The 144,179-nt window shown below is 39.7% G+C and overlaps 2 protein-coding genes and 2 long non-coding RNA genes across 6 annotated transcripts in view; 3 read left to right on the forward strand and 1 right to left on the reverse strand.

Moving 5' to 3' along the window:
- Window positions 1–20,507: 20,507 nt before the first annotated feature.
- LOC113975698 lies at window positions 20,508–68,188 on the reverse strand. The gene is made up of 3 exons (XR_003536892.1): window positions 68,069–68,188; window positions 22,534–22,574; window positions 20,508–20,639 (listed from the first exon to the last, which is right to left on the reverse strand). It is a non-coding gene; the product is annotated as an uncharacterized LOC113975698 (long non-coding RNA).
- Window positions 68,189–69,492: 1,304 nt separating this feature from the next.
- PLAU (plasminogen activator, urokinase) lies at window positions 69,493–78,531 on the forward strand. Its single transcript, XM_027699993.1, has 11 exons — window positions 69,493–69,556; window positions 71,080–71,177; window positions 72,279–72,333; window positions 72,504–72,608; window positions 73,131–73,296; window positions 73,626–73,711; window positions 73,819–74,008; window positions 74,607–74,761; window positions 75,680–75,820; window positions 76,411–76,559; window positions 77,423–78,531. Exons 2-11 carry the CDS (start codon window positions 71,127–71,129, stop codon window positions 77,615–77,617), a joined length of 1,293 nt encoding a protein of 430 aa, XP_027555794.1. The 5' UTR covers window positions 69,493–69,556; window positions 71,080–71,126; the 3' UTR covers window positions 77,618–78,531.
- Window positions 78,532–105,238: 26,707 nt separating this feature from the next.
- Window positions 105,239–112,225, forward strand: LOC113975704. The gene is made up of 3 exons (XR_003536894.1): window positions 105,239–105,511; window positions 110,078–110,111; window positions 111,867–112,225. It is a non-coding gene; the product is annotated as an uncharacterized LOC113975704 (long non-coding RNA).
- Window positions 112,226–123,235: 11,010 nt separating this feature from the next.
- VCL (vinculin) overlaps window positions 123,236–144,179 on the forward strand; it is a 60,246-nt gene continuing 39,302 nt past the window's right edge. The window contains exon 1 of one of the 3 annotated variants that reach the window (XM_027700000.1): window positions 123,236–123,719. In XM_027700000.1, coding sequence (XP_027555801.1) covers window positions 123,552–123,719 — 168 coding nt within the window. In that variant the 5' untranslated portion in view covers window positions 123,236–123,551. The remainder of the gene's footprint in view (window positions 123,720–144,179) is intronic. The other 2 variants (XM_027699998.1, XM_027699999.1) reach the window with 2 other exon arrangements.

Below are 144,179 nucleotides of genomic sequence, written 5' to 3' on the forward strand. Positions count from 1 at the left end.
TACACAACCTGCAGTGCACTTCCACCATCTGAAATGACATTAGATGTCCTTTGTGCAGGAAAGGGGATCTGTTAAATTTGTGCTGTGGTTGCGCTAGGCAATGTCATCAGGATACATACAACCCAGTCCCCAATTTTGAAATGTACAGAGCAACTGGAACAGGACTTCATTCCACAATGCAAAAACTGAGTGGATGTTTAAAACCGAATTTTAGCATGCTGTGCTGAATGAGCAGCCAGAGGGAGAGAATCTGACTTTTATGCAGAGGAAAGTGGTATGAGCCATGACAAAGAAATACAGCAACAGGAGAGGTTTACCCAAAGCTGTGTATTAAACTGAGAGATTCTGCAGTTGAAAACTGTTTTAACTGGACTCAAGGAGTTGTTCTATGCCCTGTACAAAGCACCTCATAGTATTTAAGAAGTTCTGGTTGCAGTGGTCTTACAAAAATACATGAGGAACATAGAGAGAAACAGAAGAGGAAGTTTCTCATCTTCAAGTGTTACAAGGAAAAGTGACGGCTGGAAATCAGAAAGGGAACAGAGGAGCAAGTGTGTAAAGAAAAGCTAACCATGTGTTATGCATAGCAAGTGCTACAGAAACAGATTGCTAACCGAGAAACTTGAGTTAAGCGAGAAGTGGGATATAAATTGAGTGACAGACTTGATTAAACCAAGTACTGAGTGGGAGACTAAATTATGGGAGTAGAGTTTTCAAAAAGAATGTAGACAAAATGAAGCAGGAGGAGGGGTGGCAATATGGATAAGAGTATTGTGTCAACAGAAAGAAATATTGATGTTCTGGCTGACATAGCAGCCTACTTGCACTGAGAGTAAAACTGCAAACAGAGGTGAATCTGAATGCTGCCTGGTCAGAATAATGTTGTAGGGACCAGGCAATATCTGAACAGTAAGAAATGGTTTTGACAGCCTATGCACTAGTAATGAGAGGTTCAGCAAATGAACAGTAAGTGAGATTCTAACCTCAGTTGTGCAGGATTGAAGTCTGGAAACAATGCCTTGCTTTTAGTATTAGCCAGCTGCATAATTCACATTAGCAGAGTAGCAGTTTTGGTCTCTATCTTTTGAAGTAGCACAGTTTGGCTTATCCAGTACTCTGAACTCTCAGGGATCTATGAGGTATTAATCTGATTTTAATAACTGGAGCTGAGTAAGAGGCACTAAAGAAAGTAAGTAAAATGCAAGGGATTTAATGCAAAGCCTATGGGCATAAATGGACATTTCCTCTGATGTTAATGGACTTCGGATCAGGCCCCATCTGTCCATGGAGCCTAAGGTCAGCTTTGGTATGTTGAAGAATGCCTGTGGGAAGGCAGTAACTCAAAAGTGTCAGTCTTTAGGGAAGCAGAGCGAAGGACTACAAAATTGGTTCACAGAAACTAACTGGAATTCGACCCACTGTGGAAAATGGGAAGGGTGCTGGAGAAGATGCACGATATCATTTTTCCAACAAGGTTGAATAAGCCCAAGGGCAGCATATATCAGTGTGCTGAGTGGAGTAGTGCTGTCTAGTGCCAGATATGAAGAGAGTGTGTTAGCAAAAATAAAGGACTTAAGAAGGGTAAGAATTGGTGGAGTTAGAAATCAGCCTGGGAGGGTGAAGACAAGAAGCAAAAAAGAAGTAAGCAGTAAAGAAAATGACTAGGCATATTTTTAAAATAGATAATGTTTGGGTTTCTGCTATTAAGTTGGGGTCCCACAAAGAATCAGTAAATTTTCATCTCTATGCCTCTGCTCTCCAGCCTGTCTCTAGAATGAGTAACTCCTGGTAGGTCTTATCTCTCACAAGGGCTTTACAGGGCATAAAGTTCAACCTGCCCTGCTATTATGTGCGGCTTCCTGGCACTACTTCAGTACAGTAGCAAATTAAAATGCAAAAGAAAACATCCAAACATCTAAAATTGTGTGAAATATTGCATCACCTTAAAATGGGGAACTTTTTGGCAGGTGAAGAAAAGTTTTGAAATTCTTAACTATTATTTTGCTTCTGAGTCTACAAAGAAAAATGCAAAGAGTTACCTCAATCAAGCACCATTTTTTCATGACTGTCCGTAGACTCATTGTCATGTACACAGAAGAAAAACCCCTTATTCTCATAGGTGACTATTCATGTTGGCTCTGCAGGATCTCTCAGAATTTTTTTTACTTAAGCCACTGTTGAGTATCTACCAAGAAAATCAGTTTCCTTTAATGTGCCTGGTTGTTCTCTTCTTTCTCCCAAACTGACATTCATTTGCTAACTCTGAGGATTTGTAAGTGAGGCTGATAAAAATAAAAAGTAGTGTGCATAGAAAGAAGGTTCGTAATGGAGGAACTTTTTAGTGAATGAATATAAAATTTATATTTGAAATAAACGATAGAGTTCTGGAGAGAAGCAAATATTAAATTACCCTATTAGTAGGGACTATTCAGCCATCCATCTAGTTTAGTGTCTTGTCTTCAGTAGTGACCTATTCCAAATGATAAATGTGAGGGAGGGGGAAGAGGACGGGATGAAAGGAACAGAAGAAAAAGGGAAAGGAATCAAAACGGGCCAATAAAGAGATCCGTATAACTGCGATCCACATGCATATTGTGCTACTTGATTAGAGAGTGGCTTTCTTCCTGACCCCAAGCTGATGATCAAAATATGCCCTGAAGCACAAGGATTGGTGGCCCCTGTAATTTTGATCCTAGCTTGTGTCAGTGCACATGCTATTCTGTTTCATGTCAATGCCTAATCCTTTTTGATACTTACTAAGCTATTTAAGTCAATAATATCCCATGGCACTGAGTGTCGCATGTTAATTATATGGCTCATAAAACATATAACCTGATCTCATTGCAAATTTGTTCTATTTTAATGTCTCTGAGTGCTTTCTGCTGTTATGAGACAGGGTCAGTAGGTAGTATGTCCAAGTGGCCAGCCCTGTTCTATACATCTCTGCTCTTCAGTGCTGTGGGTCTCTGCCCCCAGGGGAGTTCAGCCAAAGCAGGGGGCAGCTATGGTCTGGCAAGGTCTCAGTGCCTGGGTGCCTCTGGGCGGGCTCTGTGTACCTGCTGGCCTGCCTGGTTCCCCAGCTCCCCTAGTGATTCATGGGGACACATGCCTTTCCCTGGGATTTTTCCAAGTCACCTAGACATGAGGTGTTTTCCTCTCAGCTTGAAGTGCTTGCGACTTTGGATTTCAGAAGAACAGGTTAGGTCCCGAGCTAGGAAAGGGAAGCATTTGGTACACATTCAGCTCATTTAACTGCCATAAGCTCACTCCACACAGTCTTTTCTCTAGACCCTTATCTTAATGAGGGATCAATACCAGGTTTATTGACTGATTTCACAGGCTGTTCTGGATTCCTGCACAACTGCACATGATATAGGCAAAGTCTGGGGGAAGATAACACATGGATAGTCTTGAAGAGCTGAGTCCTTCACCCACAGAGCCATTCAGAAGGGGCTGCAGCAGCATGGTTTTATGTTTCTCATCTCATGAAAATCCATGTCCCTCCAATACTAGCCTGAGCTCTAGGTTAGAAACTGAGTGAGCTCCAGAAGAGTAGCCTTTCCAGATACCTCTTGGAAGGTTTCTTTGCTAGGAAGATATCTCCAAACAATTTCTGAATGCTGAGCTGCAATGCCTACTAGCTGCTCTCTTAACTGATCAGTTTTACAATATATTTATGCTTTTATCACATCTAAACTATCCTTTGAAATGTATCCATAAGATCCTACAGAAAACACCAGTGAGGATTATGGAAGTCAGACAAATACTGTGAGCAATAAGAAGAATTTCCTCTAGTTCTGTGTCTATAGCCATATTAATAATACTGCATTAAAAATTACATGTTTTCACTTCTATCTTCTTGAAACTGGTCAATGTCAATTGTTAATCAGGTGAGGTGAAGAGCAGGATTTCCCACCACTTATATGGCAACAAGGTCATGTTCCATGAGTTCCTTTTATAATTATCCAGTAACAATAACTGGTATGTTAAAATCACCCTCAGGTGAGCTTAGCCTCAAAATGTTTCATTTCTATTGCCTCCCTTGGTGGGTGGACAACAAAGAAGCAGATCTCCTACCTACCAGAGCAAGTGAACAGATCTATGTGCCCAGTGCCCAGCGTAGCTCAGTAGTGGCTCCAGACAGCTCTGCTGTCACTGAAGGGTTACTGTGCGGGTATACGATAGTGGGGAAACATCTTGAACATTCATTTGAATATGGCCATCGCAGTGGAATGTTCAGGGGCTATTTTAAGATTCACACTGTTTGTTTAAACTAGATGGCATGACTCAATGACTGTTACGTAAAGGATGAACACAGATTTCTCCCTATATCCCAGATATCTCCACCAACTTAAAATATTGTGTGGAATTACACATATGCCATGCTGAATGGTATTGATTACTGAATGAATAATGAAAACTAATGCCACTCCTGGAATGGAGTCTTCCTCTTTTTAAATAAGGTCTCTGTCAAAGGAAAGGCTAATACTGCAAAAAAAGATGATGGATGGACGGTCCTCATGAGCTGAATGCTGTTTTTCGGAGTGTTGAGAAGAACATGAACAAGTAACTCCCTCGTTGCTGTGGGTCACTCATAACCAAAAGGAAGGAGAAATGAGCAGTTTGGTTTCTGTGGATCAGTCGTTGTGATCTACTGCTACTGCTGAAAGAAAAGACTTCCATTTAGTGCCAGCTACAATAAATATTGTTTCTTTGCTTTTTAAAATGGAGAACAGATCCCTGGGAAAATCTCCAGTTTAACTCTCACCACCAAAATCATCACAATATTTAGCCATTACTAGCTCTGTTTGAATTCAACTCAAATTAAGATAAATTTATGTATCTCACACTATTCATCTTCCATTCTTTCCTCTTGTCATCTCAGTTGAATTTAAGGCACAGTCCTTGGGGAGATATTAAACTTTTTCCTTTGAGTTCTCTGTTAGGCTTTGGTTTAAATGGCTGTGGATTATTGTCCCAGAATAAGAGTGCTAGACACCAAACCTGCACTGAAGTCTATGCAGACACCTGAGATTACAAGGAGACCAAGTCATTTCCTTGGGGAATCTGCTGTCATATAGTATCTTGAAGGATCAGTCTCAAACTGCAGTTTCTTCAGAACAAGGCATCTGTCTGGTCTTGTTTGGTAAAATACTGTGCATGTCTGGTAGCATGTGATCAGTTTTAACTGATCGGTTCTAACTGCATCGTCTCTCAAATCATAGCACCCTACCAATTAAACATCAAACTAAGATGAATTATTTGAAGTTATCACAAAAAGAAAATGTTTTTTAAAAAACCCCAACTTAAATATAACTTAACAGCATTACATATAGCTTGATTATTTTTTTCAAACTTGCAGTTTGAAAGTTTTTGGTTTTGACAAGGAGCACTGTGCTCCTTGCCCACATGAGGGTGCTTTATTGTAATATGCAAAATGACAGAATCATCCAGCACTGGGATTCTCAATCCTTTTTCTCCTCAGAGATTACTCTGAATCTCAGAGACCTCACAAGCAACATTTAATCATGAAAGCCTCCTGGTCCTTTATAAATCATGAAGCAGTGTACTTCCACAGCACAAACGTCACTGCCATAATTGGCATGAATGGCCCCTCCTGGCAGTCTCAGGAAGTCAACGTTTACAGAGCCTGCGCTTTCCTGTCATCACCAGGCAGAAGTCCTTTCAAATTTAGGACTAAGGCAGGAAGGGTGTATTTTCACTAACAATGTCCAAAATACACGTACAAAGGAGTAGATGCAGAAACAGTCTCCAGAGCATTTCACCATCACTTTCACCAGCACTAAACTCTCAAATAACACCTGTTAGCAGAAAATACTGGTTTTCATTTTTTCATCCCTGAATCCTCTTGTCCAGTGTTTCGCCTCCTCAGTTTAAACAGTAACTCTTTAAAGATGACCTTGACATTTTTAAAGGAGCCTGTAAAACCTCTCCACTGTAAAACAGCCAGATTAACATTTATGCATTGTTAAAAAAAAATAAACATTTTAACCAAAATTGCCTGAATGTTTACGCAAGGGGAGAGATGGCTCACAGGACTCTTCAAAGAACATTGGCAGCAATTTCCTACCCCGAGTAAAATAAATTAATTAACACACACATCCTGTTTCACATCAAAAGAAAATCTGGCTCCAAGGAACAATCCAAAGGAGAGGGACTGTGAGTGTTTACAAACACAGCCTGAGCCAACAAGAGCAGCAAGAAGGTATTTGAGAACCACAGCAAAAACTCCACCTAGTAGCTGGACTCTCCAGCTTCTCCAGGTTTCAGTTCTGCCTGTGTGTGATGCACAGAGAAAACATAGTGAGAAAGATAGGCCTGATTTCCCAGCCACAGCAATAGTAAAATGATTTACACCCCCCGTTACAGCCACAAAACCTGTGGGAATAAGTGTAAATCATATTTTACAATGAGAGAAATGAGGCAGAGAGTGGGATAGTGACTCTCATGACCTCATGAGAGTGCAGCTGCTATGGAAAGGCAGAATTCAGGTCACTCCTCCAACATGAACAGATACAAACGCTTTCCTGTTGATCTTGATTTTGGGTGAAGATAATGCAGTGCCAGTCTGAATTAAATGTGCAGCTCTCACCAGATATCTCCCCAGAACTATACCTCAGCACAGTGCCATTCACAATTAAAAACTCACTAAACATTTTTTAAGTTCCTGCGACTCTTTTCTGTGGAGTGGCTGTGAATATTACTGCTTTATATGCATCCATCTGAGTGTACTTTGTTCCTTGTATCTTGTTAATAAAAATAAAATACAAAAGAAAAAAAGATGGTTCTTGACAGGTTAAAAGAATTACACACAACATCTGTCAGTTTGGGTTGGGATCCCCATTAAGAACCCAGCACTGTGAGTCTGCAGTGACACAGACTTCCTGCCTTTGAAGGGCAGGAGGCAAACACACCTGACTGTGCGGAAACACAAATATTTGCACATTCAGAAGCCTCAAGTATCTAAAGGAATTTCTATACTGCAGATGAGGGTATTATTTCCATGTTTAATGACCTTGTGTTACATTTGAAAGTACCAGTGAAAAAAATACATCACAGCAGCAGAATAAGATGCTAGCTCGCAGCTGTTTGTTTCTTGAATACTTGCAAATCACAGAAGTGCGTGCGAACACATGAAGCAGAACTGCGTTTCTGGTCACAAAGATGTGGATAAGGTGACTCATGCTGAGGTGTGCACGTGTACATGCAACTGCATGGTGCATAGGCCAGGTGTATGTATGTACTACAGTCCCATAAATGGGAACAAAAGCAGAGAGATACCATAAACTGTGCAAGCAAAGATGAAAGGCATTTTTACATGTATATTCCAAGCCACAAAAAAAAATTATGTGTGAAGGCCAAGGATCGGGGACAACTGGGAGGAACTGACTTAAAGTAAGCTCCCTACAGCAAAGCAGGATAATCTAGTGGGTGTGTCAGAGAAAGTGACCTGTCATTTTTACATGAGAAAATAAATGCTGTCAATAGAATTAAGAGCCAAACTCCATTTAGCTTTTGTTTTTGAGTGAGTCTGGAAGAGGACATGCACTCGATGATCCCATGCAGCTGTAACATTTGTCTGTCATTCTTTCAGGAAGAGCAAGCTCCATGTGGAAATCACACCTGCTGCCTATAACTAAAATCCACAGAGTCAACATCTGTCTCAGCTTTGGCATCTGTCTCCATTCCTAGACAGGCACAAAGGTAGGTGAAAGGACAATCTGGACTGACCCTGACTCCACTGGATGGACCCCAAGCCCAGAGCTGGGATGATATTTGCCCAGGAGCTGGGGTAGTTCATTTCAGAAATGAATGGTGCCAGCTGAGAACTTGAAAATCCTATTCCTAGCCTTTTGGCAAGTGGGAACAGAGGAGTTAAAAGCTTAGTTGTATTGCATGTCACTAGAAATACCATTTTTAGAGAGAAACAGAAGTTTTACAGGCACACACAAAATATCTGAAAATCCCATATCATTCCATTTCTCTTGCTTTGAGAATAGCTTCATTTCATGCCCATATTTTTCTGTCAACAACTTAGATGCTCTCTAAACTGAAATATTTCCAATTTATTTAAATGTATACCTTTATCCTTTTGTCTAGAGGGTCTAATCCTCTTGTTCCCTTGGGATGTTATGTATTTTTTGGTAACTGAAACAGTTTATCATTTTCTAAAGCATGTTTACCAAGACTGATATCACAAAGGTGAGTGCCTAGATCACCAGTTCTTTTCTGTATAAGAAACATTGTGATGGACGCAGTTCTGAGGTATGATTACCATACAGCTGATTTAGAGATGCGGCCTCATTATGGACACCATGCACACTTTGTGCATTAAATTTATTTGTACTTTTCTCTGTCCACCTGCTAACAGGCCGAACCTCACAGAAATTATCTGAATGTCAGACACTAGAATCTAGCCTCCTGTATTTGCAGCACCTTCCTCAAGGTAAAACTTTGTTAATTATAAAGAGTATAGCCAGAACTATAGCAAATGTTCTATTAAGTGAAAAGGATACATATCATCAGTGTTTTCTGATTGCTTAAAGTCTACCTTTGCCCCACCTTAGCATAATGCTTTTCTCAAACACACAACACGTGGTTGCTCTGACCTTAGGCTGGAACAAACACAAGGCCCAGCAACATTCACAATTCAAGTTTCCAGCATAACTTCTGCAAATGCCAGCACAGGCTGACAGTCAACAGCACAACGGCATGTGCTGGGCTTGTGTCCCACCCTGCCTCTGTGTGTTGCTCCTGGGACTATTTTGCTTCTGAAACTGTTTTAGGAACAGGAGCAGAGGACAAGTGACATTCAGGACTTGTCTGTGGCTTTCAGCACCACCTTGGAAGCACGCATGCCCTTTGGCAATGATGCTTGTGGGGACCCATCCTCATGTTAGGTCCATCCAGTGCAACTGAAAGGGAAGAGAAGCACTGCTGGGTACTTACTCCATATGTATTGTTTTCTGGAAATTTTGTAATAGTAGATATTTAAGAAGCAGCAGGAGAAAATATGTAAGCTGCCTACAGTGGAAACAGATGTGGGATATCTGAGTGAAAGGTGAGGAAGACAAATAGTTTCAGTGACTATTGGAGCACTACAGCTACTACTGATTCATAAGAAAAAAGAGATCCCTGTGGGAGAAATAGCAATCCATTGCAATGCAATTTAGCAATTTATAGAACAAGCATCAGTATGGCAAGATCTCAAGACTTACAGATAGTGGCAGTGAAAAGAGATCACAGTACATAAAACCATGAAAGACAGTCCAAACCAAATGGCTTCAAATTTTTTCCCTAACAGTCAAAAAAAGCTAATAGAAAAGAGGAGAGCCTCGGCTGAGCTGCGTGCTGTGCTGGAAGAATTTTGATCACCACGCAGGAACTTGAGGTGCTCAGACGTTCTCAAGAAAGCATCGGCGAGAGACACCTCGCGGCAGCGGCCGCACTCGCCCTGCGGAGCTGCTGCCGATCCTGCCCGCGAGTGCGGCGGGACAGCCCCCGGGGTGGGCTGCGACACCGAACACACGGAGCTCGCCCAGGTAAAGACTCCAGCTGTCAACATCTCTAGGCTGCCCGAGGATTAAAACCACATCCACAACAACCATTTTAACTCTGTGGTTTAAGTAGCTTAACTTAAACTTCCAGTTTAAGGAGTTATGAATTACCCATATGGCAAAGCTACGTTCCTTTCCATCAGCTTCAGCTGTATGTCTGTCCGAGCTATTCTTGACATCACAACTTCTGCTTTTGTTGTCCTCTGCGCCTGTAAAACTCTCTTTGTGCTCATTTGTCAGTGTTCCCTTGTCAAAGTCTAACCTTGCTATAGGATCTTGAAGCAGGTGACTGCCTTCTTATCATAAACAATTTCCTCTGCTGAATGGTTATTGTGCCTTCTTGGAGGTAAACAGAGCTCTTTGGAGATGGGCTTCTTATTTGCACAGATCAGTAAGTGTTTACATAGTCATGTACAGCAATACAATGAGATAAGAAGAGAGTTGCAGTAAGTCATGTCTGGACATCATTAGAGGCAGAACTCCTAATCAAGGCAAAAATCTATTTAGAGAAAGAACCCAAAAGAAATTTCTCTCTCCACTTTTTGGATCGTTTACCCCAATGGAGAAATCAAAAAAACATAATTTAGATTCAGTTTACTGGGTTTAAAGAGATTTTTGGCACTTATGAAGTTATTTTTATCACTCGGTATTTTTTAACTATTTAAAGGAGAATTGACAAATATCCATGAATACATTTGAGGAAAATACCTGATTTATACAGAATAGCCAAGTATGTATTTTCACATTTAATTTCTAAGAATCTATTTAGAACAGCCTTTTAATATTATATATAAAAAGGAGTGGGGAAAACACAAGAACAAATGTGGAAGCATACCCTGTGATGCCATCATAAATTGCTTAAGTAATTTTTCCTGATAATTACTGCACATTTAACATCAGGCTAGGCCAGCTATGTGGTACTCCTTCCTTTCATCTCAGACAGCACCTGCTGCAAAACATTTCTAAGTGTGAGGATGCACTACAAAAAAACCTAACCTATCTCAATTATTAATTTCTTGTGTTGTTCAGAAAATAATGATGCTACCCCAAATCCTACCTTTCAGCACCCAGAAGTCTAATATGAATTAGGGTTTTCCAGGTTGAAGTTGCCACTTGCTTCTGTCACACTCAGGTGGGACCACCTCTGACCACTGGCTTTACCAGCTTGCAGCAGCATCTTTACTGAAACCCCAGCCTCCACAAAGGGTATCTCTGTAGGATCCCTCTAAAAAAGCCCTCTACTAGAAGGGGCTAATAAGGGAAAAATCAACATGCCTTCATCTATATTAAAAAAAAATAATATTCCAAAGGTAGTTTAAGTAAAAAGAAATAAAACTGTGGGAACTGGAGATGCAGGAAGGGGAAGGATTTACTTAATTACTCAAGTAATGGCCCTGTCGTTAATGAATAAAGGAGGTGTAAAGAGATCCTATGGGGATCCTCATACATCCTATGGGGAGGTAGTTCCAGCATGAGAGGAATTCTTGAAACAACCACCACACACTGTTTGCGCTTGAGAAATACAGCAGATCACAGTTACGGTAATTTCACAAGTACACACTGCCCCCAGAAGGCAGCATCCCACACTTTTCCACTCTTGTTGCTTTTTTCTGCTCCTTCTCACTTGCCTGACTAACATTTATTGCATATAAATGTCAAGTGATGCCCGAGGAAAGGAAAATTCCAGCTTCATGTATGAAATGATGGACTCTGAGCTGATCATTGCTATTCACAAGTAAGAAGGGCACCAAGGACAGTTAAATACATCGAATGCCACCCTTACAGAGAAAAGTAAGTAAACTGGGATTCTTCAGATTAGAAAGGAAACAAATTAAAGTGATGTGAAATTTGCATATAAAATAATAAGAGGATTCAGAAAAAGAAAGAAGAGAAACTGCTAAATGCCATAAACATATACTTTCCATTAAGAAGTTAGTCCTGGTATTGTTCCCTGGAATTCACCAAACCAGGTAGCTTTAGGCTTGCTAGGTGAGTATCAGGCTAGTGGGTCTTACAACAACAGGGTGACATGGTCCTCCAGAGTTCCTCAGATTGCTGCTGCCACCCTGGACTCCCCAAAAGTACATCAGGGCCAGCAGAAACACACTCCTCCCTAGGTGGTCGACCCTGACCTCCGTGCAACAGTGCCTACCTTCCTACCTCACAGCCTGAGCCCTGGCATGGGCTGGGCTGAACTCAGCTGGTACTTCCTGAAGGAGTTGGGCAACACCTCTTGATCCCAAGCAAGGTTCTGAATGCTCCCTCTGGCTGCCTGCTGGGCCTGCACAAATACATCACAGCCCTCAGCAGAGGTCTGCAGATCTTGAGAGAGCCAAGGGAACCCATCCTAGGATATCAAAGTGGCTGCCACCTTCAGAGCAATATTTTCCACAGTTTTCTCACTTAGTTTATATTTATTGAGATACTCTTTTCCTCTGAAGCCTGAAAGAGCTTTAAAGGCTTCTCCAAACTTCCCCTCTGCAGAACACACACATCTGCAGTAATGTAATTCCCTTTACAATTTCCTAACAGGCTTAAAATATTAAATTCTGGTCCCACAAGACAGTTTGCTGTAAACAGGCCTCGGTGTTTCATAAATCCACTGCTGAGCAACATCACAAGCAGCACTCTTGGAACTGCAGAGGGGAGTGATGCAGAGGGATGCCTGGCACAGGTGAGCCGGGAGAGATAAAGACTAGAGCAATCTGGGAAGCCCAACAGCAAGCACATTCCATACACCTGGAAGAGTGATGGAAACACTCGGGCGCGAAACCCTCCCGACAGCAGACAGCAGGACAACACGGCGGTGGGGCGGGGGGATCGCGGCCGTGACGAGGCAGGCGGTGACCGCCAGAGGGCGATCCCGGCCGGAGCCACCGCCCCGCTCGCTGGGCGTGGGGTATCCCGGGTTATCTCGGGGCATCCCGGTACCGCACGGGCACGGCCGGGCAGCCGCCACCGGGACCAAGCGGCTGGTGCCTAAGCTGGCCCGCGGGCTGCCCACTGCCTGCTGCTCGGCTGCGGCCAAAGACACCACAGCAGTTATCTTTGTGCGTATGGTGTTCAAAATGCGACAGGGCTGAGACTTTTTTTTTGAGCTGTATTTTGTGTCCTTATGAGTCGCTGAAATTTTACTCAAAGATTTTAAGGACAGGACCTGTTTGAACTCGTTCAAAAATTTACACTGACAGAAACATTTCAAATAGATTGATGGGTTTATGCAGGCCGTAGAAATTGCCTTGGTTTGGATGTTAGGCTATCCTAGCAGCAGCTCAAGATTCCTGTAAATGTAAAATCCAAGCTTTGCCTCAGTTCAGCCCCAAGCACAGACGGCACCACAGGTGATGAAATTCAGCACCTACCCACACTGTAAGGCTTGCTTTGGCTCTGAGGTGTGTGAGGGAATGGCTGGGTGTGGTGCTTACCCTCCTCGAACAAATCACCCTTCTTCAGTCAAATTCCTGCGATGCCCCAACAAGTAATCAACAAATCCAATTAAAATTGGGAATCTCCTGCAAGATGCTTAATTGCAAACTCAACAAGAAGGAGTTGATCACAGAGCAAAGGGATAATACAACACGAGACATGACACGTTTCTGTGCCAACATCCTGTATAAATTTAACACAAGCTATGAGAGCTCATAATTCTTGAAAAGTTATTTTCAAATACAGAATCTCTTTGTGGACTAAGGCACCTCACAGGAGCTGTGACCAGTGAGAAGAGGTGAATGCCATCAGACAATTGTCAGATTTTCAGTTGCTGGCTTCACAGTAGCCTCAGATGAGCCCTACACTTCTTTAATCTCTTTATTTGCAAGATGATGATAGCACTTATCTCTCCTATAAATCACATACAAGGCTATGACTGACAACTGGTATATAAAGAATGAAGGCTTGTTAACAGTCACTGAAGTTATGCCAACTAACAACCCCGCAAATTCATTCTGTCTGGCTGTGGGTGTATTCATTTAGCTAATGAATATCAGTGTGTGGGATTAACCAGATAAACCTGTAGCCAGTGAGAAATGAATACTATGCAGGGTGTGCATCCCTCTCAGTAATCCATGATTAATTCTTATTTCTACTAAGGTCTATGCTTTTCATAAACTCCAGAATAATAAGCCCCAATTTGCTCAGGGCAACTTAATTTTTCTAAATGCAGTACTCTGGAGGTTGTGGGTCTCCAGGTGGCTTACAAAGGACAAACAAAAGAATTGGGAGAAAAATCACTTTTGCTCTGTTGAACCTAAATGTGCATTCCCATTGCAGACAGGAGGAGGGGCTGTTGTTCGCAGTTTAGAGTTCCCAGGGCTGTTTGCCGTGGCCAAGGGAAATGTTTGCTACAGCTGTAATATGTTACGTGCTGTTGATTTTAATTGCTTTTCAAAATGTGAAGACAACTGTGGTATTTGGAAGAGACTGGCGAGCTGCACTAAAAAGCAGATGCAGTTCACACAGTACCAGGCAGGCTTCTCTGCAAAATTTTGTCAGTATCCTGGGGAATGGAGAAGGAAAGGAAGGATCTTAGGCATGCCCTACACAGCCAAAGAAGTGAGCCTGTTTCACTCGTTATCCTGGAGCTGCACCAACAGAGGCGTATGTCCTTCCTTACGAGACCCTACAGTGAAAGCAGGTAGCACAGGAGCTATGGGGCTACTGCATTAAGTCTTATTGTGAGTAAAAGCAACACTGAACATCAGATTTGGCACAAGTTATTTGATCCAACTGAGAACTATCTTGGGAATTAGTACTTGAGTTAGAAATGGGTAGCCAGCAAGGCACCTTGGTTGAGGGCTCAGAGGGGTTCCTCAGATATTTGGGAACATTCCAGTTCCAGGCTAACGTCCATCTGGAGGCTGTTCCCAAGAGGTTTCAGACCCTGGTCCCAGCTGGTGACGTATGAAGGAAATTCTTTGTTTCCTTCCACTAGGTAATTGGTATTCTGGGAATAGAAGTAGGTTGAAGGTGCAGGGGGGATGCTGGCTACAACTGGGTGCTCTTGAGTGATGGGAAATGGTGCAATTTGCTTCATTCAGCTCCTTGGAATCCAAGTGCGTAGGCTTCTTTCTGGGGCTTGCGTAGAGTCTCAGCCCCACGTGTGGAGTGCATTTTTCACTAGCAAGAGATGAGCTGAGGGACAATGACATGTCAGAGGGTTAAGAAGCTTTGCCTCAGCAAAGCTGTATTGTAGAGACCCCACAGACAGCTTTTCCTTTGGAGCTGTGAGCTGGAAAAATCAGAAAATGAGAAAAAAATCATCAGCAAGGCAACTAGTGTAACCTGGCAGATTCAAACAGAGCAATGGAGCAAAGCTACTGCTCTGTCACGCCAGATAACCGGATGCTTTATAATAAAACTGGATGTAAATATGATTTTCAGTCATGGATCCCAGTTTCTAATCCTCCATAAGAGCTGGGTGTGAATTCTCTGTATGCAAGGTGCTTGGCTCAAACTGTTGCACCAGAAGTTACCTGTCTATTTAGAAGTAAAAATGGGTGACAAATACAAACTGATTTTCAGAAATGCTGGAGTTCCTGGTAATTTCAAAGCAAGCTGTGGATGTTTAGTATCTCTGGGGAAAAATAAAATTAAAAAAAAACAGTTTGCTTTCATGTGCCAAATAATTCTTGGAAGACTGACCTCACACATGCTGGCTCATCTCTTGTTTGACCTTGCTGAGACCTGTTTTTCTCCTCTGGATTATATAAATAGTAATGATATATCTCCTTATAATTTGCCTGAATAATGCTATGTAAATACTAGATATGATTAATTGCTCTCCTCCTCACACATCAGGAATAGGCAAATTGGTAATTTAATCTTTTCTAAAGATTTTGGCTTTTGAACTGTTTTAATCTGACAAATAAGCTGTACTGAAAACCCTGAACACTTGCAGTTACACATCTTGTCGAAATTAAAGACAAAGCCATAGCCTTACTGACATGAACGATGTCTGAAAATAAACAGGTGCTTCAGATTTCTTTGCATAAACAACTGGGCACATGTCTGAACAGAGACAAGTCCGTGCCAGCCACCTTCACCACCCACTCCCAGATGCCAGACCAACATGGGGCTGTGCAAGTTCTACCTGCCTGCACCTCCCCTGCCCTGGGGTTCATATGTCTGTGCTCCAGGTCTGGGCTAATAGTGCTTGGCTGTAATCTGGATTCAGGTTGGGAAACTGGGGCCTGTCCTGCTTTTGCTGAGGAGCGGTGCTGAAGCCAAGATGCTCAGCCTCGATCCTCGCCCAAGCTGTGTTGAGGGTAGGGACGTCCCTGGTCTCGTCCCTCCCTGCCCCGCTGCCCTCCTGGTCTGATCTCCGACGTGCCCCCACAGGCTCACCTGGCAGCCGGCACTTGCCTGAGGCTCCTTCCCATCCCTGCGCCTGCCCCGCTCACCCACTGCAATCCAGCCGGTGTGGGCACAGCCCTGCCTGCCCTGGGAGGAGACCCCACTGCCAGCTCCTCTCCCCGTGGGAGCAACTGCCCTGCTGCTCCCTGGCACCTCCATTCCCTTCTTACAAAGGGATCAGAGGTACAAGAAAAAGGTTTCCTTATTGTATTTCTTTATATTGGTCAAACAAATATAATTTATTTGACTGCTTTAGGTAAGCAGAAGCCCCTTCATACTTCTGTGCCTATGGTGACCCAGCTTAAGCTGTATTGTGAATTCATAAAAAAATTTCTTTGGATGTGAAGTTTTCCCAGAAACTCTACTCTTACAAGACAGGTGCCTAGCTCAGCATCACAACTGAACTAGATCTACCTGGAAAATGCACACCAAACTTCCTGTAATATAAAATGGAGATTGCTGAGTGCTTTCAGCACACACACATCACCAGCCACATGCAGGTAGCTGGTGTGTTGAGGAGGTCTATGGAGGTGTAATGTGTACAACCCTTGACTCACTGAGAGAGTCCAACTCAGTCTGAGACAAACCTGCCTTGCCCGTGGCACTGGCAGGGCCCAGGGTAATGAGCACACCATGCTGCCATGTGGGCCATGTTGGCCTCGCTTTGCTGAGGCAGATGAAGCAATGGTAGTGAACACCAACCAACATTCACCTTGTGTCATCCAAAGCAAAAAATGCTATTTCAGGCTCCTGTGTACCTGTAATACACTTGAAATTATCTCAGTTGCATGACGATTGATTGCTGAGATTTTCTGTACAATTAAGTTTACTCTGATTTATTAATTTTCTATATTTATTTTTTAGAACACATTTCGGTGTTTCTGAGGCCACATATTTTGTTTCCAGTGTCTTCTCTAACTAGCAATAGTTGAATGATGCAACCAATTAAAAAGAGATTATGTTGCATGAGGTATTTCCATTATGTTTCAGCCTGTGCCTAATAGCACTGTTTTTCTTACTACAAAATATTTTGGTTTCCTTGAAGAAGTCCAGTGACAGAGATGAAAACAAAGATTAAATTATCCAAACACAGATGCTCAAAAGCAAACATACAAGAACCCCAGTATAAGGATCCTTAGAACAGTAATGCTTTAATTTGCTAGAGAACAAATATTAAGAATATCAGATTAACAGGACATGCTGAGCCTCACATTTTGAAGGAAGCCACTTCATAACATCCTGTTTCTTAAAATGACAGTTTTTCTCTGTGAAACAGTGACATGCTTTTTGCCTCATTTCATAATTTGTGAATATGCTCCAGACCAATAGCTGTGATCATCAGAGAACTTCAATTTTCAGCCCAAACATACTTACAACCAGTGGACACAATCTGTACAGTCTGCTCCAGGGGTTCTCCTAAGTGACATTTCTTTCATAAATAGCTTCTGTCATGTAAATGCCAATGGAGAGGTACATTTTGGTCATCTTTGTGCCCTAAATAATTCTTCAAATCTCTTTGAACAGTAGTATACTCTCCACTCCTTGGGTGACCAGCTCCCTAGAGACTCATGTTGCTTACTACTTCTTGTTTCCTTGAGTCCTCTGGTCTTGTCTCTGTATTTTTTAGCTTTTTGTCTGCATAACATACAGTGTTAGTAGATTCATCAGCCACGTGCAAAGGAAGGAAGGAAGGAAGGAAACCTCCTCCCAGACTTCAGCTGCATGCTAGGCCTTCATCCTCCTCTCATTGAGGTGAAGCTGCAGATGACAAGGCACATGAGCAGAGTTCAGCTGGGGAAGGGATCTTCAACCCAACAGACTGACACTTGTTTAGCCTGACAGACAGCTAAGTATTCTGACTATCAACAGAATTTGCAGGTACCTCCATTTAAAGAACATGCTTTAAGATGTTGTTTCAGGGAATTAATTTGAATATATATGAAAATATTTGATTGGCACTGAAAAGAAATAAATAATAACTCTACAAAACATCACAAGAATCATAAGAACAGACAAGCTTTAAATAAGTGGGCTGGACATTTTAAATAATCCAACAGTAATAAAGGTTCATACAGCCAATGTGTGAGTCAGTGGCAGAGCTGGTACTAAAACTTAGCTTTGCATCTCATGAATCAAGGGTCCCTCTAAGGCACAAAACTGTTTACTGTTTTCTACAGTAAAGCAGCTTATGTGTGTTTTCACGGTGACAGAAGAGACTGGAAACCATGCTGATCACCTAACTCTCAGTTACCAGCCAGGTCAAAAGGCAGGATGCCAAATTGGATAGATGAAATATCTATCTGTGATGACATTGCTAAAAGCACGTGAAATATATAAGTGTCTTAACAGATTTTGTAGTGGACTAGACCTCTTATTATCCAGGCAACTCAAGTAGGTGCACCATTTAAAACTACATACCAGTGAATTTCTCAGTTGATCAAAAGCAATAGTTTTATAAGTTCCTTGGCATTCCTTCATTCTTGTCTTAGCCTGAAGAATGGGAAAACCCCACACTGACACATGAGAGAGCAAGAAAACAGACACAACAAAAAGCACAGCATTGCTTAATGAATTGGGAAAGGAACCAGAATACCTGTCTTGTAGCTTTTTGTATACAAGGTCCTTCCCCCAACATCACTTAGGGAGTATGTACTTGCCCTGCTTTTCCAATTATCACACACCAAGTAACCAAGAAGTAGATTCAGTCAAGAAGCACAAAAGGTAATTTTTAATGTCCATTCTGTGCTTATCAATAGGAGCCATGTCCCACGTTTTGTCTAACTATAAGCTAAATTGTCACTTGTAGATATAAGCTAACTTTGTATAAATCAGATTTGAAGTGACTGAATCCATTTACATTTGAAGCTGCAGCAGCTTTATTAAATGGGTTCCTCATTCAGCTGCACTACCTGTACCTTTCTGCTTACCGACCTTCTCCAATACTGGTACTCTGCAATAAAGTGAAGCACCAGAAATTTAAAATAATTGAATGCAGTGAGTCTGCTCTTCACATACCCATGTCCGAAGGCAATTTCTGCCTTAGCAAAAAAAAAAAAAAGAACTGAAAAATACTTCACAATTCATTAGACATTAAAGAATTTCAATTACTCACTCGTTTCAGGAATATGATTGGTTGGTTGGATAGGTAGGCATTCCTTCTCAAAGCCTGATATGATAGGAAAAATTACTTGATCACACTAAAGTGGCTTCTGAATGCAACTTTTTTTTCAGCAGCCCATAACGTTCCGTTAGTTCTCTAGGAACGTGCTACCCTCACCACAAACACAAGGCCTGAAAATGAGTGTAAGGATAAATTAACTAAGTAAATAAAGTTTTAAGTAGATGATCCATTGAGCATAGGAGATTTTGGTTTCTCTGGAATCACTTACCCAAGCCATTGTCAGTAACAAAACTGTAATGCAATATCACATAGCATGTGAATCAGCACCTTGAAACACATTCACCTCTACACTGACAGTCGTGCACAAAGGCACTAACCTGCAGCCAGAGCTTCTCAGCCTCTGCAGAAGAAAAGGAATCATTCATTGTTTTTCTCCTTAGAGATATCCTTCCCTTATAACATTCAGACTCAAATTTCAATTTCAGACACACTAAAACACAAAGAGTGTTGATGTGTCTGAGTTCCTTTTCATTACAACTCCATTAAGAGTTTGCAGGAATATATTTAATTATCTGCCCCCCCAACGTTATTTCCAGCAGGTGGGAGTAGAACTAATCTCCTGGTTGGTTTCCATCCACAGAACATATTGAGAGCCCCAAACATAGTTGGGACACTACAAGGTATTCAGCATATTATGATATACTGCTAGTCCATATTCATCAAATCCCAAAAAAGTTTACTTCCCATTTGCAAGAAACTAGCTCCTTGAAGGTTAAGCACTATTCAAGGGAGGAAGGAGATGAGCCATCCTATAAAGGAAGTCTGTAATCAGCAATCAATACAATAAAGGAAAATATCATCATGTTGGAAAGCAGTGTGAAAGGAAACATGGAACCATTTCCTCCTAAAACCACACACTCACCATGCTATTTATTCCCAGCTGCTAAGAGTCACATTATCAGTCACATTATAAGGTGAGATCAACCCTACTGTTTCCCCTGGAACTCATGTGAAAACTTGATAGAAAATAAACTAAAGGCAAAGACATTGCGAAGTTGTCAGAGAGTTTCCAAAGAAGCATCTGCATTTTGGTGCTTTTTTCCTGAGCAGTACTCATGCCATAGACAACAGAAACCTATGCAAGCAAGGTAAGGTCACACTACCAATTATTTCTGTGAGTGGTGCCAGTGAATTGAGCAGGAAATGCACTGAGAACTGGCAGGAGGAAAGGTCATCTTCCTGTTTAATAAGAATGCTGACTGACACAAGCACTTCATTCAAGAGCCTCATGGCCGCAGAGATTAAAATGCCCCAGAGACGGAAGGACACTGAATAATTTAGGGTTTGGCAAATCCACCTCCTGAACGTTTTTGGTTGCCAAGAAAATTCACTCTGACTCACATGCAGCCATATGTATTGTTCCACGAAAGGATATGAATATGTGTAACATTGGCGGCCCATAAAAGCAGTTAAAAAAATCCAGCAGTTTTAATAGATTTCTATCTGGTCTGAAGAACAGTTCTGGTCTGCAGCCTTCCTTAGGCTTTGCTAAATGGCACTTGTCCAAAACGACCGGGCGGGTGGCCTGCCTGGGAAAAAGAGAGCAAAAGGACGGAAGCGGAGGTGACCTGGTAATGTGTCAGCAAGGAGTGGCAGGCCTGAAAAAGACTGTATGGAGCCAACATGGGATGGAGGCATATAATCAAAGGCTACTTTGCTACAACAGTTCTGCCCTGCAGAGCTTTTTTTTTTTAAATCCTGTGCAGCAGGAACCCTGAGGGAACACCACCTGACTTTCCCCGGACTGATGCTTGGTGATGGACAGTGCTGTTGACACAACTGTCAGGTTATTTCATCACAAAATTTGGTCACTTAATTGCTAAATTTAGTTCTGAATTATTTCAGAGAATGGCTGACTCTGAAGAGCTGCATGTTTGTCGAAAAGATTTACAAAGGGAACAAAACCAAGCCATAGTATTTCGGATGTTCAGACTCTCCTCTGTTAAAAACGCTTTTGGCTTTGCACATCTCTAAGATCTTCTATCTTGGACAGCAGCATGTTCTTCACATAGTCACTAGTCAAACTGCACAGCATGTCTGGGTGGTAACTGAGGTTTATAGTCCTCTAAATGGATATGTCAGTGAGAAACTGAAAAATGCTGACTCATCTAAAGCAACAAAACAAGATAATAGCAAACAATTCACATCTAGATGATAACATTTTTCTACTTTGCTTGATGTTACTCTTTTAGTTTAACTAGCAGAACTCTTCAACTCTGTTTCCAAAAATAAATCTCTTCATTCCATACATGTGGGATCTTCTCATTTTACATTGACCAGGTTTCTTGCCATTAAAAAACTGCTACATTTCAAAAACTTGCCTGCATGCCACAAGTTTCTATCTTCACTAGTTTCATGCTTTTAACAAAATTTTAAAATCCCATCCAATGAGGATATATCCCTTGCGTCTGATAACTTATCACTTCCCTAGGGTCTATGTTCCAGCTGTTGATGTCTGCCAGCATAAGGACTCAAGCATGCTAACAGTATTTGAAAGGGAGAAGAGATGAATGGACTAGACACACCATAAGCAACCAAGATACACCAATATAAAGTAGGGATAAAAGAGGTATCTACATCCCTTCAAAAGCTGGAACAGAGAAAAGATTTAAGAGCCCTTTATCTTACTGGCATGGGCAGGATTGCCCAGATCTGGAGCCCAGAAACACTGCTGTTCTTTGTAAGTAAAGGACCTCAGTCTAATTTTTTGCTGAGAAATCACTATTTGTTTTAATGTCCCCACAAACTATTTGGCAGCGGCACAAAGGTTTCTTCAGACAGCTGTGGGATATTACTGAGCACTTCATGCTCCTAGCAATGCAGTAATTCCTTAACCACTGTATAATTAAGGGCTTTGTTGAGGTTCAGTGACATATTTGCACACTTGAAGTGCTGCACCTTGTTTCATAGGTCAGATTGACATGCACCCAGAAAAAAGCCAATTTTCTAGCCAATATTTTAACTGCAAAGGTGGATTCTTTAACAGCCCTTCATGGCTGGTGGAGGTGTAGTCCACTCCCAACCTGCTCCACTTGTCCTCCCCTTGGAACAAAATCATTCTCTGCATTTGCTTTTAGTCAACGTTAAAGCCTCAGTGCTCAGAGAACTGACTTGGATTTCTCGAGGTTGGAGCAGCTAAACATTGAGCTTTTTGTTCTCAACATGCAGCGAAAGGAAAACAAAAATCCTGAGTGGGTGATTCTATCTTATTTGATCATAGTTTATAATTTCTTCCTTTGTTTCCTGTCATAGACTTCCCTGGGAAAGGAAAGAAGAAGCTTTCCCTGCCTGGTGTGTGATTTCCCTGCCCTTCTGCTGACTGATGATAATATTACACTCTATGCAAGAGGCAAAGGGGAAATGACCTGTCAGCACTCAAATAATAAGACTTGCAACTGGCACATTTCACTGCTGATGACTTACTTGTATTTGTCTCTTTAGAGCCTTTTTCACCCTGGAAAATCCTAAAAAAAGAAAAAGTAAAATACATTGAGGAATTAAAGGCTGATTCTAACAACATTTTTTTCAGGTACGTGTTTCATGAAAATCTGCCATAAAATCATGGGGATGATGCATACAAATGAGTGCAGAGGAAAGCATTGTTCTTTTTTTGTAAGTAAACTTACTGAGTACACCACACTGAAGATGGGAGGTTACATCTCTAAAATAGGCATTCAGAGAGCTGATAAAAATTTTAAACAACTTAAGTGCCAAACATGGGTCACCTTCAGTTGCCTACCTTTCTGTTGTAAGTGCCATTTCATGTTTGATGTCCCAGAAATGTAAAGATATAAGAACTAATTGAGATGTTATAAATCCTCTGCTTTTTTCCAGTTCAGCACTATCTGTTCCTTTCATATACAGATTTTTCATAAAACTTAAGGAATTTTGGCTACAGTTTTGATATATGTAGACAGAAAGATAAAATATTGTCTGAAAGGATTTTAGATGAGTTTTCAAAAAATCTCACATATAGAAAAGAAAAAAAAAAGAAAAAAGAAAACAACCATTTTGTAATTAAAGACCAGTATGCAAAGCAAAATTCAAAAGGTGCTATAATAGAGAAGTGGTGTTCTGGGCAAGTATGGGCACTCCAACCTGCTAGTACAGTAGAAACCATAGACTGACTTTTCTACGGTGACTAAAACCCCTTAAGGCTTAATGTAATTTAACCTGCTTTTCTTAAGGAAGTATGTTCAATGTAGGTTTTGGCAACATTTTGTTTTTCACACATGATGAAATAACCAGCAAAACATCCTGCCCTTTCTCACACAGATGAAATAAACTGTATTATTTTCCATGAGAGTTTTTCTACTCAGTAGAAGACTAAAAAAAAGGAAACACAGAGCAGTCTAATCTCTGTTGAAAACATGATGTTTGGTAGAATATTCATTTTTATGGGAACTGAAATGAGTGGGATTTTGCATATCCATTGTACCTGCAATGTGGGGTGTTTTTCATAACCACAAGTGCCTCCACAAACTAGGGTGACTTGAAGACTTCAGTCACACTAGTCCATGTCTTTCTGGCCTATAATGGAGGTTGGCTAAGAAAGACATAGGGCTGAAACTCATAGCATTCCCAGATGACACTTCTGATTCTGTCATGGATAATCTGCAAGACATCAGGCAACCTGCTGCAATATCTAACTCTGGATTTGGTTTATGTGTCACCTTTCCATTTATAGAAGAGGGACTTTTTAGAATAGAAAGTCTCCAGGGCAGGGAAGGTGATTTAGCAAGTAGTTGTAAATTCCCTGGCAGGTTGGAGTCCTGATATCAGCCCTGGCCTCCAGGCAAAACCTTAAAGGTAACGCAAGAGATAATAATAGACTTTGCTGCAGCTTCCTTGTGAAGCACCTGGGTGCTATCAGCGATCATTCTCTGACTCCCTTCTCTGTTTGATGGCTACTGCATTCCTTGCAAAGTGCTAAGAGTTAAATCTAATGGTGGTAGTTTTACATTCCCATATGAAAAAAAGTAAAAAATTTCTGTTGTCAAAGGCCTCACACATCTCCAGTGGAACAGTGTTACAGGTTTGTCTCAAATTAGTGTTTTAAGGTCGCTAAATCCTCTAGATGCATAAGTAATTTCTTCTGGGTCCTTGTACCAACAAAAAAGCACAGCTCAGTTCCAAACAAGTTGTTTGGAAGTGGTCAGGCAGAATGCAGCTGGAAGAACAATGATGCCTGGAACCATAGGTTGAAAACACCTTTGAAACATGGTTGTACCCAGAAAAAAAAAGACTTGGGGACTGTTATTCAAATAACAAGATCTGGAGAGATCTGAAAGAAAAGACCATATATATGACTACTTCTGAATAAGTTGTCCTAAAATATGTATTTCTATCATACAGAAGAATGTCATTTTATCTTCTATGTCTGTAATATTGCTTCTTCTAAATCCAGAAGGGCTAGGTAGAGTGATTCTGGTGTAAGATGGTGTATATAAAATCTACTGGTGTTCTAGCTTAAAATAAATGTGTAATAGTATTTTAAATTACCTGTATATAACATCAGTGTTCACATTCTCTGCCATCCACCTTCAAAACAGACATGGCATATCCTCCGAAGTGCAAGGAATCATAAACTGCTGAGTATATAATGATCTCAACATGAATGTGCTTGTAGCAGCAAAACCAGTTTCTACAGGGAGACGGAGATTCTGTGGGTGCTGCCATTGAATATTTTAATTTTCATGCGATTGCTAACTTGGGAGCCTCCCCACCCTCTGGTTGCTTGCTGAAAACAGATGTCACATGATGCTCAAGGCACTTAGTTGATTTTTTAACTTCTATTCCGTGACAAACAAAAGCTTAATACGGGAACTGGCTTTGGAGACTGCTATCTGGTGCTGAGACTGGCTTGTTCTGTGCAGCAAATACTCCAGCTGGTTAATTCTCTCCAGTTGCACTAAGCCACATCTTTTGCAGGACACACCATTCTCTTCCTGGAGAAGACTCAGTATCTTCCCTCTGAAAGCTTTAGCAAGCTACAGTTTTATTATCAGAAAACATCTGGGCCTGTGTGTATTACAACATTGTTGCTATAAGGTAGCTAGTCAAATCAATACACACTCAAAAGGAGATCAGCAAAAGTATTTTTTGGCTGGTTTTATGTATATTGAGTTCAGGTATGAATCTTTCCGGGTTCAAAGACGGAAAATCCCAGGCACTCTGCGATCCTTTGAATATCTGAGCTTTCAACTCCTTGTCTTATTAATTCTTTTATCTTATAATTTTTTCTTGCTTCCCTATGTCCTATAGGTACTGGGTTTTAGCTCCAGCCACAGCTCTACAACTGTGGAACACCTTGCGAGTAGTCAGTGGGAGAGCCCGTCTGCCTCTTTGCAGCAGGCTCTGCTATCTCTGTACCACACCTCCCATGAGTTCTGCTTCCCAGGGTGGCACCAACTCACTTGCCTTATATTTAGCTACTACCAGTCTCATGATGTTTCAGAATATCCTCAGGTAAATTTACTAACTCCTCTGTCAAACCCATGAGTCAAGCCAGACAGCTCCTACTGTCTCACATGTTTAACAGGGTTAGTCCTCAATAGTCTTTTTCGATCAGAAACCCCTGTGTATTAGATGAGACAATGGCATGTAACTTAACCCGTCAGCTCACTTGGCAAACAGCCAATAAGCCTCCAACAACCAAGGCAGAGAAATAAATGTTCCCACACAAAGCTGCAATACTCTACACTGCGAAGAGAAAGTGGATTATGAGGCCTCTCCTTTAGCAAGATCTCAGGACACAGGACAGACAGTCAAAAATTCAGAACTACTTTCTTATTGCTGGCGTATCTTCCACAGGCAGCCAGAGCTGGAAGAAGAGCTACAATCCCAACATGTTGTCAAGATGTATCAGGAAAGACTGTGGGATTTCTGTCGTTTCCATTATGTTGCCACTGTCTTCTCTCCCCTCAACTCTGTAATCTCAGTTCCCATCACAGAGATATGGGTAAAGATAGTGAGCAACTTATCATGAAAGTGCTGGCCTGGATGTTGCCAGGATCAAATATGCACTTGGCTGAGCAATGTGGGCATCTGAGAGAGATCTGCTAAAGGCAGCTGCAGCTGGGAAAGAGTTAACATTCAGTAGGAAACAAACCCATGAGAAGTAGGTGTAAAACTAAGATATGACATAGAAATATAGGAGGGTGAATTTCCTCTCTCCTGGATGTGAATCCCAGCTCATTTGTTGTTTTCCCTTCAGCCATACCTTGTCTGTTTGCATGATCCTTCCACACAGCCGTGAAGGAGGTGGGGGCTCATGAAAGGCAGGGTACATGAGGTACTGGAGAAGTGAAGTGTCTGTAGAGCAAGACAGAGGATAAGACCATTCATTTCCCTCTTTGATGGATAATCCCGCTTGCTACCCCTTTCACTCCATGTACTCCTTAGGGAGCTGGCTGGTGTGTCTATATCCAGAATCGCATGAACAGCTTTCTGCAAACCACTGTCCTGTTTTGTGTACGCGACACCAAACTCTGCTTTCATCCCAGCCCACTTTCTTTGAAAGAGCTCTCAGTCCCTCCAGCCCTCAGTGGAGACAATGATCTGCACTTTTCTCTGCTCATGCTCTCAGAATGTCTTCAGATTCCCAAATCTCTTCAGCCCCCACATAGAGCCTCTGAGGAGTCCTTCCTGGAAGCTCACACTGCTTGTATGTTAACTCCTCTCACCTGGGTGCAGGGCATGTCTGCATTAATATGTGCTCATTAGTTTATTATTTGCTTTCCAGTTTCACCCATAGTCTTCAAAATTGTTTCTGAAAGATCTGACATCTCCGTTCCCTGTCTACCTTAATGGGGACTTCGACCTGGGATGCTCAAACAGGCAAAAACCCCTTATAAGACCCAGGCATGCTTTCACAATTATTCTGCCTGCCTGGAGGGGGTGTTAGGAAACATCTCAACACCAAGTGCCCTGTAAGAGAAAACAACTCCCCAGCTTTCTTAAATGTGTTAATAGGTCTACTAAAGCTGTAAAAGGGAAAAAGCTCAACAGGAAAGGCAGATGTGACCAGTTCCTTCCTTAGGCAGTCTCAATGACTTCAGCTCTGCCACTCTGAGCCAGCAAGGGCAATAGGGAAGGGAATTCAGGGGAAGTAAAGTGGGGCAATGAGCTGCACAATACAAGCACAACTTAAATGTTGCAGAACAAGACACAGGCTCAGGCAAGTCAGAGCATCACTCAGGCCTATGAGCAGCAACTGGGTGTTGCCAAAGTCCAAAAGCAGCTGCAGGCAGGTCTGCAGTGGTCACAGAATGGCAACTCAAATTTCTTAATGGCAAAGAAGATGGTATTAAATTAATGAATCTGAAATATTGTGAGAAAAAAATCAAGTATCCAGGACACTTTCAGAAAAAGAGTATACAGTTGCTACAACATTGAAAAGATCTCTATAAAAGAGTGGTAATCATTGAAAACTTCACACAGCATCTTGGCTTAAAGGAGAATATGGATTTTAGCCAAAAAAGAAAAACCTACAATAACCATTTGCCAAATACTTGTGGACTGCACTTTAAGACTTACTTATATGAAGGCTCCACTGGACACCTTTGGACAAAGCTGATGTTTCTGGTAGTGCTAGCAACATAATAACAGATATTAAGATATTTCAGAAAAATATCTACATCAGCTCTATTGATGTTGGCATTCCCTTGCAAACTCCTAAAAGGCAGACAGAGACAATTACATTATTTTCCCCAAGAAATGTGTTTTGGTTTTTTCCCTGACTGTACTGGAGCTAGCTGACTACCAGACACTTGCACACAGAGAGTCCTGTGTCTCTGAATTGACCGTCTATTAAAGAATTTCTAAATCATAATTTATATCTTACACTATTACAGAGCTCTCCAAAGCCATATTATCAATTGCTCATTGTCTTACATTTATGGGACAACTGATGTGTATTCATGAGTTACTTGGTACAGCCAAGTGCCCTCTAGCTTGCTAGCATCCTTCATCAGACATCTGCAATCAGAATACCTGATTTCAATTTTGTTTCCTTGTTTAAGGGGCACAGAAAAATGAAAAGAGCGTCAGTGGTATCAAAAGTGTTTCTTAACCACCTGGTGATGACCACCAGCAGTCCCACTGATAACTCAGAACCACAGTTTCACTTTGTTTCAAAGGACCTGTACTTTACTGAATCAAAACATAGACCCAAAGACTGAGATTTTGACCTTGCTTTGACATACTCAGTGCACCTGTAAAGGAAATAAATCTCCTTCAGATTTGCAAACCCAGAAGTAAGCACTCTGCATAGCTATTTGCTTAACTAACCCAGCCAAAGGAAAAATTTGCCTGAAGGAACATGTCAGCAGTTTGCTGAACAAAGGCTGCTTATGTTCCAGATGAATTTCCAGCCTTTTTCTGATTAAATCCCTGACAAATACTTCACAGACTAATTTCAGTTTGTGAAACAGGTTCTGACTATGATGGTTCATCATTATTTCAATTGTTAGATTCCCAGCTCTGTGTAAGAGCTGAGAACATTCAGTACGTAATTGGACTTTCCTTTTCCACAAGTTTTGTGTTTATTTGACCACAAAACATTCGTTAAAGGTCACTTTCATAACCATGATGAAAAAATCCTTGAATCTCATATAACTCAGGCTTATATGACAATGTTGTGGCCAAAATCATAATGGTGATTTGCTATTTTTGTTGCCACATGACAGATGCCAATCCAGCTGCTCTGTTCTCCCTTCCCTCCCCCCGTGCCACCAGAAGGAGATGAGACATACAGAAGAGCTGAATATTGTAGGAAAAAAACCTGCTGTGAGCCAGATACTTTGGTCCCCCAAGTTTGCAGAGCACTGCGTGAGCGAGAGGTATCCAGATGCTGCCTTCGTATGAGCAGAACACAGTTGAAAAAGCAGCTCTGACCTCTCGTGCACTGGAATCATTCCTTTCTGTATATAAAAAGAAACAGCAAATGAGTCAGAAATGGGGAGAGAGAATATGGGAAAAGGGCAGTCATATTTCAGACCAGGAAAAGGATGGGGATGGAACACAGCTCTGTAGACCCAAGTAGCTATTCCAGCTGTCCCTGTCACTGCACCCCAGCAGCACAAGCTGAAATGGTTTCCTGCAGCACACAGCTAAAAGCCAGAAAGGCACCCTGAGAGCATCAGAGTGAACAGTAGAATTACACCCCAAAGTTCCTGTGAAAAGGAGCAAATCCTTAATCACTGCTTGTCAGTTACCCCAGCCTGCCTCACCCTTCCTTACTTAATGTTGCCTCAGGATTCTGGTAAGGAAATTAAAAAAAAAAAAATTCCTGTACTAACCACAAGTATTGTAGCACACCCAAATCCCAGGTTTAACCTTTTGCACTTGATTCTGTATATAAGAAAATGTATTTGAATTTGTAAATGTTAAAATCTGTTTTTACTCACTCCTGAACTTTGAAATGAAATATTTGTTTAAGTGTTTGTTTGGGGGTTTTGTCATACATTCACACTGGCAAATGCTGAGCTCAGAACATTGGTTTGCCATCATCCATATGGTCACAAAGTGCTGAGTTTTGCACAAAATAATTTTTTGCTTCAAAGTTTCTCAGATCTGAGTTGTTTGCACAGGTTTGCTATTCTAGGGTTGCTCACAAGTGCTGAACTATAGAAATGTTTGTTATTACATTAAAGACACCAAGTGCTAGAAGGTTATTTGGGTTTTTTTTGTTGGTTTTGGTTGGTTTGTTGTTGGGGTTTTTTTAGGTATCAATTGTACTGAAAAAAATCCAACAATTAACCAAACCCTCAAACCTGCATTAAAGCTAATGCCTTAATTAATCATCTGTTTCATTTCCCTACTTCCTTGTGGCAAACATAAAAATTGTAAAACCAAGTTATGCCATTTCCATCTAAACTGTTAGGCAGGATAAAAGAGTGGAATTACAACCATTATATGTTAAGTCTTTAATGAACAATTTTTTAAATTATCTGCAATTAACTACATAAAAATCTTAGAAGTGATAGTATTCATAAATATATATATATATAAATCTTAGAGGTGATAGTATTCTTTTTCTGATGAAAAAATATATCTCAGTTGTGTCTCAGCTGCAGGTACATTCCACTCCCATTTGCACCATGTAAACAAAGTAGCTCCGTTTAATTAAATCTTGTGGTATCCTGAAGACCATGCTTTGCCAGTCAATTAAAAGAGCTGAAAATTATAGATCAGATGCAAGTGAGTATCATATTACTTTATGGAAAGGCTCTCATCCTGAAAAAAGGGAAGATCCAGCACCCTTTATGCACTGTTAGGCATGTCAACAAGCACAGTCTTTGCCTTCCTCATTTTTAACATCCTCCAAATAAAATGAGACACTGAACAGGAATATACAGATGAGAAGCTTCATTTTAGATCTTTTGAATATAAAAGATACTAATAGAGGCAACAGTTTTTACAGAACTGTGTGCTCTGCCCCTGAGGCATTTCAATGCAAGTTGGGCATTTAAATCCCCAAGTACATATTAAAATATCACATTTAAATAAGAAAAAAGCAGCCTAAGAATGATTTACCTCAAGGGTAATTACATAAAGCAGTACAGTTAGAACTGACATAAAAGAAGCAGAGTGCTCCTATGGTAAAGTTCTTGGAATTCCTCTATAAAATTTCAAAATATTTTGAAAAAGAGGATTTGAAAGTATTGCTTCTTAATGGACAGATACATGCCTGTGGAGAAGCCCTGCCTTATACATGGACACGAGCTCTCAAAGGGATGTTTTAGAATTATGAATGCTGAGTTAGTCCCTTCTAATATATGCAAAGGCTACAGTCCTATCTCATAGCAAAGTTTGTCTTAGAATATAGAATTTTATTCTTTCCTTTAGAAGTATTTAATGACTTAGCATTACTCAAAACTACAAGACCTGAGGCTTTTCCAAATAAAGATGATGTAGTACTAACACTGTCAACAAGAAATTGCTGTCTCTATGCTGTTTTCAATTACTGTACAGTTGGAATTAATTATTATGACATCTGGTTGGTCCAATCTGTGAGATTCACTGAGTTCACTGTCTGGCAATTTGGTGGTCAAGCTCAGAGCAGCCAGCCTGTGAATGGGCACCACACCATAACATTCACCCTTTGACTGGTTTTGCAGCTAAGCTCTTTCTCTGCCATTGTCTCTTTTCAGTAATCCTCTTCCTACTGGCCAGTCTCATCTCTTTTCATGGGCTGTGCAGCTTCTGATACATTGCTGTTCAGTGCATACATTCTCACTATATGTTTCCACATTGCTCTTTTTCATTTAACATTTTCATGGAATGATGCTCGAAATATTGTGGTCTTTCTGCAGCGTTTGTGAAACACATTTCACCCAATTCCTAGTGGGAAGTGAGCCTGGATATGAGTAAACAGAATGTAACCAACCCTTCATATCAATCTCATAGTTTACATTGAACTTCTACCAACTCCAAACATATGTCTGCAGCTGACAAAGTGTTTGTCCATCATTTTAGAAATATTTACAAGAGGAAGTGATGGGTCAGGGAGAAAGTGACCTGCAGATAAAGATACCTCTGCCATTTAGATAGTTGACCTAGGACGCTCCCTCCCTCACTGTATGGAAACACTAAGAAAAGCTCAGTAGAAGAACAACTGGTTGAACTGCAACTGCACAAGCTGCCTGACAGCCCCCTCTGGCTGTGTTCATAACTGTGCTTAACTTGGAAAGCATAAGGATAACATTAGCTACTGTTGGTGATAGACCACTGGTCATTATGCTTGGGACTGTAAAGATTCTGTTACTGCTGGTGGGACTCTCTGCTTTTAAGTTCATATGGCACCACATTTAACTTCAGCCTGTGGGGCAACTTCTGAGGACAGGCTGTGTGTTCCTACCAGTACCCACCATCCAGGGCTATGTCCCTCCCTTTGGTGCAGTGAAGCTGACAGTCAGAGTGTACCCTCTCCTTGTGGCAGAGGGAAATCTGACCCCATTGTTACAATCCCGTGCACTACAACTAGGTCAGTGACTCATATTGTGACTCACTGTGGTGCCTGGTGACTATAAGCACTGCAGTGGATGCCTGTTCTTGAAAAACATTGCTGCAGAGGCCAGCACTTCACAAAACATAGTTACATGAAGTTGGTGGTACTGAACTTTAAATGCAATGTACAAAAAAATACCCAAAATCCATAGAAAAGCAGGTTCATTCCTCTCAGCTCATTCTTTGGCTCTACTGACCAATGCCCAAGAGAGAAAGACAAGACACAAGTTCAAATTTGCAATCTTCAGTTGGCAAGAGTTTGCATCCTTACTTTATCATGACATGGCACTACCCTACTGTAATATAGTGTATCATATATTGCATCAAGCAGGACCCTGATAATGACCACAGGAAGCAAAATTCTCATCTCAAATGCTTTAAAGAAAGATTTTGCTTAAATTACTGGCACTTTCAAAATACAATATTTTGTGGGTCCTGTGATTTCCTCTCTGAAGCCATGCTTCACGCCTTTTTCCAATGATCAGGAAGGTAAACAAATATAACTGAGATTCTCCACTGCTTCAATACACCAAGGAACCTTGAAGTAATAAGGCAACCATAGAAAGTCTTGCCACAAAGTTATGAAATTTGGCAATACTGACAAACTGGAGGGTGACTTGCTGCTCCCTTATAATTAGCTCATAGGAGCATCCAGCCAGGCAAGGAGACTGAGTTACTGCACAGACTCCTTTGGGTCCACTTTGTGACATGGTGTCTATGTAATAACTCAAATGTTTCCATGATTTTATTAAACATGATGACCAACCTTTGACACAGCATGAAGTCAAAATTTTGGGGTTTTTTGCTTTCTTTATTGCAACTTTCATAATTTCTGAAATGAAAATCTGTTTTTCCTCCTTGTAGTGTTCCCTGAATCTGTGGTGCTGGTGTGGAGGTGGGGGTGCAACATTGCTGGGCAGCTAATTTTAGGAATTCTTCAAATTCTGTATATTCAGCCTCTGGAGAAAGGAGTGGCTTGCATGACTTGATTGTGATTCCTTTACCTGGTTTGGGATCAGCACCTCTGACTTTCCTATGCAAGTAAGAATTGTGACATGTTCAGAAGTAAAGACCAAATAAAGGCATTCTGAGCAATGTGGTGAAGTTCTGATCTACCAGCTGCAGTCCTGACAGCTGCTTTCAAACTCTGCTAGTCAAATCCTTGGACTTTCAAGCTTGTGACAGACACATCACTTCCCCTGCAGACCACTTCCACTTATTAACAACAGGAAATGGTGTCTGAGAGAGACACGTGATTTGCCTGGAGCGCCAGCTTAGGTAGCCTGTAGGAAGGAACACTTCCTCTTCACATCAGAGCTCTTCAATATCGTGCTCTGCCATGCTGATTGTTCTCTGTTTTGAGCACTATATCTCCTTCCCACTGCAAATAACCAGCACTGAGACAGGTCCATCGTTGTAACTTTCACTTGAGAAACAAAAAACCAGAGCCCTCCAAACCATTAAAATGCAACATATATATCTGTATCTCCTTTGGAGCTACACTGAACTTGCCGGTATTTGTCAGTAACAAGTTCTTTATTAGTGTGTCCTCCACTACACTGTCACCAAGGGGCTATGGCAACATTAACGCATCTCTGCAGCGGGGCTGTTGCAATGTCTGCACAACGTGAATTCCTCTCAGGAACACAGTGATGTCAGAACTGACAATGACCAACAGCGCCTGGACAGCGGTTTGGATGACAAAACCTAGGTCAAGCAAATTTGGAATATTCTCTTGCTAAACGTAACAGACTCGTCTGTAGAAGGGAGGACACACGGTCCCCTAAAGGACACGTTCCCTAAGCCTTATCCCAAAGCTCTTTACTAACAGTGAAATAACACAACAATTATTTAGAAGCACCACCTACAATACCACTTGTGGCCTAATGTTACGTCTGACAGCTGCATTGCTATTACAATGGCTTGTTTTTACTGACTGGGTTTTCTTGGCCAAGGTGTGATTCAAGCCATAGGGAAAGGAAAAATTCTAAAAACTCTGAAATGCTGCCAGCTCTTCCTGTAAAAATATGTTCTCATGGGATGGGGAGGGGGTTCAGATGTGTAGTGATTTGACCTCTTCCTCCCCATTTCTATGAAAAGAAGTGACAGTATGTGACTAAGGAGATCAAGAAATAGAAAATGTCCACTGTGAGAAGATGGTGGGGCAATATTTGGAAGTAAGTCATTGATGATACAATGCCTGTTCTTAAAAGAATGGGTGGCTGGAAAGTGACAAGGGGTTTTTTGAACCACTTGAATAAAAAACTTGAACATGGACATAAACATAAGACAGAAAAAATTCATCCATTCTTCATTAAGCTGTTTTATTGTCTCACCTCCTGTTTTTGCTTAGCTATCATGAGTGTGAGAAGAAATATGGAAGATGGCAACAAAAATTTCCCCAAATACAAACCCTCTGCACTACATATGTTGCTGACTACATTGCAGCCACTCCACAATAAATTACCTTTACCTGAATGTCTGGCTGTCCTAATGTCAGTGAAGTGCTGGTACTTCTCCATCTGTTGCAGCATCAGCAGCCCAGCTTCATGGTATTTATGTTCAGGAGTTCTGCAACTTTATCCTCTAAATTTGCATGGCTGTGTAGGCAAACTGCTAAAAATAAACCAATTGTTTCCACTCTACCACAGGCAATATGTGATAAACAAGAATTCAAGGAGAAATTCCTAAAACTGCCAGGGTTACACAGTATCATGTATAAATACCACAGATTTTTTTTTTCAATTAGAACACTCTAAATGCATAAACTCTGGTTCAGAAATACATTTAAGCAGATTTTTCATTTCCAACACATATGACTTACAGGTAGGTCTGAAAAGACACGATTTCTTAAATCAAGACAATATGCATTTTAGTTACACAGTGCATTCCTACTATACTGATTTGATTACAAAATAATCTCAAATTTAACATTATGTTTCATTCTGGAAGGGGAAAGAGAATAATGATGAACTTTTCTCCATCTTTAGTGGTAGGGAAAACAAGAAGTATAAGATGCAGAAGCTGAGGATCAGTACAAACACTGCATTAATAAGGAAAAAGCTCTTAAAGAAGTTAGCTGGGGAGGTTTTAAGTTCCATTCACCAGAGATTTGAACACAAATATGTCTCAGGAATTTATAACTAATACTACCTCAGTGAGGAGATTACATAACTTCTCAAAGCTCCCTTTCATTTTCACATTTCTGGATCATTTTAGTCATATAGGGGAATATAAGCACAGAAGTATTATAACTTCCCTGAGCTGAGAGAGACTACAAAGAGGAAAGAGGGAACACAGATCACCGGGTTTCAGTTTCTCTCCTATAAGAGAAATCCCCACTGTGCACATAGCGCTACACAAATTGAGATGCATTTCCAAAACTCTCAGGGAAATTCCCAGCTTCCTCCTCCTTTTTATACATTATAAATTAAGTGTTAAGACTGGTGACTTAATGGTACTGAACATCAGATGAACTATGGTAATAATGCTAAATAGTCTCACAATTTTTACAGGGATTATGGATAAAGAATGTGAGGCTGCCAAGGACACATATTCCTTTGTGGTACTTGTACACTGATGAAAGAATATGTGACTCCTCTGTGTCAACATTTATAACCCAGTCTGCCCACCATGAAGAGAAGAGTCATCACAGCAGTGGCAATCTAGAGCCATACTGAAATTTCACTTTGGGCAGGGAGGCTGCTCTTTGCATTCCTTTTCTCAGTCCTGGAGAGCACAGCCTCTTCAGGCAGGCCTGCGTGGTAGACAAGTAGATTTCTTATCCTGGCAAACCAGAGGAACCTGTTTTTTGGTTTTTGTTTTAATTGCCATAGAGTTGATATGGATTGGGGTTTCACTGGGTGGGGTTTTAAAAATTAGTTTGCCCTCGACCCAGGACTGTTTAATATTTTCAAAACAGCAAGAAGGGTGGAATAGACATAATCATTATTGAACTTGCAGGGCTCAAATGCTGGTGAAGATCAGGTTAGAATTTTGGCAATTTTGGCAAACAAGAAAAAAAACTTATAACACCAGTAAATCTCTTTTGGCAAATAAAAAAGAATGAGCTTCAATGAGAAGATGGCAATGGCTGGGATACTACTGTCTCAGTAGCAGATCTGTGAGAATAGACCTCAGGGTTATAATTGTTCACAGAGTCAACAGCGTCATGGTGCTGGGAAAGAAGCAGGTATTGCACTGAAGTGCCCACATCTGAGTATGGCCTGCACAACACATGAAATAATCCTGCTTCACTCTCCACCCTGGCACTTGTAAAGCCTCAGCTGAAACACTGACAGTGGTTCTAAGTGCCAAGAAAGGCACAGACCAGCAAGAGACAAAAGGAACCCAACTAATGCACTTAAGGTTCAGGAAACACTGCATGTGAGCAGCGACCAGACACATTGTACCAGTCACAGGCAAAGGCAGGACAGGGGTGCCAGAGAAGTCTTAGAGCACATGAGGAGTGCAGAAATAAAATGTTTAAATGGCTGCGGTAGACAGGATAAGAACTAATGGATTTCATTTGCAGTGACTGTAATTCAAGTTTTCATTAGAATAAATTGATGAGGAGCATACACTGCCTCTATTATCACTGTTTTTTTTAAAGGAGGTGACCAATGTCACAGTAGAGTGACCCTGCCGTTGGACAGAGTGATGAACCTAAGGTTCCTTTGAATATGATTTGGTTTATAATTCAATGAACGAAAGAGTAACACAGGACATTGAATTGTAGATGGCTCATTCCTGAGCTTCAGACTTTCAAAGAAAACTAATCTAAAAAATTGTGTCTCAGGCGACATCATTCTCACAAGACCATGAGGATGTGAATGTTACCAATTCCTGTTATGATATGTAGCAACATAAAAATACTAACATGGGAAAAAAGAACCTCAAGCAAACCATCCTCTTCCTCTTTAATCTTGAACACAAGTTCTTTCTGTCCAACAATAAAAAAAAATCCTCTGGTTTATGCCTATTATGGAAATGGAAAAGCCTTTGACACAGTAACTGCAAATCTTTCTAACAAACATTACTCCTTCCAGAAGTTGATTCCTTGCGTAATAATCTATTACACAGCCTGAAGCCTTGGTGAGACACACTGCCTTCAGGTACCTAGGAATTAGTTAATCTTTTTAATTTGCTGTGACTGAAGGCTTATCTCATTTTCCTATGCCTCAGTCCCTATTTCCTTGGAATATTGAAGGTTAAAACAGTAACTACCAAAGAAAAATCACTAAACAGATTCATCACAATATACTTAAAACAGTCCTTTTCTTGTCAATACATAAAAAAAATAGGGAATAGGGTCGATAGTATGTTGGCTAGAATGCATATCAGCTACTCCTATTACATGCAGCTTTTTAAATTAAAAATATTTTATCAGCATTTTATTATGGTATTATTTTGAAGATGCCTCCACTAGTCATAGAATCTCAAAAAGTTCTGATAACCAGGAAAAGCACCACTCCTTGCTTTCTTTCATTAGGTAAAAATGGCTGTTACAATTCCTAAAAGATCTTCAACGACTTGCATAAGGTAAGAGATATTTAGATTCAATAAACACAATTTCCACATGAGAACATCTGAATTAAAGATCCATTTTCACAGCTGGAAATATTACTATAATGAAGGTCTTTATAAGGGCATTCCTATGCTGATTGAGGATTCAAAATAAGAAAGAAATAAAGTTTATATAAATCTCATCCAGATCCAGGGTTCAAGATACTCGGATCAAGGGATTGAACCTCATTAACCAATTACAATCCTGCAAAGAGCATGCTACAGGAGAAAAGGAAACTAACATTCCCACCATCTGCTAAGAAACTGGATTTACACAGTGCAAGCACTACAAGGAGTAGGAGAACTTGGATTCTGACAGGGAACATGGACAAAATCCTGCAGCCCGGGACCTCTTGGGTGCTTGGCTGGACAAAAGAGACAACCAGAACAGGGCTTCTACTGCCTGGAAAAATCTGTCTGACAGTTACACTTCATTCAGTTTGAAGACAGCTGTAAGACACAAATTACTGGGGTGATAACATGATGACCTTTGCTCACCTTTCTGCTTCTGAAATAACTACTCTGAATGAACTTTCCTATTTGCCTCTTCAGATCAAAGAAAGCTTGTTAACATACAAGATATTTCAAACATATGCTATGACTTAAATGTAAGGATATTATTAGACAAATTGCCAAATAGGAATGGTTTTCTAGACAAGGCCTCCAAAGTAATAAAACACAGAAATCCAAAGGTTGCAGAGGACAGACCCAGCAACCTCACTTCTGAAAACAGTGCCAAGAACAACACTGGGGATATTGACTCATGGAGAGCTGTTTAAAATCCCAAGTAAACTACTGCACATCTGCATTATATCCTGGTGAAAAAACAGACTCGGAGATTTTATCATCTTCTTTGATGAAACTCTTTAAAGTGACTCTTAGGCAGATAACAAGTAACAGAGTTTAGGAAATGCAGGACTGCATTGGCTCATGTGTTGAAGTAAGATGAAGGCAGGCAACTCATAAGCATGCCAGCTTCAACCCAGTAGCCATTTGTGCCTCTTGAGATTCACTAAACCCAAGTTTATTTGACAAAAACAAGTTGTGCCACCCATACAGAAGTTCAATCAGTAAAATTCAGATTTGTCTCAGACTTTTAAGAGCACACCTTAACTTGTGACAGTGTATTCCCAAACGCCCCTTTCAATGCAAAAGCCTTTCAGAATAGAGTCCTGCCTGAAACATCCATTTTTTCAGTATATTACCAGTATCTGAGAAGAAAGGACATTACAGGGTGGTTTATCATATTAACTGTAACAATGGCTACCACAAAAATCCCATGCTTTTGAATTCAGCAAGAAGTCTATTACAGCCCAGCAAAGGAGAGACTGCACTGTAAATGGGTTTGGTTTTAACATTCTGAAGGCTTTTTGGTTTGCAAATATTTCATGAGTCACTTCTGATTTCTCCAGATCTAGCCACTGGGCTATATAAACACATCATAACATTTTCACAAGTACCTGAAAATTATTTGAATGAGATCTCACAAACAACTGTGCTTCTGTGTGTTACAATATTTGCATGTTACAATGTTGATTCAACAAACTCCATTTGTCCTCTTCAACACATTTTTTTCTCTAGCATATTGTGATAATAATAAATTTACATCAGTAATACCAGAATTAATTGCACTCAAGATGGTTCAAACTACCACACTATATTTAATATAGTAAAGAAAAGTCCTGCATGATCAATATTATTGAGCTTTTAAAACTAGTAAAAAACCAACGTGACAGCCTTCTCCATAACCTCACAATTTATGGGATGATTATTTTATGTCCTAGGTTAGGCTATGTCTCTGAATATGTCCCCAGATTATGCAGCTTTTCCATTAATTCCATAAACATCATCATGGCTGGGCTTTGCGAACGAAGATTTGGGAAGGGCTCTACCCACGTTTCTTGCAAGCGCGTTGGTGGCTAAAAAGGCCAATACGAGAAAGGCATGTCCGGTTGCAAAAGGCACAGCAGAAAGACTCCTTAGATGGTATATTCTGCAAGGCTCGATTCTTTCTGTGTTGTCTTTTCTCCTCAAGGGTGATCCTGCGTGCTTTAATTCCATAAACAATTAACAGAAAAAGCAACAGCTGAAACCAAATCTCAGAGAAAGACTATTTCCATGACAGAACAAACCCATATAATCATGGTTTAGTTCCACATCAATGCTACAAGGATAACCATGTATGAGAGAAGAACAACAGAAGGCCCACAAAGCTATTTATTTTTTTCCATTCCAAATATTTTTTTTGTTCAAACCACAGGATCATTTAATTTCTTTAAGATATTAACATCAAAACTTTAAAACATAAAACTATATCATCTGTTTCATATTCATTCTTCATTCTAGTGACATATTCAAAGAATTCTCGAATAAGAGAAGCAAGATTTACCCTTGTAAAATCTGTATTGCTTCAAACTCTGAGAACATCATCTTTCAATGTTCCCTCTATTTTAGCTAGAGTTTCAAAAAACTGTTGAGAATAAAGGCAAGGTTTTGTGGCATAGAATGCTGAAAAATTAACCTGGGAATATTTTTCAACACAAGAGCAATACTTACTAACTGATCCTCTTCAGCAGCAATATTATTTGAAAGGCAGCACTGTTTTTAACATTCCTCTACTTCATACGAAAGTTCATTCAGAAGTTTCAGATGCTGCTTACCTCCTAACAGCACTACTTCTTTCCAAACTACCACTTTGATCAGGAACCCCTCTTCTTGATATCTCATTTTTTTAGTATATACTACAAGGAGAAGGCCTGTCTAAGACAGGTGTATCTCCAAAATTAACAGAGAAGATAGACACACCATGTTGGTTTGCGGTCATAGAAATTGTCTAAATTTCCTAATGTGTTTGCTAACATCTCATGATCCACCAGGCTCAAATCAATCATGGGCTTGTCTTTTACAATAAATTTAAGGTGGCACGTGATTCTTTTGTTTGATTTTAAAGCATTAAACACTACCTGAATTATTTGTAATATCTTCCCTCTTAACTCCTGTCAAAATGTATATTTCAGTTTACCGATTTCATCCATCAAAGACTTCTGTGTGGCTTTAGTGGCTTTTCAAACCTCACCATGCAGTCAAAATAATTCTTTGGAACCAAATGGAGCAAATGTTTTTTTCAAACTTCTGTATTTTGCTCCAATTCCTTTTAAAGGAATTTAAATTAATTGAAATCTAGCACATATGGATACAGGATCAAACACCATCCATCATACCAATGCAATGCCTCTTTGAAACAGTACAAGTGTCAAATAAATCAGGCTTCAATGCCATAAAAGTGAAGCATCAAAAAGGGCAGGCCAGATGGAAAACACCTGAAACAAAATCACAAGGTTCATAAAGGAATGTGGATATATCAGTCAAGACCTGAGGCGTAAATTCAAAGGAAAGACAAAATGCAATTTGGCTGGTGGTTAATAGCCATTAACAAACTGCAAACAACCGACTGAGAGAGACCTCAATGTACGGTATGCAGGATCTATGCAGAGGAAATGAATAAAGATGACCCTACAAGGCTGACAGTCGCATTCAGTCTTAGGTGGTACTTAAGTCACATCCTACTTTGTTTGGAAACACAGCCCACAGTTATGTAAAGCAAGACAGACTTAGCGTCAAGTCATGATTGCATAAACTTATTTACAATAGCGTAAATAAAGGAAGCGGCGTGAAAAATATGTTGAAAATCTGTCTGATTCTGTTCTCTTGCTCATGCTATTGCAATCACTTCGCTCCTGTGGTGATCAGCAAAGTCACATAGGGACAAATATGTCTAAAAATTGTTCCTTGCCATCAAAAATACTGAATATGCAAAGAAAGTTTATTTCTATGTTGCAGGCATCTGGCCTATACTCTTCTGTGGACTCAAATTCAGATAAGGTGACACCTGAGAAGAAGCAACATGGTACGTTTTCTAGGGAGATACACTAACCTGCTTCAGGAGAGCTGTGCTGTTTCCTGTATATTTGAAATGTCAAGAAGTACATCAAAGGGGAACCTTATTCTTCAGATCCTGTGTTTGGTAAAACTAAATCAATTAATATTTCACTCATCTAAGACTTGGATTTTGAATTCTTTGATAATTGGATGGAAAACTTAGTGCTTGCTCTGGCAGCAGTACTATCAGAAGAGGCACATCTCTTGATTTTTATTATCACTGTCCACTTGGGGAAGGTTGCATACTAAGCTGTACTTTCATGATATTATATCCAATGTCCTTTTCCAGATCTGGCATATCATGAAGCCTATTGGTAAAATAGGCACTTTAGGATCTGATTTACATGTCTCGACATCAATAGAAACACTGGTACTAAAAGATGCTGCACAGCAGACTCTCACTACACATTTAGGTATCTATGAAACATCAAAAGAAATTCATGCAGGGACATAATCCAAATACTGTTTTAACAGTTTTTTCCCCAGTTCATATTACTGAATTTCAGAAATTAATTCTGCATCTTTTATATATGATAAATTCAAATGTAGATTTTAAGGTATGCATTTAAGAACAAAAACCCTTGAAAGATTTTGGGTAGGTAAACCTCACACAGCTGTGTGGCTGCAAGTGCCAGATTCTATTTGTGCATGCCAGCAAAACCAAAATAATCCTATAGATTAACTCACGACAAGGCCAGTAAAGCACACAGGCTTTCAAAACTGTTGAAGAGAAGAGACAGGTCTGTTGCGTGGGCAGAACCCAGCTCCAAGCAATACAGGAATTCATAACGTTCAAGTCTGTCAGTAAGAACCTTCCTGGGGCATCAAATAAGTGGTTTACATTTCATTAGCGTTGATGGCTCTCAGAAGCCAAGGAGTTTTAACATCCATAAATCCTGTGTTGTTTTTGGTGAAGAAAAACTATGAAATCCACTAATTTAAGAGCACCTGTTCATTACTCCTTCCTGAGATTTGCAAGAGGATCAGTATTCTGTGCAACTCAGGAATACATCTGTAAGATTTACAGATTTTAACTTTGCAAATTTTCAGATAAAAAGAAATGTTCAGGTTTTATTAGAAATCTTTACCAATGGCAAGCGAGTAGGAAATTTTATAATATTTCTATGCTAGTAGAACTCTTTGTGCTGGTACTACTATGCTAGAATGGAAGAGGGTTAAGGATACTAATATATTTTATTTTGGTAAAAAAATTACTATGTACTTATTCTGCAAAGTACTCCAGATAAAAATTTCTATAATAAATTAGACCAGAGGCAGGGATTTTCTAAACAACATGAGAAATTATAAATCTCACTGAACTCCAGCTCATTCAAGTCACTTGAAATAAGCATAAAGGATTAATGCAAGAAGTGTGACAATTTTATCTTCTGAGCCTCTGTCTTTAACTGTATCATTTCCATACATGCTGAACAGTCTTTTGTGTGAAATATGTGGGATCTGTGAAATAGCAGACAGGGAGAAATGTAAAATTACCAGTATTGACAATCCTGGTTCAAAGAAAATTAGTCCAGCTTTTGATCTGGTAGTGATACTAATCATTGGAAGGAAATCCTTACCAGCAGTGGAAGAAGGGGTATCTTTCTCAGCCAAACAGCAAATACAATATCTTATTATTTTCTCATATTAAAATTAACATCTCCAGAGAAGTGGAAGTCTGATTCAGAATTTCTGTGGATTTTTTAATGACTAAAAAAGTCAGGAAAAGTGATTGGTGATACAAAAAGTATCTACTTTTCATGTTCCTATGGCATGGACAGGATACATAGGTAGAATAATGGACAGCAGAACTCTGGAAGAAAAGGGCAATGGGCTTCATGTGAGAGGTAGCAGGAGAGCTGGCAGTGTGTGTCTGCAGCCCAGAAAGCCAATTGTATCCTGGGTTGCATCCAAAGCAGCATGGCCAGCAGGGCAAGGGAGGGGATTCTGCCCCTCTCTCTGCTGTGGTGAGACCCCACCTGGAGCACTGCATCCAGCTCTGGGGTCCTCAGCAGAGGAGGAACATTGACCTGTTTGAGTGAGTCCAGAGGAGGACCACCAAGACGATTAGAGGGATGGAGCACCTCTCCAACGAGGAAAGGCTGAGAGAATTGGGATTGTTTAGCCTAGAAAAGACAAGGCTTTGGGGTGACCTAATCACAGCCTTCCAGTACCTGAAGGGAGCCTGCAAGAAGGATAGAGACTTTTTACAAGGACATGTAGTGACAGGACAAGGGGGAATGGCTTCAAACTGAGAATAGATTTAGATAGATGTTGGGAAGAATTCTTTACTGGTCAGGCACTGGCACAGGTTGCCCAGAGAAGCTGTGGATGCCTTCACCCTGGAAGTGTTCAAGGCCAGGTTGGATGGGGCTCTGATCAACCTGGTCTAGTGGAAAGTGTCCCTGCCCATGGCAGGGGGGTTGGAATTAAATGATCTTTTAGGTCCCTTCCAACCCAAACCATTCTATGGTTCTATGATTTATTGGGTACCAGAAGCAAGCAGTTCATCGTGGAAGAAGAGCAAGCACTATTTTGACCAGTGAGGAAAGCAGATAGCATAATTTCAAATTATATTTAACTTCATTCTGACAAAATCATAAAGATTCTAAAAGTTAGAACTCAACCTCCATGGACCAAAATGTCTGAACATTTACTACAACTTCAGAAGGATGCTGTTTTTATCAAAATTAAACTACTTTCTCCCAGTAGGCCCCCAACATACCTCTCTTTGTAGCAGGCACTAGCATTTCCACTGTACCTCTGCTTGTCCCAGTATGACATGATATTTGCTTTTTCCCACATGCCTCTCTTAATCCCTATTGATTTTGAGTAGTGTTTTTGCATCTAGAGTAGAGGTAAACTCCTCAATTTATATCTCCTAATTATCCTTGTATTACCCTTGTGAGGTGCTTGGGGAAGTATGTTTTCTTCTCAAAGGAAAACATTGGAATTCATTTAATATTTCCTATTAGTATCAAATTAGTTATGCCCTTAAGGCAAGAAAATGTGCAGTCTTCAGTCATCTACACTTTGAGAGCAAGAGAAAAACTAGCAGATCCTTAAACACTTCTCCTTCCCTTGCAAGACCTATCAAAATGAAAATGAGTGACTGATGGCAAAAGAATTGTTGAAATCTTTCCATCCCTTTGGATATTTGGCGTGTGAGAGATCTTCATTAAATTAACTTTGTAGAGGTTTAAAGGTATAATGAGAGACATTCATGGGCAGGAAAAGGTTCTTTACCCATCTCTCCAGCTCAGGGGCAGGAATTCTAACAGAAGTGCTACAGAAATTCTACAGAAGTTTGGGGGATTTTGCTGCTGACTCACATCCATCATCATAAACCAGCGCATGAAGACACGTAATTTTCTTAAAACATGGGCCTTGCTTACTGTAACATCTGTATTCCATGACAGTCCTTATTCTAAATAGTTGAAATTACAGATTTGTTCTTCATTTCACAGTAATGAGATCAAGACTGTCACCATTACCAGCTGCTGGTAATTTTGTCTTCCACACAAGAAGCTGTTTTTCCTAACAGGGCTCTTATTTTAGGACACTTCAACTTAAATTGAACAATATTTTGCTTGAAAAACACAGAATCTGTAAAATATCTGACTGGGAAGAAGATAAAATTATCAGTATCAACTGATCATAGTTCAAAGAACAGTAGTCCAGCTTTTCATCTGGTGGAGAAGTTAATGACAGGAATTGACAAGTGCTGGTCGATAATACTGCCCAAGCTGGGGAGCAGCAGATGGGAATGCTCCTGTTAAGTATGCATATTTTTTCTTTAAAGTCTGAAGTTTCATTTCCCAAGTGTCACGCTCTCTAAAGAACTAGTATATAAATATATTTTTGGCAGCCAGTAAACATTCCAGCTGGAATGCCAATATCATGTATCAGTGGAAAATAAACAACTCTTGTTTTAACTCAGTTAATAATATTATCTCAGTTAATATAATGGACAATCAAACACAAATCTCTGATCTCCACAGAAATTACCACCATATCATACCATAGCAAAGATTGTTTTTGATAGATATGTCATCTTTAAGATTGAAGATCACGATTTGTCAATATGTCAATGCACCTCTCCTGATATCTATTAGGTAGGTAGATGTCTATGAGCAATATTAATTTTAAGAGAACAGAGATTCACAGGAATTCACTTTGCAGCTTATGGAAATGATTTCGGGAATCTTTATTTTACTTCCATTGATTCCTCTTTCTACATTTCAATTCTATGACCTTGCTCTGCCAGCTGAACTTTCCATACCTTGGTTTCTCATTTGCTTTCCTACCAAACAATGGTGTATTAGTTGAATTGTGAATTTTTTGAAAGCATGACTTTCTGTGCATTTATAAAATGCTTAAAACAACAAAATCCTATTCTGTCATAGGCTTTTGAAGGACCAACAAAAGAAATTCTGTGTAGATTGTAATAGCTTTCAACAAATATCTGAAAAAAAGAAAAGGTTTGGGGTGATCAACTTAAGATACTGATGCCAGCTTCACACAAGTGCCAACTCAAAAAAATCTTTAAAAGGGGTGAACTGAAGCACCCATTTAAAAAAACTCAGCACTGTAATGTACTCAAGGAAAGTCCATACAGTTCATGGACTTGAATCACCTGTTAGCGTGGCACATGAGGGCTTTTTTATTCTAAATATAGAACACACATATCGAGGTCCTTTATGTAATCTTAAAAATTACTCCACACCCAAACTAAACTAATCTACCATGACTGACCCAGAACTCCTCTGAGTGCATTAGAGACAGTCGGCATGCGAGGAAATGCAATGTCCCAAGAGCTGTGGGAGAGCTGTGTACTTTGGCCTGACAGGCCACTTTATTTCAAACTTCATGAATAAACTAATCTGTTCCAATTAGTAAGTACTAAGGATTCCTGTGATAGCTTGATTTTACAAACTGGAACGCATTAAATGCCATGAAAGAATGTGCAGTATGCAGCAACATGAAAATACAAATATTTACAATTTTTTTAAATTACGAAGCCAAAGTTTTCAAGGAAAGGCTGATATAGGAGTCAGAGAAATATGAGCAACTGAAAAGATCTTAATTTCAAAGGAATTTGTTGTTATTAATTTTTTCAAAACAGGAGGTTACTTTTCTTAATATTTTCTGAAAGACAGTAATAATAGTTGAGGGGATTTACCATTGTGCAGCCATTAAAAATGAAAATAATGAAACCAAAATCATCATGCACAGTCACACATAATACCCTGAGGGCACTTCAATGTTCACATGATTTCACTAAAGATATCTGTAAGTAGAGCTCTGGAATGGAACTCAACACTTAAATTTGCACCCTGTTTGCCCACTAACCTATAAACAATGTAATTTAAACTTTTGGTGCCTCGTACTGCAGCTAACCCACTTATTTATACCATTGGTGTATCCAGAATACCAGATGCAATTTGCAGCTGGTATCCCCCACAAATGTAGTACGTTTATCAGAGTTTTTAGTCCAGATCATGTGTTATGGAAATTTAACTTTGAGAACTTTAAAACTTTCAGGAGAACTTTAAAACTTTGCATGGAGGCTTTGTCTTACATTTCTGAGTGGGATTGGTTTTGATGCAGGTAAAAGTCCAGCTGCCTAGAGCAGGTGATTCTTAGGGCACAACTGGAAGTGAGTAATGACCAGAGCTGCAAGCAAGCAAACGTGCACCTGTGGTTGTTTTTAGAGGAAGGAGCAGGGTGTGGGAGATGACAGCTCCAGTCTCTACCATGGCTTTCCTTCCACCTTTCCCACACATTTGGGAGCAGCAAAAGCAGCAAGTTGGTCTCTTCTCCACATTTAAACTGCATATGCCTGTTTTATGGATGTGCGTTTCATTTTGTCTCTTCTTATTAAAAAGGGCAAAACAAGAGCTGACCTGCTAGCTAGGAAGTATTTCAATACTTTTTTTACTGATTTTGCTAAATGAGAAAGGCAAATGAAATTCTAGTTTTACTTGTATTTTTAGTAGTAGAAATTTTTAACGGACTGATGGAAAACCTGTTTGAGTTTCCTCCCAGTTCATCTCAAGTGGTTAAAAATGGTTGGTCATCTTCCTTACAAAAAAAAAAAAAAAAGAATAAATGGAGCCCCTGTTGACCAAAACCACTACAGAAAAGTATTTGGTGGCTGTGACTGTTAGTGCTACTGTCTCCTTCTAACAGTATTATTAAAATCAGAGCTCTTACTCTTACAGCTAATGATTCTGTAAAAGTAGCATACAATAGCATCATCATTATATTTCTTAATTGCATCACTGATAGCTATGAATACAACTGTTCAAAGGTCACAAACTGCGACGTCAGTGGCAGCCTAAGGGTGTGGCCAGGGACATATTTTGACTCACTATTTGCAAATGATCAGTCTAATGACCAGTCCGAAACTGAGCTACTTCATCACAGTGGAATATGTTTACTATTTTTCTAAGTATTTTTCTTATTATTTAAGTAACATTCACACCTTAGGAAGAAAAATGCAATGCTGCTTTCTTCTTGTATGCACTGAATAGTTTACTTTTAAAGCATAGTGTGACAAGAATGATATTTGGCAGTGCCACAGTAACTTTTCAAAATTGCTGTCAGCTGTCAAGATGGCACAGCCCTGGGCTATATCGTTGCTCATGGGAAAAAATAAGCAGGAACTTGCAGATATAACTGGCTCAGTTGCTTTTGAAACACCTGAAAGTTAAAAAGGTAAGTTGATTATATACTTTTAATCACAAATTTTGGTTGAGTCTATGAAACAATTTAAGACTGTGGACAATGTGACAGTTTCCTTAGTCCATCTGTGAATACTGATTTCTCGCTGAAATGCTACCTGGGGATTGGGTACTATGGCAAAAACTTTGGTGTTCCTGAGTTTTCAGCCCAGCTGGTAATGTGAGCCATTTCAGAGTTCCACCTCTACTACAGCAGTTAAAAAAACCAGCAGCAAGAGTTCTCATTGCACCTATTTGAGAGAACTACACTGGTTATTGACTGCAGAGTTATCATCAGATAGAAATGTTCAGGCATAGATGGAAACCAAGACACATAGGAAGCCTTAACTGTTCCAAATTCTTTTGTAATTTGAAAGAGAGTAGTAACTTGACTTACAAAACCAGGCTGAAGGGTGTTTGCTAGGCTTGCAATTTGTGATCCCCTCACTCTTGTAGTCTCTCACTACTGTGAATAAATTGATGGGTCACATACCCAAATCATTAGCATTTAACATACAGCTAGGAAGTAAGTAAAGGATACTCTTCCTTTTTGCCCTATCCTTGTGGAGTGACGCAACTTTCCAGTCACAGCTCCACACAGCAGTAAAAACAGAAAAACAACCTATTTCAACAACCACATGACTGCCCAAGTAGCAAACAATTTGAGGAGAGAGGGGAAACAAAAACCATTAGAGATGGGGGGAGCTGATGAAAGGGGAGTTGGGTTAATGGTGTCTGCTGGGCGTATCTCTGATGGTACAGGAGTATCTTTGGGAGAGCATATTCTGGCCTGTCCAGGAAAAGGTTGCCCACAATGAGATAGTTGGGAAAAACAGTTGAACATGGTAAGATAACAGCCCATAGGACAGGGGGTAGAAGGTAAATGGACAAGTCATCAACACCTTTCACACAAATTTCACAGAGGACTGTACCCACAGATATCTATCTTAGGAACACATCCTACTGTAAATATGACATTCTACAGTAAATATGACTAATTCACAGTCCTCCATCAGTCAGCTACTTTGCTCCTACTAGCTTGCTTTTCCTTTCTAGGTTAGTGATTCAATGAAGAGCTTCCTGTACTATAAAGCCAACAAGCACTTTTATGACAAACCTTCCCAGCACTGTATGTTACACGCACCTCAGCAAACAGAACGGCAGAAGCACCTACAGCTTGACTAATTTCAGGAGTGAAATACAAAAATTACGTAGAACAAGGAAACACACATGCTATAGGTGAGAACATAATCTATCCCACTCCCTTCATGCCTGGAAGCTGGATCAATATATCACTGAGTTGGCACTTGAGTGGACAGCAGGACAGGGCTATAAGCCTTGGCATAAGAGAGGTGGTAGAGAACTGGAGTTCAAAAAGATTTGCTCTATGGATTTGAGACAGTGGTGCAGCCCACAGAAAAGCAGCTTGGAAATGGTTGTAACTTGGATGCCTGTGCAATAGAGATTTGAGCAGGGTTCACACTTTTGATCTGCCTACAGGGCAATTCAGTGGCACTGCAACTTGTGTAAACATATCCCAAGAAGCTTTAAGCACAAGTCTTCAGTGCTGCCAGCATAGCTGTGGCAGCCTGAGCTCTACACGCCCCAAAGGGATTGCAGGCCTAACACTGAAACCCACATGTCCCTGCAACTCTCCTAGATGTAGAGCTAAGTTAGCAAGGGTAAAGATACCTGAGCAATACTTACACCAACTGTGCTTCCCACCTGAATTACAGAAAATTTCAGATACAGTTTGCAGGGAGTTAGCTAGCTCTTTTTAAGTTCTGTCCTAAAATAGCTATGTTCCTTAATGTGTGTCAAATTTAGCAAGACCTGGACATGGTGCATGACAACTACAAATCTTTCTTCCAAAGGCTGCTTGTTTTATTGTTTTTCACAATAATTAAGAGGTTACCTGCCTCAATCTTTCTGTATTTAAATGGTCGCTATGGCTATTCAGCTACTAATTAAAGAATTTTTTTGCTACTATTTTATTTCAAAAATATTAAAAAGCCAGCCCAAACCTTATTCTTTCCTTTTTAGCCAAGAAGTTATCATAATTAATTTCATCTGTGTTTGCATATTTTTTGCCAGTATCAATTCTAGATTACAAGATAAGACAACAATGACTTTGAACTCCACAGGGAATTTATTACAACACACTGGAGTATTCTTATCATACTTTAAAAATCTTTAAAAACCAAACAAAACTATACAGTCCCCTCTTGTTTATACACAATGGGTTCAAATACGACGTGACCAAATGCTCATGCAATGTCAGCCAGGATACACTCGTGAGTTCTGAGATGTTGCAGATTGGCTGTGAGCAATTCATACTGCTAGCATTCCCTGAAACGTATCTCTTTGCAAATTTTGGCTCATTTGGAAAGGTGAAAATAAAGTTTCCATAACAGGAGAGAAGAGAGCATGTTGTACCCCTTGCCTTTTATTGCAGCATCAGGTAATTAAGTCCCTTGATTTAGAGTTTGACAATTTTTTATTCTGTTATCACAGACTACTTTCAAACATATTACAGAAACCACGCTCTCTGCACGTCTTTAGAGTAACACAGGATTTCTTCCCTGTGAGGACATGATGTAATTCCAACCCATGACCCCATCATGTCAGATAACTTCTAGAATTAATATGGGAAAGATAAACTTCTTTCATTTATGTTGCCTATGTGGCAATACTCAGCTATACCTTACTTTCAGGTGAGAGCTGTTTTATTGATCTATCTGGAAGCCCAAGAAAAGACGCGTCCTCCCAAGCAATTCCCACTGGCAACAGGTTCAGCTCCTACTCCACCAGACCAATGCAGTGAAGAGCCTTCCTTCATGGAGCCGTTTTTTCTCTTTACATCTTCTCCATATGTGCCAGATATTTTTGATCTTTGTGAAATAATACTTTGTGGAACATTCTGCTACTTTTTAAGGCAAGCAGCTGCATAAAAATATTTGTTTTTCTTAGAAGACCTTCCCAAAATTATTTCCAAGGAGGAAGTAATGATTTTTTTTTCTTGAAAGCAATACAATTTATTTATTAATTGTGCAGGCAAAATAATTCACTTTACTGGTAGAGAGAATTGAAGCAGACTACAATTTCATAATGTGAAACTCATTCCTGCCTGGTCACTTCCAAAACTGAACAGGTTTCATGATATCTGGTGCATTCTAGTTCTTGTAGGGTCAAAACTATCAACTTGTTGTTCTTGTGTTTTGAAACTGACTGTTCATAAGCATTTAAAAATGAAACTTAGAAACAGAACTCAATTCTGCCAGGTCAGAGAAAAAGAGTCAAAACTGGACTTTCATTTCTAACATCTTATGTTGAAACAAAAACAATGAAAAGGAACTACATTTGTATGAAGTTCACTTAGAGACCATGAAATTGTCTTAATTTTAATATCATCCATTCTAAATTATTTGACTTTTTGTCCATGAAACACATACAAAAAAACTCTTCAGAAATATCCTGATTGAGTGAATCACACCTCAATATGGGGCTTGCCCTACATTACCTTCTCTCATAGCTGTCAACATATGCCTACCCCTCATTCACAACTTCCCTACCAACCCATGGGAACTCAAAAAAGTAGCAGGAAAGTGAAGTAATTGATATGAATAAATGGCTGTAATGCTAAAGATATGGTTGTTTCCAGCACCAGCCTTTGTACTATTCCTAATAATTGCTGATGGGTACATTGACCCACTGGGCCTGGAAATTACTTTACCTCTCCCCTGAATTGTGGAGGGGAGATCATTGACCTTTTCTTCTTTGTCTGCTCTGTATGTTTTCACATTGGTAGGTGCCAAAAGATTTTAGGTTTGTTTTTGAGGCCACTGGAAATAGCTGAATGAGGACTCATAATAACAACCCAGCCCTCTTCAGGCAGCAGCTTGGGAAACCTCTGGCTTAAAATTCAAGCACTTGAATAATGGGCAGGTCTCTGTCCTACTCTTCAATCTGACTGCTTATGACCTCGAAAAACTTCCTTTACTTTCCCCCTGCATTTACAGAGAAGAATTTAAGGCAAATAAATGTGTGAGGCAGAGATGGGCAAGGTGTTCCCCTATGAGCTTCTTCAGGTAGACAACAAGTAATATGCAGGTCTACTGAGGTTTGCATCTGACAGAGGTCTTCATCTGGCAACTATGCCTATTGCCACACACTTCAGAAAGAAATCTCATGGCTGGAAAGGGAACTGTGAAAATGTAGTGTTTTCATCTTGCACCTCCAAAAAGAAACCAATTAAAAAAAGTACTTTCCCAGGAAGTGAAAGAAACAGAAATTTCCTCCTGCCACTGAACATGGTGTTCTTGTTTATGTGTCTGAAGAAAATGGGGAAGTTGCCTCAATACACCTAAAAAGATCTGTGGGTACAAGACATGTTTCTTATCAATATTTGACCTTCAGTCTCTCTTAATCTTCATCGAGCTGTGTGTACCCTGGCTACAACTCTTACAGTTAGGTAAGACAGCACCTGACTTTTGCTTGCTGGCAGACTGAATAAAGCAAAGAGGTCCACTGTGAGCAAATGAGTTGTATAAGAGCAATGTAAGTAGACATCAAGGAGTGGTGTCATCTTACCTATTCTTAGCCATTTTATCATCAACTAGCATTTCCGAGGAGAGGATGAAATAATTCTGCCCTTTCAATTCTTAATCAGATACACAATAGTTTTGCCACTCCCATGAGGCTCAGAAATAGCAGAGCGCAGGAAGCAGCAAAAAATCCTGTTGGTGAACTAGGCCTAGTACAGGAAGGGACAATGCGTTTTGTTTGCTCTATGACTTTTCTCTGATGGACTGTAAAAAATCCTCCCTAAAGCTAAACTTAGAAGGGATTTGACCTGCCTAGATACTTGGCAATGTAAAACCTTTCCAGAAAGATTTCAAATACTAACGGTATTTGAACCCTTCCCCGCAACTTGAACTAACTACTTCAGCATGTATCTACATCTTCACAGTTCCCTCAAAGGCTAGGAATCATAGAATGGTTTGGGTTGGAAGGGACCTAAAAGATCATGTAGTTCCAAGCCCCCTGCCATGGGCAGGGACACCTTCCACTAGACCAGGTTGATCAGAGCCCCATCTAACCTGGCCTTGAACACTCCCAGGGATGGGGCATCCACACCTTCTCCGGACAAGCTGTGCCAGGGTATCACCACCCTCACAATAAAGCATTTCTTCCCAACATTTAATTTAAGCCTACTCTCTTTCAGTTTGAAGCCATTCCCCTTTGTCCTGTCACTACATGTCCTTGTAAAAGGTCTCTCTCCATCTTACTTGTGGGCTCCAGTCAGATGCTGGAAGGCCACAATTAGGTCACCCCAGATCCTTGTCTTTTCTAGGCTAAACAAACCCAATTCTCTCAGCCTTTCCTCACTGGAGAGGTGCTCCATCCCTGGACTTGCTCCAACAGGTCAGTGTTCCTCCTCTGCTGGGGACTCCAGAGCTGGATGCAGTGCTCCAGGTGGGGTCTCACCAGAGTAAACTAGAGGTGGGGAACCCCCTCCCTTGGCCTGCTGGCCACGCTGCTTTTGATGCAGCCCAGGATTTGAAAGGATATCCAAAAGGAAGCCCAGGATAGGAAAGAGATAGCCAAGTAAAAAAAAAATCTAAAAATAACAATGTTACTATTTTTTTCAGTTCCTTTTTGTTAGCCCTTAAGAGCAGAATTTGTCAGGAAGCCAGTGTATTCGCAGAGGGGTTCCACTGTCTGTAATCCCACAGCTCTTGCCAACTCATCACCTGCACTCTGTGAGCTTCCATGCTATGGCAATACAAGTCTAAGATACCAGCATTCCTGACTGAAGAGCTTTTAAAAGTTTTTAATTTTCTGCACTGTGCAAGTCTTTTCAGCACTATAAAATGAGAGCAATACACTTACAAAATCCCAACATAATCAGAAAGAGCTTGCTTGGCTCCTACAGATGCTCACAGAACTACAGGAAATGTGCTAGTTGAAGAAGTACCCTAAAAGCAACACTCAGAACAAGCAAAATCTGGAAAAAATGAGTGAAGAAATACTTAGGATGGGCTAACACTAAATACATTTGTGTATGTTTGCACAGTACGAAGACCAACAATTATTTGGTTTTCTAACTCCAACAGTCATTAATAGGCACATGCAAAGTACACCAACATGGGAACAGGATATGATACGATCAACTTCTTATGTTGTTGGGGGTTTTTGTAAGTGTTAGAATGCAGACAGCCTAAATCATCATTTCTGAGGGAGAGTGAAGCAACAAAGAAAGGTCCTGCAACAGGCAGGATATGACAGATGAAGGCATCAGTAAAATTCTGATCAAAATGTAGTTCTGGTCAACCAGGCTGATATGGGGGTGGGCTGTAGGGTGAAGCAGTACCAGGAATTTTACAAAGACAGGCATTTCTGGTACAATAGATAGTGAGAATTGGCACTCTAAATTAATGTTACTGGCAGTTGGTCTCGTACAAGGCCATAGGCTTCGAAAGTTCCATTTACTAATTGCATATGATTAAACTGCTTTGTCTTTATTATTCCCATTCCTCAACTCTTTAGAAGTGTTTCAACATACTTAGCCCTGTATTTAGAGCCTTATTTTTCTTGACTATTTCCTTCTCCTCCTGTTTGATTCACTAAGTGACCCAGCCCTTCCTCTAGCTTTCTCTCCTGGGGTACCATACAGGCTCCCTCTCTTCCTTCATGACCAAGTGGAAAATTTTGTTTTGGATGGTGAAGGAAAGATAAAGAAAGGAGAAGGGGAGAGACCAGGATTATTTGGTGTGCTATGCATGATCCATGTGTTCTCTATATAACACCAAGAGAACTTCCTGATCATGTTTCAGAGTGAAATCTTGCCACATTTTCTCACATTAAATAATATTCTATTCCTCACTCTGACAGAATAATTTACTCCATTAAGAAAAAAGAGACTTAGACCTGCAAGTCCAGATCCAGCAGGTGCTTAGAGTTCGTACTGTTGTGTCCAGGGAAATGAATTTTTCATGCTTATGTCCCTTTCTCTGCTCTGGAGGCTACTGCATCACCCCTTGATGAAGTGCTTCTTCTAGCCAAGATGATACATCTAATGTTTAAACACATTCCCAACATTAAGGGAGGAACTCACATGTTGACAAACTTCACCTACAAACACCTGCTAAAGGAGTTATCTAATGTTTGATCGGTTCCACAGCCCTAGAAATCAGTTAGCCATTACATACAGATTGCAGAGTCTAACTAAATGGTCCAAAACACATTACCTGCTACAAAATTCAACCCATTTCTAATGTAGCTAGTAATGATTTTAACCAAAATGTTAGGAAATCCAAAACAGGAGTTACCAAGAGTCCTACTAAAATTTCTCTTAGGTCAAATGCAGGTAGGTATTATTTCATAATTACAAAAAATGAACATCATGAAAAGGACAAAAAGATCTCTGTGAACAATTAACATGAAAATGTTTACGACTCTAAGCACTATGTCATCAACTACATGCAGGGTTACAGCACTTACACTGCCTGTTGGACAACTTGAGATTTGTAATTGTGATTTTTCACAGCAACATCTAGTATTACTTTGTAAATCTGGATACCAAATTTGCTGCCACAAACCTTCACATAAATTAATGTGTGGATGAATGACATTAGACATCTGCTTTGAGCACTTATTTTTTTTAAATGTTAAAGTCTATATAACAGTGGGCTAAAAAAAAAAACAACTAGAAAATCTATTGAGTAGAGAACAATTCTCTATTGGACATCTGAAAGCCAGTAGGAAAGATCACATGTGGAGCATCTTCAGTTTAAACTGAGGTTTGTATCCATGAATTAAGACTTTCTTTAGAAAAGGCTGTTCTGAGTCACTGTGCACATCTAGTGGGTCACGAGCCTGAAGAGGAAATACACTGCAAATGTCTCAGTGCATCCCTTCAGCTGCAAAGTTGAATTAGCTGGAAAAGCTCTGACAAGTTACAGTGATGGTGTCTGTTGAAGTCTCCAACTGGAGCAAGTCATGAGATTGCAAAACTGCAGTGCCACATCTGGCATTTCCAGCACAGACTGCACATCTGGGTTGTGGTGCTCATCCTTCCAACAGGCCTAGAGGATGGTGATCTGTAAAGCACAGGAAAATGGTACAGGGCTTAGAGAAAATGAGAATTATTCTCCCAGTGAAGTAAGTGAGGGAAAGTTGTAATTATCCCTGTCTGGAATCTGGGATGTTGCGGTTAATATCCCTGTTCTCGTCAATAGTTCAGTGAATTTCCCAGTGGCCACAACAGTCATGACTTCAGTTTTATATTCCACACTCTAGAAACACATTTGGATCCTGGCTCAACACTGACTCAGTGGGCAAGGTGCCTTCGACTGAATCACAAATACCACTTCCTGAGGGACTCTTGCTGCCTGTAGTATTTCGAAGGACTGCTTGGCTGCTTAGCTGAAAATCACTCTCACAACTTAGGACAACAAAGTTGCAGAATACACACAGTTTGTATAGCATTTGTTCAAAATACACTATTCTATCCCACAGTCTTTGAATTAGGTTATTCAAATGCAATAGCATTTGATATGTGTTATACGATGTTCTTTTCTTCTTAGGAAGATAAGAGTTTTATCCCAATTAAAACTCAGAAAGCATGTCTATGCTTCTCTTGCTTTATGTCCTTCTTCAATGGCACTACAAAGCACTTCATTATAACAGAATGGACATCTTATTGAATAGGATGATTGTTCTTTATCAGGAACTCATGATAGCTCAAACTTTCTGAGAGTCAGACTTCCATATCTTAGGCTGTACAGCATTTTTAGAAACAGACAAAACCAAAACAAGCAACTCTTAGGTCACTGTAATATTACACGTCATCAAAACAAATAAAGTACTGATGGGGGAATTTTATATGGTACTATTATCAGAAATTACAGAAATCAGCTCATAAATTCATTGCTAAGTCTCTGGTCAATAGCGCTGATAAATGTACTTGTCCTTATGACGTGCAAAAGAAAGATAACAGCCTCTTCCTCTTGATGGTAGACTGCTGGCTGCAAGTAGCTAAATGATTAATTCCTAGTGAGGATCTGTGAGTTTATCATGAGGTTATGCTTGCATGCCAGTCCTAACCACTTCAGCTGCACAGGGACAGTAGAGCTGTTTTTGCAACCTTGCCAGGCCTAGGCATTCTCCTACAGTTTTGTGACTCTCCTGTTGTGATTTTCATTAGCTCATTTTGGCAAGTTGTAGTTAGACGTTTGTCAAGTCCTAGGAATATGCACAAAATAAAGCTATAAGTAAAGGATACTTCTGTTTAGATTTCTCATTGTTAACCTAGTTGTAAGTTCTCCTTTGAGAGCTTATATAAAATACGTATGACTACTTGCACATTCACCAAAGCAGCCAATATTTCACATCTTCTTTAGTGAGCAGTAAGCAGTAAGTTACTTCTCATTCTAAAAGGGACTGAAGATTTAACTAGTCTGGAGCCTCAGTTAACTAGGTTTCTGAAAAAGTTTGTCCAAAAGGAGACTAGTGGAATGAGAAGACAATTGTACAAGCCTAACCATGAATTGCTAACACATTCAGATTTCTTTCTGAAGTTTAGTGCAGAAGGAACATTATTTTGCTGGTAGAGTAACAGCACTGACCTCTTATCCCATACCTGAATGATGAAAACAAGAACCACTGGTAAGCTTGAAAATTCAAATTAGAAACTCTCAGATGACATAAGGCAGGTAGCATATGTGCCAGGCAATTAGAGTCCTAAATCTTTTGCAGTTGATATAATTTTAGCTTATACAGGCAGTCCAAATAGATCATAGCATTCACAATATTCCTATACACCCAAAACTTCAGGTTCTAGGTATTTATTGTGGAATTTCACATAGTTACAACCCAACATGGTGCCGCTGTGGAATACAGGTTTCAGTACAGGTGAGGTGGCAATAATACTATATCAGAACTCAGGAGTTCACTGTTTCTTTCAGTCATTGCATAGGATTTACCATTCTAAGGCTTTAAACAGAGTAACAGGTAAGGACACACTTTTATTGTTAAACAGCTGTTTAAAAGCAGTGCTTATAAACACTTATTTTATCAAGATCTAAAAAGAAAATATGATGTTGACTTCCAGCTGCTCAGCTTTTTTACTCCTTTTTCTAGAAAAACTTATTTAAAATAAGTGTTTCTGTTGTTTCAGAAGGTAAATTTCACATCAGGATTCAGAGAACTACCTGTCAAATCAAAGGTGCCTCAGCACTCCTGATGAGTCACAGCTCCTGGACTCTACTGGCTGTTTCAAGTTACAACACTTGATATATGCTTGCACAGACTTGAATGTCACATGCTCAAACTGTGGTTTCCTTATGTTCCTTAAATGGTTTTGTCTTTCCTCTTTTTCTGTATATTCTCATTTAATGGGGTTTTTTTAGGAAGCTGTCTCCTCGGTACTTATCACAGACAGGGAGAAAATGTCAAACGTCCCTATAGAAGTCAATGCAGAGAAACGCAGAGCTCCAAGTGTGCCAAATTATCTTGCTACAGAATGGAGAGCTGTGAAACCATAACTGGGCAGCACTGTCAGTTTAATAAACCTCACTTTCAGGAATTATCTCAAGTTAATTTAGTGACATGCTTTGGGGATCAAAGCAAACACCTCTGCTTGGCACTGAATACTATTGTGGAATCACCTACTAATATATCACCATACTGCGAAAGACAGGATAAATTCCTTTTGCATTATGAATCACAGAGGGGGAAGAACAAAAGGCAGGAATAGCAATTAATCACCTACAACTATCTGAAGCAAACAAGTGACCTAGTAGCCTACATTGCCTTTATTGGAACTTAAATTGAAAATCATCACTCTATGAGCTTAATTTCCACATGTATCAAATTCAGGTATGGAAACACTAAAAGAAAAAAAAGGTTCTTGGCCTGGTTCAGAATGCCTAAAGTAGGCATTTGATGTCCTTATGTTCCATGAGAGCACCCCCTAAAAACATTTAACAGGTCCTTTGCTTTATTTGTAGAACCATTGCAAAATGACATTCAGTACCCGTACCAGAAACTGTCTTCCTCCTCTTAAGACATAACAAGTTAGCTTCTAAGACCAGCAGCAGCAGCACTCACTTTTTGCAGTTACCCTGAAAGGAAATATTGCAATTCCAGGCTCTTGTCAGCTTAAGGTATGAATTTCTAGCCTTTGTGAAAAGGGTAGTGTAGGGCAGAAGTCATTCTTCACCTTTTTCTGATGAGAATGAGGCCCTGAAGAGAGGGAAACAGAGATCTAATGCCCAACAGCTTTCAGGAAACACTGTTCCACTGGAACATATGTTCTACAGTGGGCTTTTTCTATAATTTAGTGGATACAAGAAAACAGTGATTACTTATTATGGGCCAAATGCTGATTCCTGTTAGAGCAATATAAAAATGTTATGGAGCAACTGAGCTTATAGACATGTGTTTCAGAAGAGAGTTTGGGTCTCTGATTTAGTAGGTATTTTGGTCCCCAGACCTATTCCATTGAAATGAACTGGAAACAAGCATCTCCCTAAGCTAATTTTCTTTTAAATAATATTCAGTGCAGTACAAGGTGATTTTAAGTAATATTCAATACAGCATAATACAGTAGCCTAGGATTTGTCCTGACGTTCCTTACTCCCACTGAGTAATTCTTATTCATAGAAGTAGTTCCATATAATGAATTGTATTACACAGACTATGTTAGAAATTTCCATTTATTTCAGGGGAATTCACATGGGCTGCAAAAGCTTCCCTATTGCACTGCAACATGAATGTGCCTCACCAGGTGCTGTGAGGGGAAATCCAGTTCTTTCCTACAGTAAGTCTTACCTTAAAAATATCCCACTATATACACTACTTGCAACTCCATCACATATTGATCTCTTCAGAGCTCGCCAAACACAAACTTAACAGTGGAGTTTCTCCTCCAACTCCAGTTTAGGCTTCTTCCAATCTTCATCTGTCCTTTGCATGGAGAACAAGCATATTCTAAACAGGACTGCTCAGGGGCAAAGTTCTGTCCTTGTTTGTCTGGGCTTGGGAAGCTACCTTTACCCATCACTGGCCAAGTTCTAATACTCTCTTCTTCACTGACTCTCTTCATACTCTTCTAACTCAACATTTTTTTGCTTTAAAATGGCTCTCTTTTGGTTTCCTTTTTTCCTTCATTTTATTCACTTGGAAACACCAACTAATTTGCTGTCCCTATGTGGGTGATGTTACCCCTCTACTGTAAAATTTCTGTAAACTCTGTCAAAGAGCAAATTCACATCTCTCTGCAATCACCTTTTTGTAAGACCTTTCATGAGATCAATCTCAATTATAACAGATTTCTATTTTTCCCGGTCCTTTTGAGTCCAAGACCACAGTTTTCCACCTTCTTTGGCTGTCATTGAAAGCAAAGCAACTTTTCTGCCTGCCAGAAACCTTGAAAAACACAATGACGCTTCTCTTGCCTGCACTCAGAAAATCTCCTGCAAAGGTATCTCTTGTGGAATCCTCTTTGACAAATCATCCTGTATCATCTGCCTGTTCTTCACTGAGTCAACTATACGTAATTTGTTTTCACTCTCAGAGCACACTCAGACCTGTGCCCTCCAGGCCTATCCTCTCACATTCATCCTCTGGATGCTGACTCCTCAATACCCTGTGTGGCCAGCCTCCCCTGTCCACACAGTAACTTTTTTGATATCAAGTCCATGGATAGCCTTTTCCAGCAGTGGGTTCTGCTTCCATTTATCACGACATTTTTTTCTTGCCCTTCTCCTGGCAAACAACATTTATTGCTGCCTCTTTCCCCTATCTCCCCACTTTCCTCCCTACCTTTCTGATCATGACTACAACAGCACTGGCTTGCAGCCCAAGATGCCGAATCTTACAGATTTATTAGCTTGGAGTCTTGCTCTATACCTTGTCTTCTCCATCTTCCCTGTAAATGCCTGTCTCACTCGCTGCTTGGTCCGCAGAAAGAAGTGAGCACACTCCTCACGCCTCTTGGGCAACAGAGGGAAGATGCACTCCAAAAATTCCCCATAATGGAGGCTTTGTTGTATTTCAGTTTGAGATATTTTGGTCAAAAACACACATTTCCAAAGAAAGAAAACACTGCCATTTCCAACAGTTCTAACCAAAATCACAGAATGGCATAAAGAGTCAGTATGGCCAAGAAAAAGCCATGGAGACAGAAAGTAAGTATTTCTGTTTTCTGGCAGGAATACCCATGGTAGTACTGATGATAGGTCACTATATGCCAGAATGTCCTTCTGGAAGACATTGTACAAGGATGAAAAAAAGGCCTATTTTGCAAACAAAACTTATTTTTTAAGGTTTTGGTTTTCTGTTGAGCTTATCATATATGAGAAGGCTCTGTAATCTCTCTTTTTCTTTTTTCTTTTTCTTTTTTTTCTTGTCCTCTTTGATTGTCCATAAAAGCTGCAACTGCTATGGACAGGATAGGTGTTCAAGTTCCTGCAGGAGAGCTAGCACAACTTTCTTTAGAGGTGTATTTACTCAAAGTCTACAAACTTGAACAATCAATCAGCAAACAAAGATTAGGGAAAGTAGCGCAGTGTCTATACTACAAATAAGTTACAGGAAGCTAACTAGAAAAAAAGGAAGAATGCAGCCAAAACATCCGAAGGAGTGGTGGTGTTGTGGTGGTGGGGAAGATAAGTACTATTATTAGAGCACCCAAGACACACACTATTATTAGAGCACCCAAGCTAATTCTGTTTCTCCTTTCTTCTCAGCACAGTTTCTTTATGAGCTTACGCAGGAAAAATGCTGTTGTTCAACAGTACCCAGGAAACAACTTATTTTTTCTCCTTAAAACTCTTTATCCTCAACAGCTGTTTACTTGCAAGTGTATTGAGACTCTGCCTGACACCCTGGGCAGTACTGCCCTATGAGCTCTCTACACTTCCATTTTTCTGTATTTGGTAACGTTATCCATCAGCTGTAAATTCAGAGCTGATGAATTTTTCTCTTCAGGGCTTCTTCAGTACTTCATAGAACAGTCCATTACTAATGTCAAAAATGTTAAGATTTCAGAGTTATTTTTTCTCTAACTTGTATTTATTTAGATAAGTAATGCTTTAGACATTTATACTGCTGTCCACCATCAAGGTACTTGAATATTTACAATCAAAACAATCCTGCATTTTAAGGATTGTAGCACAATTCTGTGCCATGGCTGTAAGCGATCTGCATCTCTGGTGAGCAAGGGATACCCTCAGCCCAGCTGCTGCCCCTGGGCAGACAGGGCTTCCTGCCACTGATCCTGCACCCCTGGATTCTACCTGAGAGGTGTGAGACCTGCATGACCTGCTGTGCTCTCCCCAGAGACCAAGCTAATAACAGCAGGCAGTGTCACACCCTACTGAGGGCAGCACAATTAATTGTCTCTCCACTAAGAAATCTGTTACAGCATTAGTGCTGCTTGGCAGGGCAGCTGGTAAAATCAACAACTGTCTATGTTAGTTTAGGCATTTGTCTCCCTTCATGAGTAGGAAAGCCAAAGACAGAGGAGGAGGAATTAGAACCCTAAATGATCTTTCCACGCAACCTTTCACAGAGATGAACAGTGCCAATCTTCTTGCCTGGGCTGTATTGCGCAGGGGATTTAGGTTATGCTGCTTCCTTGGACATGCCATCGCTGGGATAGCTTGCAGAACTCAACCCTCAACATTTGCTTTTTCCCCCCAGATTTTAGAAAATCTTTTTTCTCCACAAGTATGCCAACTGGCATGCTTTCAGTTTGTTGGTTTTCCCGTGGAATGTGAATCTGATTGACTGACGCGCTGCAGAAATAATAGCCCAAATCAGCTGCTTCTGTACATTTCCAATGTTAGATTTCAATGTGCTATTCCAGACCAGTAAATGGTAGGTGGACAAAGGATTCCCTTGAAAAATATTCTACTTCGGGATTTAAGATCACCAAATGAAGTACAACTTAATCTCTTAAATATAATGGCCAGTCTTCGTGAACGAAGATTTGGGGAAAGGTCTTTTACCTTTCCAGCCTGCGCAATGGATTTTTTAGGTGAGACACAGCCTGCGCTGAACTGAGCCCACCCTTTAATCCTAAGGTTCATCTGCCAGGGCCAAGCAAGCTTGGACAATGGCAGTGAGGTCCTCAGGACGTAGGTTTGTTTAGAGTGACCTTCTCATAGATGGATGGCCTTACAGGGCTAACGGGCTCCATCTGCCCAGGGGGACTGGGATTCGAACCTGGGTCGCAGCGGTGAGAGTCCCGCATGCTAACCACTAGGCCACCAGGGGTCTTAAAGAACTTGTATTTGCTTTCTGCCTTCTCACTTCACTCAGAAATCATCTTTTCTGTGTTTTCCCCAGTGCTAGCAGCACTTTAGTTTCAACTAAAGATAGGCCTACATCTAAACACAAACATAATTTTCAACTATTTAGGATCTGGATGCAAGATCTGTAGCTCAGACTCATTTTTGCTTTAGATATCAGCTGTCTCAACTGGGCAATTTGAACAAATGTCAAAGAGATTGCTGATTTTCATAATCAATGAATGCTAAACGAGACAGCAGAGGTTAAAAGCATACTAAAACTGAAGCATAGTTTAAAAGCAGGTGCACATCCAGCTGATGAAGAAATCCTCAGATGTGATCATTGCAGTTCAAAAAAATATCCGTATCCGGACAGCTCACTGAAACAACAAAGCATTGTATACGAAAAAGAACACTTGTCAAGTAGCTGCTCTCTGTGTGTGGATGGAATGGGCCCAGTGAGCGGGGATTTCACAGGCACTCAAGGTGACACTGGCTTAGTTCAGAGATAAACACCAGCTACTCCTGCTGCTTACAAAGCAACGAGCGGGTGCCAACAAGCATCCGAAGGAGTCCAGTGGCTCTCAACAGATAACACTCTGCTACTTCTACCCGCAGAGATAACACAGATAAGAGGAAAAGCAGTAGGCAGCAAGGAAAAGGAACAAAATTTTAAATAAAGAAACCTGAGCAGCTGAATTATACCTAAAGGAAATGAGATCACCATTTGCTTCAGATTCCAACCACAAACAACTGACAAGTAATCAAGAGTCATTAAAGTAGAAGAATTTTTATGAATCACATCCAACTTAAAATCAGCTACTCTGGAAATTCCTGGGACTCATACAAACTGTAATTTGAGAGAATAAGATTAAAGAGCAAGCTTTATATTTTTAACTTTACGAATGGTGATAATGTAACATTTGAAATCTTTTTGTTTACATTTCAAAATCTAATGGTTTATTCAGTCATTCCTGTTATTATCTCAAGAGCTAGAAGTAAATTGATTAAAAAATGTAACTTGGCTAACATCAGAGACAGAATACAAAATGTTTTACTGTAAAAGTAACCATGTTTTTCAAGATGAAGATAGAATAATCTAAAACAACTTTATACTGGAAAATTTTCCTCAAACTTGTAACGTATTTTCTGACTGCCTTAAAATCTTTTCTGCGATAATCCAAAATTAACTGTAAACCAACACAGTTTGATTTTGAAGCTGCATTCCAATACACAGAGCAGTTGTAAATATTCTTGAAATTCTATACCCAGTTGGAGCTACTTAAAAAAACCCAAACAACAAGAAGCTATTATCATTATGGACATGACAAGTCATGTCAATCTTTTGGCATGCCTTCTAGATGTTTTCTTAGCTTTTGTGTTGTTAATCACTAACCAAATACTGAATGTGTGGTTTAACCCATCCTTTATGTGAGATGACAGAGGCTTAAGCACACATAACTGCTCATATGTAAATTTAGACTTCTCCATTCTTAATGTACCATAAGCAGAGAGGACTTGCAAACGATTATTCTATTTCATGGTAACCATGTTGGCAAAACAGACATTTTACTAGTCAAAGGACTAATTGTGATGTTACTTATACTTGATACAAACTAGAACATGATACAAACTAGAACAACCACCAGACTTAAGGCAATGTAAAGCCTCAGGCACACCTGAGCTCAGACTCTGCAAGTGCCACGTACAGTGCCCCTGCACCGTGACCCATTACTTTTAGTAGGACCTTGCACAAGAGCCTGCTCACAGAGCCAGGATCTCAGATTTAGGGTAGATTTCCAAGAATGGTTGCAATTTTAAGCATGTGGAAATTCCTAGTAGGCTAATGAATGTCTGTGACTGAGAAAATCAATATGGAATATCAGGGTACCACAGTAAGGGACACTTTTCCTTATAGAACAGTACTTCTGTAGCAGTTCTTGTTACTAATATTTATAGCATTATTTAACTCTCTGTGACTTCTAATCTTTTGGGGTTTACTTATGGACCACCAGAGTCAATGTGTGGTGGATGGTATTTCTCTTTAGTTTTAATATTTTATCATCAGCTGTGAAAATGAACACTGTAACTAATAATATCTCCACCATAGCAACTTCTGCAGAACAATGCAAACCTCACAATCTCTTTCAGTGCACCACCATATGATAAAACCCCTGTATTTCTTTAAGAGGGTCAGTGTCATCATCTAGTTGGAATGGAATGTTTTCTTTTTTAAATTTGCTAGGTCAGGATGGCCGATTAGTCTGAAACATTCAAGTTACTTCAGCTATAAATTAAAAGAATCAGCATGATTTTTTATTGGGAACTGAAAACTGAAACAAAGAATCACAGTAACCCAAGAACTGCCTGACTGTGGATCTGATCCTACTTTCTCTGCAGGGTTGGACCCACTGCATCTGACCTCTGTTTTGGAGAAGTGCTATATGACTGCAGGGGGTTCACAGGCTGGAATCACATGTGCAGCTCATTATAGATGTATACATTTTCTTCACTCTGTGCTATAATCCAGGTGCAGAAAAGAGAAATACATAAAACCCTATTGTTAACAGCCCTGACTACATAATACACTTGAGATTTTGTGAGTAATGTTTTTCATTTAGATGCTGTACTCCTACTGAGCAGGTAAAGTGTCTTCTACAAGGTCACCTGTACCACTTCCTGGACCACCTCTTTTCTTCACAAGTCTTTTCCCTTCCTTCCTGCCTACACCTCTGCCAAATTCTGGTAAGAGACCAAAGTGATGAAACCACAGATACATATAAGGAAAAGGAAATAAACACTGGAAAGCACAAAGTGGCTCTCAAAATACAAAACTTGTTCATGAGTCTGTACCAGAGTTTCCCTCTTGAGACCCATGGCTAGTCATTAATCAGTATCTACTGGGCAAATAAGTTCCACTGAGTCTTGCACTAGGCATTTCATTTTATTCACTGTTCTTCCAAAAACACTTCAATTTTGAGTTATAAAGACCAGATTTTCCTCTGTCTTTTCACAATTCTATTCTGGAGAGATGACATGGCTTGTAACAGGGCCCTTCTAAACCCTTGAGACATGCAGTAGTGAATAAATGCTGACCCTGAAGCTACCAAAAGTCCCTTGGTAGCAGAACCAGTCCTGTTTCATCCCTCCCACTCCTTGGGCCTGAGCATTTCCTACCTGTGCAGGCAGGTCCAGCTTTGAGGTCAGACGTAGGTCATGGCAGAAATGCCAGGCTACAGATTTTCCAAGTCTCTGTCTTAAGATGGGGCACATAATGAGGGTCCAAGGGTTTCTTTCACCTGAAACCTCACTTCAGATCTTGTGCTAGCCATCAGCCAGCTCAGTGAACTCAGGAACTGGAAGTCATCTAATGCATTTCTGTTTCCCTAAGGCACTTAATGCTTGTAGAGACCATGCAGCCTTGTTTGCTGTGAGATTACTTGGAATAACAAAACAAACTCATTTGCAGCCAGCTTGGATATCTCTCTACTAAACCACAGTTTCAGTTCAGTCATTCAACTACAATTCATTCACCTATCCAGGTGCAAATATTCAGACCAAAGGAATTCAATGGCACTGAACTGGCACTGCAAACATGAGAGAATTTCTGATCAGTAACTGTCACCAGTCTGATGGAAACAAAGTGACACCACAGCCCAAGTCACTTCTCCTGGTGGCCTTCTAGATCTATTTAAGTAATACAGTATGTCAGTAAAACTTAAGTACATGATAAATGGTAGAAAAAGGGGGTTTTGAATCTTGCTGTACCTTGTGTCAGAGTGAAAACAGCAAAAGTTTTTGGCTGTTGGTCCTGGGAAACAATATGAACTTTCAGGTTTTAGAGGGAAAATGAGGAACAGGAGACACCTACACAACTTGGTCAAAGGTTCAGTGAGAAGATAACTCCTCACAATTTTACAGCACTTCTCAGGGAACAACAAATGTGAAAGAGGAAAGCTGGTTGCTCTAGAGTTGACTCTTCTTTCAGAAGGAGAGTTTGAGGAAGGCATCAAGGCCTAGCACCTCTTCCTTGGGAGCAAGGAGGAGAAAGGAGAGGTGCTGTCCAGGCCTGGGGAGCCCTCCTCTTCCTGCATCTTGTCCCTTCCCTGCTTTTCCTGCTGAATCAAACCATGACCCATTTCTTCATTTATTATGTGTATTGGTGTACTAAAATTAATTGAGTAAAGGTTACAGATAATTTTTAAAATCTGGATTATTCTTCCCTCTCTGGAATTGATTCCCCGGGATAAGTTTACTTGATAACCACTCTTCTGAAGTGAAGAGAGTGCCATGGGGATTCTACCTTCATATTTTCTGCCCTGTTTCTCAGGGGATTTAATTGCTTGTGATGTTGATATATTAAGCCACCACAGAATGAGACAAGAATTACTCTCCTGAAATTCAGAAAGGTTTATTCCTTACCTATGTTCACTTTTGGACTTCCAGCTTCAACTGTTTCTCTTAATTCAGTTCCTGCCATTTAGTGAAGTGAACTCAGCGTGCTTTCAGCAAACATGAGCTCTGTTCTGATGTGAGCCTGAAGATCTGAACAGAAAGGAATAGAGAATGTAAGCAGACAGTACCCAGATAAAGGCATGGTTATACCCCAGACTTGACACAAATAGAAGGTGGGGAGGGAAGAAGAAAGCTGAGCCATCCTCATACCAGTCATTACATGTCAAACATAGAAGGGTGGTCTCCCTAAGCCCTGAATTGTCCTGTTATGAAAACATTTTTCTTGAGGGAAGTTCAGGTCAACTCCTGCTCTGACCTGACCTCTGAAGAAACTGCACTTCATCAGCTACAAAGCCTATGGAGACCTACCTCACCTTAGTCACCTGAACTACCTGAAGGTAAACTCTATGAATATACCCACAAATATTATGTACTGGTTTGCTGTTATTCACTGCATTGCTATAACATCGCAGTATAATGTGAAAAAAATCACATTTGACTGGGCCAGGAAAGACTATCCCTTCTTAGATAGACATCTGTCAGTTTGTATCTCCATCCTCATCTTATGAAATGAGCATGCTTTGAATACTTCTTGGGAAGACAGAAATTACAATAAAACCGTGACCAGTTTCTCACGAGCAGAAGATTGCTACGGGTGAGAGAGCTGTAAGTAACTTTGGAGAACATTAGTTTAGCACCTGCTGTGAGCCCCGTGTCCTAATAGATTGCAGCTGGCATGACGAAAGCTCCCTGCTCGCCCCATTGTTCTGCGTTTCTGCTGGAAACAGCTCTCTGAAAACACACCCAGCGCTTCAAGCACGCATTCTGGCCCAATACTCCCTCCCAGCGGGCTGTGTTTAACCCACACCTGAAAGAATGTAATCCTCTATTAATTAATAAACCACTTGTGCTTCTCTCATTATGGGTAGCACCATATGAATAAAATACACCACATTTGCTTGTATCTCTAGGCATCCTTATTGACATTCTATGTTTATCACTAATGTATATAGATAAACGTTATCATTCCATGTCATGTCTCCGGGCATGTTTCTCGTCGTGTTTCTCATAGCTCTCACATTTCTCTTTTGGTTTTATAAATGCCTCTAAGGAATTGCTGGCTGCTGCGGGGAAGCCAAGGAGCTCCTTCCAGAAATCTTGCTCTGAACAAAGCTGCCCTCCCTGACCGTACCCCCTTCCCCCGAAACTAAAAAGCAGTATTAAAAATTTCCCCCTTGAGTCACTCCAGCAGCTTTTGTCCGCAGAGAGGTAGGGGCCGCGGCATCGGCTCACTCCCGGGAGATGGGGCGGTGCGGACCCGCCCCAGAGCGGCCGCAGCGGGGGCGGTCCCGGCCCGGCCCTTTATAGCGCCCGCTCCGCTGCGCCCTGACAGCCGCTGCCGCAGCTCCGACAAGGGCACCCATCGGCACCGCCGCTCCCCGGGCTCCGCCGCCGGTAAGTGCCGCGCTCTTAAAACCCGATGGTCATCTAAGGGCAGAAGTGCCGGGTCTAAGTCGAACAGAATGAAGCTGCTCTTTAAATTAAAATTAAAAAAAAAATAAAAATAATCTGATGTGATGCAGTATTGCAGCAGCGGGGAAGGTCAGTTCTATGTGCTGCAGTATGTCAGAATTTTAACGAGGAATCAGCAGTACTGCTATTTGGGATGTGAAGGTTGGACCTGAGAAACTGATTATGGTAACAAATGATAAGTTTCTTGCTGCCAAAAATGCTAAAAATAATTCTCTTAAGTATGTTTAAGGGAAAATATATCTGTTGAAATCACATCTGAATCTGAAAGGCATGCACAGCCAAGTACTTGAGGCATGATTTAGCTTCTTGCATTATGAAACCTGCTTACAAGCAAAGGGTGTGTCTACATTAGCACTTTGATTTTCATGTCTATTTTCCAAATTAATCCAGTGTGCTCTATTCCCCATGTTTTGGTTCACACCACAGAGTGTTTGAACTTTAGCATGCGCCCTAATGAGCTTTAGAGTACTTGCACTCCATTTCTCCCCAGAAAAACCAAACCGGAATGTACAATCAACGTATTAGCAGGCACTCAGTCTGCAGGACCAAATGGAATTAGTCCAATATAGAAACCTCTGAAGCAGGTACAGTGTGGAGCAAGTCTTCAGCACCAGCTTAGTTCCGTACATCCTCTTCTATTGCAGTGCTTGCCAATGTAAATATAACTAAGATTCCCATGGAATCTTTTAAAGTTTCACAGTTTTCTAGAACTGAGGATGCTTTTTAGAAAATCATCCCATGACTTGCATTGCATTCCAAAAAAAGAGAAAAAGATATATTGCTACTTTACTGTACTCCCCATTGTTGTTACAAGGTAATTATTTACAGGTCCCTCTTGGTGTGATTGCTATATGTGCTTGGCTATGAGAGCCAGCTGCATATAAGAAATCAAGACAGAATGTGTTGTAAGCCTCTAATACTGTAAATAAGTGAGGTAACATCACAAGCAGACTTTCAAGAGTTAGCAGTGGTGAGAGGCACTCAGTGAGGTGGCCAGCCTTACGTATCAACAAGATGCAGTGGGTAACTACAGAGGTACTGAAAAAAGGAGCTTTCCCATTCATTCTCTGAAGTTAGATGTTAAGTGCTTTGTTGTAAGGTAGTAATGATCAATTAAATACATACAAACAGCTGGACAGCAGCTAAATAAATCTGCCAACTTCCAACTTTTAGTCCACACTGCAAAAACTGAGTATGGATTTTTCCATTTTCCCTTTCCCTGCTTCATTAATCAGTTGTATTGCTGAGTGTACAAGAAAAAAGCTTCAAACAATAATCTCTAATTTAATATGTGGAAATAATAAGCAGATATTCCACAGCAAGTTAATGCTTAAGTCTTCATCAGCTGTGTTGTGACTTATTATGAAACCAACTGAGGACAACAGAAGCAAGAAAGCTGACACTGCAAGCTATAGCATGACATGAAGTTCCTCTTTTATTTTCAGAATTAAATAATACAGATAGAAGAGGCACGAAGTGAGAAGTTAACAAGATGAAGTTACTCATCTTTCTCATAGTAGCCCTTGTCACGGGACTAGATTCTGTAAGTTTGGAAATAAGTGGTGGGTTGGTTTGCTTCTGGGTTTCACTACATTTTCTGCTTTGGTCACTGTAGCAGGCTTTTGCCTTGAATTCTATTTTACTGCCTTTGCATGTACCTATATACCTGTTGTGCATATATCTCAAAGAAACCTGTTTTGAGTCCTTTGGTTTTTCTCCCAATTCAGTTCCACCTTAAGACATCTGCTAGCATTCAAATAGTGAAGACATTCAATAATCAAGAAATCTAGCTTTTCTATTTTTCTCTTAAAGCAATGTAGATATGGACACTGAGCACCAAGGTCTTGCTGGTCTTTTCTGGAGGTGGATATTGGGCCTTAGCTAAATTTTCCCCTCCCCTATTTGAAAGTGTAAAAATGATGCTAAAAAAAGTAATAATAGATACTAATTTGAGTATTTTTGACTATCAACTTCTATGACAGTTGGTGTCTATCAGCAAAGCCATTCACCAACATTATGGAACTATATTGTTATCATTACGTGTTTTAGCTCAAGCAAGCCCACTTGACCTCTGGAAGAAATACAGTAAAAGCCTAATCTTATTTAATTTAATGGAGAGAGAAATATCCAGACTGCAAAGCAGAGGCAGAGCCTTGGAGGACAGAGCAAGAATCTATTGTTGTATAAATCTACTTTTATTCTATGGCCCAAATGTGAAGCACCAAGGTCACTAAAATGACAGAGGCAGCTGGTGAATGCTGTATCTTTGCTGCAGTGCTTGGTGGAGGGGGAGAAGCTTCCTTCCCTGTTTTGGGGACACTGACCATTAAATGCTGCCTGGGTTCTTACAGCATAAATAATTGCAATGTTTCCCTGATGCAGTGGACCAACTTGGAGGGGCTTTTCTGAGAGTTTGTTTGCATGATGTGGGATTTTTTTTTTTCCTTCCCTGTTCTGCTTTGCTTAAGTACAGTTCCACTTTCATTCATATCCAGATTCCACAGAGCAGGTTCAGCTGGTAACTACATGCAAAAAACCTAAACTGTTGAAGCTATGCAGTAGGGAACAGAGCTTTGGCCCATAAAATGTAATCAAACCATAAAATAAACTGCTTCCTTAAAATCCTTTCTTTCTTTTCCCTTAGGGTTATAGCTGGAAGTACTACAACATGCTATATAAACGCAGATCAGATCACAAGGGTAAGTATCTGCTTGTTCTACTTGAACCTAAAAACTTATCCTGCAATTATATCTTCATACAAGAAGGAGGGCTCTTAATGACACTTAAACACCTAAAACTAGTTTGTAATTACATTTCACCTCATCATTCAAATGTTTTGTCTATAATTAGCGATGTTTTTTACTTACAGAATGCTCTTGTTTGAATGGAGGAACTTGCATTACCTATTACCTCTTCAGTGGAATTAGTCGTTGTGTATGCCCAGAAGGATACACTGGGATTCACTGTGAACTAGGTAGAGTATCTATCTTCCTTAATACCAGCTAAATTCATTGAAAAGGTCTAAAAAGATAGTCAAATAATTAAAATGAAATGCCAGGTGAAAGTATTACCCATAAATGGGGCTGGATAGTCTTTAGCACTTTAGGGTAACAGAATAAGTGAGAAGAAACAACTAAATGTTGGGGCAACATTTAGTCAGGATCTCCTTCTTTTTTTTTGTCTGCCTCTTCAATAAGGTTGCTTACCTCAACCTTCCTTTTTAGTCTGTGAGTCTTCAGAAGCAGAACTGATTGTATTGTGAAATTCACTGAAACTATTAAAGAATTAATACCCATGCTTTAAAATGTGAGATACTTGATGCTCAAATTCATACAGAACAAACGTAATAAAAAAATATATAATCAGTCCAGATTTTTCATAATCTGTTTTTGATTGTATTGCAAGAACTTTTTCCTCATTAAAAGGCTTTATCCATGTCTGTCACAGAACAGTTATAAACAAGAACATACTGCTAATAAAATATTTCTTTTCTCAGACACTAATAGCATATGCTATACTCAAAACGGGGAGGACTACAGAGGGATGGCAACAGAAGACGAATGTCTGCCATGGAACTCGCCCTCACTATTCAGGAGGGGTTTTTACAATGCTTACTTGGAGAATGCTTTGCAGCTTGGACTGGGCAAACACAGCTACTGCAGGTATGAAAAGCATCACTCTCACTGGGATGACTTCTATTGTCACAGCCCTGGAGGTGCTCAGTGAGGAACAGGTTTTTAAAAAAATAACAATATTACAGAGATAATTTTTGACTAAAAACATTTGGAATGTGACTCTCTGAAGTGTAGAGTTCTTCACTGAAGCTGATTGTACTGCATAATTTACAGTATAGAAGAGTAATAGTTGAGAATTATTTTCTCTGGCGTATCTTCCAACAAAACACTTGGGTTTTTTCAGGACACTTAATATTAAGATACTATCATTTTTTTAAAACTCTTTTTCTGAAAAGAACACTTTCTTTGTCTTTTAGAAACCCAAATGGAAGGAACCAGCCCTGGTGTTACACCAAAAAGGGACGTGCCATTAAAGAAATGCCCTGTAACATAGAGAAATGTGGTAAGTAACATCAGTTTCAAGACACCTGTGGTTTTTTTATTATTTTTAATAGCACAAGGTTGATGTTCAGTTGTAAGAATATCTGAACAAAATTTGTCCTTTCACAGGGCCTTCATGTGGTCAAAGAAGCATGAGCAAGAACTTCAAGATTGTTGGTGGAAGGCGGGCAGAGGTTGAGTCTCAGCCTTGGATAGCTGGTATCTTCCAAAACATAAGGGGCATGGACCACTTCCTGTGCGGTGGCAGCCTCATCGACCCCTGCTGGGTGCTGACAGCAGCACACTGCTTTCACGACCCGTAAGTTCACAGTCCCGTGTGCTTCTGATTTGCAACTGATTTCCTTGTGTGCTGCTCACTGAGCAACCCTCCAAAATGTTCCACAGTAAGAATGTTCTGTTGATCGAACAAAACAAGAAGAGCAGCCAGAAATATTAAGCCTCTGGGAGTCCACATCCAGCAGAATGAGCTAGCAAGATGTGAACTGTTTGGTGGATGACACCATTTAAACAACTTAGCCTGTACTGGAGCCAGGGTTTCAGTAATTGTACTGATGGTTATGAGCTGTATGAACAATACATCTACAGGTATTTTTTGTTGGTTTTCCTGTGGAAAACTGATCCTTTTGGCATCCTTCAGAGGATTCTTCATGCTAACACCTTGCACTAGTAGCAACTACATAGGTGTGCATTTCAAAATGTCTGAACACCTAAATTAATCTCTTCAAATGGAAAATCAGAATGCTTTCCTTTAGAGTATTGGATAAACTTTCAAAGCTGATTAAATTTTGTTTTTTCTTAACATCAAAATAAACATGAAACAGAAGTGGGAGTGGATCTGAACTGTTGACCTCACTCTCAGAAATCAGTACTCTTCAGCAATCTCTTTACTCTCTCAGGTCAAGAAGACAGCTAAAGAAATCTGTTTATAAAGTCTACCTTGGAAAGTCCATACTGAATGTTACTGATGATAAGGAACAAGTATTCATGGTTGATGACATCATCTCTCATCCAGATTTTACAGATGACACAGGTGGCAATGAGAATGATATCGGTAAGTGTCATCTTAATATGAGCTTTATAACTTTGAGCATAGATGAAGGCTATGTAATTGTGGCATATATCTTCTAGAAGAAGTAGAACCAGAGATGAGATGAAATGGAACAGGAACTAGGTGTTTCTAGATGAAGGGAACAGGAATAGCCTGAAAACTAGGCCTGTGCTGAGCACAGGTTTTTCCACTTGTATAAATTTGGTTTGTGGCACATATCAGATGTATTACCTGGCAGACAGTCAACTATAAGCCTGTCTTATCCCTGGACCTGTGCAAGACATGGCTTTTCCATAAGCACTGTTGGCAGCATTCAATCTCTGTCATCTTATTCTGTGACTACAGAGGTCCCACTATGTATAGCAAACAACAAAAAAATGCATGCATGGTGTTTTCCATCATGTAGCATGGGAATGACATATCAGGCACCACATGAGCTGAAGGTTATCCCGAATTAATCCTGACTTTTATAAGTCTCTGGATTTCACAAGCCTATTCCTAGAGCAACAAAGTCAGAGATGGGTTTTTGCAACTTGCACAGAACAGACTCGCCACTCTTGCACTTGATGCTTAGAACTCTACCACCCCTTCCAGGTTCCTCCTGCTGCTGCGAAAGTAGCAGTCAGGAAGTTGAGGTTTTAAATCATCTAAATATACACTTGCAGAAGTCTCTCTTCTCTGAGCTATCAGCCCCTATCCTTCCAGGAAGGAAGTTCATGTTGGAACACTTGCCAATTTCAGTGCTGGGAAATTAATTTTGTTAGCAAATAATGACTGTCATTCCAAAAGCAAAGAGGGGAACTCTACATAATGAGAATTAAATATAATTGCAACTATTCCAAATACTCTTATTGTTGGAGAATTTGAGGGGAAAAACTTGCTTTACAGATCTAACTGTGTCTTCTCTGACTTGTTTCATAGCTTTGATAAGGATAAGGACAACTTCTGGACAGTGTGCAGTAGAATCCAAATATGTCAGAACAGTCTGCCTGCCAGAGAGGAACCTTTACTTACAAGACAATACCCCTTGTGAAATAGCTGGCTATGGAAAACAAGATTTTTGTAAGTGAATTATTTTCCTTTCCAAAGTTGTACTTCCACAGTGTGGGAACTTGATATTTTTCACACCGTGATCTGTGAAGTATTAAAAAAAGTTTCTATTCTATGTACTCCATGTGCATCTCTCAAAGATGATCTTTGCTGGCATCTTCTCTAGTTGTCCATGGCATTTTCTTATCTGATGCTTCTCACACTTATCAACCATACAAAGTAAGCCAAGATGTAAACCACAATTTTTTTCATTCCTGATGTGGTGAGGGATAGAAAAAAAATTACAGCCATGTGAGAGTATTAGCAAAGGATTGCATTTGTGCAGAACGTCCTTCAAAAACCATCAAACTTTCTCTCTGAAAAGGAAAATTTATATTTTGTATTTGGAATACTTGTTCTTCTCTCTGAAACTTAATATATTAACAGTAAAAGCAAACTAATACTGCATAAGCTGGAAATAGGAACCTCAATGCAGAACTAGAATGCTTATGCTAATTTTAAGTGCTAAAAGTGTGTTATATGGGGATTTTCCTTTTTTTGTGTTTTTTTGGAGTTTTTTTGTCTTGGATGGTGAAAATAGTGAAATATTCTTTTGTTTGCAGATGACATCTTCTATGCTCAAAGACTGATGTCAGCCACTGTGAACTTAATATCACAGAGAAAATGCAAATATGAATACTATGATAATATCAGAGTTACTGACAACATGGTCTGTGCTGGAGATCCCACATGGCAGACTGATGCATGCAAGGTAAAACTGGTTTATCTTCTAAAGAATTCTAAATGCATGTACACTGTATGGTTCAATTGGTGACGTCTTGCAATTTTACTAGTCACAAGAGTCTCTCTTTATGTACCAGGAGTTCAGTATATCCAGTCATGTCGATCCGTAGTGTGGCCAAATATATGGAATAAGGTTGTAACCTAGAGTTAGGTGTTGCCCCTCTCCACACCTTCCTTTGGAAGTGCAAGAAATACAGTATTTTAGTAATTTTTTTCCTCAAGACCTTATTTACCTCATTTACAGTGTATTCAAGTAAAGGCTGATAGATAGGCATCAGAGGAATACAGCAACTGTTCTAATCTCAGCTTGCACTTTAACTATAGCTTTGCAAGAGATAAGAGGTAAATTACTGGGGGACAGTGATCTCCCCCAGGTTCCTCAAAACTAGATTTACTTCCCTGCACCCTCACAGAGCAGAGTGGCCAGAGGAGTCACTAAAAAGAACAAGTGTCCTCAAGTGTACCTCTAAAGTACCTTATGGACGGGGAGACAATTGATTCTGTGAAGAATTGGGCATGCTGGCTTTGGGCTTAGATCATTAGCCTAAAATCTGTGATTATAAACTTAGGATGAAGGGTTGTTTGCAAGGTAACTATTCTCTCTGTATCCTGGCATGTGGAACAAGAGAACTCCTTACCTATGGAGACTGTTCAAGTCACAACAGATGCCAAACCTTCTGTCCCATCTAATCAATGTTCTCAAAGATCAAACTTTTAGCCTGAGGGTATTTACTACCGTATTTAACTCTAGAAAAGCAATAACCACATTCTCTCTGTTATAAAGGCTCCATCTGCAGAAAATGGGCTAATATGTTCTTTTTCTATTGTCAGGGAGATTCCGGTGGCCCCATGGTCTGTGAACACAATGGCAGGATGATGCTTTATGGGATTGTCAGCTGGGGAGATGGCTGTGCAAAGAAAAACAAGCCTGGTGTTTACACCAGAGTTACTCGATACCTTAACTGGATTGACTCCAAAATGAATGGGGTGCTTGCCAAGAGTAATTTTCTTCCTGAACCAAAGTGACCTTTTTTCTACAGCTGGAGTGAAATGAACAAGATTCAGCCTGTACTGGCACCAGGACAGTAAAGACCTGAATGTCATAAGAGGCTTTAATTTTAAATGCTTGTGTGGTCTGCCACTCACATCAGTGTTCCTGAGGCATGAGGCAGAGAGATGGTTGATATATTATCTTACTACTCTGAATTACCTGAAAACCACTCAGTGGGAAGCTAAAGTATTTAACATTTAAATGAGTATTCCCATGCACGACACTATGCATAACAAGTTATCTGTCCACTTCATTTATGAACCAGCATTTGGTCTGGAAATATTGGTACAGTTTTAACTTCAGTATTCATTTTATACATGACCTGAGACTAAAATCTCTCTTCATTATACTGAATAATACTAAGACTCAAGTGCTACAAACCTAAGCAGTTAAAACCAGTATTGAGAGAGTGATCAGACTTTGCATTAAAAAGTGGAAAAAAAAATGTAGTAGCTGTGTCAGTATGACAAAGTCTTAATCTATTCCACTTAAGAACTGTGCTGTAAGAAGATGTATTGGAAAGTTGCTGGACTTCTGTAGGTGCCTGGGTCCCTTGGAACATGTGGCTATGTAACCTCTCTACATGTACATCTGTAATAAGGAAAAGGTTTAAGGACTTGGCACTCATTGAATGCTGCAGGTGTCAAAAGTGAGAAATTTATTTCCATTGATGTAACTGATATTATATGGAAGTTAGTCCCTCCCCCCGAACTTATTCTTGGTTTTATTTTTAAACTTGTCTTTGTTTTATAGATCTGAATTGTTTTATAGATTTGCATTATTTGTATGAGGGCTGGAACCTCACACTTTATTTAATTATTTTTTACTGTGTTTAACTTATTGTTTGTATTATGGATTGTAAAATTTTATTAAAAAAACCTTGTTCTTATGTGTCTGTTCTTCCTCTGTTGAAAGGAGAAGGGTACGACTCAGAACTGCCATTATTACTTTATTACTGAAGTTTCTTGGTAAAACATCAGCCTTTGAGCTTATTGATTATTAAACTATTTGATATGCATAAGTTAAATTGTCTTTCCAAAAAGCACAGGGGTAGCAGTGAGAAGCATGCTCCATCTTGTAGTTTATTGTAGTCTGGGTACATCAATCTTGCACACTGGTGAGGGATGACAGGAATAAGAATCCTAATGAAGTCTTGTCCTTGAGACTCAAGACTGGAGCAGATCCCATCTCCCCTATTTCCAGCTCTGTTGTTGTTAAGTCCATACCCTTTCTATAAGACAGGGGTGATGGTACTTCTGTTCTCCCACAGAGCTGCCTGGGTATGAGTTGTCAGGGGGCAGGGGAGTTGACAACAATGTGAATGTGCTGTGACTAAGGCCCTGCCACCCCAGTCCTGTACAGGGACACTGAGCACCACTGAAACACAGAATGATTACTGCCAGTGTGGGATTGCGAATTGTTGGGCAATACAACTTCTGGTTGGGTTCTGCCAACAGAAATTGGTTAGCAGAGGTAACCACTGTGTGCAGGAGAGTTAGTTGGCACAGGTGTGCTGCTTGTGCACTACTGATTAAAGTCTGTGCAGGGAGTTAGTTAAAATTGCATTGTTTCTGGATAATGAGTTGGAGATGTCCTGTGAGAGACTGGAGACTGCAGGAAGAGAAGGAAGGCACTGCTTCTCTGGACAGCAAATAACAGGACAGCCTGACCAGAGCTGGCAGAGAATGTTTCAGGCACAAAGTGAGCAACGATAATAAAGTTTTAGACAAAAATACACTATGTTTTAAGCATATCTTTTGGCATGCTACAACTTTCTCACCTCAGTATTCCATTTAAACAGTTATCAAAGTACTAAAATCAACAAATTTCCAACAAGCGGAGAATATAAATATCCTCAGGGTAATTGCATGTGATTTTCATTGCAATGAACAGCATATTTGCCATTGACTTCCTTGGGCTTTTTCTATGAATAAAGTCAATACAATTTAAATTTCAACTTATTCCCATCATTATGAATATAACTAAGAAAGAAAAAGGAGTAATAAACAAAACTTGCATTTATGTCTCTTTAATTTTAAAAGCTAGGAAGCTCTGGAGAAACTATGAATAAAGACAGAATCTTGAAAGCAGAGGACATTTTGATGCTGTTTGGGTGTGCAATATTATTTGTTCTTTAATTTATGTTGGATAAACTGCCCCAACAAAAATTAAGTCTTTAAACACACAGTATACATACATCTCTGCCCTGGCTGCTTTATAACTTTATATACTCTCTTTCAATGTTCTCTGCATGACTTTGGCCCCAGAGTTACAGTGTCATCTGGTTGGCTAATTATCAGACCCTGGGAAAATGAAGGGCAGAAGATGAGAGCACAGTTTTGCAAAACTTCCTCTTCCTGCAACAGAATCCACAGGAAACATTTTCTTTCCCTCTTACAGAGAGTGAGCAGATGTAGATCCAGACTGAGGAGCTGGTGAAGATGAAGAGTAACAGCCCAGAGAACTGTACATGGAGTTTGGCAAACATCACTGCAGAATGACAAGACAAATACCACAGAGAGGATGTTTTCAGAAGATATTGGATATCTGGTGGTTACTAACATACATGCCCATACAAATTTTGACATCATAAAGCTAGTCTTACTTAACTATATCATTCATTGATTTCAGGTATGTGGCAGGCAACAGAAAGGAGTAAAATAGGAGTCCAACAAATATTTAGAAACAGCTGAGAGGCTGGCATCAGCCAAAGTGGAGAGATCATACTCTTGAAATCCTTACAAGCATAACTAACTTAAACTGCTGTTCTTACTTATCTTCAATACTTCCACAGAAGAAACATATTAAGCAATGAGGATAAAGCAGTATCTGATGTGTCTAAAGCATAGGAAGCTCATTTAATCTGTCAGCTCCTAGAAGGAAGTGATGCATCCTGAATGGACAGACCGCTTGACCTTATATAGCTGAAACTTTCTTCATGGAAGTGAAACTAAAATATGACTCAAAGCACTTAAAAATATAATCTGTGTTAAATAAACTAAGGTATGGGGAAACATGATACATAGTCACCTATTTATTGCATATGCTACACCACTTCCATGTGGAATTGTATGCATGAGAGGGTTTTATTTGTGCATATTGAAACCTGAACTAAAAAAACCAATATGACTATTTGGTCACCAAGCCTTTGGCTCACTTCTGACACTTAACCACAGCTCTTGCTTTAGGGCAAATGAGTACAGAATTTATCTATGAAAACAGAATCAAACCTTTCTGCATTCATCAGTCTTGTAATTTCAAGTTTCAGACACATCCATCTCAAGCTGAAGTAAAAAAAAGTAAGTTACATACTTGGAAAAAACCATACCGATTAAAGAACAAATCTGGGTTCAAACTTCATCTGGCATAACCTTTCCAAATCCATCACATCTCATGCAGTACACAAAGGAGCGATCTGAGCAGAATTTGGGTTGTGTTGTTTAATCTTTTGGCAAGTGAAGGAAGTGGAACTTTAAGTAGTGGAAATGCATGAAGTTGAAGGAACAAGTACTGTGTGCTTCCTGAGCAGTGAAATGGGATGTAGACCCACAAGTCAAGCATGAGAACACATGCACACGTGAGCAGAATGCTCAATTCCTGTGTCCTCTTCTATAGCTGTAGCCAGCAAGTTGACTCATTCAGATTTAGGCTGCACCTGTCTGGTAGGATACACTAATGATCTTTGAAGCTGGAAAGGACTGTGAGTATCCCAGCATCCAAACTGAATTCAGAGTGAATTTAGCAATCCAGAGTTATAAAAGATGAACAAGCTAACTAAGACAAACAGGAATAACCAAACACACAGAAGTAGATGAATGGTGACTAGTCTTAAAACAGATCCAGAAGGCATAGCAGACAACAGGCTGGATTTAAGTCAACAGTATTGAATTAAAAAATGTAAATATACTGACACATACACCAGATCACAGTTTGTAAAACTAGGAAGACACTCAGCTGTGTCTTGTTTTGAGTGTCATTCCTCTTGAGGAGAATGCAACAATAATAAACAATGGTTCAGAACAGACAAGGAAAAAAGACTGAAAATATTTGGTTTATTTTATCCAGAGAAGTAAAATCTACAAGGGACATTTTCTTCAAGGGGGAAAAGGCTGCATCAGAGAAGGGAACAAACTGTCCTCTGTGTCTTCAGAAGATGGGGTGAAAAGTAATAAACCTGGTTGCAGGAAGGGAAAGTGAAGTGAAATATTATGAAATTACGCTACTGGTATGAGTAGAGAAGCACAACAGTAAATGGCATTAGATGTTGTTGAAGCTCATCCAGTGGAATTTTTCAGAACAATTCAAACAGAGATAAAACAGTTGGTTTTCATTGGGCTCTCCCAATGAAATTGGAAGATATTTTGAGAAATCATCTAATCTCAGGTTCCCTGTTTTATTATGAAATCAATGAACATGCTCAGTGACTGAGATGACTACATGAAAGTACAGACATTACAGGGAAGTTTAGAAATAGTGTTACACAATTTACCCATCTTTTTAAAAAGTGGCTTTAAGAAATGGGTACTATGAGAAAAAATGGTCTGGATTTTTGAATTAAGAATTAAAGGCAAACCTCTTAATGGTAGAGGAATAACTATAAAGAGTTTCGAGCAACCCTTTCTGTAACTCTTAACAAAATAATATTCCAGAAAGGACTAGAATCAAATTAATTTCTTCCATGTCCCACAGGGCAAAATAATTGCAATGAATAACGTGCAACTGGCAAGAGAGTAAAATTATTATTCCCCATTGGGTGGTGGAAATGTTATTTTTCTACCAAGTAACTGGAAAGTGGTTTGTATGTAATGCTATGACTTGGCATCCCGCGCATGAATTACCTCAGTATGGTTTGAGCTAGAGGCCTCTGGGTGTGATAAAATCTTCCAAAGCACAGTATTATCATAAGGAGGCAATCACGAAAGAAGTTGAAAATCCCAGGCAAACACCAGGCTTTGCCAGTCACTGACTGATGCATTGTAGGATCTGATGCCTGTTTGGTGACAGTATAATTCCAGAAAACCAGATGGAGACATTTACACATCCTTAGGCAGTTTCATGTTTATTAGAAATGAAGCAAAGCATTTCTGCTAGTTACAGCTCAGTTGTTCTACGTCCAGTAAATTCAGAACATCAACAGTAGTAGTTAAAAATTACCTACCACTTATTAATTCTTCCCTAGATTTTCTTGCCTTGTGGTACAAAACTTTAGCCTAAGTTAAAACAAAGCATCACCAAGTGACATAAATCAGAACATCACTACAGCTGTTGAAATTGCAGCTGTTCCATGAAGATCACAGCATGTACTTGGCATTACTACAGCACGTCAGCACCAAGGACAAAAAAATCTTCACTAATGTTCCAACTCCTTCATCTTCAAATGCACCTGCAAAGTCTGACATATTGCAAATTTGTGTGGTTGGGTAACTTTTTTATTTTTAAAAATGCTTACACATTATTAACAGCAGCCCCAGCCCCATGAAGAACTGCCTTGAACAGGTACCTATGACCATCTCAGTCAAACTTTGCTCTGAGCCAACAGCAAGAGGCTTTAAGTAGCTGCCATTCAAAATTAAATTGATTTGTCTCAGAAATTATGCCAAGTGATAATCTTTCAGAAAAATGAGATAAACTATCTGACTTAAATCAGCATCAGAATTCAAGTGCCATCACTCAAATGGGAAGACAATTTTACCTCCTTAAGTGGTTAACAGATTCTGTTTGATTTCTGGAAGGATCTTAGCTGTCATTTTGCAATTCTGCTTCTTCACAGAATATGTCCTAACCATCCCTGCCTTGTGTGTTTGATTTAGCTTTGAGTGTCAAGTGGGGTCTGGGAGGTGGAAATTGAGGTGGAAGAATCCCTCAAGAATGTAGGTAAAATTCTCATTGAATCTATCACATGAAGACTGAGCACAACAGAAATAAAGTATTCAGTTTTATAGAGGATTGCTGGAGAGACCGAATCTAAGCTTGGCTGTTTCATTTCCCTTAGACACCTTGCATTTGGGATCAGGTGTATTTGGACATCACATTTTTATGTATCCTCTATAAGAACAAACAATGGCTAATTTCATGTCAAACTAGACATAAACAGATAAATTGGAAATCTTTTTCCAGAACAATCCAATTTCATCTAAAATAACTGCAATTAGGTTTATCTTTCATATTAAATCTTTTGCCATCTAAGGACACATCTGTCTTATGTTGACTGCATCCTCTATTTACAATGGGCTTGTTTGAATACATACAATAGTAAGAGTTCTTTTATTACCTGGGAAGACAAATCAAAGAAATTTATTACATTCTGTAGCTGAAACCAGGCTACAGAAATGTTTTCTGATGATCAACTTGACTCAACCTTAAAACTACATTAAAAGGGCTTTTAGGACATTCAGGGGGAAAATTATATAAGCTACTAGCTTTACTCTAAAAAATTTGGAACCATTTTTATTTTTACAGTCATATTCTAGCCATAAAATACACATATGTCCCCCTAAAGCATGAAAACAATCATATGGACAGGAACAATACTGACTGTTCAGAGGCAACAGAGCTGTCAAACATATAAGTTGATAAATGGTAGAAGGAGATAGAGTAGATTTCAGTCTCCCAGGGATGTTAGCTTGTGAGTGCTTTCAACTACAAAGCTTAGAAACAAAGTTTGTCACCTGACTGTGATCGATGCCAGCAGTCTTTTAGATCGACAAACTTGCAATAATAATAAAAAGATTTATTATTAATCACAGCATTGAAAATGTCAGGAGGCAGCAATGTTTAAAGAACCTCTCTGGAACTAGATACAGAATCTCAATGAAAATACACGAGACCACAGGGCCAGGCTATACACACCTGTGCTGGCACTTATGCTGATAGACTTCATGTCTAGATAAGAAAAGAGATAAGTATACAAGTATAATGAAATTTTATAGTTTTCACTATATTAGTTTAAATAAGTTAATAATCTTTGCCTGATTGACAATTTTACAGATACAAAGACTCTGGTAACCAGTTCCAGATTTCACAAATACAAGAGCTTTTCTGCTATGCTTTTTCCTACTAAACATTCATGACAAGGACTGAAGTTTTTATAGGTATATATAACGTTTTTCACCAACTTAATCCCAAAAGATCTAGTACACTTGCCCGGACACTACAACTAAAATAGTCTGTGGGCTATTCCAATGGCAAAGAGCATTTCTGTAGGAGCTTTTTTACTTAGAAGGTTACCAGTAACCCAACCATGCTCTTGGTATCATTGCACAGGAGCCAATGGCTCATTTTTCCTATTAACAAATCCACTGCCAAACAGAATTTTTAGTATTTAGTTACAGAATCTTGCTATGAAAACAAAGATGCATCAAGACAGGTTTTATACAGATTCAGCAACAGAAAAGAAATTTAAAAGTCTTCCGATCAAAGATATGGGTAATTAGATCAATTTGGGAACTTGTGAGCTTTTAGAGAAATAATGTTTTAAAGGGAGAACGTAAATACAGCACTGACAAAGACACCTTTATCACCGAACGATCTACAAGAGCAATTGAATTTTTATTTCCAGAGTTAGTCCTACTTGTTTGGGCCAGCCTCATCTCTTGTTTTACACAAAACTATCTCATACCTACAAAGCTCCCAGCAGACAAGGCGGGTTCCCTGATTTAAATGGCAGTCTTCTCTATTAAAAATTTTATGAACATCTGAAGAAAAAGTAAATATGTCTTTTATTGATTGGCCTTGATACACTCAAATTTTGATGGACTGCACTTGCTTTTGTTCAAATATGTGTGTAAATTATGTGCCAGCAACCTCTAAGGGGGGCACTGAGGCGCCAGCAGCTCCACTCCTCTCACCCGCCGCTAGATGGGGGAGCAGCCTCGGAAAAAGAGATGCCGTCGCTCGCAGCCAATGCACAGGAACGTAAATCACACTGAAGAGCTTTTATTTATAGCACAACCTTTGCTCCCCTTCCACCCCCAGCGCTTATAAAAAGGTGAGCAAGGGATAAACAGTAGATGCTCAGCCGTCTACGTTTATAACCCGGCACTTCTGACTGTGACCCTGCCAAACAAGACTGTGATTCCTCACTGACATTCATGATCTTGCATTTTCCTGACCTATCTAGATTTCAGGCAATGCTAGAACACTTTCCAGCAGCAGGATGGCCAGAATGCTGCCCTTATGGGAACCCCTTGTCACAACAAAGCCAGTTATTTCATGAAAACAAACAAACAAACAAAAAACCCAAACAACAAAAAACCAAACAAGAACAACAAAACCCTAATCAAAAAGAGAAAGTTATTTAATGTCATGCTCACAGGAAGGCATGGAAGGCATGGAAACAGCGGGAAAAGTGTTTAAGGGGAACCTGCAAAAGCATAGTACACCACATAACCTCTTTCCTCCTACAACACACAAGTTTGACTGAAATAGCACAGGCACACAGAATACGAGCTGACTCGGCAGTACTAAATCTTACCTAAGAAGAGTTACAGTTATAATTGTTTTAAGTGGGAGCGATGACAGTGATCCTCCCTGAGCCGCATTAAAGCCCTAGATCATTAAAACGTCCCCGCCAACTGCAGCCGCTCCAGAGCGTTTCCTGGGAGCATCTCCCTGCGCGCTCCGGCCGGCGGCGGCTCCGTCGGGTGTGTTGGAATACAAACCACACGGGGATGCTGCCTTCCCCCCGGGGCACCCCAGGCACCCGCAGTGATGCGAAGCTGTAACTCCCGCTTATGAAAATATTAATTTTTATATTATTATGGAAACACTAACCTCAGGCCATGGGGCCGCGTCTATGAGCCAGCTCGTTGCTCTGGCCCGAGAGCTGCGGAGGGTTCCTCCTCCTGGGACGGAGAGACTAGAGGAGGCATCGCAACACGGCACCTTCCTGGCGATAAGGCTCGACCAGTTTTCTCCAGACCGCCTCTGTTACATGCTACACACAAACTGAGACAAGGACTTTGCTGTACCCGACTTAGAACAACATTTGCTCTGAACTGGTTCCATCTCTTGGATTTTGGATGCTCAAAGTTTTAACTTCAAGACAACACCCACAAAGTTTCTACAAGTTCTTGGGGAACTCACTCCTTAACTGCTTTTGGAAGGTAATGAAGACTCAGGTAATAGCCAAAAGTTTGTTTATAATTTACTTTTCATGGGTCTTCATATATGACACATTCAGGCAGGGAAGCAAAGTACTGCCAAGTAACTTCTGACAATGTGCTTCCACCAGAAGCTGCATCAACTTTTTCAGAACACAACTGAACTTACATTGACTAATTATTGCAATCAATGCACAGCTAAAATGACAAATCTTATCAAACTGTTCAAGAAGTTGTCCCATTCTGAAAGTAAAATGGCATTACAATATCAAAATAGGTGTAACACAAAGATTAACAGAACATCAAGCCAGAGAGCACTTGAATGTGCTTAACAAATAAGCCTGCACACCCCTTCACTACAGTTGTCTGATTTGTATTATCACTTGTCACCAAATTTTAGGAAGCCAATGACCCAAACATTATCATTCTGGATATTGGATATAGGAAACTGTTAAAGCACCCATGACTGGAAAATTGTAAAGTCAAGCAACTTTTTCAGGCTCTGACTTATCATATTAATATGTTACATTGCTACAAAAGAAATATTAAATGCATGGCAAAGATAAAGAATCCTAGTTCTTCATTCCATTAAAGAGCACTTTAACAATTATTTTCCTCTTGACACATGAACAGAACTCATTATTGCTTAAAGAAGAAAATGCTACTTTTCCAGAACAAAACTGAACGCTTATTTCATCTCATTCTGCAAATGTCAAACAAACATGACATCAGTCAGAATGCCTGAGATATTCCGCATTTCTCACAAATTACCCACCCCATCAGAAAATGATTTTGTGATATTTAAATAGGTTTGTTACATACAGACTATTATAAGAGCACAACACATAAAAATCACCCAGTTTCTAGATTACTAGTGATCTTCCTTCCATTCTAAAATGACGCCAAATCCACCATTCCTTTTATACTCATTTCTGCCACAAGTATATGATATATCATGTTTTGAAAGCAAATGAGATTAAGCTGTGGCGATCAGCATTGATTCAGAAGTTAAAAGAGGAGGTAAATAACTGTCATAATCTTCACTGATTTAAAAAAATATTTCTAGAATTGATATCTTTGGCAAAAATTGGTGATCTAAATGCCAAGGATAAGTCAATACATTTTTTTTTTTTGCTGAAAGGATAAATTCTAGCTGAGAATGTGAAGATAATTCAGCATAGAAGAAATGTGCCTAAAGCATTCAGTTATAAATTAAATGAAAGGTAACAGTCAAGTAATCAATTTCTTCAACAAGATTTATTTGACCTATTAACATATGCTACATATGCTCAAGTTTGCATTACACAGGAAAAATCTCTTCCATGCAAAAGATGGGAATTAAATGGCTGTCATTTCCAGGTGCTGCTGGAGAAGGGAGTTTAATGAAGAAGCTCCTATTGTTACTGCCCAGGCTGCACTCTGCATGCCAGCCTTCCAGCTCCCGCAGGAAGGTTATTAAAGCCACAGCAACGGGAGATACTTAACATGTGTTGCTGGAGTAAACAGGGTCCAGAGAACTGGTATATTCTAGAATTATGTATGAAAACAGAATTCTGCACCTTAGTGCAAACACACATTTATTGGCTTCCATAAGTTAATTCTTCTATCAGTGCCTTTCATCACGGACAGCTTCTGATTTTTCAACTCTCTGAGACCAAAATTTATTGTGCCTTTCATGGCACTGACATAGCCGATAACTTCTCCAGATCTTTTGCAACACAGTGCAGATACAGCACTACTGAGTTATCAAACATTCAGTTCTAAAATCTCAGTATCAGACGTTCCGTCTAAGAGCAGTTACAGACAATGCAAGAGCCACAGGTGTATCTCCTGCACTCTTTGGATGTACTCCTGGTCTCTTCACCACAGAATCTACTCTAACCTGTGTGTCCCCTTACTGCTTCAGCGTTTGCCTATCTTTAAAAAAAGGTTTTACCAGTTGAAACATTTCTCTATTCACTAGATAAGTATGTCTACTCAGTTCAAATGTGTCCATATGCCAGAGTTTGGCCTGGCACAGAATTTGAGAAGTAAAGAAATGGAAAGGGAACACTATCAGCCCCCAGACCTGAGGCACTGAAGGCACTTTGTAAAAGAACTGGACAGACAATAGAAGAAAAAGGAGGGGGGCTCAGAGGCAGCAGTTAGGATAGAGCCACACTTTGGCACAAACCTTTCAAGAATAGGTGGAAATTTTGCTCTGCCAAAAAAACAATGGGGTGCTCAAAATATCTTGTTTTGTGGGATATGATACACACATATGGAATTCTGACCAAGATTTACAGATAAACTCTTTAACTTATAGCTATTGTAGATAATTTTTTAGGTGTAGGAAGGAATCCATAATCTATGGATGCTTTGTTTCTTTTCCTGACTCTCTGCAGAAGGAGGGTACAAGGCAAGGATGGCTTTCCAGAAGCTTTATTGGGACTTCTAAATGGTTGGGTAGCTGAAGAATGTTGGGACCCTACTTCTAAAACAGGTATAGACTAGTACAAACTTGTAGAAAAAAATCATTAGTTCTAATATTGTATTTCAGTATTTACTAGTCTTGGTTAGCTAAGGAAGAAATGTCTTTAGGGACAGAAATTAATATCCTGAGCTACAAAGCAAACCAATAGAGGACCTGGAAGAATATTCACAACGCATGTGCACAGTTCTCTAAAGATCCACATGTATTCATAGAAGGAGAAGTTTTTACATTTGCAACAAAAAAAAAGGAAAGTCAGTGCATTCATAGCTTAATAGGAGGAAAATGATTATCCAGTCATATCTTCTGTTTTGATGAAAATTATTCCCACTGTTCCAACAAGGTGTAGATGTGTGCCTAAATAAAGTCTTTACTACCTTACAGGACACTTTCTGATTTGGCCCATAAATATTACAATTATGTCAGTTGAAAAAGCACATAGAAAGCACTTGAATTTTGTCAAAAAACATGTCACAGCTTTATTTTAGCTGTTGTAAAGGGGTTAAACTCTGCTAAAGAGGAAAGCAGTGCTTCAGCAAACGAACCAAATTTTCTTTCCTAACTATACAAACTGTTGCATATATTTTCCCCTCTAGCAATCTCATTTTCGTTGTTTCACACTACCGCCTTGAATAGTAATTTGGCTTTGAATAATTCCCCTCATCATAATGCAGATATCAACACCAAACGATAGAGGCACACGCCACGGTGTGTGCGGCAGCTCGGGATTAAAATGCACACTCTTGTACGCAGAGCCAGTGGACCATGTGGTTTTTATTTTTCAGCTGTTTCCAGCAGATTGAAAATTCCACAGGCTACAGAGCTTTGAATAATTTAGAATGTTGTTTGGGATACTTTGTAGCTAGAAAAGTTCATAAAGAGGGGGGAAATCACTTCATTTCAGTTTGCTGGATAGATTTGATTCCTAAATAGTAGTGTCTTCCTAGGGAGGAGAGACTAAGAACATAAAACAGGCCACTGCAGGAGAACATATTGATTCACTTTATTAATGAGACTCAAAACTAATTTCATCTTTGAACAACGCCAGCAGCAGGGCTATTTCTCTGCCTCTGTGACAGGAGAGGAATAAAACCAAGCTGTGGACTTGCTTAACTACTCAGAACTGACAAAATTCAGGTAGGTGTAGAATAGATTAGCCTGCAATATCTTTAACAGCACAGTGTTGGGGAACCAAACACCATGGCAGTTGTTAGAAGGAAATAGATAAACCTATTTATTCAAATGCATTGGTGATTTAAGGTAAATTTGTAAAAAATTTCAGTTAAATGTTTTAAAAGTCTGTTATTTGTGGGCCTCTCTTGAGTTATAGAGCATGTACCCAGTAAGGGAGTAGGTTAAGGTCAGATTTCTCATTATGCATGTTTTTCTGTCTCCTCTGGTTGTGTGTCCCTCAGCTGGAGCCAAATTCAGAAATGGTATTTATGTTGTACATAATTTTTCAAACAACTATTTTACCAAATATAAAATACATGGTAAAGAATCTCACATAAAATAAAAATTAAAATCCTCTGGAAATCCTGTTTGTCTAGATTATGTCCTAAGGAATAAAACAGCAGGACTTGAAATTCTTTTCCAGAATCAAGCCCAAATATTCAGCCCTGACCTCAATGCCAGCAGCTCCCACTGAATCTGACAGGGACTTTCTTTTACCCTAAAGTCCAGTTTGTCATGAAATGACAAACATATTGAAGCGAGATCAAAAGCCTGCAAAGACAAATCTCAGACAAGAGATTCAAAATTACAAAATGCACAAATATGAACTTCCTATACAGTTTATATTTTGCAAATGTTTGCAAGTCATAATTTCAAGGCTAGGCTGCAGCTCTAGTGAGAGGCTGACAAGGAACTGAACTGCTGTAGCAACAGCGTTCTTTCTCCTAAGAGCCCCTCCGGGCCTTTCCTCACTTAGACCTGTCAGGTCTCACTGCTCTGAGCTGATGACTCACTCAATTAAACCTCAGCTTATGCACTTTCACACTTCTGCCACAGTCTGCATTCCACGTACTTGCAGTGCTGGGATTCTCCTCGAGAGCTTTGCTGTGCCTTGTTCATGGTGCTTCAGAGGGAGCATACGTGGCAGCAGTGCACATTTTCTGGGCAGCTGTCTAGCAGCTCTGGGCTTTCCCACAAACACATGAATCCATGACATGACCTTGAGCGTGCCAGATGCATGACCTTCTCCCTCATCGGCCACAGTCCCATGAGTCAGCGTCAATATCTGCTAAAATATTCATGCTCCGAGCATCGACCGACTGAGCAAAGGGAATATAATTCAACAAATCTCTTCATGTCTAATTAGAGAGTGCTTGTACTCAAAGTGGAGCCTACCAGAAGCAAACAGCCAACACTGCCAGATTCATGTGGACTGGTAACTAGTCACCAACTGGACTGCAACTTTACCCTCCTCCAAGCAACGAGTGGAGCTCAATCACTGACCGACGGAGGTGGTTCCAGCTTTGCTTCAGAGACTGACACGCGCAGAGAGTGGAAGCCCTACAGATCATGCAAAAGCCAGATAACTCATCTCCTCTTTCTCAAAGCCATGACAGAATCAAAGGGCTGCATCTTGAATAGGTTCTTGGCTTTACTCTCATTTGGACTTGACTCCCATTTCAAGGCATAGTGGAAGACTATTCAATAAGAACAAATCATACTCACAAGTTACATCCTTTATTGACTGTAATTACACAACTTAAAAATTAGCTTCTTGCATTGGACTTTCATGATGTGTGTTACCTAATTTTGCGACACATTCCTAGGACTAATGAAAACACAAAATATAAAAAGCTGAAAAACGTAAACTCAGGGAAGCCACATTAATTTATGCATCCACCTAGTAAGTGCTGTTATTGTTTTTCACATAGTACATAGCAGAAGATAGTTATTTTCTATGGCTCAAACAGCTTCATTGTTTCATTAGCACTTATACTAATAAATTAAAATGACGTGAAAAAGCATCAAAGCACAACTTCTATTAAATAGGGAGTTTATTATCATCAACACAGACTAAAATTGATGCCTTGATTGAATTTGCTGCAAAAGTTGCACTACCTATCCAAATGAACAACGTTGCATGTCATGTGTTCTGTACCTAGATGGTTGCTTGTATACTCAGAAGGAAACTAAGCTTAGTGGTGTATGAAGACAAAACTCTTCAGGCATTTAGACTAATTAAAGCAGGTAATTCAAGCACAAAGGAAATGGGCAATGAGATGAGTCTTCATTTGGAATCTCTAAGGGCAGTTAATGTGTTAAAAATATCATATTGCTTGTGGAGAGACATGTTCATACATAGATATTCTGACATTGTTAGCCATTAGTAATTTATTTTTTTAAATTCAGAAACAAGCTAAAACCTATATAAACCAAAAGGAATGAGGAATTTCGATTTTCATGACTGTTTATCCTCATGTAGGGACTACAAGCCTTTCTACCAACAATCAAAGCAACCTCTGACTGTGAAAGCTGTCTTTACTCTTTCTTTGGCTGACATTGATCTCAGAGGACTTAGAAGGAGAATAATGACAGCTTTGAGAAATGGCTATGATGCAAACCTGCACGCTTACAGAACAGGGAAATATTGATGTCAGAAGATGATATGCAGCAAATATGTGTTCTTTTTCTTTTCCTATTCTCTGTGTACAAAGAGGCCTTAGGCCTTAGCATGCTTCCTAATATAACTTTATGAGGGTGTCACCAAGCTGCCAAATGCTTATTATCATACTGGGAAAGATCATGGCACTGCTATTAAAGCAACTGAATTATGTTTCTCACCTGGGGCTGTGTGTCAAGTATAGAAAATAACTTTAAAATTCAGACCCCATTTTGAACCTGCAATGTTCTTGTCTTCCTTCACCTCAGCGTCTCTCCTGTGGTCACAGATAAGACTTAATTTAAAACAAGCAGCCTAGTCAACAAGAATCCTGTACTGCAGAACAAGCTAAATAGGTTTTTTTTGTGAAGCACCAATAGTATTTAACAATGTCTTTAGTTAGACATAATACCATTTGGGATAACAAAAGCTATGAGAACTTGTAATCATAATTGGTGTTTTGCTCAAAGCCCAGAGTCAAGGGATTTAAGTTTTCATTCACAAGAAAAACTGTATCCCTCATGGTTGGAGAGAGGAAGTAATATCATGACTCAGGTGCTTCCTTAAACAAAACAAAGAAATAAATGAAAAAAAAAACCCAGACATTGCACAATATTGAATACTTGAACTCTGTATAACTGTGTTTGTGGTGCAATTATTTTAAAGATCATCCACAGGGAAGCCTAAGAAAACAGAAAACAAATCTGAGTGGCTTTAAGATTGCATTTCATTTTCACATGCTGCACCAAAATAAGAAAAACACAGAACTCGACCAACATATCTTAATTCTGTCATGCAGAATCTTTCAAGCTCCCAAAATTAGTGTTATTTTCCATCTGCAATGAAAGCAGGCCAAGACTTTCAATGCTCCTGTAACAGTGGAAGGGTTCAGAACAATCAGATACAAATCTCTGCTCTGATATTTGAATATGGATTATGAGTATTTACTGTAAATTTTCATCCTACACAATTCTAAATCTGGGAGAGCATGGTTTTAAATGGGCTTTTTCATACACCATGTGAGTAGCCCTACTTTTCAAGCTGTAGTCAGCCAGCAGGCTGCAACTCAGTCTTTAAATATTGCCTGCCTTTTTCTAAGAATTTTCACATTAGCCAATAATTTTACCAAAGAACTAATTTCCACAAATCGCATTTATGTATTACTCAGCAATATTACTGCTGTCTCTTAAGAACATTTTTTTTTCACGTGGAAGCAAGTTTTAAGTCTTAGAAGAAAAGCTTATTTTCTAGCCTGTGTGTAGCAAGAAGGATGCAGCACACTTTCACATGACTGTTTTTTTCTTCATTGAAAAGCCAGCTTGGAAGGACCCAACACCCAATCACCAGAATTCACCAGGATAACATGTGAAAATATGAAAGAATAATGTAATTTCTTTCCTCTTGTTGGCTAGGCAGCATTTCCCTTGACTGACACTCATTCAGAATGTCCAAGCTAAACACGAGGTTGAGAATTTTAGCTAAGGTGAAGACACACATGTTCACATAACTGTACTGCTTCCATCAACCAAGCTAAATTGCCCAGACCCAGCAGGGCACCTCCATGCTGCACTGCACAGGACTGGGTGTGCACTGACTGAGAACCAGTGCAGAGGGAAAAAATCACTTAGAAAAATCATCCTCTTACAATAACCTCACTTGCTCACAACAGAGTGGCTGAAATAGCCTTTGCAATTAGATGGGGCAGGATGAATGTCTTTGGTGGTTTTGGGCACATAATCAAAGTATTCTGAAAATGTAGCAAACATGAAAGGTTACCTTGAAAGCAAACAGCAGGAGCGAGTCCACTACTAAGCCACAAAAGTACAACCATTAAGGATCTTGCAATGTCTTATTTGGGAAAGCTGGTAAGTGCCAAATCAATGAAGATATAATTTTAGATCACTGAGTAAGAATGCAGCAAATATAGTCTAGCCATTTCTGAAAAAACAGACCTAGTCATAAAACTAGGAAAAAAGTACTGTCTACTGTTTTATACCAAGATGGCACTCTGAATAATTTAGATACAGCATCAGGTCACAGAGGATTCCATAATTTTACAATGAAGATGAAGGAGAAGCTGAAAGCAGAGAAATTAGATACAACTGCTTGTCACAGCACTAAAGTAATATATATGTATACATGAGGGGTTTTTCCTCATGCAGAAGGAAGAAGGGGTCTTTCCTGCTGCAGAAGAAAGCAAGAACTCTAGGCATCACTGGCCTCCACAAACTTCTCCCAGAGATGAAAACCCAAATGGATTTCACAGAACCATTGTCTGCCCTTGCTCTTCTCTTCAAGCCAGAAGATTGTTCTTAGCTAAGGTAAAACAGATCAACTCCTCTGGCTCAACTGAAACAACTGAGGGATAGATCTTTGTGATTTCCTGAACTCAGTCCTGGTTTTCCCATCATCAGATGGCAGAGCTTTAGGGTTACTCTGATGAGCATTATGTGAGAAAGCCCAAAATGTTTTTTACAGCTTCCAGATAAGCACTTTGCCTGATCCTGGCACAGCCATTGTGCCAGTATCTGAGAAAGCTGTGATGTAGAGCTGACTGTTGTTTTTGCAGCAACAACATTTGCCAATATTTACTCAAGGAAGAGGAGTGGCAGATGGTTACAAATGAGTCATTAGTAAATAATGCAAGAATATTTTTTAACTAACCCTGAAGCAATCCCTTGGGATTGCTGAAGATCCCTATGAGACACAACACTGATTTCATGGATGTAGCTTTAAGGAGAGTCTAGTTACAAACTTAGAGGTAGAATGTTGATTTGAAGTAAATTTCATAGTGCTCCTTTGTCTCATCTCCATCTATGCTTCCAAATCATTGTTTATTAACTACATTTGCAAATGTTTGTAGTCTTTGAAGTCAGAGAGTGTTCCTGAAAGCTCAAATCCGGCTCCATAGTGTCATTACCTCATAAATAATTTTGTATATGTAAGTGAGTGTAATGTTTTTTTCTCCTAAATTAGACATTCTAATGCATGCATACTCAAAATCAGACATAATAGCAGCTGAACCACTGAGCTGAGCAAATAATTGTGTCAATGTGGTGTGACTCATACCCTAAATAAGAAAATTCTCATAAGGGCCAGCATTCTTGTCTATTGAAGTACATTCATTTTCTCTCCTCCACTGCCATTGTGTAGTTATTGCCTATGGATTCAGCCTTTAAAGCAGCACAAGCAAAAAATCAGAAAACTTAAAACAAATTTATGTGAGTCAACAGGGAGTGGATTTTACTGAGAGCCACCATTCACTGTGACAGAAAGATTTCAAAATGAAGGCAAGTGAAGGCAAGGTTATACAAACAAAATGTCAATTATGATTCCTTTTTAGCAATACAGGATATCACATGACCATGCCTTCATTCTATTTCCTGCAGTGGATTAACACATATTGCCCCTGACTTTTAAGCCCCAGCCACAATGGGCTCAGCACCATGCTATACTTCCGTAGATTCCCCTCCAGCCAGTACCATCTTTAACCACAGCAATCAACTGGCCACCATATGGCTTAGTCATTTCCTTGCAAGCTTGTGCCTTATCACCAGTATAGATCCACATAACAGAAGCAGTTGCGGAAATTTTCAGAACCAACAGAAAACCCATTTTATCTAATTGATCACTGAAGGAGGCAGTGAAAGTTTCAGACTTCCACTCCTCGCTTGTGCTTCAGTCAGTACAGGTTTAGATCTGAAATGTGGTGCTGCTGCTGCCCAGCATCATGTACACAATGCAGCAACAAAAAGTTCTACTGATGCCTAGAAAGCCCCAGCACAGCGTAAAGTCATTGTAAACTTAGCTAGATGAGCTAGCATTGCTCATCAGTCATCCAGAATTTGCATTACACTGCTGAGTGGCTGAACAACACAATGGCCCATTCCCAGACAAAATATAAAATCAGAGTTGACTATTAGAACCCTGCCTTTTTCCTACAACCAGAACTGAAACATTATATCCTACAGGTCATAAGCTGTACCAGTACTCTGAGAACATCCAACAACTAAAGGGCAACTCTATTCTTTTTTGCCAGGACAAGCACCTGACACAGCAAGAAATCAGTAGCCATTGGTGAACAACAAAAATAATTAAGATAAACAACAAACTGCAGCTCTCTTTCACTGTTAGTTGTTTTTTGTTAGTCATATTTACTGACCTTATACGTGTACTTTAATTAGACATCTTTGTACAGGCACATCTCTTGTGTGCAAGCGCCACACACACTTACATGCTGTCTGATGCTTGAGTTCCTGTATGACATGGAAGTAGAGATCCTTCTAAAAGCACCAAGCATCTCCTCAGACAATAATCACATCACAACTTGATTCTGAGGATCTGGAAGACAATGAGTTATTGTGCCATCTCACAAATGTAAAAAACGGTATCTTCTAATCAAGAAGATGATTAAAATATATTTCCTGAACTATGCAATTCTTTATTTTGAAATATTTCAGCTTAAAATGTCCAAGTGCACTCAGATTTCTCAACCCAGAATCAGTCTCCTTATTGGTAGTTGCATCTTTCTCCAGATGACTAGGAAATTTCAGCTTACTGGGTGCAGAAGCAAATCACTGTACAGACAGTGTTCTGGTTGAAGAGACAGAAATAGTGATGTATTTGCTTTAGAGTTGGCTGGCACTTGCTATCGTCCATGTAAATCCTCCACATTGACATGCTGATTAGTGTGCTCTATAATTTATCAGCCAGATGTTCCAGGTTGGAATTCTGTGCCTTGTAATCTGTGCTCTAAAAATGCTATATTTAACTGCTGTTGTTACTGCTAGACTATAGTTTGAGACTTTTAAGTGCAGAAAGCTCCTAAATCATCAAGAGGAGGCAAAGAAGACACCATTAATTTAAAAATTTGTCTATTTAAACATACATTCCTAAAAAGCAAAATGTAGACAGGTAGGTTGCTGAAACTTCTAGATACTAATAATCATAAAGCCACGTGTGCTATACCGTATTTTTTGAGACTCCAGCAGAAGCTCTTTACAAAGTGTCCCTGACAGCCCAGCAGCATCACCAGTACAGTTAACAAGGGCATTAGATTAGAAAAAGCTACAATCTACAGCAAGCAAGTGCAACAGAATGATGCCAGTTCCCCATCACCACAGCAAACCCACCCAACTGTAGCAAGTGCTTGTCAAAGTAAGGATCCTGAATATGGTTTTGAATAGAAACCTAAGAGATTTTAGGCTAGTGTGTATCCTGCCTGTTCTCTTTTTCCTTCTGTTTAATTGCTTGGGAGAGGGAAACAAGCAGCAATGCTGTGGCCTGCAACAATAACTAACACGAGAGTGGCACTTCTGATGCAAGTAATTTTACAATCAGATGAGAATAGCCACGTACAAGAGAATGGTCTTGTGTAGACAATATTTAGCAATTTTGACCTTTTCGGTTTGCTTTTCAGCAGTGGTCCAGCTTGCATATTCCTCTTTACAACTCTAACCCTATAACACTTTGGCATCAATAATCTTCAGATTTTGCATCTTCACTGACTTCAGGTCAGATATTGTGAAGCACTGTGCAAAGAGAAATTACACTAGTGAAAAAGTTTAGGAAAAGGATATGGTCAGAGTTCTATAAAGAATAGAATACTTTAAGAAAAACCAAAATAATAAAAAAGAATGTTATGTTCCGTTACAGTCTGATCACTAGGAACCACCACACATATGAGAGGCAGAAGCGAGAAAGGCCAATAAATCAAAATTTTTGCTTTACTACTATTAATTTCTAAGACTTATCTTTTGGTCTGACATAACAGATAGGCTCTTTAATTGAAAGTTTGTGAGATTAAATATGTATTTCAAAGCTGTCCATCACTATGGCATCTGGATGGCTTTTGAGAAATGCACCATTAAAGCAAAATCACCACTCTGGCCACTGCCTTCCTGGTGTGTTCAACTGTCACAGCCGCCAGCAGAGAACACACAGGGCCTAAAGCAGCAGAAAGACTCTCTTTATGAGAGAAAAACATACACCTGAACAGTTTATACACAATGTCACACAGCCAACACCTTGTGATCTGCTGAATATTGTCTCCAGGACAGAGGAAAGCTAATTGGAGATAAAACATTTACAGTAACAATAAAACCCAAACTAGTCATAATGAGATGGCTGGCAGCTTGATAGATCTGCAGGAATTACAATACTCAAGAGGTTTAGTTCTCAAGCTTTTAACAGTGGGAAAATGGAAGACTCATGTTCCTGGGTGGGCCAGACAACTGGTGAAATTTAACATATATGGTAATTTAATTGAAAAATTACTATGAGTTTGGAGGAAAAAAAGCCCTGGAAAAGCCTTTTCTTCACTAGAAAAGACAGAAAAAAGCATAGTTTTGTCCAGAGGAGCCACTACTTCCCTGCCATCCTTCCCCTGGCTATATTCTGTTTTCTAAGAATTACAAAGATTAAAAAAAAGAAAGAGGAACTGAACGACTAGAAACAAGTTTGTGGTTGGTTACTATTTAAAATATCAGTATGTCTAAATCTATTCATTCAGAATGCCCTCAAACCTAAAGGACTGGTTCTTGTTTCTGTAGTTCATGTTTACAAAACATCAAGATTTCCCAGTTGTATCACAATGATTTCTAGGCAGGATTACACCAAAAAGTCCTTTGATTCTTGACTCTGCAACTGCATCATAATAAAGCATCTCATTTGTTATCCATAAAACTGTGTTATCAGAGTCTTGCACTAACTGGAGTTTGGAATAATGTAAACAAGATATGAAAGATATTTTGGAGCATTTATGTGATTGGGTCAGGACAGCAAACAACTGAGCTTGTACATCTTCTGCAATGTGAGCCTGAGACTGCTGCTTTGGATACCAGGAGTGAGGATGCACTCTCTAATATGCTGATACAGAGAGGTTGCTGGCTGTCCCAGTGTATGCGTTCAGAGCATCTTAGTGGCTTTCCCAGAGTTTAGTCTTCTATTGGAGACACCGAAAAAATTACCACATCTTTTCCTTCGAGTGAGACACCTACACAGTGTACACCTCAACACTTCTCTCTGTTCCCTGTACTGAGCAAAAGCTCATTGTGCCTGCTCTGACACGATGCAGGCTGAAGGCAAGAGGAAGCACTGCCATTGGCAGGGGAGCCCTAATCAGCTCAAACCTTCTGCCTCTTGTTTCCAAGCCACCAGCCCTTCTATTTCCGCACAAGCTTCATGATCTCTGATGCCATAACGTAGCTGTGGTGCCTTGCTTGGGTCTCCAGATGCTTCATATCTGTGGTCTGTCTGTTACACTGACTAACAACCCATTTCCATTTCCCTCAGCTTGGGGTGATCTGATGAAAATACACATATTTGGGGATATAGGCAGTAGCATTATATGCTCACATTAGAATTTGCCCTCTTGTGTCTATATATATCCTGAACTATAAAACAGCATTATACTTTGCTTGAATAGTATATTTCATAAGTTTGCCATCATAAACAGTGATGTTTGATAGGTGCTTCTCATTTGCAAAATGAAATATATAGTACTGCATTTGGAATTATATATATAGTAGTAGCTAAAAGCACTACAAAATTCAAACTCTGACATGAGTATTATTGGCACTCAGCAACCATATGGAAGTTTAAAAGAGCGATATTGTCCATATAACATCATTGCAGAGGCATTAAACACACTGGAAATAGAAGAAGAGGTCTATAGTATTTTATTCCATGGTCATTCACAAGAAGTAGAGAAAAACACTTACAAACCTTTTTGTTTAGATTTTAAAGCATCCTTCAAGTACTACCATAGAAGTCTCTACTAGCCAATGTGTGCTACAGAAGGTTATTCTATAGCATCAAAGAGTAAACATATTTTCCTATGTTGTTACAGTAGGCCTCCAAACCCCCTGCTCTGGCCCAGGAGCACCTTGCATACAATGTTCTTGGATTTTTTGGTCTGCTTTAGGAGTGACACACAGAAAAGGACAAATATATTTCTGCTTGGGATTTCCTGATAAAAGCTGCCTGCACTAATATGACACTGTACTTGCACAGTAAAGTCACCTGCTTTTAGGACACGCCAGAATTACTGTGCATGCATAGCTGTTTTACTCAACATTTTCCAGAATGCCTCTGACAACGAGCATGCCCAGGGTTTCTGGAAGCGCAAACCTGGATCAGATCTGTTGGGCACTTACAGCAGCATTCACCTCAGAAATTTCATATATAGTTGCATTTTGCTTATTTGGGAAAAGAAAAATAGGACAGAGTTGTTGTTATATTTTTAATTGTGTGTTAGTTTTGGTCAAAACTAGAATTACCATTTTTATCTATAGATTTCATCCACACACAAAGAAGCTCAGAGTCTTACACACAGTCAGAGCCATTACATACAGATGATATTATTCTCAATACTGGAATATTTATTTGCATGTGGGCCTGCTTGCTTACATTAGTTTCAAATCAGCTGAAAAAAAGAAAATTAAAAGAAAATAGCGAATAGTCTAAGTAAAAGAAAATGAAGGGAGACTTTCAAGAAACTCCAGGGCACAGAGCAAGACAGTGCCAAGCTTGGAGTCTTAAGACTCAGCAGTTTTTTGATTTGAAGCTCCCACCTCAAGCAGAATATGCTTTTATCTCTCAGCTCAAAAAACTGTAGAATCAATTCAAAATAATTCACTGTCCTCTATCTATTATCAGGCTTCTCGCTGTACGAGTTGTTCAAAGATTTCGAATAACCTAGCTTTCTTAGCAGTGATTCATAAAAGCAACAAGAAATATCATAAATAGCAACAATTACGGTTGATATCATTTGGCACTGATGCCAGGAGGAGGCTGCCTGCCAAGGGGAACATTCCTTGCAAGTTAGTTCTACAATGTGCTGGCAGCCAGAAGTGCCTGGAACGAATCTGATGTTCTGCTTAGTGGGGCTGCTCCCAGGGCACCAGCGAGACAGGGCAACACGGGGGTGTTTCAGGGAGCCCCCCGGGGTGCATGGAAACCAGGGCATTCCCTCTTCATCTGTACAAGGGAGGCTTTGTGATACATGGAAGCATTTTACTAAAGCTTGTGGTGTGAGGCACAGGAAGAAAAAAGCACACTAGGGAGGTCAGGCTCTGCTTCTCATTTGTTTGCATCTGTTAGCAAGACTTAAACCGAACTATTTTATTTAAAATACTGTGTTGCACAGTGAGGAAAGTGTCAAGAGTTTTAGCAACCATCTCCATGACAGAGTTGATAGCTAGCACAGAGCATTGTTTCAGGATGTAAAGCATATTGTAGCTTTTGGATCTGTAAGCATCAGATTTTGCATTCTGTAGTTAGAGGGGCAGTTGTCAGAGAAGGGATTTAAAACAAAAGCAAGTCCATGCTAAGTGCAGATCTATCTGGAATCTAAAAGGTTAAGGGTAATTTCTTTAAATCCTTGATTTCCACCAGAGAGAAATGCAGACTGACTGTTAAAGGCTGAATCGCCTCTCCATTTTTGAATATGGCATTTCCTGATACCTTTTTTATATCTGGTAAGGTATAGGAATGTGTTTACCTAGGAACTTAGTATCAGATTAGGATAGTAGATGCTACCACTATGCCACGTTACCAGAGTACAGCACTTATATGAGTGTCTTAAAACACTTTCTGAAGTTGAGAAAAAATTAAGTAACTTCCATCTCCTACTGTTCATAGTAGCTGTGAACATTTTTATTTCACACTAAGCAAGCACAGAGTTCCTTATGCTGACAAGTTCAGACAATTTCAGATTCTCAGATCCCATTTCCAGGATGATTGATTACATTTGAATCTTTGTGACCTTAAAAGAGGAGCAATTTCCATGAGAAGTTGAAAGTTGCAATTTGTTCAGTAAAAGATGGCAATTTCTGCTGTTGAGAACCTAATGGAAACATATGTTCTACATATTTTAACTAAATATTTTCTGCATATTTTAACTACTTCTGATTTTAACTAAAACAAACAAACAAACAAACAAATAAGAAAAAAACCCTTTTATGTCACTGTCTATCTTTCTTAAAATTTACCAGAGTTAATGATCGCCATCTCGATTCCACAAGCTTTAAGATAAAGATGGGGGACACTTTTGTCAGAAGACAGTAAGTATCACTGAAGCTCTGTAGAACTTCGCAGGTTTAATAACCATACTTACACGTTCTCTATTTTCACTTTTTTGGCTGTTAAAATCGTCAAAGATCTTGGTGTCAAATATATACTAAATAAGAACTGAAAATAGAAAGAAAAAAGTAAAGAGAGAAGTAATTTTTGAGAAGTTTAGACATTTTATAGCTTGAAGTAGCTTGATTCAGGGAACTCTCACTTCTCTCCAGTGTGATAGTATTAGAAATAGTGACCCCTCCAAGTGTCCAGGTTTGGCAAAAAGACTGCAGTGTCAAAGCGCACTCAACACCTAAGAGTACATGACACAAAACTTTCTTCTACCTCTGTCTCAAAGCCTATTTATATGAAGCATTGACTATTCTGAACTCAGGCACATTATTCCATTTCATTGCTATTGTCCTGTATTCCAATCTCTAGTTATGTTACCTTGAAAATCATGAAATGATTTGCTGACTTCTTTCTTGAAAGGAGATTTTGTGATGTTTTATTGATGAAGAATTTTTTTAAGCAAGACATTGTGTAACCTGAATATGTTTCATGTCTCTTCCTAGAAAAGGTGATTTTAAAATATGTGAACAACGTACTCTGGTTAATTAAGTACATCTATACCTCAATAAAAAAAGACTACTGTCTGCTGGCTGATGTTGCAAAAATCTTTACTTAAAAAATTTCTTTGCAGTTTTCAGTATTGTCTTAAATACGGGAAAAGCCTTGAAATGAGTTTTTAAGTCCTGAAAACAGAACATTGAAAGTGTCTGGATGGAGATCTAACCTTTTTAAGCCTAAAAAAAAAGAGGATTTAAGAGGACTGAATAGCTCAAAGGATTAGCAATGAAAGACAGACACTTTCACATATAAACTTGTCTGAGTTCATCCAAATTCAACAGCAACTTAGGTCATCAAATTAAAAGAAGCTTTGGTGGTTCACTGGAAGTAAGTCTGTGGCTCTCAGCCCAGTTTCTAGAGAAAAGATACTCATCAAAAACATGACTCTATTTGGCATTCTGGCATACTGGAGGTCTCAGAAAAGACAAAGCAATGAAAATATACAGAGTAGTTCTCTTACAATAAGAGATAGTAGTGGCCCAGATAGAAGAGCTTGTGGGGAGCACAGCCTCCCTTTTTTCAATTGTGGATACACAATACAGTCCATAATCCAATAAAAGCAGATTTGTATAGTATTACTAATGCAGAATTGTCTAAAAACACATAATGTATTCAGTAAGTGGGAAGGAGAGTTCATGCGATTTATCACTGAATTCCTCATTCCTAAACCTAAACTCTTTATACCATAGTGTGACTTATCATTTTACATTGTTGTCATGGGCTTTCTTTTCTACAGTCCTTCTCCATAGAACTTGACCCAGATAAAGCTGGACTTCTTTCTCTCAGGGACACATGAGGAATGTATCATGCTTTTGTAAGGCATTGCTATCCTAGACACCCAGGGGACACTGGTGGGCCTCACGTACTTCAGCAGACAGTGGTGTCAAAGGCACTGAAGTCCCTGTGATGAGTCATGAGCGGAGCTGCCAGGCCGGGGGCAGATGCAGGTCACTGCCCATCCACTTGGGCTGAGACAGAGGGAATTCCACAAGCAATCGAGTCTCCTTCTTCCTCAGCTAAGCAGTCAGACAAGACTATTGCATCCAATTACCACCTCAACTTTCTTCACAAAAGTTATTCAGTTTCATGAGCAAGCATGTTTCTCCAAGTGTAAAAAATCAAAGCTAGACACTAGGAAAAAATTTTTCTGAGAAGCTACAAGTTAATAATCTTTCCTCAAGCAAAAAAGTGATGGAGGCAGAAAAATACCTTTATCCTTAGATGATTTCCTATGTATAAGCACATGAAATTCTAGCTATGTTCACATGGCTGTAAACTTATTGTCACCGGTAACCCTACAAAGACAAGTTGCATTTTCATTCAAAATATTTCTGTATGATTCTTTTCATCAAAGCACCCATGGAACTTGGTATTTAGTTCTCATTATTCCCAATCCAGTTCTCTGCCTAAGTGATCAAATTAATTCTGTGCCTAGAAATCAAATAATGTCCTTATGTAGGTGTTATGAATACACAAATGCCTACACATTATCAGACTGTTTGCCTCTTCTGCTTTAAAAATGAGGAGGGACAGGTCCAGACCACTCCAGCTATAAATGCTTTCTGTATATCATTGCACGGCACACTTGCACTCACCAAACTCAGGCTGGTGGTAAAAATAACCCTCTCTTGAAGAGCAGACGTTAAGTTATCTACTAGGGCTTCCACCTGTTAACATTTTTCAGAGAGGGGCCCTGTCTGGAAATAACTCTGTATTTCATGATGAACTCTATGTGCTTTACTGGACAGAACCAAGATGTGACTCATTGCTCTGAGCTGTGTAAAGATTACAACTGTTTCAGCCATGGAGGCTGAGATGTCCGATAATAGACAGACATCAGAGGCGGAGCTGGAAGGAGACAACAAAAATCTGGACTCTTAAGGTTTTTATTTTACCTGAAATAAATGTTTGTGCTCTCTGTGTAATCTCAAGATATTTGTCACAATAAGGAAGACATCATAGAATAGGAGCAGCAGGCTCTGCTTTCCAGAAGGTAAGAAAATGTTTGTCTCAGTTTCTATGTTTAAGCCAAGCTTCTCCCCCCTGCTGGTCACAAGATCATAACAGTGATCACTGGGATAGTCACACTTGCTGATCACTGTGTGATTCACTCATGTGTTCTTGCATTACAGGTCTTGCTCTCAGGTTATTCTCAAGTTACCTGCAAGAGTTTTGTGAAAGATTTCAAGATGTGGCAGGGAGAGAATGGACCTATATCAGGACAATATTTTTTAAAGGATACTCCTATTGCCCTAACTATCATGATACTAAATCATCATATCAAATTAAGCAGATGGCTTATTACTGAAACAAGTCAACTGTTCCCTGTACTGAGCTCCCAGTTCTTGCCTGTCTTATCAAGCTTTTATGAATTTACAGTTTTTAAATTGAAAGAAATAACATTTTAAAATTTACATGAGGTATATGTATATATATAAAACGTTCTCTGGTTTTTTTCAGCATTATGTCATGAGATTCTAGAATTCCTTGAGTCAAACTTATCTGAGTTTAAGCATTATTTGGTTATTGGGGTCATAAAATCATGCATTTAAATATTAGGAAACATACTAACAACAGTTCTGTTTAATGCAGAGATTGCTATTATCACTGAGGGATATGACAGACAAAGTAATTACAATATTTTGGATAACTGTGCACTAGCTGTACACTAGCATTGTTCTGCAAAAATAAAAAAAAAGTGCAGTACAAGATAAGCATCACATGATGAGATCTTGCTCTTACCTTACACTGAAGGTAAGTTAAATGTATGTATACAGAAAAAGAGCCACAGCAGTATATAACCACCTATTTATGAGATATGCTATGAAAAGTAATTGAAAATGTTTTGGTTTTTACATAAAATATTCCCTATTGGAAAGGATAGGGCTGGAGAGTGGGAAGAATAATTTTTTATCTTAGGATGTGGCAGCTCAAGAAAATTTCCTAGCAATGTATAACAGCGAGAATCAAAAAATCACTGGAGAGAGTGTAGCTTAGCTGTACACAATACAGTGAGGAAGAAGGTGGAGGGCAGTTTTGACTGTTAACAATCCAGAAGCTACACTATGACAAAGTGAAGACTGTACCAACACATGGGCTCATCCCTACTCCTCATGTATGTTTCCTACAGTTCCCAGTAGTGTGACCTCCCCAACATTTCCTCAGCTTGACACCCAGCAGTATAACTGCTGAGTTATCTTCAAGAGCCCTCAGTGCTGTACCAACCAAGACATACTTTTCTAGGAATTTTAACAGATGTCCCACTTTCCCACCTTTCATTTTCTCCCCCAAAATAAGAAACAACCTGCAACCACTGATGCACAGTGGTGTCAAGACACAATAGATTCCTGAACTAGTCTTTAACATCGTAGGGAAAAATTTAGCAAGTAAAACCTCAGAAATAATTCAGTACTGATATATATACTCTTTCACATGGGCAGAGCATGTCAGCACAACAACAAACAGTGGTGAAGCTTCTCTAGTAGATTAGCCTAAGAGAGATACAAGCATAATATTTTTGACAATAGATAAAGGAAAACAGAAACAACCCAAAATTTAAATATCTCTAGCAACTCTTCCCCCAAGGCTTTCCTCAGGGACAGGACAGTCCATTTGGGCATGTGCCAGTTACACAGCCAGTGACAGCCCAGTGAAACAGAGCAAGGAAAAGGGATTCTTCTCCATGTAGCTATCACATTCTGAAGAATTTTCTTCTTGTATGACTTACAGAGACAAAACAACAGAAATCCAGGTCTTTCCAAATAAACAGTGCAAAATGTCTGACTCAAGGAAGTCTGAATCTGCATTTAGTTTCCCACAGAAAAACAGCAGCTTTGTACTTCCGGTCAGCCTGTCTTATTTTAGATCACAGAAAGTATTTTCACAGATGACTTAGTGGGGTGAAAAGTTAGGATTTGATGCTACAAGATCCCAAATCTTGTTTTTTCCACTAAGGAGAACCTGTCGCTGAGTTCTCAGTGAGAGCTATGAACTGTTCCTGTATTTCTGAACAGGTTAAAGGTGATCAGTTTTAAAAGGGGATTTTAAATTAGCTTTCATGCAAGTGATTAATTTTTACTCCTTTTAAAAAATTTTTACTTTACATAAATACTTTGAACTGAGAACTCCTGTCTTGCTGACAATGAGTTTCACACCTTGGGGTGTTGCTCTTAAAAACTTTGTGCCACAGCCCACGTTGCAACACTGCAGACCATTTAAAATCTAAGGCACCATCTCATCTGGTAACCACAGTGGCAGCTCCTGGTGTTCCTGCACAAGGTAAACTCACAAGAAAAAGGGACAAAAAGTCGTGTGAGCAGAGATTACACCAGGATTGAGAAAAGCACCTGTTTGCTGTCTCTCTTACAAAACGGCAAGTTTCCTCTACCTCACTGTCTGCAGGCCTAATTCCAAATAAAGACAAGGTCTTTTTGTCTTTGCAGATGACAACACGCAAATATAACAACAGTTTACACCACCTTACTGACTTTTTCATGGTAACTATATACAATTTCTACTGCAAGAAGAAATATTTGTCTTTCTGCTAGTTTTCTATGTGCTGCTTGGTATGGCCAGTTCTTCAGCAAATAGAAAATTAATATTGTCCCACATGAAGTGGGCAGACTATTCCTAGAATTACTAGGAGAGAGGGCATAAATGATCTGCTAGGAAAAGTTTACAGCTCTCCTCTGTACGTTGTGACAACTCTATAAACTGTTAACAAATGGGCTGCACTGCGTTCAACTGCAGTTGAGGCACTTCCTGTCAGGGATTTAAAGATAACCAAGGGAATATGCTCACCTCTCAAGAGAATGCTAATAGCAGGTTTTTAATAGTAATAGACTATTGTTACCAAAAAGCATGCTGGAATATCACAGACTATATAAATTCTGTCTGAGAGGCCCATATGAGCTGCTTGTCATCTCCCAGAGTGTCTGAAAGCTCTGCAGACTGGAAGACATTTTGGAAGACGTTAAAACTCATCAACAGCACTCATGACTGAATGGATATTCCCCAACTTCCATCACAGTTACAAAGCCTCCTATACCTTACTTGTTCCTTTGTGGATCTTTGCAAAGGTACCTCACGCACACCAAGCCCTGTGCAGTTTGCTAAGCAGCGAGACTGTGCACCATGTCTGCCATATCACTGTTCATTGTGGTCAGACACTGTTCACCACATCTATTGGCTGAGCTACCTTGAACTTGTACAGCAAAAGAAATTCATTTGCTTCAAGAAGTTGAATTTGGTTTTAAACAGACTAAGTCATGTTCAGAGTGTTTCTGTACATAGTACTAGGGCAGCTCCTGCTCTGCTTCACAGCTCCCTTTGAAATATCCAGGAACACCTCTGGACTTTCAAGAGTGTTTAAATCTAGACTGAATGTGTTTGGGAATAATGTGCACATATCTAAAAATATAATTCTGATGCGTTAATTCTGGTAATGATAAAACAGGGAAAAAGGGAAAAGAGATTTTTTTTCCAGGTCTATTTTTTTTCTTTGCTCTATTAAAATAGGTGTGCATTCTATTACTTAATTTAGTGACATGAGGATTTCAGCAAAGATATTTCTTTGTGTATAAGTTCCACCTTTTTCTGGTCTTGTTTGTATATACAACTAGTATCTTACTTTAAGTATTCTCCCACATGTTCAAATATTCCTATAAACAGTTGAGAGATATCCAGAAGTCTTACAGTAGTATAATTTACAGAGTAAATAAATCACCCCATGTAAGAAAGCTATAACTATGCCAAACATTTCAAGAATGGGAGCATGGAGAAAAAGAGATTGCCAAGACATAAGTAGTATCACATCATCTCTATCTGAAATCTAACTCCTAAAGTTAAGAATTCAAGAGAATGGATTCTTCGCTGTGTATATTACTGGAGCTATAGAAGTTAAAAGAATTAGCTTAGAATACCCAGAATTGGCAGAATAGAACTAACAGTGTACTATGGTGCTAATTCAGAGCTGTATCCAAGACCACTGGCTAAAACTCATGATAGCATTGAACTGGGAAACTAATTCTGAGACCACCTCTTAACACCTCTGAGTCTGTTAGCACTCAGTTGTGTAATTACTGTGTTCATTTCAAATCACATAAAATAAAAGCACATAGAAACAGTGCTCTCAAATAGCTCAAAAAGAGGCAGCCACAGACTAAGCCTAAAAATATGATTTGGCAACTTCCAGGCACTACTAAAGAATGAAAAAATGTTTATTTATTTTCAGATAGTCTCAGTTCCTTCTTTTCTAAAATAAGGACTTATTCCATGCCAACCTCAGAAGGGAGAACTACACATTAGCTAATATCTAACCCATCCTTTGAAAAATATAGAGCTGAATGAACTTGCAAAAAGCATCAATAGATATAAGTAATACCATTATATGCAGAGAAAACAGATCATCCACAACCATCCAGCAGATAAATTGATACTACTACTCTGCTAAACAATACCTCCAGTTACTTAATAACAGTAATTTTTGGCAGCAAAAAGATAGGAGTATTTACTATTGATAGTCTCATATAATTATGTGTTATATCTGTATTTCTTGCAGACTACAATGGGAGTTCTGTGAGCTCAGCAGTTTTGTAAGTCTGAATACTTATGAATGTCATTTTTGCCAGTATGTGAATCATGTGGCCTGTAAAATCCCACCCTAGTGAGATTTTCATGTGTAGGGGAATTCATACATCTAAATTCCGACCCAGCACTATTTTATGTCCAAAATGAGTTACAGGTTACAAGAAAAGTGTGGAGAAATTCACTGCCACATTACTGGGGTGAAAAAAACCTTGGGCGAGAATTCTAAGTAGGGTTTCTTACATCTTCTTCTGAAAGTGTCAGGATTGGCCACAATTTGATTGGACTTGAACAGGCAGTGGTCTGATCTATATGACAACAGCTACCTTCCTGTGAAAATTCTGTCTAAGTATTTGTGCTCCTAGGAAAATGTAAATAGGAAGTACTTTCTATTTCTTATATCAAATAAAAGTATCTTTCTCTACTTCTGGAATACTAACAAGTCTGAACTTAGTGTCGCTGTAGGGTGTTAGCTGGGAATGGAAAATGAGAAAGGAGAAACATCCTGGAGATTTTCATGAAGCTCTGGAGCATTCCATGCATATGGAAACATTTACAGTAGCACTAGCAGTAGTGCCAAATTACCTCTTCTCACTGTAAAAGCTACATTCTGACCACAGCAACTGCAAGAAAATACATTTCTAAGGTGTCAGCTGCCACCTCTTTAATTTTGTAGGCCAGGGGGGCAGTGACACCTTGTTTCCTATGTATTGCCCTGCTCAAAATTCAGTCTATAGAGAGCAGAAGGGGAAACAGCACAGTAGAAAGAAACAAAACTCTTCTGGTCTTGGATGAGGTGGGAGAGCCACACATTGGATGCGGAGCAAAGAAGCACAGTTCTCCATCCTGCAGTTACTATCAGCTGCACGGGTAATTCCCTGGAATGCTTCTGCAGTGTCTATACATTCAAATGTACTGAAAGTAAGCCGTAACTTAAGAGTATTTAACATGTTTTGTTGCAGGCTCAAAGCTGATTGTAGGCCATTATCACCATTTTAAATATAACTCAGTTTATGTTTACATGTACTTTTAAATTATTTAGTTATCAGAAAAAAACCAAATTATTTTATCATAATGGCTATTTCTTTCCTTCCTCTGTGACAGAGTTGAACCTTTCCTAAATGACTCTTTCCAAATGAATGCCATCGTTATCGTCTTCTTCTCTTTACTCTTTTTTATTTTTATTTCTCTTTTCTTGTTCTATTTTTTCTTCTCCTTCTTTTTGTTTGTTTTTCTGGTTTTTAAATTTTTTCCTCTTTTTTTTTTCCCCTAATATATTTTGGCAGCTTTAGATGTTGTTACAGAACAACCAAGCCTGGGACACTATGGACAGGTGCTGGGCAAGATTCTTTACATAGCTCTTCTGTGACAAGGCACCTCAACCCTTGGCCTCTGTCAGCTGCTGTTCTTCTGGTCCTGCATCTACTAGTGATTTCTCCCTCTGCTCCCTGCATGTCCACACTCCCTCTTGTTCTACTCCTGGACCTCACAAGTCCTTGCCTTTATGCAGCTTCTGCAACTACAATCCTATACTGGAGAGACCCTGAGCAGAAGCTAAACTATGCAGATTCAACACCTTGGGCTGTTTATGGGTTAGGTGGACTTTGCTTTTTTTGTTTGTTTGTGAGTTGGGTTTGGTTGTTCTTTTTTCTTGTTTGTTGGTTTGTTTGTGTGGTTTCTTTTTTAGTTTTACTTAATGTTTTCTTAGAGACATAAGCCAAGGTCAGGTCTGGGTTGCAACTCTACTCCTTCCTATTTTGTAGGTGATGAAGAGAGCAGAACGGCAGCAGCCAGGATAGAGTAATTTACAGTTCCTCCGTCCCTCTGCAGTGGTGCAGACTGCTGCACTGTTCAGTGTGGCCTGCTGGATTTCAATGCACAGGCCATGGTCCCCCTCTCATACAGCACCTCTGTGCTCATCTGCTTGCATGCACTAAAGGTTTTGTGAAAAAAGGACACAGGTCGCTCACTACTATAATCAGCATATCTGCTTTGGAATTTTGTATCTGTGATATTATTATTTCTTAAAAATATATTCATGGGGGTTTTTTGTACTCACTTTTTTTTTTGTTTTGAAGAAGACTAATGATACTTGTTTGTTAGTGTGGAATGGGACATAAATTTTCTTAAAGCCTAAACACAAATCCACAAATCCAAAGATCATGTTATTTGTTGTGTTACCCTGTTGATCAGTGTCATTGGGCATAATAATCCCTCTTTCACAATCTGTGTAAGAAAGACATCATGCAATGCCATCTGCTCTTGCACTGGAAGGTCTGTCTGGGAGATGTGTGGCAATTTACATTTACACCTCAGCTTGGCATTGGACATCTGACATGCAATCAAAGGGGTCCCCAGAGTGTTGGAGTTCTTTCTACAGCCACTTGAAAGGTACTTGCTTTTGGGGTTTGGGCCTTGCAAATCCAGGAACCACGATTCTCTTTCTACTTCAGATATTAAACCAACATTGATCCTGTGTACTTTAGTGAAGATTACTGTGTTATTCCCAGCTATTCCCAGTTATTTCTCAGCTGCACAGTTTGGAAAGCAACTTTGCCACAGTGATACACTTGTAACCATCAAGAGCCACAACTAGACCTCAGAAACACGTTGTCTGTACAGAGCCTTCTTGACAACAGCCAGTGCAGCAAACGACCTTCCCTGCTGATACTCACATTTGGAAATACATTTAGTGAGATTATTTTTAACTCTTCCTGAAAGTTATAGAAGTACTGGTTTCCTACAGCAGCAGAAGGAAGCTGACATCCCAAGGGTTTTGTGCTGTGGACACATGAACTGTATAAACTCAGATGTGTGTGTGTGTGTGTAATTTCTTAAAATGTTTTGCTTCAGTTTAAACCCACATTTTTCATCTTTAATTTGAAAGTAAAATGTAGAAGGCATGTTTCCTTTGCTAAAAGGAAGTCTATGGTCACTGTCATTTCATGGACTAAATAAAATCTCCTCCTTTCTTGAAATCTCTCAGATACACAAAGTAGTCAGTAGAAGGCTTAGGTGATGTTCCCAAAATAAATTTTCTCCCTGTCTCAGTCCTTTGTTCAGAATCTGTTTTCTTTATCTCATTTTCGGATCTAATTTTCCCAGGGTTTCTATTGCATTATGTTCTCTCTGCCCTTGCTCTCAGTCTCCAAGAGAAATGCAAACCTAATTAAAGACATATGGCATTTTTAGGCTATGTTAGTTAAAGATATTTAGATTGAAAATAGGCTTGCAGGAAGCCACGGGAAGTTGTTTCCAGGCTTGGTTTTTTGGAAGAGAATTGTCACGAGCGTACTCCCAACTTACATGAAGGAGATGTAAGGAAAATATTTCATAGAGTGCCATAATTACTGTCACCAGTACAGGCTGGGATCTGACCTGCCGGAAAGTAACTTTGCAGAGAAGGACCTGGGGGTCCTGGTGGACAACAAACTGTCCATGAGCCTGCAGTGCCTTTGTGGCCAAGAGGGCCAATGGTACCCTGGTGTGTATTAGGAAGAGCATTGCTAGAAGGTTGAGGGAGGTGACCCTGCTCCTCTACTCAGCCCTAGTGAGGCCACATCTGCAGTGCTGTGTCCAAATCTGGGCTCCCCAGTACAAGAGAGACATGGAGCTCCGGGAGAGCTCCAGTGGAGGGTGACAAGGATGATCAAGGGATTGAAGTGTCTCTCTTCTATCTGAGGGAGCTGGGCCTTGTTCAGACTCGAGAAGAGCTGACTGAGAGGGGACCTCATCAACATATACAAGTATCTGAAGGGAGGGGTGCCAAGAGGATGGACCAGGCTCTTCTTGGTGGTGCCAAGCAATAGGACAGGAGGCCATGGGCAGAAACTGATGCACAGGAAATTCCACCTGAACATGAGGAAAAATTTCTTCATTGTGAGGGTAACTGTGCACTGGAACAGATTATCCAGAGAGGTTGCTAATGGTGTAATTCAGTAGCACTCCTACTAATCTTTCACTGATCACACAGTAGCTGAATCAGTATGACTCAATTTTAACATTACACTCCTAATTTGAGACTTGTGACTTGAAATCTAGGAAACCTTCCCACTACAACTTGCACGTGATATCTTTATTTTGGCAGGCAGTAGTAGTAGAGGAAAAGCATGAAGGCACACAAGAAGTTGTTTAGAACCTGAAAATTGTTGATGCTTTTGCCTAATGAGATATAAATAATATACTCTCATATATACCACCATACCACCTTAAAGAAACTCAAATTCAATTGTTGTTCAGACATCAGAGTCGGTTCAAGAAGTTTAAAACACAGTGCAATCAAGTCTCTTTTGCTAACAGAACACAGGATACTTCCTTTAGGCAATTTGAAAAGAAAAATAGAATCTATTACTCCCACATTCACCGTAACAGTGTCCCAGGACAATCACCCTGTCTTCTCTTTCACAGCCATTCTTGCCTGACCTATTCTAGAAAATTCACAGCTCTTTCCCAAAGAGTAGGGAAAGCAGCCTGCAAATTATTTTCCTTCATAAAAAGCCCACATCCATAAGAGGGCTTTTCTCATGGCATTTCAATTTATAAGACATTGACTTCATTTTCCTTGTTTGTTACTAAAAGCCAGCTTTATCCTCATGCTAATGAAAGGTCCTAAACCTTGTCTATAATGTAGCCAACAAAGATATCATTTACAAAGAATTCTGTAAACCGTGGCCCACTAGAAAAGTGAGCCACTTTATACGCCTCTACTCTGTCAGAGTTGCCCTTGCTGGTTTGACTCCATACTCCTTTGGCCTGTAGGCCACTGCTTCTCTACGTGTCTGGCTGATACACAGCTACTGCTGTTCAAGGAAATCAGAAGCCTGAAAAATCTGCAACAGCTAAACAAAATTGAATCTACCAGCTCGCAGAATCTTTTGAACCTGTATTTTCTTGGGCCTATAGTAAGTGTATATTAGAAGTTCTTCCTAAGCCTTTGAATAAGAATTTGCAGAATGTGAGGTCTAAATATTGTTGAGTTTAGTTCTGTTGAGAAAACTGTTTGGGCAGAATTTCAAACAGACCTGGCACTGAGCCCCACTAATCTTCTTATTAATGTTCTTCTTATGAATCTTCCTGATAAAACTGTGAATCCAACAGATTAGTATTGGCAGAGTCTGGATACACATTTGGATTTGGAGTAAGTGCACTATTACCTGCTGAAAAATAGAACTAAAAAAATAGCTGCACTTCTGTTGTTCAGGTGGCCCTAGCAGTTAACACACAACAGCGTTTCTTTCTGCTATCACAGTATTTGTATTTCATTCCCTCACTCAGATTAAAGCATTACCGCCGTTACCCTTCTGAACAAATTCCAAAAAGCTCATGTACTCCCAACTATTTTGTCCCTTGCTGTGCTGAGGATGGCTTCCCAGGCTACTACGGTTGCTTCTCTTCTCCCGTATTTGGAAGCTGGCCTTCAGCATGGAGATCCCTTGTGGGTTGCTGTTTAAATTCCAGAGTCACTGTTGCACAGTACCATTTCCTTCAGCTGATGTAAATCAAATACAGCATGAGTGAAAAATGTGAGTATAAGCTCGGCTAACTGCTTCGTGAGGGGAACTGTGATGAATGCAGAAAGTTTGTCTCAGGACAAAACGTTTCACAAGCACAGCGTGCTTTGCACAGGGGGATGTTGCTGAGGCCATTGCCCTCCTTTGGCAGCGGTTTGCACACTTCACCCCTGTGTACCACATGGAATTGGCAGTGCTGGTACAGGGTACAGCAGTAAAGAATGACACACTCACATGGAAAATACTGTTGCCTGGCATGAGGGACATTTTTCTATACACAGTGTCCAAAATGTACACAGGAATTTCATTTCACCCCTGGCATTATAGGGCATCTGCAGCAAACTTAGTAGCCCTTAATTTTTGCTTCTCATCTTCCAGCAGCTCCAAAACAGTAGAACCCAAACATATCCTAGTTTCAAAAAATGTTAATCTTTTAATTAATCAACTGTTGTTTTTTGTAAGTGGACTGAAAACACGATATTATATTGAACATATAATACCTTAAATAGGAATGATTTGGAAATATTTTAACAGAACTAATAGTTTATAGCTAAGTTCCTTTAGGATAGGATTTATGAACTTCTCATTCCTATCTCTGAATACTTGCATGGCAATGTCACCTGTGTAATGGGCAAAATGCCAGTCCACTAACACTTGATCCCTACAGGAAAGCAAGGCAAAGCACAGAGATCTTCTCTGTGGGTAAGAGATTCACAATTTAATACTTAATAGCTATGAATCTGGCTATAGAGGAGACTAAGAGAAAGATGAGCATGTTTTCAGTATGCTTTGGACATATTCTAGAACAAATCTTATGGACATAACATGTAACAAGGACAGTTTTTTCAAGACCAGAAGTGTAGCACAAATTGATGTAATTCTGGATTCTTCCCTTTGCTACAGGATAAAACTCTCACTACAATCCTAATGATCTTTAAACTTACGGGTGGCACAGCGTTGAAGACATACTGTCCTCTCTGTGACACCACTGCATTTTATGAGGAACAGAGAACAAAAAGATTCACAGAGCAATCTTACAGTGAGTCCTACTTAATTTTCTGCAAGTACAAGGTCCAATTATATGAAAATAACTGCAAGTTCAGGATTTGGGGGCAGGAAGAAAGAATTATTTTTGCATTAGGTTAACTGTCTTTATTGTAATTACTTGAAGCTCCTCTGGGACACTTAAAGAGTTTTAGTCAAGATGTATTAATGAATATGACACAGACAAGACACTCAAAAGTATGTTAAAAAAGTACGTTTATTCTGTGGATTTATATCTCCACTGTATATGGAGGGAGTTCATCAGTATATACAAAATTTCAGTGCTGTCTAGCAATTTATCTTCCAAGTTTTGTCTAATTTGGCCATTTAGTACTTATTGATGTCAGTAACCTCCTATATGTACTAATATATGGCTACAAATCCTTAGCAGGCACACTAAACCAGATAATTATATATGCCATAAAGAATCTATGAAAATGATTAAGATCTTCACGACAATCCAGTTAAAAGGCAAATACATACAGGCATGTATTCAAAGAGTTCATTATTTTTAGATATAGTGCTATTTAATTTTATCCAATTTTGGCCAGTCTTGGCTTTGGTTTTGTGGTGAGTTTGAACATATACAAAATTGCAAAGACCCCTGAGCCTTTTCATTCTGCTGCAGGGAAATAAATAACTCACGGGACTCCAAACCAGCAAAACACTTAAAATCTCTGACTAATCTTACACTTACCAATACACAGATGCTTTAATAATTTAGTAAATCAAATCTAATATGAAGAACTATTAGGAAAGGAGTTGATACGTACAAGCATCTAATATTACCAGACAGGCAAAAAGCCTACAGAGGCACTGATAAACATGTAGCCAAAAAAAAAAAAGGTAAGTATTTCATAGGTCATCTTATGGGCTGATTTGGATACAGGAGTCCTTGAAATGGAATTGAATATAATTGCATGCAAAAATACTTAATCAAGAACTGACTATCAAAATGTGTTCTTGCAAAGCAGACAAAAAATGGTGAGACCTTACTTATCTCAACTGAGATATTTGTTCATTTCAGTGTAAAGTAAAATAGGGAAAGCTTAAACTGATCAACAAGAATAATTGAAATCAGCCTTTCCCTTTTTTAAAAAAAATGCATAAAGACCATGCAAAAAGTTAGTTGCCACGTCTCAGCTGGTAGATGCAGCAGCTCTGTAAACTGCTTGAAGACAAGACTTTTACTGCTCTCACAGAGCATTTTTTTGGAAAGGAATCATGGTGCAGCAAAGGCCATTTAAAGCTGAATGACAGCCTCCACATGAGGCTTAATAATCTTAACTTAAATACATTTAACATCTTCAGTTTATTTGCCTCAATTTCCCTGTCTGTGTGTAGAAATGATCATAAATATTAACCAAAATCATTATTGATAAAATGAATGTTTAGACTATTAAGATGGTCACCTACTGTGAATAAAGCACTTGGATTGTTTACCAGGTAGTTAATTATATTGACAAGCTCTGAGCCAGCATACATATACTCAGAACACAAGTATACATCTCCCATTGCCTAAAAATGTTATTTAAAAGCACACTGCCATAAACCCCATCATACTTGGTGGGATTTATAGGAATAGTTTTTTCAATATTTTTTTGTAGTGGAACTCATCTATCCAATTATACAGAAGCTCCTGAAAACTACCTTTAGCTTTATTAAAAACAAAGTCTATTGTAGGTTCATAGTAATGTTAGCACAATAATAGAAAGACTTTGTTTGCATTTACTGTGAATAGACTGTATAACTTTAACTACACATACACTATCATACATGCTTTACATATACATGATAATACATTTTTGTCTGCAATTTCTCAGAAGAAAAGTTGGAAAACCTGTTTTTTTGAACCCTATGCGTAAATAGCAATTTCTAGAATAAATACACACACATATAAATTTAATATGCTTACCTGTCTTTCCTACATGTTTCACATTCTTAAAAAATTCCTTAAATTTTGTTGTTACAACTATTGTGATACTCCACAATAAACCACTTCAGAATGCAGTGCAGTTAATAAAATGTTTTGGCTTCAGAGCAGTTGACACAGTAACTGAGAAGATGACAAAAATAAACTACATTTGCACTCTTGGTTTCCCAGTAGAACTTCTAGCAAGAAACCCCAAAGGAAACAGTGATTAGGTAGCAGCATGCTCTGCAGACCTAAGCCCCACTTATTTTAACAACAGAACACAACTATAGAAGGGCAGCTAGGAACCAAGTGGTGGTGTGGGATGAAACAAAGTTCACATTCAGGAGAAGGAAGACAATTGTGATTTAAATTTTCCAGTTGTAATAGGCTGCTCCCATCTAGCTCAGATAGTGACTGGTGATGAGTCAGTTCAGTATAAAAATTCTGAAGCGTTGGTCTTGTTGCAGTTCCCAAAACACAGCCAGCCAAGGCACAGAACTAAACAGAACCTAACCCAGTTTCATGGCAGAAGTCATCTTTAAAATGGCAAGGCACATTGACAGGCTGTCCTGGAGAAGTTACACTGCCATAACACCTTAGTAATCTGCTCTGTCTTTCCCCTGGGTTGTCATTTCTTGGGTGTGAAATTTATTCCATCTGTGCCAGTCACCTGCACACTGGAGCTATCAGTACAGTAATACCATTCTACAACAAATCCATGACAAATTTAAAGTTTATGTTTAAGGTAGACATTACCACAGAAAGAAAAAAAATTTTTTTTTTAAGCTTCAATCATCCATTGCTTACTCCTTAGATTACCCAAAGTTAATGCTTGATAAGAGGGAAGTGCAGAACATCCACTGACCAACAGCGGCCTCCAATCCTCCAGAAGCTGATAAAAGAGACTCTAAACCTTAAATTTCAACATATGCTTACATCTTCACAGGACCGAGACAGTAATACAATCCAGTTTATGCAATATATGAATACAGCATTTCTGTAAATTTTCTCAGGCACCTAATTAGCTTTTACTCAGAAAAATTAGAAAGTGGTGTAGTAAAGGAACAATATCAGGTCATTCCAGGGAAAAATAATTAATCACAGTCAAGTGTATTTGCCTAGAAAACATAATTCTTCTTTGCTGAGGTATCTAATACTGAGAATAACTACTGTAAAGTGGAGGCTATTGCGTAGAGCTGACCAGACACACGCACTCCAATGAAGTATTAATATTAGCCAAACACCTTATAATTTCAGACAGCTGCAAGTTCATGAAGCTCTTTGTAAATAGTTCTGTTCTACTGCTCCTGCCACTTGGAGCTGCAGGACCATGTACCCTGAGCGCAGGATACAGGACTCTCCAAAAGATGCTGTGGCAGAGGCTGCATTGCAGCCACGCTTTTTGTAGGCACAAAGTGTTCTCCCTTTTTCTACCAAAGCCTATCACTTCTGTATTTGCACATCTCACTTACTTCAGTGGAAGGAAAGAGAGGATTTCTTTGCTTCGTTAAAAGACGTGTGAGAAAAGGACAATTTATTTATCTGGTCATCTGGGACAGAGAGAAATTATGGCCCTAAAGACAATGGAGATTTTCATAAGCAGAAGAGTCTGCAGAAATGGGTTTAACTCACCTGAGTTCTTATGACATACTAAAAGACATGGAAAGAGTGTCTTAAAAGGTAATCCTTTAATTCAAACCATATTAACTTATTTGAGATGCTGGTCACCACTGTCATGCTAATAATAGATATTACTTCTTAGGAAGACTAAGATTTTGAGTGTGTGAAAAGGAAAGGAGGTTCAGCATTTCTTCTTTTTCTTTCTCAGTGGGGAATCCATTGTTGCATGTGTAATACCATACTGGAAGAGATCAAAAGAAAGCACACATTTCCACCTTGGGTTCAATAAATGGAAAATATCAAATCTATCATTACTTTCTTGCCATCTATTAGGACCTGATGAATTAATGAAACTGTATAACCTGGGGAAGCAATCTTACAGTAACAGTAAAATTAATGTATAATTACAGACTGAATTGTGCAAAGGGCAAGAGAAACTGAACTTTTTAAAAAAGTACCTGCCTTAAAGCTGTTATTCATGTGACATCAATGTGACAGTTGTGAATACTGCAAAGGAAAGAGAAAATACTGTAAAGGTAGTACTTAAGAAGAAAAAAAACAAAACACCTTACAAGCGTTACATGTATTGCTGTTAATTGCATTGAATTTTGCTGGATGTGGCTTCACAAATTAGGCAGCCACAGCAACAGCATGCGGGAAATTTCAGTGATGGGCCTGCAGTACAGTCACATAGTACAGACAATAAAATTTGATTTTTGTATGGGCAAAAACATCACCATTATAACCCAAATAGTGAAACAAACTCTAAATACCAACACATCGCAAATACATATTTTGGCCCTGTAGGTAAGCAAAGTTTCAGAAGGCCACCAAAAATTTCCATCTGTTCTATATTTTACTTTGCCTGTAGTAACTGTACCTGTTTGAGTCACCAAGTCAGCCTTCTATAGTGATTGGATATCACTTTTTTCTTAAGAACATATGCACACCCATGCATATTTCAGGCAGAAGTCAGTACACTTGATCCTAAACCTAAAGCAATTATATTTAATCAAAGAACTTAGCTTATGTACAAGTCCCACAAATTACTAAATACACGGTTTATTAGGTCTGCATAGTTCCACAAAACAGAATTTAAGAGATTATTATTTCATTACATGGACTAATTTGCTTTTTGTAATTCCCAGCTCCAGCACACTGCTATCCAGAAGGATTTTTATCTGTCCTCATTATTACTGATACATGGTATGCAAAAGAGGCACTGCTGAGAATGCATATACTAGAAATGGAAGTATCTGCTATATAGGCAATAGCAAACAACAGAAACTACTCTTATAGTGCACAGTTCAAGTAGTTTAACACACTCAAGACTGCTAAGAGGCTGATATTCCAAGCATGTTTTGCATGCCGATAGCATAATTTGATTATGTTATTAAGCCTCCAGTCCTCTTTCTGAACAAAATGGGATTGTACAACACAGAAATCAATAGTATGACTTCTACCATTGCAAATTCAATAAATACACACTCACAAACACAATTCCAGCAGACTAAAAGAGAACAATAACAAAAAATTTAAAAATTCAGAGGTTTGGCTAAGATTTCTAACCCTGTACAAAATCTGTTATTCTTAACTCTTTAGGCCTACAACTTGTAACTGTCCCTGTAGCTCCAACCATGACAGCACTGGTATGAGAAGGTATAGAGACAGATCTTGAGCCCACGTAAGCCTTACTGACTTAATTGCTCTTTCTATATGTCCCCGTGTCTGCTGGTAGGTCCGGCTGTGTTCAAACACTGCACAGAAAGAACATTGTTTGCTCTGAAGCATTTTGGAGTTTAGCTTCACCTAGCCTGACAGGAACATTGATTTATAGTGTAAAATAGCAGAACGAGGACGAAAACACCTAAAAGTCAGCAGTAACTTTTGAAACCTAATTCTGTGCTCGGATTACCAAGGAAAGGAACAAGTGCAGACTGCAGCCCTGTAACTCCTCACTCAAATGCTTTATTCTATTACCACGAGCGCTGCCCGTGTCACAAGAGACCCGCCGGAGGGCGGGCAGCGCAACGCTCCGTGAGGGCTCACCCGGAGCTGCGCCGGGACGGGAGCCGTGTCCCACACGGGAAAGCGGGAATTTATGTTCCCCTCTGGCTACGGCTTCTACTCCTTCCTCCGACACCACGCCGCTCACCTAAGTGTATTTAAACGAACTCCCGCACCCGCGCCGCTGTTACCACCAGTTACAGGGGTAAAACCTAAGGCGAGGTTCGCTCTCCCACTACGTGACGCCCCGGCCCGCCCCGCAGGGCCGCCGCCGCCTCAGCGCTGTCCCGCCGCGTCCCCTCAGACTCAGAGGGGACACCATTCCCCACCTCAGGTGGGAAGGGAGCGGGACAGAGGGGACACCATTCCCCACCTCAGGCGGGAGGGGAGCGGGACAGAGGGGACACCCCTCCCTACCTCAGGCAGGGCGTGGGCGGGAAGGGGCGCCCGCCACCTCTCCCCACTTTCCCTCAGTGGGGCGGAAGCGGTCGGGACCGCGCCCCGGGCGTTCCGCACTGGGCCGGCTGCGGGCGCTGAGGGGAGAGCGCAGCCCTGCAAGGAGGGGCGCGCCCCAAGCAGCGCCTGGGGACAGGGGGTGGGTCCGGTCCGGCCAGGGCCGTCACCTCCCCCCGGCCGCCCCCGTCCCGGTGATGCCCAGCGTCACACACCCGGCCGGGAGGCCTCGCTCCGCCTCAGCCCGACAGAGCGAACTCGCGCCGGCGGGCGGGCGGGCGTGGCGCAGGAATCCCGGAATCCCGCCACCCCACCGCCCCCCTCGGCCCCCGCTATCCCGGCACCCCGGCTTTAATCGTCTCCTTATATGGACACCAGAATGCCTGACGTCATCCCGACGCTGGGAAACCAGCGCCCGCGCAGCCAAGCTTGGTTGGGAAGGCGGGTGGTGCGGGAAAGGTGGGGGGCGGAGGGGGAAGGAGGCTCTGGAATGTTGATGGACGTGGCCTTGCACCACTGGGAGCGGCGGTGCCGGGTCGGCCATTGGGCGAGGAGGGCGGGGGCGGGAGCGGTGGGAGGGGCCGATTGTGGCGGTTGAAAAGCCGCCGCCTGGCTGGGGAGCGGCGCCAGTGCGGGGTGGGCGCTGTCGGGGGGAGGCAGGAGGGTAGCGAGTTCGAGTCCCGCCTCTGCGAGCCTGAGCCGGGAGCTGCTTCTCCGGGCTGCCGCACTCCGCTCCGGGGCGAGGGGAGGTCGGAGTAGTCGTTTGGTCTCTTCTCCTTCCTCGTTTCCCTCTTGGCGCGGAGGCCGCGGCTCTCGCTGTGGGGCGCCAGCTCGCAGGGACAGAGTTTTCCAGGAGTTTGTGCGGACTTCGGGCCCCGGCCCCCCGCCCCGCCGCCGCCATGCCCGTCTTCCACACGCGCACCATCGAGAGCATCCTGGAGCCGGTGGCCCAGCAGATCTCCCACCTGGTCATCATGCACGAGGAGGGGGAGGTGGACGGCAAGGCCATCCCGGACCTCACCGCCCCCGTGTCGGCCGTGCAGGCCGCTGTCAGCAACCTGGTGCGGGTGAGTAGCGGCGGCCGGCGCCTGCTCCGCGCCTCCTCCTCCCGGAGCCACTTCGGCCGCCGCGGCCAACTTGGGAGCCCGCCCCGGGCTGTCGCGGCCAGGTGAGCCGGCCCCCGCCCCGTAAGGGACCGGCTCCCCGGCGGGGGTGGCCGGGAAGGGGTTAAGTTGGGAGGCTGCCTGGACCTCTACGGCTCCCGCCTGGAAGCCGCCTTGGGCTGTTCCCGCCCCGGCCGGCGAAGGAGCCGGGCGAGCAGTGCTGCGGAGCAGTGAGTTCTCCCAGCAGAGAGTTGTTCGCCGTGTCCGAGCGAAGAAGCCTTTGCCCACCTGAGGAGCGGCATCGCGTTCAAGCGCAGCAAAGCGCGGTGGTTGCTGCTGTTCGTGCCCGCCCCGAAACGCCGCACAGATGGCTCTGAAACGCTGTGGGGTTCCTCGCTGCCTTGGAAACTCCTATTTTAAGTGTGTGCACTATAAAAGGCAATATACTTACTTGGCGTGAGCCCATCCTAAAAAAACCCCACCAAATTCCGACAATTAAACCCCAGACTTCCCAGGCATTTGGTTTGGATTGTTAATTTGGTGAAGGCTGGCCGTTCGTTATCAGCGCAGGAGTCGAGACGGGACAGACCTGTGGTTTCCAGGCAAAGTCTGGAGTTGTAAATTGTTCTTGTTACGTAGCCTCGAGTGTGAGTTACCGATCACTGGTGGGAAGCTGAAATTCCGCTTGAATCTCTCGGTTTCTTGAGAGCAGCTATGTATAGCATGTCTCTTTAAGATCCAAGCATCTGCAGTATGGACACTTCAGTTTGAGAAGTGCAAATGATTAATACGATTGAAGTGTTTTACTTGTATGAGTACTTTTATAACCATCAAAAAATATTTTGATATAGAAAGCACTGTGATGTTGCGTACTCTTTTATTGCTTTAAAAATTACTTGGTAATACTTAACTTACACTTCTGTTAAGTTCATTAACAGTTACTGAATTAATTTTTGAACATCAGATGTTGCTTGCTCATTTTGAATCCTGTAAAATTCTGAAGTAATTCGTGGCAAGCAATACCCTTTGCCAGTAAACCTTACCTTAAAATGAGTAACTATGTACAGTTAAAATACTGTGTCACTATTGACTGATGTATTATGCACTGAAATTGTGAGGCTTGTGGGTATAAGAAACTGTCAAAATGACTAATGTAGGTGATGTGTTTGTTATCTTTTGGCCTGTAGTACTTGCTACTGCTAGAATAATTTGCTACTTTGATATTCTGCAGTTTACTACAGTGTAACTGCATCTCTTCATCCCCGTGACTGTGAATTTTACAGGTTGTGCTGCCTGGAATACTTGTGCTTCCTGCTGACTTTAGCAGAAACTCTTCTTATGAAGAACAATTGGTCTGCAGCAATGAAGTGATGTAATAGGTGTATTGGCTGTCAGGGTGTGAAGCATGAGTGTATGAAATACTTTTCCTTGAAAGGAAGACTTTGGAATAACACTTTGCTTCTCTGAGCTTAGTCTGTATCATTGGGTTGTGTGACTGTTTTTCTCCACCCCACCTTCCTCTCAAAAGAAACTTGATCTGATAAAGTCTCATTTATTGGAGAAATGCAGAAACAGAACTAGTTTCATTCTGCAGCTTGCTAATGCCTACTCTTTTTTCATTTTGGACTGTTTTGGAAGCCTCTGGTTTTCTGTTCTTACCTGCTAGTTAGATAAAAGACTGTTGAATTATTTTTTTGTCTATTAATTTACAAAGAGCAAATAGAAGTGATGTAATCTGAGGTGGTACTTACTAGGAAGATGCCCTGATCTGGTAGAATACAGCTTTGACTACATTAGGAAAAATACAGAATTAAAGTTCTATTTCCTATCTGGAGCTGTGTTTTTCAGTGCATCATTCCAAAGTGTAGATGGGATTTGTGAAACACCAATTTCACTGGAGCAGGAGTATTTATGCAGACAGGTTATCAAATTATGAGCCTTCTGGTGTCCTCACAGGTGACAGCAAAGATGGAGTTGTCAGTGCAAGCAAGAGAGCAATGCCAATGAGCTGCCAGCTCGTTGTGTTGCTCGCTGTCTGCTCTGGGGTCGTCGTGTAGCGCGACTGTCACAAAGTGCATAAGGGGAAGTGCTGATGAGCAGAGAATTCTTTAGTGATAAATTGTCACACACAGCAGCACTGTCCTCCAGCTCCCCAGCCTATAGTAAGGACTCCACCATTTGGAAAATGCAACATTTAATTCATTTAACTATTGCATCTATAAGTAACTGCTGGTGGCAGTGTTTGAAGTCCTGACACCCATTCTTGTGCAAGGGCTGGGAGTTGTGCTGTGTGGGGAAATGGGTTAGGAAATGACTGTATGGCTATGAGGAAGGACCCATGTGCAATAACTTATTTTGTTGGTATTCCTGAGATGGAGTTAACACAATACACTATACTCAAGATGGAACAGAAGTCTTAATTTAAGACTATTAGATAAATTAAAAGGGAGTCCTGCTAAATACCTTGATTTGAGATGTCTATATGAGAACTTTTCCTTCAGTTTGCATTTAACATGCATTTCTGTATTTTTTGTCAGAAATGTTTGTGCTGTATTATAAGGTTTGCCTGAAGCCATCTTAAATTACATGGATATTTTAATGCAAAATTTGCACACCCAGGAAGACCTGTAGAGATGCTTCCTTGTCAGAACCTAGTTGTAATCCTGGGTAAGAGATAATACAAGTCATTGTTGAAGTTAATGAAATAATTGAATCTTTATGAGTTGGTCTTTCCCATAGTAAACACTGAAGAAAGACTTGGTATTCTGTTTCCAATATGTGGGTTTGATTCTACTGCATCTTGAATATTCTGTTAGGGTATAGCTTTTGCAGAACAATTCTCAAATTGTTTTGAAGTATTTTGATGAAGTTTCTTAACTGTGAGATAAAGTACTTGTTGCCCATGCAAAAGTTCAGCATGTGGAGGGAGGTAAACATCAGAAGCTTTTTTGCACGGAAATAAGCTTTGACTGAAGCAAAGTTATTTGAGGGAGAGGCTTCAGATACCACAAGACTATTAATGTACTAAATCTGTTCTTTTTCAGCAGAAAATCTTTGTTTTTATTGGCCTATATTTGTAGTGGATGTGTGCCTTTTATGGGAAGATTGGTGCTTGGTATTAGCTGAAGATGTGATGCCGTAAGTCAACAGAAGTGGTGCTGGTGGTGGTAATAGTTAAGACCACCCCATGGGTAGGGAATAATTTTAAGCTTGCTAAATATAGTATTAGTTCAGTGGAGAGTGAAATGAAATTCTGAGTTCTAACTGGTCAAACATCCTAGGGAAGAAATGAACCATGTGGTGGTTTTCTAATTGTTTGAGGTTTTTTTTTTGTTTCCTAGTTCTTTGGTTTTTCTTGCCTTTTTTTTTTTAAACACTCATCAGACTTTTAGCCTACTTTTGAAAAGAGGGATTTCTATCAGAGATGACTAATGATGATGCAGAAATCTGAACCCAATTGCACACATTATATAAATAGCTTCATTTCATGGAGGAGAAAAAAAATCTACTTTCCAATAGTGAATTTACAAGCATTTATGTTCAGACTAATGTTATATTATAGCCAAACAGAGAAAGCAAATTGTACTCTGTTTTAAGCTCCATTCACTTACTGCCTTGTGTGTATTGTGGCGTTCTGTCAGTACAGGCATAGCCCGCTCTGGTCCCTTCTCTGCTGTTTGGGGCAGAATTGCTTCAGAGCAGTGCTGCTGTTGCTCTGCCAAATACCAACAATACCATAGGTGACTCTGCTGAGTTTGACAGAATGGGAAACAATTCTCTGCATGGAAATTAAGGTAGCAGAAGGGACTTGGGAAGTACACATAATGTGAATATTGGAGCAGGCTCAGCAGCTCAAGGAGGTGTCTGTTTTTCAGAGGCTGGGTTTTTCAACCAGGTCAATGGGCTAAAAGATCTGACGTGCTTTACCTTAGACCAATTGCCTGACCAATTACCCTGTTTTCATGTCCTTCATTTTTACAGAGTTTGAGGCATCTGAGCAAAGTGATACTGCTGTGGAATGCTCGTAATGAAAAGTTTAAGACATGGTAACAAATGAAGTGGCTGAGGTCTTTCAGAACAGATATCTGCTCTGAAAAAACAGTGCTTGTTTAGTTGATAATGCAGCTTCTGCCTTTCCATCCTCTGTGCTATAGGTGCTGTATTTCTGTATGTTTCACAAGTGTCTACATGCATCCAGTTTCTATGACATTATTTTTTAATGGGGAAAAATTGATTTGCTCTCTATTAAATTGTTAACAATCATGTTTCTCAAGAATGTGTTCTTGTTGGATGCTGGGATATGCCTTTATTTACCTCCTGATATTTGGAGGCTTATGGAACAGTACTGACATTTCTGCATCTGAGTTACTAACTCTAACTAGCAGCTCAGAATAATCATCAGGAAGGGTCTCTTAGATTATAAATATCGTGTCTCATAGTCATGGTTTATCAGATGTTTCCTCTAAGTAGAGCTGGGCCAAGCACTATTTTAAAATGTAAATAAATGTAGTCTAGAGTAAGATTAAGCTTAACCGGAGACTGGACTCGGTGAGAACAAGACCCTATAGCACTGGATCAGTCAGTCACTTGTGTCCGAGGTTTTTGTCACTTCCTGAAGTTGTAAGGTCAGTGTCTTTACCACCAGCTGAAGCCCACCCCATCTAAGCACAATTAAAACCACCCAGATAACTCTTAAAACAGGTGAAACTTGATACCAGTACTTAGGCAGTGACATAAAGTGTAAACTATACAAAAAAGCTTAACTGTGGAAGAGTTGCATTTAGTGTAACTGTAGCAGCTGTCTTATCTCATCCTAGCAGATGAAGTAGTAATCACCTGAAGCCATTGGCATGTTCTGACTGCATAACCATGGGCCTCTCTCAAGTGGGAAGTTGGCTGGGGTTGTAGGGCCAGGTGGAAAGTGCTGATCATTTTCCCTGGACAAGCTCTAAATTGTCTACTAATGTCGGCAAATCACCAGCTTGGAAGTCACCTATTTAAATGAATTTGTGAAAAATGCGGCCTGCCTTGAAATCATTGTCATGATTGCAGCAGAATTCAAATACATGGATAGACCATTTCTCCTCATTCTAGGCGTTTGACTGTTGTGGACAGTAGATGGTGAACCAGCTTTATCATCCCTAAGTTTTCTTCTGCCATAGCTGACTTGCCTGTAACCTAGGGTACACAAGGCAGGAGTGACCTTTTGTGAGCAGCCTAATGTTTCTCTCTTTTGAGAGAAAAGTTAGCTTGCAATATTTATGTTTACATATTTATGTATCTTGGAAAAGGATGGAGAAAGGAAAAAGATAAACTTTTTTTTTTTCTGGCAGAATTTTCCACACAGTGCAAAAGATGGCTCTCAAGGGGGTTGTAGTTTCTGCATTTTTTTAACTGATGTTTGTAAGTTGCCATGGGATATGTACAGATCTGTGCCTTCCCATCTCCAGTTTATTATATTGTTATGTTTTGAAGCTCAAAGAAATGGTCACTAGAGCAGCTCATCTGAACTCTACACAACTCAAACTTAGTGACAAGTGAATGAGGGTACCAGAGTAGGCCTGATGAGCTCATGAGAGAGTAAGTATTTTCATTACAGGTTTCTATGTGTAGTAGAAAACTGTGATTAGTGTTTTACAAATAATAAAAATTTCCTTCTTTTTTTGAAATAGAACATCCTACTTCAGTGTACCAGCAATTTTGACAGGGATTGTTTGCCATATTGTGGGAACGGTGGCCATATGCTCTGAGAAAGTGGATAAACCCCATTAGGGTGTGTGTATGGGAGGGACTGGGAGAAGAGTGATTAATCAGACAGAAAGCAACTTTGTAATAACAAAAGCACATCATAGACTTCTTTCTTTCTTTTATCTGTTAGGAATTATCTTTACGTAAGTGATAAATTAGATTCTGATTTGAATGGAATCATCTTTGTTCTGTTATTGTGTTTGGATACTTAATTTATACCAGTCTCCTCCATCAGCTTTAAAAGGGATCTTTTGTTCTCTCTTCCTATAAATGTGCATAGAGATGGTGAATGCCTCCATTAGTAATTACATGCAGCTTGCTTTTTGGGTATAAAACCAGAATATTATTGTGGAATGGATAGCCTTGAAGTGGCCTAAAAAGTTCCATATGCCAAGAATCTGGAGGATGCCACTCCTGCCCTGGAAAACTTAATATGTGCTTTCTGCTGCATAAGTGAATTACACCAGTGTAGGAGGAGCTGTTAAACCCATGTTAAGTGCCAGTGTTTTTAGCTATTTATTCTTCCGGATGTCTTGTAACTTTGGAGTGTGATGTAGCTGTGCTTTGAAACAAGAAGATACTTTTCTCCACACAGTGGTATTACACTGTAGACATGGAATTTCTTTTAGAGGTTAATAAAAATAATGAACCAAACAAAACATGGTTCAGGAATGTGTAGCTTCAGAACATTAGTGGAGTAACGTACAGGTGTTTTCCCCTTCCTGATATAGTTGAAATTTGGATTGATGAAATAAACCTTAGAGAGGATTTGGGTGGGGGTGCATCCAAGCAGTGGTTTTAAAGATGCATTAGCAAATGTGTTCTTAATGCTAGTTACTGGAAATGATGCCAGTTTTCCAGAGGAGAGGATAAGTCAGTCCTAGTCAGTTCTTGCCTTGAGTACTCCTTAATTTTGCTAGTGGCTTCTTCACATATAGCAAAGATTGGCTCTTTATCCCAACCTCTCTGTTGTACAGCTTCTGTTTGTTGCTCCTAAGCTCTTGTTTCTGATTGCATTGTCTTACTAAGTTTTACTATCTCTGTATTTTTTCACCTCCAATATGAAGACAAAATATCTACTGTTAGCAATGACAGCAGAAAATTGATATTACTCACACTGAAAAGCAAGTCAGCCTGGCAAACTAGACTTTAAGAAACATTGCAATGTAAATTTTTTTCTTTGGTGACACAGTTTATGTTCTATCACTGACTCAGTCAAATGATATCACAAGCAGTTCTTGATACAGAACTTGACTCTGCAACCATGTTTCTTAATTTCTGCGAAGTGATAACTTTTCTGACATTATCTTTAAACACAACAATAGGAGCGGTGTTACTGAATTTGACAGTAAAGTGCTTTTTGTAACTATGTAACTGTTAAAGGCTTGTCCACTAAATTAGTTGTAATCTTTAATCAACTTGTGTTGATGCATGGAAATAGACCACAGTGGGTAATGCAGCTACCTGGATTTCAGAACATACTTTGTAGATACAAGATGACTTGCTGCATGGGAAGATGAAATGATGAAATAAAGACTGGATCTTTTCAGTTACAAATACTTCCCCAATAAGTATCTCTTCAAAACAAAAGCCTAGCATCCTAGCCTCTCAAAACCGATTGGGTTGGGAATGGGGGACGTGACCTTAAGTGCATGTTTGGTGGTAGGTCTGGTTTGTCCCTGTAGTAACTTCAGGTCCTAGTGAATCTATGAAAATATGAAAAACTGGCTAGAGAAACAGTAGAGAGAGCAAACCTTTCCTTTGCTTACTTTGCCTAATAGTTAAAGCGTACTGAAGTATGACTTACCTCTATCCTGAGACTAACACCAAAGTTTTGTGTCCCAATATACTGAACTCACTTTGAAACAAATCTCTTATTCAGAAGTAAATATTGTTCTGATGCTTCAGAATAGCTATTGACAGCATGAATAATGAACAATGGATAATGATACCAGCTAATGAAAGGAGAAAGAAGAAAAAAAAAACCAAACCCTCTTCATTATCAAAGGCTTTCCACAGTGACTGTAAATCTCAGCTCATTGACTCTTAGTTGATAATGATTTCTAACTCCTTCTCTCACTGAGAAAACATGTGTTGGAACAGTTTTCCAGTATCCTGACTTCATGGGTAGGGTAGGAAACTGATGATTCATGGCAGGTTTCTCCAGTGAGGAGTGGAGAAAAGAAACAAGCTGTTTATCTTGGTGTTGGCCTAGGATACTTATGAAGAGACCTATTGTAATAATGCTGCATTGCATTTTGCATCAGTGGTTACACCCACAGAATAACAAATGTAACTTGGTCTTCTTTCACCAAATAAAAATTTTCCTTGTGCCAAACTCTAAGTGCATCTCGGGGACCAGGGATTGCCGAAGGCAGATATTGTGAGAAAAGACTGAGGTAAATAAGGCTTTGAGTACCTCATCTTTTTCTGTGTTGTGGTCAGCACACACTCCCCAATTCCACAGTGGGCCCACATTTTGCCTAGTCTTTGTCTTGCTGCTGTATTTACACAAGCATTTTTGTTTATTGTCTTTCATGCCCCTCACTAGATTCAACTCTAGATAGACTTTGTGATGGACCCCCTCTCTGCATGCTCAGCTACTGTGTCTTTGCTCTTCCTGGCAGGAATGTTCTGTTCATCCATGCAGGCCTCCTGCCACCTTTGCTTGTCTTCCTGCTCATCAGAGTGACCTCTCCTTGAGCTTGGAGTAGGTGACCCTTGAAAATTAATCAGCTCTTCAGAACCCCTCTTTATTCTAATACTGTATCCCATGTGATTTCTCCAATTAGATCCCTGAAGAGACTAAATACTGTTCTGAAGCTCAGGGTCTGATTTGTTGAGTTTCTTCCTTTTAGGATCCTTAATTCCACCATCTAATGGTCACTGCAGCTGGCATTTGCATTCCCAACTGATTTTGTTCCCTGTTTCTAACAGCAGAGTGCCTCCTACCTTTGGCTCCTCAATCTGTATCTACTAATGAAAGATGGTAATTAGAGCCTTACAGTCTGTGAAAAGGAAAAATACAGGCAAGCAGTGTTCTTATTAAACTGTTGGTTTTTGTGATGGCCTGAAAAGGTTTGACTCGAGCAAGTGTCATCCTTAATCTTTGTTCTCAGGTATATATAATGCATAATTGAAAAATAAGAGAAAGTACTGAAAAAGTACTGCTTTGGTTAGTTTTACAAGCTTTATGCTCAGATATCTTTGTGTGTGCAGCTTAAAATGTTTGGGTATGTTGCAGCTGTTCTGGTCTCATTGCTCAATGTTTAACTTCTGTTTGTGGGAATAGTAAAATACAGTGGTATTCAACTGGAACTGCATTTCGGTAGCTGAGTATTAGCATGAACTAGAGACAAGCGTGTCCCTCCTTAATAGCTGTGGTAATTAATTTCATAAACAGGTATAGTCACAGAAGTGCCAAAGTAGCAGTATGAGAAATGGTGGTTATTTCTGCAACCCCTGAACTGATGAGAGGCACTGTGGTCACCTTAGCTAAGTTGCTGTATGATGGCAAACAGTAATGACTATTCTCAGCCTTTCTTTTTGAACAGGTGCATCAAAAGGTGCCTGTTAAAGGCTGAGCCAGGAAAGTCCATATGAACTTCCTTGCCTGTTCTAGTCCTTCAACCATTTTCTGACTATCAGCTCTCCGGTTTCAGAAGAGTCTGACTCCTCCTGTCAAGCAGGGAAGATGTTACAATCTGTCATCTGGAACTTCAGTTATTCCAGCTTCCTCTGCTATCTTCAAACCTTTTCCTGAATTTGGAAGAGGCTGCATGTTGCAACTGTTTTTGAGGGAAGTATTAATAAAACTTTCTTTTCTTATGCAGGCTTTGTTTTGTTCGCCTGCAGAAACAGACTTCAAGGAGACCGATAGTCAGTGCATGTGAGACACAGATAACTTGTAAATTGCAAGAATTTTTGGGTGGATTTGGTTCCTGATGACCACAAACTCAGTTACAGTTAGAACAAATGGACTTATTATAAATGAATATAGTACCTGTGTGTGCATAGGCAATGAATGGTTAAACTGTTCAGCTCAAAATGGGATATAGTAGTACATAACTGAGGGAAACAATTAATACTGAGTGTTAGTTGTATGCAGGCTGGTATGTGCAGCCTTCCAATTTAAACTCTGGAAACCTTGTCCTTTGCTAACATACATGCATGTAATCATCTCACTTAGGAGAGGTTTTGAATACTGAAGTGTGTGATGCACTGAATATTTATCTAAAGAGTTATCACTGTAAAAAAAATTGCAGTGTCAAGCATATAGCTGGAAGTTACTGGAAGTTCACTTGCTTTTGTGTGTCTGTTTGCTATTAAAATCACAGGATTTTTTGTAATTTTGTTCAAGATTGATCACAAAAGCTGTTTCAGGTTTCAACCTCTGAATGTGTATGCAGGTGTCTATATATCCTTCACCTAAGTCTTCAATAGTTAATTTGATCACAGACCCACTCAGTGCACGAAATAAAACTTGTTATCAAATGTAAAAACACTTTCTCAAATTACTGCATAACTCTTAGAAGTTTTTAGTTGAGATGTTAAACTGACTAGTGTTTGAACTACACTAAAAATCACTTTCATGAGCCTAGCTGTCTTTGCAGCTTTTGCAGCACAATAGTTGTGCTGAATAACAGAGATGAACAAATGAGGTTTCTCTCGAACTACAGAGAAGTAGCGAAAAGGTCACCTTTTATTTAGCTTGCCCTGATACAGTGACAAAAAATGGATTGTGAAGGGCTAGTAAGTGCCAGACCACTGACTTAACTGTAGCAAGTGCAGTGCTGTTTGAGTCTCTGCCACACCTATAAAATGTTCCCTTTTTCTCAAAAAATCAGGGGGTGGGGAGTAGAAATCTCACTAAATTTTCAGGGGGTTTCAGTTTGACTTCAGTTTTTCTCCAAGGACAAAAAATGTAATAGCATGGCATTTCTTTGATTTCAGTTAATGCTGGAGAAAACCTGCATTCCTCAACTCTCTGACTAGATTCCACGGGCACTTGAGCTGTCAGACCAGCTGAGCCCAGCCCACCCCCCCCATGCAGCAGAATGGAATGTATTTTTTCAGTTGATCTGATTTTTTGTTGGGGGTTTTTTTCCCCTCTTCCCAACTTGACATCAGTGATTATTGTAATGCAAAGCCATGGAATATGCCGTGTTTTATCTGTCAAGTGCAAGTAAATTTCTTGCATAACAGCTTTGCACTGGCAATTTGGGGGGGTATAATTCTAATAGCTTGTCAGTTCTCCGATTACTCACAGTAGTGTAGCACTAAAGATACTTGTGACCCTGAAGTGGTTATGAACTGCTACAAAGTGTTGTTGTGGCAGATTTTTACGTAGTTGTCTTGCACTTTTATTGTTGCAAAGGGCAAACTTTTCGTGTATGTGGCTTCTTAGTTGTCAGCATCACCAAAATATTTATAACTAACTTGGTTACAGTGTGGCAATGGAGGTAGTAAGGCATTTGTAAACTTGATGGATCTGGCATTTGCTCTCACAACTGAGTACAATTCCTTTCTTCAGACAGGTTTTACTATTGGTTTGTTGTCTGGCCCAAAACCTTGTATTTCTGTTTGATGTAGAATAATGATTTTTCAGAAGAGTGGTTCTCTTCTGTTCTGTTGCTATTAAACTTGGAGCAACTTCCTCAAATAGGACTAAATGTTGGGAACAAGTGTAGCTTCCTGTTATGGGAGTTGCTTTTAGTTTGATTTGCAGCAATGCTGATGTTCTTCTTCTCAACCACATTATTACAGCAGGTACTGTAACTTCATCTGTATTTCACAAAGATTTAAAGGCTTTTTCATTAATGTCTATTAAACTTGTAAGAGGATTTTAACTGTTAGAAATGGGTGGTCCTTTGATAACTGTGGAGTTGATTTGTCAACATTCCTGTAATGTGACACAGGAGTGGTTTACTGTTATATGTGAACTGGATAATATCATATGTTTGTACAGTGCCTGGCACAATGGAGCTCTAAAATGCTAAGAAATTGTAGTGGGGAAAAAAAAAGGTTCTTGTTTTAAAGGAGTTGAACTTTCTGATGTCTCTGATTAAAGTGTCAAATTTAATTATTAGTTTTTAAGACAAGTTTATAGAGGCTTTGCTTCTCTACAGCTTCTAAACTAACTGGGATTGGGATTATTCCTTTTGTATGCAAGAGGTGAACCCAGGCTTTGACCAGCTTTACCAATCACGAGAACTTAACGAAAGAAGCAGTTTTGGCAGATATTTTGTATGGCACTGGACTGTAACATTCAAGTTGCATGGTTATATTACCTAACTTTCTCCCATGGTTTCAACTGAGAATTGAGTGTAGCTCTAACATGACGCTGCTACTGATAAAGTCTGTCCAGCCCATCAAGCTGCCTACAGTACTAGAGCCAAACAAATCCATTGGTATGAAGAAAATTGCCACAGATTTCAGTATTATGTGAACTAAGCTTTCCAGTAGAGGCTGCAAGGGAAGGTGTAATGCTTTCATAATGCTTTAATTGGGTGAACATAGAGAAGTATAGTGTAACGTATATTAATGTTAGTCCAAAACACTGTTTTAGAAGTAGGGTGGCTTCAGCATTGATTTGGGTGGAAATAGGTTTTAATGGCTCAGCATTGACTGTAAAAGTGGCTAAGAGTATTAATTCTACCTTACATACCTGGAAAATAATAATTGTTCTGAGTGAGAAATTAGGTCTGTAGAATGAATTAAATGATAAAAATCCTCAAAAGAATCAGTGACAACTAGGAATTGGATTATATCACTCTTATGGTCATCCCTTAGTAGAAGGTTTTGACTACACTGGTAGCACTTCCCGTTATACCATAGTTTATTAGCTTTTACTACAACAAAAAACCACAAGCCCTTAATGTCTTCAAAAGATTTTTTTTTTCAGTGTGAGTCAAGAAATCAGTAGCAAATGCTATTGAAAGTAGTTGTTTTTAAAGCTTTATTAGATGTGATAGTGATTTGTTACGTGACCATATAGTAAGTTTAAGATTTATTAAAAACTAATTTTAACAGATGAATAAATCTTCATCTAACTTGGAATTAATGCTGGATCAGACACTACTTCATTTGATTTTTAACATCCTCCATCAGTTATTTCTGCTGAGTGGCTGCTTTTTAATAGTTTGCAAATTCGTTGTGGTGACTCTGCACATAAGTGGGTCAACTTCTACATGCTGAATTCCTTGCAGAGCTCATATAAGTGGTCATGAGAATGGAAAGCAAAATCAAACTGGAAAATAATTGCATGATATCAAGTTTCTGACACACTTATGTTTTTAATGGTACTGTAAATGAGCACTATCCCTTGGAAAAGAGCCTACCATTTCTAGTTACAGTCTCTTTAATGTAACTAGATACTGTTGTGTCTAATTAAAAGATACATTTGACATGTGAGCAATGATTTACACCATGAACTTACTGTACACTAGAATTAACTGTTAGTCAAGTAAAGTAAGACTCTTATGGAAGACAGATTGTCCAGTATGCTACAGAAGGTGAATAATTGCTATAAAACACCATGTAGTACATATCTTGCTGGTGAAAATACATTTGCTGTGGCAGGGTTTATGCCAAAAGATGAATGTGGAGAGTTTCTGTTGCTTCAGCTATTTATTAGTGAGTACATGAAGATATTTTTAATATCATATTAAAAACTCAGTGAAAAATATTACTTTATCAAAAAAGGAATTTTAAGTAAGTATGTTTTTTTCTTTCTCATGCTTATAAATTTTGTCTTCCTGCAGGAAACTGTTGCTGCCATGAGCTTAGGAAAAGCAATCTGTTCTCTGGAACCACTGATGCTCTAGGAGAGACTTGATAAGGGAAGTGATGCTGCCCTTTCTCAAAAAGAGAGAAATCACTGTTGAACTGTCTGGTATTCAGAAGTCAGTACAAGTTTGCATATAACAACTAGAAGATACTAAAATTCAGTACCTGGTATGGCACTGGTATGAAAACTGTACCCCTATGTTTTCAGTTGGAGTATATTAAAATGCCTCACTTAGGTGACAATACCTGTCAATTCAGCAGTGTTTACAAAGATTAAAATGGATTATAAAAAGTAGCAACAGATTTTATAGTTAATGAAATAGCAAAAGGAAATTAAGACATTTATTTTGGACATCTGCCTTGTACCTGATTTAGTCAGTTACTCCTTGAGTAACTTTCAGGTGCAGAACAGTAGAGAAAGAAATTGCTGTACTGTTCTGCATTTGAAAGTTATTCAAGAAGTAATAGAGAACACATTATTTTGTCTTTGCTTTTTTCAGCTTCTTGAATATTTTCTGTGCCAACACATGTTTAAGTGAAATACTAATGTAATCTTATTGTTATAGAGACCACAACACAACTTAGTTTGTCATTCTGATGATGAAAAAAACATCCTGGAGAGAGAGTCAGTTACTACCTATGTGTAGCTATAGCTTGGGTTGATTTAAAGACTCTGCAGTACAATATTTATCTATATTAGAAACACAGATTTTCACAGGCAGCTCTGCTGTATCTGGAACTAAGTCTTTCTTCCGCTTGATATGATCTGTGCACTTCCTATGGTAAGACTTTTTGGCCATGTTGGTAACAGAGTAATACTAAAAAGCCATAAGATTAAGTAAACTTTCTAAATGCTTCTACTTGACTTAACACTTGGAAGGCTGGGAGGACAGGATGCATCTCAATTACTGGGGCAGGAGGGAGATCCTTAAAACCCAAATCCTCTCCAACATGCAGATATCAGCAGATTGTCAAAGATGGCATAAATCTACCAGCAGAATCATAGTGTTTGGTTTCTTATTTTTCAGACAGGCATCTGAATAATGAGAAAATTTAGCTCTGAAATGTGTTATTTTTCAGTATAGTACTAAATCTAAATCTTACTGCGTATGTATACATAGTAAGAGGTGCTCTGAAAATAGCGTTTCACAGACCTGGGTGTATGGAAATGAACTGTAAGAGCTTTTGGAGTCTGTATGCTGTTTGGTGTGTAGTGTTTTTCTTTTGACTTTCTTGTAAGGTAAAGGTAGCTAGCTGCAGCTGTCAGTCTTATCTGTAGACTACAGTTGCTGCATCTTATTTTTTCTGATGAGTTTTCTATATGCCCAAAGGTGAGAGATGACAAGTTATTTGACTGAAGTGCAATGATAATGTCCTACAGTAGTTTTAATTTAAGTGGTGATTTGGAAGAAGAAACTCTTCTCTTGATTAAAAGAACTAATTTCCAAATTATAATAATTCTGTAAAAGTCTCACATAATCAGTATGTATTTGTTTCCCTCCTCTTAAGCTAATCCTGTAATTAACCAAACCATGCAGACCTCAGCTCTGTACTGGTAACAGAGTTAGTAGATAATAGCAGCATGAATAAGTCTTTTGGTACCCAAATGATGTCACTTTTTGTTTTCCATATGGTTCTTGTTTCATAGTTCTGTATTTTACTTGAACAGCAGGATTTTCTTAGCCTCGAGCCAATTAAATTTTTCTTAATCACCAGTGTAAACAGATAGGTCAGTTTGCTGCTATTGGGGACCAGATGGCTGGAGTGTTCTAATTTACTTGCCAGATGACTTTGAAATTGTACCTTGCTATGCCTGGAATGCAGTCTCCAGGGCAATCATGAGAAAAGCAGGAGTCTGTGTGCGGCTTCTGTGCTGACTGAAAGGCCGAGTGGAGAGGCTCAGATTCATCAGGCTCTTCAGTTTCAGGCCTGGCTTCAAGGAAAAGTCATGACTGATGTCACTGGTGGTATATGTGCATTGTTCATTTGGTGTAAACTAAAAGCAGGAAGTGAATTTAGCTGCACATTTCCTTGGACTTATTTTTCAGTCTCTAATTGCATTGGCCTGTTCCCCTACAGAGAAGCAGAAAAACCTTAAGCTTCTTAAACCACTGCTGAACTTGCTAATTGCAAGTGATATATCAATCACATTTATAATTCAAAGCAAGATGAATAGAATGATGAAGAAATTGGAAATTTGTTTTAAATGCTTCTGAGAGCCTTTAAATGAACAACAAAAGTTTGTGTTAAAAAAAAAAAGTTATAGCATGTTGAGACTCACTTTTTTCAGTCTTACTGAATGAGAAGGATTAAATTGTGAGGAGTGACCTGTAAACTGGTTCTTTGATTTTTCTATTAACATCTAAAATTACTTTTTTTTTTTTCTGTTCACAGTTTGCAGAAATTCTGTCTTTACTGGAAGCTGTTTACGTATGATATTATTTGAGTGACTTGTAAAATTTAGATGAGACCAAGAAGTTTCATGATGTACCCAAGGCTGTTTGACTTGCATCTGACGAAGTTTGATGCTGGGCTGCTATGCCAGGATGTATGCAAGTCTGTTTTGTCATGTTTGCCACATGGATTATGGTAGCTAAGGGTCAGGGCATGATAGAAACAGCTCCAACAGCTATATTTCTAAAAGAGCTGAGAGAAATACATCAAAATGCCAACAATTGGATCTACTTGACAGTGTAAATAAAAAAAGAATGTGGGTTGCAATCGAAATACTGTGAGTGACAAGAACAAAGATAAACAGCCAAGTCCTGTTTGGTTCTGTGTGGGGGTTTTGGTTTTTTTTTTTTTTGTTTGTTTTTTTGTTTTTTTTTTTTTTGTTTGTTTGTTTGTTTGTTTGTTTGTTTTGCTGCCAGGGCTCCTTCCCAAGAGCTTTCCATGTAACTGGGCTCCAATGACTGGTTTCACAAAAAGAAAACCAAACAATTTTGAAATAGTTACTGAACCCTTGCCGCTTCTGAACCCACTGAATCAAACTGTCTCTGGAATCACTGTGGGATAAAGGACCAAATTTCTAGGTCTTCAGTGGACAAACCTTGTGTGGAGGGGTGAACTCTGAAAGGCATAGGATTCACAACTGGATACTATTGATTTCAGTCATCACTTTCCTTATGTTGTAGTGTGCAAGTATGTAACCTGAATTCAAAGTGCTTTCATGAAGATTTAATTCTGTCTGCCCATGCTGTATTTTTTAGTCTGGACTGAAATGTATATTGTCTCTACCAGCAAGGAGTAAGCATAAATTTGGTGTAACTTTGGCTTGCTTCTAGCTCTACTTGATGCCTTGTTCATAGTCATGAGATCTAGGCCGGTTTTGCTTTCTTAAAACGCAGGATGTAGGGAAAGCACTGGCCAACTCCATTTTGAGATGGATTCTAGAAATGGCTATGCAGTGTAGAGGCTGTTGTTGCTGTAGAGTTGAAGCAAGTACTGAAGTTTATTTTTTCAGGACAGACATTTAAAGAAATTGGGAAAGAAGTTTCAGGGGACTTGATGGAACTGCACTGGTGTATTACACATTTTTGATGTGAGATTTAATGCTCCTATTGCTGTCATGATCCTTCCTGGAAGCTTGCAAAACGTGGAAGAATGCATAAGCCATCAAGTGGATTTTTAAGTGAGATGTCTTATGGTAGAGTTCCTTTTACAGCATACAAACTAGATCACTTGGTGTGGCACTTGGATTTGTCAAGCAAAACTTATACTTGAGCTTATTTCCTGGGGGAAATGTGGGGCTCTGCTAGTGTAATAGCCAGGGCTGTTATGTGTTCACTGGATGATGATGAGGGGGGAATATTTTTAGGCTCCTTGCTAAAATGACAGATGTTTCAAATTAGCTTCTGGAACACTGCAAGAACTAATTCTTCTAAGGTCATCTTCCCTTTTAACAGGGGAAATCATATAAGCTGCAAGGAAAATTTCATTTCCAGCGTTTGGCAAATTGTCAAACTGGTATTGTCAACATAGGCATTCAGAAGAATCTTTGTTTAAAAAAATATAATGACCCTCAAACAATAAATTTTGGACTCTCATCTTAAATATTTGTGTTTTGTTTGATATGATACATGCAGTTTGTACTTTGAAACTTGTAGAAGTGAAAAGAGCTAGATATTACTGGGTGTTTGTGGTGTTTTTGTTTAAACAAGCTTATAGAATTACAGAAACTGAAGCTACTTCCCGTTCTCACTGAACTGTATGCAGCAGGCTAAAAAAAAGTGGGAAAGGGACCTTGTGGGGTGCTCTTGTGTTTGCTTCTACTGCAGAAAGGACGATGAAGCTGCAAAACTGGCTATAAAGAAAAAAATTCAGCCTGATGAAGAAGTTTTCCTTTCTTTTCCATGGAGAAAATACTCCCCATCAGGAAGTTTAAAGCATACTGATCTACTAATCAGTGGTAAATAGGAGTGTGTGAGACCTACAAGCAAAGTTAAAAGCCAACAGCAGCAGGAAATCTCAATCTCTTCCTGCTGTTTATAGCTACATTTCTATAAGGCTTTTTAGTGGTCATATATGCCCTCTGACTTGTGTGTGTCCCATTTCCTTTAAATTTCTCGACTTGCCTGTCTCTCGTTCCCTGTTTTTTGAGCAGGGAGCAAGCGGGAAAACAGCTCACTCTTTTTTCAACTGATTTGTTTCTGATCTCCCCAAGAGCATGGAAATTAATATGGATGGGTAGAAGTTGTAACTATGACATTGTCTCGGTAAGGCTTGCTTGAGAGCTTCCCTTGTTCTGTAAGGCACAGTGTTGAAGTTATCCCTTTACTGTGTTGGCCAGGACAGTTCCTTTGGAACCATGAGTCATTACCACTTCAGCATTATGTAAAAGCAGAAGCTTCTATATCATGGGGACTGTTGCTTCCCAGTTAGTTAAGGTAAGATTATTTTAGGAGGTAATAATATCTGAAACCCAAGTAGGAATGCTGTTGTTTTTTCTACATGTGTACTGTTGGATAGAAATAAAATACATGTTTCTCAGATGATAGTTTTGTATTAGTGTGAAACTTGAGAAGCCTTCCATCTGAAATAAGGAATGTGTAGATACTGCATCTTCAAGGAGAAAACCTTTTATTTGCTTGGTACTGTAGTGTGGAGAAGGTAGAGTTGAGTGAATCTCTACCTGGTGTTACACTACTGTGTCCAAAAATTGCTTAGGCCATGTAAAATCTGAAGAAACGGGATCTTATGAAAACTAACACAACAACAACAACAAAGAAACCCCTAACCACAAAGCTAGAAAGGAAAACCCACTAAACTCTTCTGAGGTTATAAATTTCTAGTTGTGACTGTAGCTTCATATTTTGAGACTTTGCCTCTTAAATGTCATGGGGACTACATTTGTTCTTTATGTGCCATCTCTATACCTTGGCCACAAATGCAAAGAACAACTTCTGGAGAGGTTAAGTAAGAGCTATGTAAAGAGGAAATGCTTTCCTTGGAGGAACAAGGTTTTATACCTAAACAGATGCAGGGAGTGCATGTTGAATTGGTGTGTGAAATAAGGTTGAAAGTCCTTTTTACTAGAAAGGTAGTAGACCTTTTTAATTGAGGCATCATGGGAACTGCTGGAAATCTTATCCTGTCTCTGTGCTATACAGTGCTTAGAATATGAATGGGTTTAGAAGAGAAATGTTGTTGGAGTTTAAGGTAGTTTTTTGAGATTAAAACTCACCACAAAAAAAACCCCCAATCAAAATGGGAGTGGACTCATATCCTACATGTTACTTTCATTTGAAGACCAAAGATCCTAGGTAGTTATAGCAAAGAATGTCTAAATACATGTATGTATAAATATAAAAAGTAGGTGTATGTATATGTCTATACTTAGCTGATAATGCTGCTTTGAATAGTAAACCTAGATCTATCCTTTGATAGAAGAGACTTATGCTTTCCAGACTGAATGACAAGATACTTTTTATATGGTCTAATAAAACTAGGAGTAATTTTAAATACATTAAGCATCAAGTGTAACTTGTGCAAAAGTTGTTTCTTGGTTGCTCCTGACTGATTAATATAAAATAACAATGAAGATTGCTGGAATGGCCTTCAATGTGAAGTGCCCACCCCATTGTAAACTTTATTTTTTTGCATTCTTAAAAAATTTAATGTCTTCAAATGTATTTTTTCAATATACTGAACTATATGCAGATTGGTACAGCTGCAAGAAAAATCTTGAAGGCATGGTTCTTGCAAATAAAATATTTTCATTCTCTTCATTTTCACCTGGTGGCAGTCCTTTGTGTGAACAGTGTGGAATCCAAAGTTAATATGAATTACTCTGCTTTTCGTGTCATCTTGATCATGCACATATGCATACAAACTTGTGAGAAATACAAATAATGTTTTTCCTGAGTGCAATGGAAATAATTAGAACAAAGCAGGCATACTCTCTGGTGGGTCATGTAACCCTGTCTCAGGATTTGGGGCATGAGGTCCATTTGGAATCGTGCTTCTGAGGCATTGCCATGAAGTTTGGGAGTCAAAGCAACACTGCAGTGCTGTGTGTGAGGAGGGGGCAGGATTGTTGGTGAGCCTACAATGAACACAAGAGACAGAAACCTACCATAAAATTCAAGGCCTTTAACTTCCTTTTTGGTCTTCCTTCTTTACTTCTAAGTAACTATGTGGCTAATCATGAGTGTAGTACTAGTATCTATTAAAAAAAAAAGGCTAGGCTGAATCTGTGAAGCAAATAGAATACTAGGACCAATGTGCTTCTGTAATGTTCCTCTGAAAAGAACCAGACCAAGGAGACAGTTTTTGGCAAGCGGCAAAAATTTGCAAGGAAATGGTGCTTCTGGAAGGCTGTGCAGAATTAGAATTGGCAAGTGCTGTGAGTACTGACACACTACATCTTCTGTCAAAAACCAGCAAATC

The sequence above is a fragment of the Neopelma chrysocephalum genome, unplaced genomic scaffold, assembly GCF_003984885.1.
Source record: "Neopelma chrysocephalum unplaced genomic scaffold, ASM398488v2 Primary Assembly neopelma1_143, whole genome shotgun sequence".
In the NCBI taxonomy this organism is placed as follows: domain Eukaryota; kingdom Metazoa; phylum Chordata; class Aves; order Passeriformes; family Pipridae; genus Neopelma; species Neopelma chrysocephalum.

Excerpts from the sequence above, each read along its gene's own strand:
- PLAU (XM_027699993.1), top strand. The coding sequence starts at position 71,127 with ATGAAGTTACTCATCTTTCTCATAGTAGCCCTTGTCACGGGACTAGAT. Across the intron at positions 71,178-72,278 it reads TTGTCACGGGACTAGATTCT|GGTTATAGCTGGAAGTACTA; the intron begins GTAAGTTTGGAA and ends CTTTTCCCTTAG. Across the intron at positions 74,009-74,606 it reads GCACACTGCTTTCACGACCC|GTCAAGAAGACAGCTAAAGA; the intron begins GTAAGTTCACAG and ends TTACTCTCTCAG.